This window comes from Chlamydotis macqueenii, chromosome 2 (assembly GCF_036417535.1).
Source record: "Chlamydotis macqueenii isolate bChlMac1 chromosome 2, bChlMac1.mat, whole genome shotgun sequence".
In the NCBI taxonomy this organism is placed as follows: Eukaryota; Metazoa; Chordata; class Aves; order Otidiformes; family Otididae; genus Chlamydotis; species Chlamydotis macqueenii.
In genome coordinates, this window is record NC_141557.1 from 66,808,435 (window position 1) to 66,930,330 (window position 121,896).

At 42.2% G+C, this 121,896-nt stretch overlaps 1 protein-coding gene across 3 annotated transcripts; it reads right to left on the bottom strand.

Moving 5' to 3' along the window:
* Window positions 1–28,940: 28,940 nt before the first annotated feature.
* RNF144B (ring finger protein 144B) lies at window positions 28,941–121,411 on the bottom strand. Of its 3 annotated transcripts, none has more exons than XM_086743168.1 (8): window positions 121,190–121,411; window positions 68,005–68,193; window positions 54,336–54,440; window positions 45,953–46,013; window positions 39,662–39,866; window positions 38,514–38,658; window positions 35,983–36,072; window positions 28,941–35,721 (listed from the first exon to the last, which is right to left on the bottom strand). In XM_086743168.1, the coding sequence occupies exons 2-8, from the start codon at window positions 68,167–68,169 to the stop codon at window positions 35,581–35,583; spliced, it is 912 nt and encodes a 303-aa protein (XP_086599294.1). In that variant the 5' UTR covers window positions 68,170–68,193; window positions 121,190–121,411; the 3' UTR covers window positions 28,941–35,580. The 3 variants fall into 3 exon arrangements, with proteins under 3 accessions (XP_086599294.1, XP_086599296.1, XP_086599295.1); XM_086743170.1 differs by lacking the exon at window positions 121,190–121,411 and adding an exon at window positions 87,263–87,283; XM_086743169.1 differs by lacking the exon at window positions 121,190–121,411 and adding an exon at window positions 84,725–84,959.
* Between the last annotated feature and the right edge of the window lie 485 nt (window positions 121,412–121,896).

A 121,896-nucleotide genomic window follows, 5' to 3' on the forward strand; every position in this document is an offset into this window, starting at 1 on the left:
GCAACGTGCTTGATCTTTTGAGACTATTCACTTTTATTTTACTTTAAAACCGTAATTTCCTTTGTTATCTTTAATGCTTTGTTTGCATATTCCATATTGTTTACAGAGCCAGCTCAAGAGGCCTTGGGAGAGAAGGCTAAATTTCACTTTTGTCTCCCTATAAATGTTATCTGTTATCCCTGGGGAAACCAAATTCAATTTTTTTAACAATAGCAGAGAGAACATAGGGGGAAGGAGTTTGGAGGAAGCTGGATGAGGTTTGGGGCTGCAGATAAGAAACAAGGGTTGTGTCTGTGGTGGGACATTCTCCTCCTTGGAAAAAAAAAAAAGGCAGGTGAAGCTCAAGGGGTACCTTTGAAGTACAGGAGATCAGCATTTGTACATCTCCTCGCTGCCAACCCCCTCGCACATGCCCACCTCCTCATGGCAGTGGCAAAGAGCTGGGCAAGCACGAGGTGTGAATAGGCTTCCCATTTGGCAGGGCAAGGCAGGTGTCACTGGAAAGCACTTGCTGCGGGTGGACCACAAAGACCGTGCACAGAGCCTCGGCGCTGCACCCGCAGTGGTGAAACCCCTGCCAAGCAAGGGAGGAAGGAGGGCAGGTACAGCTGGGCACGTAAGGACTGCCAGGGAGCGGCTGCACCTCAGTGATGCTGGATTCTGCTGTCTCTATTAATAGGGCAGCAGCTTCCTGCTCCTTCAAGAGTCAGAGAGGCTTTGAGGCAAAATTGGCTTTTCCAGAGGCCGATCAAAATAGAAATCCAAGCTGCCTAAATCTGCAATGGAAATTTCAATCAACAACAAGTTTTTAAATAAAATTTGGACTCTATTCTGGTTCAAAATGAATTTATTAAAGAAATCAGATACATAAATAAGTCTTTTGGTCAGCTTTTTCTCTACGCTAGCTCCAGTAAAACTTACTGTAAAACGAGCATTAACTCTCAAGCCCTCACTTCTGTCAAGTCACTGCCAAAATTGCCGGTAATCAGGGTAGTAAATAGCCCAGAGGAACTGAAGAATCACCAGAAAATTTGTACAGGTAGAGACGCCGTTCCTCAGCTCTGGCAGCTCCCGATCAGCAAAATTCAGGCTCCCAAAGAGTTAATGTTCAATGGGCCAATAAAGCGTGATTGATTCATCGATAGCCCGGCGCTGCCTTTGGGAGAGGGAAGAAGCCATCTCAAGAGACAAGCGAGGCAATTGTTTGCTTTCTCTGGTGTTCGCAGAGTGCCCTGCGGTAACCCTCGTGCTCTGAAACGCTCATATTGGTTATTTCGAAGTTGGGTGCAGAGCTGTGCTTTCCCATGGCTGCCACTAATGACTTGCAGCTGTTGCTAATCTGTGCCTCTGATTTCCTTTGATTACTATGTGTATTGATGCCTGTGGTAAATAGGCATCTGCCAGGTGCCAGCACAATCAGGGGGAAATATAAAAAGTTCCCTGTTTCAAATTCAATGTGACATTGTGCTTGTCGAGAGGCAGCAGTTTAACTATTTAAGGGGAATAGTTTCCTGGGCTCTTCACTGGCCTCCTTGCTATGGAGGAGATTCTTGTGCATTTTGGTGACAGCAATCCCCCCACGCTCCCAAACCCAGCTGTAGGAAATAGCCACAGGGAGAAGTTGGTGGCTACAGAGACATCCCAGCTGTATAACAGCCCACAGCATGTGAGTTTGGCTCTGCTTTCCCAGAAAGCAAGGGCTCTCTGACTCAATTCGTTGTCTCCCGCGGGTGCAGGACCCCAGAGCCACCTGAGCATCTCTGCTCCCACATGAGGACTGGGGCTGGCCGTGGCCCCTTTCTCCTCACCACGCTTCGGTCCTGCTTCATGCCACGCTGAAAGGCAGTGGAGCACCTCTGCTCGCGTTCCCAGGGTAAAGAGAGTGGAGCAGCAGCTTCCCACAGCCCATTAGAAAAATATCTATCTCACTGTCAGCCAAGCCTAATATTAGATTTTCCAGAAGGAAGCACGAGGGTCTCGCAATCAGAAACATCCCTGGAAGAGTTTCCTCAGCCGGCTGCTGTAGTATGACCTGTTACCAGCACTCACGTCTTGCCTCAGCCCCAGAGCCCCTCCAAGCAATTTCTCTGGGCATTTCTCATTCCCTCACTGTCACAGCAGCCAGCTGAAGATGCTACACAGCTGCTCCTCACTTCCATCCATCATCCTTCTGCCTGGTAGCAGGTAATTATTTCCAGCTGTTAATTATCCAAGACCATCACACCTGACCCATATTGTCTGCCTTTCATTTGCACCTCACGTGTAGAAAATAAAGAAATAAATGAAGCAAAGCCTCAGAGAGGTACTGGTTAGATGCTAGTGCTAAAGGAAGGCGCAACCTGCCTACTCAAAAGCTGCTTTTTGCAGTTTTTTTCTTCGGGGTGTGTGGGGGTCACTATTCGCTTACATGCCAGGCTACATTTAAGGGGCAGCAATAAGTTGAGGGCACAGGTCTCCTGCAGCATGCATAGGTGTCCACAGCAGCGGCTCGTTTTTTGTTTCCCTGGCTGCTCAGCTTGCTTCCCTGTGTGCTGTGGAGTACAACAAAAAAATGCAAGCTCCTTCCTTGCAACAGTGCTGGAGGAGAATCCCAGCTATCCAAATCTGCTGCAGGTAAAGTGTTTTGGTATAGGCTTGTTCTATTCCCTGTCAGAAAGAAGGGAGCACTCAGCTTAGGAGAGGCCAGTGATGTTGCATCAGAAAAGACAGAGGGTATGTAACCGCAAGAGTTAGTTCTCTGGAGCAGAGACGTAGCTGTACGCTGACATTTCTGACCTCCTTCTCACTAGGAAAAGAAGGCTGAAAATTTAAGTCATGTATCCAAATATGCATGCGCAATTTCTATAGCTAGAGCGGTTCACCTTAGCTACCAAGAAATTAAAAGTCGTGTGATACATATCATTATCATATCTGATATTATCATTTAAGTTTTGTGGAAAGTGATAGATCTAGCTCCTCCTTACAGATCATTGGAAGTGGAAAGGGAGTTGGAGACAAGCTGATCCAGGTGCAGAAGGAAAAAGGCCCTTTGTAGGTGTGCCACAGTACACAGCCCATGGGAGAAGCATGGAGCACACAGGCTTTGACCTAGGGAGACTGGGATTTTCAAAAAAGATATGGGCTCGTAATTGTTTGATTGCTACCAAGTTCAGGATAACAGAATGTTGTATACAGGAGGCACAACCTGATTTAACTTCTTCAGAAACAACTGAATGCTCTATCAGCCTTTCCTCCTAAGTGGAATAGCCTTAAAGACCTCAACTTTTGGCTTTGATCATTATGTCACTTTTAGCTGATGTATGAAAAGCAGACCGATTCTAGTAATTGTCACCAAGAAGAGAAGGCAAAATGTCCTGTAATGATTATGAGGCACATCCAAAGAGGTTTTTTTTTTTAGCTTAAAGACTGGGTGACTTTGTGCTTGGGGCAGGACCAGCCCTCTAGACTTCAGCCAAGGAAGACCTCGTGCTCATCCCTCTTTAATCAACACTGACACTCCAGCCTTCTTCTGGGCTGTAAAGCAAGTCCCTCCGCACTCCCAGCTTGGGGAGGAAAAAATGGACATTGGCAAAGTGCAGCAGAGTGCAGTCCACAGCACTTCCCCATTAGCCCATTTCAGCTCACTCCAGAAAGTCACATAACCTTGCTCAGATGTGGCTGGGGACTCAAGGGGGCAGGAAGGTGTTGTAGTTCAACCCTGATCAGGACCAGACTACGCAGTCTCTCTCTCACTCCCCCCACCCTCCGAGAGAACAGGGAGAGAAAATGTAAGAAAAACGGCTCGAGGTTTGAGATAAGGACAGGGAGAAATCCTTAAAGTTACCGTCACAGGCAAAACGGACTCGACTTGGGGAAAACTATTCATTTATTACTACAAACAGCAGGATAATGAGACAGAGAACAAGATAACCTCCATCCACCCCTTCCTCTTCCCAAGCTTAACATTATCTCTACTACCTTCTCCCCCAAGCGGCACAGAGGGGAAGAGGGAATGGGGGTTGCAGTCAGTTCATCATACGTTGTTTTATGCCACTGCTTCATGGTCGGGGGAAGAACTCCTCACATTCCTCCCCTGCTCCATCGTGGGGTCCCTCCCACGGGCCACAGTCCTTCGTGGAACTGTTCTGGCGTGGGTCATATCTTCCACAGGGTGCAGTCCCTCTAGAACAGCTGTCCCAGCAGGCCCTCCACAGGCCACAGCTGCCTTCAGGCATCCACCTCCCCCGGTACGGGGTCCTTCACGGGCTCCAAGTGGATCTCTGCTCCTCCGTGGACCTCCATGGGCTGCAGGGGGACAACCTGCTCCACCATGGTCATCACCACAGGCTGCAGGGGAATCTTGGCCAGGAGCCACATTACTCCTCCCCCTCCTTCTTCACTGACCTTGGCGTCTGCAGCCATTCCTCACAACAGGCTGGTAGATGTCTCTCAGGATCTTTTTTTACATCTTATTCACTTCTCATCTCCTTTCCACTTCTTGCAGCCGGGCTGGACCGAGTTGGGCCCAGTCAGCTGCCTGGCGAGAGGCCAGAGGGTGAGGCCTGCAAGGCCCATGAGGCCTGCACCTCCCACTCTGCGCCTCTGTCCCCACTCAGCTTCTTCACATCTTCTCTTCTCCCTTTTTTTTTTCCTGTTTTTTCCCTTCTTAAATACGTTATCGCAGAGGCGTTATCACGGGACATTCTGCTACCAATCGGCTCGGCCTTGGCCAGCAGCGGGTCTGCCCTACGCCCGGCCGAGTCTACTAAACAAAGAGGAGCAACTTCTAGCAGTTTCTTACAGAAGCTACCACCTTGGGCCCCCCCTCACTTACAAAACCATGACAGAAGGTTTTACATTTCACCACTTAGACTCCCAAAGGTTTTGCCAAGTACTTACTAAGTTATTTAGAAGGAAAACAAGAGCCTGGCTGGGCTTTGTTTCAGTCTTGCTCTGGGCTCAGGCACCTGAGCTGGCAGCTGCATCTCTCTCTAATGGCACAAGGGAGAAGGGACATCCACGCTGTTGTCCCTGCTGGCATATCCTGTTTCTGTAAGCATGGATCTTGTAACTAGCCTAAGCTAGCCAAGGAAAAGAAGAATGTCTGAACTTTGACATTAAAACCCCACTAGAAACCGGCCGTTCCCTAGAACGTAACAGAGCCCTTCAGCTCAGCTTTCATTACAGGGAGATTTCCCAGGAGAAAGTGCCCAGAGAACTGACAGCAAGGACTTTTCTTAGATTTTACAATCTGAGACATGGTTTCTGCAGCACTAACACACACACACACACACATCTCATTCGAAAGCTATTCACAGGCTGACACAACCTTTGCTGGGAGTACACTTCTGTTCCCAGCCTCCTCCCAAGCAGCAGGGTAGGGTAGCAGGGTGCCCGAGGACCAGCTGGACCCCAGTGGCAGGGAGCAGGCTCTCCCAGGCATCCCTTTCCATGGGGCAGCAGGGAGCACAGAGGATGGACGAGGCTCGGGCTCCAGCCCCAAGCGTGGTACCGATGCCAAGGAGAGGTACCCTGCACTAAGGAAGGCACATAGGGTGCCTTTGCTCCCCACAAGGGAAAAGTGGGGACCAGACCAAGAAACAAAGCCTGCTCCTGCTTTCCTAAATAGATTTGCACAGTTACACTCCATCCCCCAAGCACTGCTTTGTCCCCCAGGCACGCGGGGCAGCATCGAGTCCCAGTGACAGTAACGGCCCCTTTGATGGCTGCAGGCAACAACAGAGTAGGGCAAGTGCCTGGCAGTGGGCGGATGCGCTGCTTGCCTTGCCACTCTAATCTCTTCCCACCATACCTAGGAATGGTTATAAAGATAAAAGAGAGGCTAGAAACTGTTATTGTATCAAAGCAGATCTGTGTTATCCAGATTTTGTGCGGCTCTATTGTATTCTCCTGTGCTGGCTCGCTATTTTTAAAACCTAGGCTAGGAAAAATAAATTACTCCCGACCTGAGCGTGAAAAAGAGTTTTCTTTCATACTGGCATCTTAACTTTATCTGATAATGAGACCCAAGTAATTTCCTTGAGTTTCAGCTGCAGCAAGTAATGAAACAGTGAAATCTTTCTTCTCTGATTAACAGTATTAGGCTTCTAGGGAACATAGCTACAGCCACTGAACCAATTCTCCAGTCTCAGAGAACATTAGAAATTTGCAGGTAATCCTGACTTCATCTGTGCCTCTCTGCCCTCCCAGCTTCTGTCTCACTTAGTATGTTAGGCCAGCAGCACTGTAGCATAACATACCTTCACAAATCATTAAACTGATTTAAACTTCTTAGGGGGAAGAAAAAAAATGTTTATGGGATTTGTGTTCTTATTTTCTGGCATTTCAAATCCTTAAGGGACACAATTTCAAGATTTTCTTCACGACCAGGAGAGGAGGCCTACTTACTCTTCCTTGGTATTTCTAGCTGTGTCATCTCATCCAAAGTACATGGAAAGTCAACAAGAGGCTTTCTATTAATTTCAGTGGGCTCTTGAGCAGTAGGCTTCTTGTCAAATGCCTAACATTGGTTTCATCTATGCAAAAGCATATCTATAGCTATAGATATATGCGCTATATATATATGCTTTTGATCTAGATATATCAAAGCTATAGCTGCATTCAGGCTCTATTATGAATCCACATAATTTTAATTATATAAACTTCACATCTTCTCTTACAAATTTTCATACATCAGCACATACTCCAAGCCTCGACACTTGTGTTTCACAGTAAATATCCACCCACAGAAAGTGGCTCAGCTACTCTCCAGGTTTATTTTTGCAGCCAGGACGCCATAGACAGTCACAGGCAAAAGTGGCCACATTTTGAAAACAAGTAAGTGTTGTAACTGAGACCAATTATGACAATAATCCATAGCTGTGTTACAGAAAAAATGATCCAGAGTCTTTGTGGAGAAGCTTTTCGGAAAATAGCTCGTAATTTTGGTGCTCAATTGGATATAAGCATCTGGTTTCCAAAGGATGCTGAATATCTGCTCTCTGGCAAGAAAATACCTCTGCAAGTTTCAGAGGCAAGGCATTAAAAAAACCAAAATGGCACTCCAAATTTTACCAGCCACTTGGCTGTAGGCTGCCGTAAACGCTTTGTTTTTCAGTCTTGAGACAATTGTGTAAGATGATGAACCTACAGGCAAAAATTCCAGAAGGTTTTCTTTTATTTCCAAATGCTTGTGGACCTGCTGCTCATGGTGCCCACACAGCCTACGGTAACAGAGCATTAGGTTAACTCTCCAGTCTGTGGCAAACACATGCCTGCCTACAACTGAAGTCGGTTGCACACACTCATGCATAAGCCTACTATTTGGATATTAATTGAATAAGCTTTCCAAAATAGTTTAAGCAAATTAGTTCCTGACACATTGCACATCTTGAGCTTTCCATTTGTGGCCTTTCATTCATAAGCGATCATCCACAGAGTGAAAAGAAGCACACTTCACTCTAATTAGGGAGGAGCTAATTATCCTCCATCAATTAGATCCTACAACACTTATCTGTAAACAGTTGTTGGAAAGGTACATAACAGATTAGTGACTAAAGACCTAATTAATAAGGAATAATGAGCTCCTTCCCACATGAGATGGAGGAAATGTGCTCTCACTCCTTGAAAATGCCCAGTGATAAGAGCCATAAAGTTGACCACAAATGCAGCAGGAGTCACTTCATGTGTAGGAGTTTTCTAATGTTCACATCCAATGCGCAGCATCTGCTTTCCTGACTTTGTTGTGCAGCAATGCTAGTCACTCCGCGTGTCATTGATGTGGTTGTGCCTGCCTGGCAAATACACTCAGGGTTGCTTTATCATGAGCAGAGACCACAGAAATGCAGGGGCCATGGACTCTCTCATCTAGGTCTTCTCTGCCACTAGCGCAGCAGGTTTCTTCTTGCTCTGTCTCAGGGCACACAGACATCAACGGACCTCGTTGCATTTGTGAAACTTTTCATGCACACACAATCCATCAGTGCTGTGTTTCCTCATCTTCACTTCTCTGGACTGAAAGGACTTTCACCTCTTGGGCATTTTTTTCTGAGCCTTACCTTGCCTTCTGAGCCCCATTTTATTGGCATCTTTTGCCTCCATCTTTCTTAAAATGTGGTTTCCAGAATTGCACTCTCCTGCATCGAGGACTTAGCACTGCAGAGTTGAAAGCAATACTTCTCTCCCACATCCTACCAGAGTGAGAAGTGCCTTTTTTTTTTTTTTTTAACAACAGTAACCATGCTACCAACAGCCTGAGGCCAGAGCAGAGCACACTCCACGCTACATGAGGTCATATCATTATTTTTAGGCATACAATTTGTTCATACACTGGTGAATTATTGGCATAATTAGATATATGGATTGAGAAGAAACATCTGAAGAAGTCAGCTAAGACTCCAGTAGTGTGGCAGAGGTTACTCCCCTCTGATCAGAGATAGTTACAAACACAACAACTGGTCATTTCTTCTGTACCATTCTTTACTACCTGCCTAGAAGACAGTCCCCAGAGTCTTGCTCAAACCAAGATATGCCACATTCACTGCTTTCCCCTTACCTATCTGGATGACTGTCCCATCAGAGAAGGGAATTGGACTGGTTCAATGTAATTTGCTCATGACAAACCCATGTTGGTTGGGTTTTTAATAGCATTTTAAATCTTCTTGGTGCTTACAGAAATGAGCGTTAAAAAAATTTGTTCAGGTATCTTTCCAGACCTCAGCTTTAGGCAACCTGGTTAAACATTTTCAGACTCTCCTTTCCCCATCCTTTTAGAGACAGGAATCATCCTGGTTTATGTTTAGACCTCTGAGAACTCCAAAGTTAATTTCTTCTTCACCTTATTCTGCCGATCTGAATACGCTCAGCTTCTCTAAGTTTTAACTGATTTTGACCAGATATTTTCTTTACATAATTGAAGAAAACATTGAATTTTCCAGACCTTAAGCCTCATCTGCTATTTGTACCTCTTTTCATTAAAGATGTATATTTTCCTCTGTCTATTTATAGAAAGATGATATTTTAGATTTTTCCTAATTAGTTTTGCATGTGATTTTTTTTCTGACTGTACCCCAGCACGTTTATGCTGCTTTGTTGCAGTCACTGTCAATGATGAGTTCCTGTTTCTACCTGTCACATAAGTCCCTTTGATTTCTAAGTCTTGGCTCCTGGTGCAGTTGGATGCTGGTCTCCTGCTTGGTTTCCTCTTTCTTTCACATCAGGATAGCTTACCATTCTGCTTTTGTTAACAGCAGTTTAAGTAACTGGCAGTTCATTTATCTTCAGGATTATCTTCCCAGAGGACACACCGTTTACTTGTTTCCCAGGCTTGTTGACGTCTGGTTTTTGAAGTTTGTTACCCTTTTTCTGCTCCTTTCACTCCTTTTTTTTTCCTCAGAACAGCGATTCTGTTGTTTCATGGTTGCTTTTTCACTCAAATTGCCTTCTACCTCTAGTTTATCTCCATCCATTCCTCCCTTGCAGAATCAAATCTTAAAACAGGCACTGGTCTAAGATTTTCACTACTATAAACCCTGAGCTTGGATTAGCAGGGAAGATGAATAGATGTGCAGGGAAGGGATGCTCTGGTGTTTAGGCACCAAGGTGTCTCGCCAAGATATCTCTCTTACCCTCTATCCAATGGGAGAAACATATCAGGTTATAGTAAAAATCAAACCCTGTATTCCTTTAAAAATTCTTAACTCTATCAGTATATAGTTTAAAGTATCAGGAAATACATATTCTACAGATCAATAAATCATGTCAGTCAATCAAAAATCCTGTGTCTTACAAAATTTGTTCTAGCCCACATCAAACAGAAGTCTAACTTTGAAGCCTTTGCAAAGTTAGGAAAATATATTATTCCTGAGGAATCATTGGCTGAGGTTACGTAGAAGAAAAATACAACAACAACAAAAAAAAAAAAGGAGACAGCTCAGAAGAACCCAAAACCCCAGAAAATGCCCTGTTGGTAGCTGCCCTCTCCTGTTAGTTCAGGAATCTCCATGAATGATCACAACAGTACAGACAGAAAAATACTTTCTAAGAGGGACCTGGACTCAAGCTGCTTCAGGCTGTACATGGAGCAGATTTTGTATGGGATGAGGTACCAGAAAGCCACGGCACGATCTGGCTGAGGGGGGAAAATCTGTTTTTCATACTGAAGACAAGGAACAGATGTCCTGCAACACCATGATAGTGAAGAAAATCAGGTTAAACAACAGGAATGGGATTAGCCTGATTAAATACAGGTGTCTACACTGTAGGCATCTTCATCTGAAGAAGGTAGTGAAGGTTAGGGTGAGATTCATTTTGTCCTAAATAGATGACTACAGACAAATTCAGCTCCACTGAGCACAGAGACTACATGTCCATTGGCCATCACAGCAGCCAAGACCGCTAGGTCAGAAGAATGAGTGAGAAGTTGGCAGAGATGACTCCCAGCTTTCTAATGAGGGCAGCTAGCACAGGAGCAGACAGCCAAGGCAAAGTGGTGTGAGCTTCATCCCTTCTATGGGCACTTAGATAAACCCACATGAGTAAAGGATTCAGATAAGCCAGAGAGTGGGTGACCCTCTGAGGTCCTTTCCAGACCTCCTCTTCTATATTGCAACCAATATCCAGGGGCGGTTGCTTAAGGTGAAAGATCTGTATTCTCTCCCCAGTACAACACAGCTACACCGTTCCTTTGAAAAGTTGCTTGCGTTTATTTATTGTCAGTGCCCACTGCAGCAGAACTGCTATTCCACAGAGTTACAGACCCATGCAGAATATGGGTGGCTTTACCAAGGATAAAGTGACCTATATTTGTCACCATCAGTGTACCAAGCATCACCTAACACTGTTGCAAGCAAGCAGCAACTCGCTATGCCAGCAGCATACCATCCAGTTAAAATAAGCTTGTTGTGATAGGACAAGGGGTAGTGGTTTTAAAATAGAAGGAGGTAGATTCAGATTAGACAACAGGAAAAAAAGTTTTACTCTGGGGGTGGTGAAACACTGGAACAGGTTGCCCAGAGAGGTGGTAGATGCCCTATCCCTGGAAACATTCAAGGCCAGGCTGGATGGGGCTCTGAGCAACCTGATCTAGTTGGGGATGTCCCTGCTCCTTGCAGGGGGGTTGGACTAGATGACCTTTGAAGGTCCCTTCCAAACCTAACCATTCTATGAAACAGCCATGCGAGAGTCATGGCATTTGCTCACATCAGCCCTAGCACACACCAGAAAGTGCTGGTGGGAAAAGAGCAGGAGGGATGCCTAAAAGAGAGAACAAGGGAAGTCTGCTTTCACAAAGAAGGTTTCATTCCAGCCAGAGACCACATCACTGCAACGATGTCCAGTGCAACTGTTACAAAGCACCTGGGACCTCTTGGGATTGTGCAAAAATATAACAGGACTCAAAACACTTTTACACCAAAAATTTCCCACGTGTGTCAAGGTACAGCTGAAGGCAGCTTTTATCAAGTATCTTATTAATTAACTAATTAAAGTAAACTTAATTCACTATGAATGTTTATATTCTTAGTAAAAATGCATGCAATAGTTAGCTATAATAATAAGGAAAATAAGACTTCAATGAGAATATGTTTTAAAGGGCTGTTATTAACTCTGCAAAACAGGGAGCCTTGGAATGGAAATGTTTTCTACAGGTATTTTATCAACCAACCCTGAGCTGCCTGCCCAGGTAGATCCTGCAGGCATCAGATCAAACTTTGAGAAAACCATTCTGAGTAAGACCCATAAAGCCTCAGGGAAGAAGTCACAAAGCATTCGCAAAATACTACTGTCTGGATAGAAGCACTGATTTTTTAAAAATACCTGCAAGCAGAAGGATCCAGCCAAGAGGGGAAAGCCAGTCCCTTTGCCACCAAAGTCAAACAGAAAGAGGATCTGCGTGGAGGTGACTGCCGATGCCTTCGGCTGCTCTTCTCATCCCGGGAATGCTCCAGCAGGGAATAAATTGATAATCAAGTTAAAAAACAACATGATCACCGCTATTTTCTGCATGTATCCACCACTAGAGGTCATCGCCTATCTCCTCCTCCGGAGAACGTTGCCCTTAGTTAGACGCCGGTGGCTGAACACGACAGAAAATTACATGCTTTTAAATCAAACTCTCTGCTTGAGGAGTTCCAGCCCGAATGACTGATAAGAGACGACTGGCAGAAACTTTAAACTTGTGATTTTTCCTTTCTTAGCATCCATCATTCAGCCTGGGGGTTTTAGGTTTGATACACAAATATGCTTCCTTCAGCAATTTCACATAGTTTCTTGTCCAACTTATATCTTCTGGCATCCTTTCAAGAGAAAGCCAAGCTATTTTTTTTAATCCATCCATTTAATTCAAGTAATGTCAGAAGATTATGATTTACCCGTGTGCTTACATGTGTACACACAAACTCCAAACAACACACACACACTTCTCTGCCTGCCATGCAAGTAAAGCTAAGTATTTTTCTCAGATATTTTTTGTTAGTTTTACATGGAGGTTTGGAGCCCTGATTTTGGACCTAGCACAGCCGACTGAGGTTGAACTGAACATTTGCCATGTGTATGGTTCCTAGCATGAGGAAAGGCTGTGGATTCTCTTTTTTTCCTCTACCTCAAATGTCACTTCACTGGAATCAGCTTCTGATTTGGTTTTGGGAATCATTGAAGCCAGTTGGTCATTTTCACATCCTCAGACATGTCAGAGGGGCAGGAGGATAGAGGGCAAGCACTTGAGTATGAGCTCTGCTAGGGTCTGCTCCTTATTCTAGCAAAAGGTTAAAAGTAATACAGAACAGCTCTGGAAATGTAAAGCACCTGAATCCTTTGCTAGGTGCAGAGAAGGTATTGCAAACACTGGGGGTTGATATCACCAACATTTGGAGACTTGTGAACCATCACCTAATAAGATCGGGGTATGCACTACTGCTCTTACTATGCCCTAAGCCAAATTACTTACAGCTTTGTTACACCATGATTTTGGGAAAGACATTGCATCTTGATTTGGCATCTCCAAGTGATGGAGAATTCATCACATCACCCAGTCAAACTGTTCCAGGAGTCAAACACACTCCTTGTTGCTAATTGTATCTGGTTTCTAGTCTGGACACGCAGCATGGTGTGCAACAATGGTTTTTGGATAATGCTACACGAGATATAGTCTTCTCCACTCATACCTTGCTATTATTAAACCTGTTGAGTGATGTATGCCCAGGGTTTGGTATTTGTGGGCTAAATTTCTCCAGACTATATGCTGGGACAAGTCAAAGTAAAATCCTTCCTGCACAGTGAGTCTTGGTCTTCAAGTGTGACCAATGGCAGCTCTGTTGATGCAGAGGATGTGCTCATCTAGCTCACAGCACCCAAAATGGTACACTGCTCCAGAGTCAAAGCTCAGATGTGGGATGTGGTGTGCTCAGACATTTTGCAAAGCTGCACTCCTGATGGGAGCAGCAGAGGAGGAATGCACTGGACATCAGGATACGACCAGGTCTGGCAGCAGCTCTGCTGCTGCCATGCTGCATCCTCCACAGCCACCCCACATGCAGCCTCAGGCAAAAAAAAGCTTGCAAAAACGTCTCTTTGCTTCCTACTGGGAACAAATCAGGGTAAAGCAGGGGTTCACCAAGTCTGGATGAGTTTTATTTATATAGTGCTGTGGTATGTGCCCGGGAAAGTGTGCATGCATGCAGCATGGGTGGAAATAGCACCTGTCTCTCCATGCATCAAGGTGGGAAAACCATTCACCTTACGGAAGCACACTGCTCTTCAGAGAGAGCTCACCAACACTGACAGCTTCGCTTTTTGTGTGCCTTTCACCATCTGAGAGTTAACCATACACCTCCAGGGGCTTTTTGACTTTGTCTCTGCCCAATTTTGTACCTCCCCTGTTTTCAAAGAGCGCAGGAAACCTATCATGGCAAAGACAGGTTCACCTTTGGAGGAAGGAAGTGTTACACTGCCATCTTCTCATGCAGCTGTCTGACCCACCAGCAGCCCCAACTCACCGCTCCCATCCCCACTCAAGTGGGCTGCCAGCTCCCCTGGGTGACACATACATCACCTTCATGCATCCAAACAAACCTCCAGACTCCAATGAAGGTGATAGTCATCTCCAGTTCCCTGGTAATAGTCTTCAAAAACATTATAGACTGACAAACAGTCACCACCTTTTAAAGACCACTGCACATTTGTTCATTTTAACAAGAGATCATTAACCTTGTTTTAAAAATACACAGGTTGGAGGGCAGTAGTTTGAGCATTATGTTCCTGTTTGCCTACACGTGCTACCCTTGGTGCCAGCAGTTTACATCCTATCAAGGATTTAAGCTCTTCTGGGATTTTAGCAAGGTTTTCATGATGGCTGAAAGCAAGGGTCACTCCAAGTAATTACTGTGGCTGCCCCCAAGGACACCAGCAGCAGAAGTGATTTATCACCATTGGCACCACGGCTCCCTGAGGTGCCAGGGAACAAGAAAGACTGCAGCAATGGCAATGGGATGCCTGCGGTATTTCTAGACATCCTGCTCTCAGCAGCTAAAGCCCTGATACTAGGGCTCCCTGCAAAGCTTCAAGCCGGGAAGAAGGCACAGAGAAAGGAGTATAAGGAAAAGTCACTTTGTAATACTCTGCTTCCATCATTGCTCTTGCAAGCTGCTGTTTGGAGGTGGAGGGGAGAAGCCTGCTAGGCAGTAACAGGATGCAAAGGTGTTTGTTTTTGCAGAGGCTATTTAGAGACACAGGAGAAAGGCCTGCATACCTGTAACCTATTTGTACAGGGATGAACAGGCCACAGCAGCAGCACACAAAGAAACTCCAGTAAACTTTCCAAAAGTGTTTCCAAGGTAAATATATTCTCTTCATCATGTTTTTATTTCAGAAGTAGTAAACTGTCTCCAAGGTTTTAAGGTGAAACCTTGGCCTAATCAAGATCCATAGGAGCTTCTCCCTTTGGTTTCTCTAGAAAATCCTCATATTTTCACCTGGAAGCTTAAGAATAGTCCAGTTTTAAAAGTTAAGACAAACTGCAATCCTATTAATGTTCTAGAGCTGGGAGGGCCAAGAAATCTCTGATCCCAATAACCCATCTCAAACAATCAATCAATGCCCTATTTGTCTGCCTTGTTAGATCTCCCCTACACCTCTACATAAGAAAAATAGTCTTATAGGTCATGATCTGTTATTATTAAGTGAGTCTGAAGTGCTTTAAAGTTCTAAAAGAAAGTTTGGTTTTGTTTTCTTGTTTTGGTTTTTTTTTTGTTGGTTTTTTTTTTTTTTTTTTTACTTTTTAATGAGATCACTCCAGTTTACTCAAAGTTTTTACCAGAGGCTTTTCACCATTTCTGTATGGACTAGATGACCTTCAAAGGTCCTTTCCAACCTAAACTATTCTGTGATCACAAGGACACTGTTAAGAGGACCTGGAGCAGCAACGCTACAGAGGGAAAAAGGCAGCTCTAGTTTTGCCTCTACTTTAGGAATAACCTTATTCAACGACAGATATGCTTCATGACAAATTACCCAACCAAAATTCTGTCTTAGCGTGCTAGAGCTTTCCACGGTTGTTTTGCAGGAGATGCCGAAAACAAAGACCACGATATTCGGGGATGGTTTCCCCGCTGCTCAACTTTGCAAGTTTAGCGGCTTCGTTTGCAGCCTGACACTGCAACCAGGCTTTTTTTTTTTTTTTAAGTCCTTCTTTTTGAGGTGTTTGTTACCTCCCAGCAGTCACTAGATGGCAGCAAGAAGCTGCCCTTGGCAGCCCGAGCGCCCACCTCCCGCTCACTTCCCCGGCAGCGAGCGTGGGGCAGCCAGGCAGCAGGGAGGGATCTGCTGGAAGAACCTTGGGCTACCTGCATCTCCACCCCAACTCGGGACCTCCGGCGGGAAAGACCTCCTTCAGGGCACCTTTCGGCTGGCAGCTCCTGGTTTCTTTTGTAGCTTCTTTCTCAAGCTGCCTGTAGAAAAAGCAGGGGTCATTGGCTCTTGGTGTAAGACAGCAGAGTGCTCTGTGCTTGCTGCAAACCTTCCTCAGTTACCAGCTGTCTCTCCTTGGCATTGCCTCCCCAGCCCAGACCCTTCCCAAGCCCTTTCAGACTCCCCTCAGCCCCAGTCATCACCTACTTTCTCCACCTCTTCCCCTCTGACAGGGCCATTCTCCCAGTGATGGTTTTGGACAGCCTTTCAGGGGTGTTCCACCATGCATTCACTTCTCCTTCAGACTCTATTTCTTCCACTAGCCTCTCTTTTACCTTATTTTCTACTACAGCCACCTCCTTCCCTTTATAGGCCTGCACTGATTTGCATGACAGAATTGCCTTCTGCTCCACCAGCTCATCCCTCCATCCTGACATATCTACAGAGATGCCTTCCTCATCTGCCTGGTGGGGTAGAATGCCAGAAGAGAGAGCATAACTGGAATAACCTGTTGGTTTTGTTTCACACTATTTTCAGTATTCACTTACGGGCCACGGACACCTTTTGTCACCTGCTAGGCCATGCATTATGCAGCATTTCCCCACACGATATCCCATGACAGCTCTTCTGAAAGGGCAGGAGGGTCACTGCAGTGCAACACCACCTCCCCATACATCCCACTTTCAACAACGGGTTGGGCACCTTCTATCCAGGGGTGGAAACAGCAACAAGGAGTAGGTTGTTTAAAATTTGTGACAGTGGGCTCAAACTCTCCTGTGGCACAAGAACTAGGAGCAACAAGGCTGCTTACAGGTTTGCTTTCCCCAGTTTTATTTCCCACATCCAGGCACCCAGCTGTGCAGCCTCCTAAACTATAAGCCCTTCGCAAGCCTCTCGGAGTAGTGACAACCACTGGCTACCTTGAGACATTATTTTAAGGGCCTTCAAGTGCTGCCCAGGTGAAGCCAAGGAGGTTGTACTGGTGAAGAGCATCATTTGTCATGCTCCATTTTTAAGCTCATCCTTTAGGTAAAGATGAGGGGACAGGATTGAGGTGAATCCTTGGTCTACAGCAGCACAGTGCTTATGTTCATGCCATACAATACAAAACATGTACCCCTTGTATTCACTTCTGCAAGCTGCCTGCCTCCTCCTGAGGGGTCCTAAACATGCTAACACCAGCCTTGAATCCCCCCAGTCACAGAAAGTAAACAAACACACAGATGAGTTAACCTCCCAGCCTCATATCCATAATTCCCACCTTGCAAATACCTTACTGGCAGTAGGAGAGGTGATTAACATATCTTACCTGAGGTGGTATGAGATCTGATTGACAGCCAAAGCTCAAATTACAATTCCCTTTCGACATCAGATGTCTTTAGCAGCATGTGCACCTAATCCCCTTTTCTGTCTTCTCTCCCCAACATCCAACTCCAGACACTTACACCAGAGCAGCCCATGCCAGAGGGAACCCCACATCTCATCTCCACTCTGCAGCCTGCTCTGCCACCAGTGTCTGGTGCAGGAACCAGCACCTGCAGCCTTCTGCAGCCAGAACACACCTGGGCAGGACAGGGGTGTTTGTGGGGAGGTTCAGCAGCTCTGAACTATTTTCTAGCGTCCCAGTCCCATGGTGGGTGGCAAGTTTGTGAGAGCTGTCAGTGCTGCCAACAGGCTGAAATACTCAGATCATTTGGCCAAATCTGTACTTTGTACCTTAAAGTTGCACAGACTTGGCCAGCTAAACCAGCTCCACTCTCCCTTCCTTGCCCCATTTCCCTCAGGGGCTGCGATTTCACTCCTCTGACCGCTTCCTAGCATTTAATCCAGCCTGCTGCAGCACAACCCCACTGATATTTGCACTGAGTTTGCTGGCAGCACCCAAGCTGCTGCCACACCAAGCTTTTTCTGTCTGATGAGAGCGCAGTCCCAAGGAGCCCTCACAGGCTGCAGAAGGGGGTCACCGGCTTTTCCAAACCCTTTGGATCCCATGCCAAGAAGAAAACTAAGCTTTTAGCAGGAAAATGGTAACACCATTTTCTGGTGCCCACCTAGGGATAAACAGGTATTATTTTTCTAAAAGTCAAAGCACTGGCTGCCTTCATCAGCTCCGTTTACCAACTGCTGGGAAGGTCAGTCCCCAGCCCTCGCCATGGCAGCTGCTCCTCCAGTCACATAGCACACACGCAGGTTTGGCTCTAAAACAGTACTTGGCCAAAACGTCTGGGCCAGTTCTCTGCTCTGCCCTGCTGGGAAGGCAGCTGCCTGGCAAAGGAGTAAGATCATCAGCAATCCCCCTTAACCCTACTCCTTACCACTGTCTCAGGTCATGCCTGCAGAAAAAGGGAAAAGAGCAAAGAAAAATTCCCAGAGAGCCCCCAAGTACACAAGGGAAAGCTAGGTTATTTCCAAACTTGTAAAGGCTTTGTTCTTGCAAGTAATAGTGAAAGTTCCCATACAGAGAAACATCTGAAATATTTGAGAGACTTCCTCTAACTTCAGTGAAAAGGAATAAACTCTGCTTTGCTCCCTCAGAGCTCCCCACATCACAGATGAAGTGCACAGCAATCCGTGTTAAAACCCTCGTGATCTCAGTTAATGGAAGTTGCATCACCCCAGCTATTTAAACCATGTTTGGACACATCAGATGTTATGGCATTTGGAGAACATAACCTACTTCCACTGGCTGAATTTGCTTTTGTCTCTAGAGAATCGCCCACTGCAGCAGAGCCAGGGAGGGGAGTGGAGGTAGCACTCAGCCATGCTGCAACTCAGCGTTTAACCTTCCTGTCCCTGCAAAGGGGAAATTGCTGTGACTGAATCCATGTAGTGCCAATCCCTCACTGGTTTATCCCTTTTCTAATCCCACTCTTTCTTGCTAAAGGTTAGGTAACAGGGAGCTGAACACCATCCGGCAGCTCTCACAGCCCCATCTCCTCCTGCCCCTCTCTCCTCAGATGTAGGGAGCAGGGGCTTGGTAAGCCAGAGGCCACAGGGTGCCCCATTAGCCAAGCAGCAAGCCTATGCACAAGCGTGCTTCAAATCCCCCTGTGACCCATGTAAGACCCTCGGGTTCACTGGACAGCCTCCAGATGTGGCCCAGCTGTGCCCAAGTGCACAACTGTGGTGGGACTGCACCTCACAAAGTGTGTCCTACTTTCTGGAGCAGGGATGTGGCTCTGTCCAGTGTCTCAGCCTCACCCTTCCTTGAGGACACACATGAGAGTTTCTAGGGAAGCAAGGGAGGAGAACAGGGAGGAACAATGACATCAACACAGCTTCCCATGATCCTTCAAGGATTCACAACAAGGATGCTCAAGTCAGGTGCCTACAAGTTTTAGGTGGCAGAAGGTGTTCAGTGGCCAGGACTCATCTCCACAGGGTCAGCTCAAGGAAGCTGCACCCACTTGAAGCCTCAATACAGGCTCTAAGAATTCCCCTGAAGAGACTGGAGAAGGGGAAAGATTAGACACTGCTGTTCGAGATGTCAGCACAGGGCTTTGTCCCCCCCCTGTGCACAAGGCAAAAAGCGAAAGATCCACCCAGCATGACCTCTGGGGACAGCCTATGACAGAAGGGTCCCCATGTGCTGGGCATAGTTGTACCCTTCTTGTACTCAAAGGGGCCTGCACCAACACCCAGCTCTGCAACACATACAGTTCTCCACGGGGTAATACATGTTGAGGTGCCTATCATCCACCAGGCCCTGAGCTACCACTTTGAGAGACCCAACTCTCGGGCACTCAACACTCACCTCCAAAGTCCACCATTACCTCCAGGAGCACAGAAAGCTTGTCAGTGTGCTCATGCCAACTATTTCTCAGCAAAGACTGGGCAGCATTCAAGCGAAAAACAGCTAAATCACTTTGTGAAGTCAACTTGTCGTAATCCCGCATTGGTTTTTTTTTTCCCCTCATGTTAGAAAATTATTATAACCTGCTTTTTATTTCCTTGCCCTTATTTTGTCTGTCCACCTGTGTAATCTCTCCTTTACAAGTTGCTTTCATGCCATGATGTAGGCAGGACTGCCAGAGCAAGGAGCACAGCCAGCAATCAATACCTCTGACTCTGCAGCACTTCTGATGGCTCCATCGCTTCCCAGAAACAGAGATGACATAGCACAACCTGCAATAACACTGCAGTGGTGGGTATGATGGACTAGGAGATGCTTTAGAAGTACAAGACAAATCTCTTTGACACTCATCACTGTTTCCCCTCTTGCTCCTCTTCTCCCTTCCCACACTCACTTTCTCCTCTGCACAGAGTCACTGGTGAGCAGACACTGATGCTGCGTTGCCCCTCCTCTCACACATCATATGGCTCATACTCCTCAGGAATGCAAGCAGGGTGGTGGGTTGTCTTTCACTCCAGGGCTATCTGCATTTGACCCTCAAACTCTCAAAATTGCCAGCACAGAGGTGCACCAAACAGCACCCACAGATTTACTGTGGGTATTGCACCAGTAAATGGCAGAACCCTGCATCCAATGCAGTATTTGGTTTTTCTTTTTCCTCTCTTTCCCAGCTTGGATTCTTGTATCTTTCCCCCATTGTTTTCCTAAAGCACATGATGTAAGTGAAACAATAAGAATAAAGCATGAAACAGGGCAAAGGTTTTCTAATTACGCATTTAAAACTAAATGGTATCCTTCCTTTTAGTACATTAGCATCCATTTTTTAAAACAAGTCTTGGGGAGGAAGCTATAATATGGATCCTGCTTGATGCTGGCCACAGGATATAAAGGAGTTTCTCTTCCCTCTGCCTTGCCAGGCCATGGGAATGCAGCATCCCAGCAGCAGCTCCACCTTAGCGCTGGCTTTACAGGAACCTTCGGACGCACAAAAACCCAGTAACAAGAGGCAGAGGGCACAACTTCAGCCAAAACCATTCTGTCATTTCAAAGAATGAGGTGTGGCCAGAACAATGTGATTTGCAAGAAGCAAAGTGAATTCATCTTCCCCCAGCAGAACAATGTCCTTCACAGCCCCAATGCCTTATCAACCCTGGGCTCCAGGCCTTGGAGGGCTGCCATGTATTTTAGTCTCACAGACGCTGGAGCATTTCTGGGAAGAAACCGGTCACCTCAGGTGTTCCAAGATAATAAATACATAGCTAGATAATGACAGTTATACAAAATTATTCTCTGGATGATTGTATAATGATAACTTGTGAGTAATGGGGTTTATAACAACACCTCCATTGCTGAGGCCACAAGTAATCCTGGTCACCACCGATGCTAATCCTTCACACATGACCTCAGTTTAATGGCAGTTACTGACACAGTCTGACATGAAACCCTGGGTCCAAGAGGGACTTGCCTTCTCAGAGGAGTTGAAGGGGGATCACGGAATACTCTGCTGCTCCTGTACAAGTCAGTCTGAGGGGGAAGAGGCAAGCTGCGAACTTACCTCCCTACCAGGGTATGTATGACGGGTGCACACACTTCCCTGCAGAGTGTCATCACTGGAGAAGCCCCTCATGGATGCTTACTGCTGCACCCCACCAAAGCCCACACAGCCTCCAGAGTTTGCTGGAGATACTCAGGAGTGAAGGTGCTTATTGTTCACATAGCAAAGCCACCATTAGCCTTTCCTTTCTTTAACTGGAAGGCTGGGTCCGGCCATGCATCAGTAACATCCAAAACACATGGGCACAGAACCAGAAGCAGACACAAGGTGCTTGAGAAGGGAGGGGAGCACCACCCTTCACCCCCTTGGGCAGCATCAGCAACAGATGAGGCTGCTGGAGAGAAGTGGGCACACAGCCGCATCATTCTCCGTGCTCAGAGCCACACAGGGCTCTTCCCCTGCAGAGTTGCTGTCCCACAAAAGTTTACACAAAGGCACAAACTTGGCACAGACCAGACTGACTGCAAGACGGCACACAAACACGTAACACTAAGCACAACCATAGACACAGGCCTGAGGTCATCCAAACCCAAGCCGCAGCTGGAAAGAGTGACCAAAATGCTCAGAGAGGATTATGAGCCACCAGAAGCTTAGAATTAGGATTTTGCTTTCAATTAACTAAAGCACATGCTTGATTCTTGCTGAGTTACCCCCTGCTGCTTACATACATGCTCTCTGAATTATTTTTACTGATCCCATATGCTTCAGCTCTGGCAGCTGAACTGAGTCATCTTATCAAAATTAACACAAAAAATAATGTAGTCTTACACATTACTCCCAGGAACTTTTTTTTCCTTACACATGGCATTTATTCAGCTCCCCAGCTGCAGCCCAGGACACTGGGAAAAGCTGCTGTGACCATGCTTGAAACCCTTGCGTTCAAGCCTCTTCCCAAACACCTCCGCAGCCTCAGACCCTTCCCTCCCCCTCTGCCTTCAGCAGGGTCACCTCTCCCAGCCATCCCCAGCCCAACATGCCCAGGAGAACACAACATGGCCCAGGAGCAGCACGGGTAGCACCAACAACATCAAAGGAAGGCGAGTGCCCGCAGCAAGGAGCTGGCTGTCTCCAGTAGTGGCTCCTAGCCAATGCTGCAGCACCATGGAGGCTGGGCACAGCACCCTGCTAAATCATCCATGCAGGAGCATCAGCACATGCATCCAACATGGGTGTCAGGGGCTGGGTCACCTGCTAAGCCTGCACAGTTTCTCATTTTAAGCACACTGATAGCTTTACTGGCTCTTTGAGATGTGATTAGGTCTTTGCTGAAAGAAGCTCTCTTATGTGGAGGGGAAAAGTGAAAGGAGCCGTTTCATCACAAAGCTCTCCTTTCCTCTTGCTGTGGCAGGCCTCTGTCCAAGCAACGAGCAGGTCCCTGCTGAGCCCCTGCGCAGCAGGGCAGCTCTGTGAAGGAGACCCAGTCACCACTGCTTGCAGCGCTCAGGCAGAGCAGGGCCTCTGGAGCAGCTGTACCAGGTGCCACACTGAAATAATCCTGAAGTGCTGCAAACGCAAACCTCTCCCCCAGCCCCCATCCCAACCGAGCTCTGCACTCCCCTGCCCTTGACCAGCCTCCCCACCACGTCAGAGAACATGGCCACACACGCGCAGCTCAGGGACCGCCTGGGAGGCAAGCAGAAGGGCTCGCTGCTCTTTATCTCCACAGGATTAACATGCTGAACCATAACAAACTTTTTTTTTTTTGTGGCTGGCATAACTGCTCCTGATCTGCAAACTGAACAGGTTGTCCCTGGCTGGCACAAACAAGAGTGCATCAGCCATTCCTGCCAGGGGTGCACAACAGAGAACCTGCTCCTCAAAGCAGAGATTAGGTTTTAAAGCTGATGTGGAAGCACAGGGAAGGAAGGAAAGAAAGAAAAAAAAAAAAAAACAAAAACAAAAAAAAAAAACCAAAAAAAACCCCACACACCACACAACAAAATCCACACCACAGAAAAGTGAAACAGTTGAAAAAAAGCCTGGATGAAGGTTGTTGGGATCACCAGAGCCAGTTGGACACCCTGTGCTTAGAAGCATCTTAGGCTGGGGTGTCCAGCACCTCAGCTGTCCCCACCAGACCAGCTCAGCACTGCTGCTGCACGCCGGGGCCCAAACAGCCCAGCCACAGAACAGGCACTTCTTCCTACAGCAGTGTGAATGAACAGCCCTGCTGCTTATCTGGAGAGAACAAGCAGGAAGAAAACCTGCAAGTCTTGAAGTCTGTATGAGGGACCTGACATCACTGAAGTTACTGACCCACTTCAGTCCAAAAAAAGAAATAAGGTGTCATAGTTCAGCCCTGATCAGGACCAGACTACGCAGTCTCTCTCTCACTCCCCCCACCCTCCGAGAGAACAGGGAGAGAAAATATAAGGAAAAACAGCTCGAGGTTTGAGATAAGGACAGGGAGAAATCCTTAAAGTTACTGTCACGGGCAAAACAGACTCGACTTGGGGAAAACTATTCATTTATTACTACAAACAGCAGGATAATGAGACAGAGAACAAGATAACCTCCCTCCACCCCTCCCTCTTCCCAAGCTTAACATTGTCTCTACTACCTTCCCCCCCACCCCGAGCGGCACAGCGGGGGGAAGAGGGAATGGGGGTTGCAGTCAGTTCATCATACGTTGTTTTACGCCACTGCTTCATGGTCGGGGGAAGAACTCCTCACATTCCTCCCCTGCTCCATCGTGGGGTCCCACCCCTACGCCACAGTCCTTCGTGGAACTGCTCCGGCGTGGGTCATCTCTTCCACGGAGTACAGTCCCTCTAGAACAGCTGTCCCAGCGGGCCCTCCACAGGCCACAGCCTCCTTCAGGCATCCACCTCCCCCGGTACGGGGTCCTTCACGGGCTCCAAGTGGATCTCTGCTCCTCCGTGGACCTCCATGGGCTGCAGGGGGACAACCTGCTCCACCATGGTCATCACCACAGGCTGCAGGGGAATCTTGGCCAGGAGCCACATTACTCCTCCCCCTCCTTCTTCACTGACCTTGGCGTCTGCAGCCATTCCTCACAACAGGCTGGCAGATGTCTCTCAGGATCTTTTTTACATCTTATTCATATCTCATCTCCTCTCCACTTCTTGCAGCCGGGCTGGACTGAGTCGGGCCCAGTCGGCTGCCTGGCGAGAGGCCAGAGGGTGAGGCCTGCAAGGCCCATGAGGCCTGCGCCTCCCCCTCTGCGCCTCTGCCCCCGCTCAGCTTCTTCACATCATCTCTCTTTTTTTTTTCTGTTTTCCCCTTCTTAAATACGTTATCGTGGAACATTCTGCTACTAATCGGCTCGGCCTTGGCCAGCAGCAGGTCCGCCCTAGGCCTGGCCAAGTCCCCTGAACAAAGGGGAGCGAGTTCTAGCAGTTTCCTACAGAAGCTACCACCTTAGGCCCCCCCTCACTAAACAAAACCACGACATAAGGAAAATGATTATTTATGATATATCACTTATCTTCATAAATAGAATTAGTACAATAGCCATATTTACCAGATGAACTTTAATCAGAACACCTTTAGCTAACTAGTGAGTGTCTTTTCCTCCAAAAGCTACATGTGATACAGACTGAAGCCTCAGATTAGAGGCAACACACAGATTACACCAGGAAACATTATGGAGTTGCTAGAAGAGAGAAGGAGAAAGGTCTTCTCTCACATCACCAACCTCAAGCCTCCACTGTCCGTGCCAGGGTCCTCCTGCAGCTGAGCGCCCCAGACCACACAGCAGGGAGACATGAAGTGATGTGAACACAAGGCAGCTCAGAGGCAGAAGAGGGTGGTGTAAAACCCAGGCAACCCAACACTGCCAGAATCACTCTGCTGGTTTCCGGGCCACCACAGCTGTATCAGCTCCTGCTGCACTTCCTCACACAGCCCAGGGTCTGGCTGAGGCCCAGAGCATCCCTGTTATCACGTTTAACCCATTGCCCCTGAGGAGCCACAGACTGCTGCCTCCCTGGTTGTACCAAAACCTGTGGATGACACAGGCTGGAGGCCCCAGGACCTCTCACATTTTAGTTGTTCGTATTTGTAGCATCAAAAAAGCTAGATGTTTCCTTTCCACTCCAATTATGTTTTAAAAACAGCACTATCACAGTTCAGCACACTTGGGTAGCAGACACATTGCAAGGCTCCTCCAGCTGAAAGACCATCAGGAACAATATCCCTTCCAGGCAGCAGCTAAACATACTAGGTATTAGGTCAGCAAAACTGGACACAATATACCAGATAACAGATTAATTCTCCTGGCAGTGCTGAGAGCCAAGTGATTTTAGTCAAGCCTCAGGCCCCCGAGGAAGCTGATATCAACACAAGTCTTCCCTTGATTTTTTTCCCATTACAAGTCTCACTGTCCATTCTTCCTGGGGTCCCCCAGGGAGACCAGGAGAGAAAACCCTCCTAAAAGGAACAGATACGGTGAAAAAAAAATCCAAGTTTTCTCAAGAGACATTCAGCTGAGTTAGCCTCAAGGACCTGAGCTACCTCCTACCTAGCACCTTCACAGGACACTCCCCAGAATCCTCTCCCTAGGCCCTGACTTACAGACCCCCATCTCATACCAAACCAAGCAATGGGATACTCAGACACACTCACACAGGGAGATCCAACAGCTCCTAAGGCAGGTTCTTCACCAGCTGTGGTGTCCAGGACAAAGAGTAGCTGCTGGAGGTAGCAAAAGTCCCTGACAACAGCACAGAGTGTCACAAGCACATGCACTCACCTGGGCTTAAATTCAATTCATTAGCCAAGACCCAGGAAAACTCAATTACTCACTAATTGGCCAGTCCTCCAGCCTTTCTCAAAGTCTGACATTTTGACACTGGCATGGATCTCAAGAAGGCAAGACTGTGAAATTACCAACTGTGCCTGCTAATGGGTTATGCTAATGAGAGGTCAGGATCAGGAAGGATTTTTAATTTCTCCACTGCATGGTACTACTAGGGAAAGAGACCAGAGGGTCTCTTGCTCAGAGGCTTCACTCTAACCCTTCTGCGGAAACTTTCTGCAGCCTCAGCTTAAGGAGTCAGAGATCCTGCAATTTTTCCTTTTTTGAATAAAACATGGGTGCATCTTTGGGTGGGTGTGGATGCTGGGCTGTTGCTCATAAGCTCTGCCACTGAGCAGCTATTTCAGCATCCCTGCTGAACTCTAAAGTGCACTGCCTTCTAGCCCTGCTGAAGCTCAGATTAAGGAAGGAATGACAAGAAAGGATTTGGGTTTTTTTAATGCTAAACATCACAGTACAGATTTGCAGCCTTGAGTTTGCCTTCAGACACCTGTGAAGCTCAGCGTGGCAGTGGCTGGAGACATCACTCACTGCACAGGTGTTAACAAGCCAGGCTCTGGGCTGAGAAGCCCGAGAGGTTCCATGTGAGAAGTAACCCATAGTACCAAATGGAAAGGGTTTCCTCTGAAAACTATGATTTTGTGGATGGTTTTGGTTTTTTGTTTGTTTGTTTGTTTGTTTTTTTAATTCTGAGATATCCCTGGAAAGCTCTTTAGAAAGACAAGGCTCTTAAAAACAATTTTCAGCAATTTCTGTTTTCCAAAAGCTAAAAACTTTTCAGATTGGAAGAGTTGTAGAGCTTGAAAGAGAAAGGAGCTGCCATGCAGGCACCAGGCTCAGAGGCCATTGGAAAATGTAGCGGCAAGGGCAATCCTTCTCAGAGACCATTGACGCCTACAAAGGAAGAAACATCCCCAGGAGGATTCACGGGCCCCATGGCAAAGCGTGACAGAATGATGACAGGGTGGGCTCCGGGTCACCAGGAGCAAAAATGTCGACCCGCTTGCTGGGAGACCAGAGGAGGTGTTTTACAAGGGTGACGTGGGTGATGTTTGTCAAACTGGAGGGATGGATCAGACTGAGGGTAGTGTTTAAGGCAACACTTGCACCTGTGCGGAACGTGGTGTGGGTGGGCAGATGGCTGTTATACACACACAGATTAAGAAGGTAAATGACGTCTTTTATAATCTCAAAAAAAAATGAGTTTAACATCCAGGGATTTGGTTACAAATAACCCTGAAATAAAAGGTTGTTGAAGAAAACTAGTCTTCATGACAAGTACTAAAACTGGGGGAAAAAATGCATGTGGAAGCTGGGATCAAATAAAATTTGAAGCCAATGACCTTTTTTTTTTTTTCCTCGAAACTGTTTGGAAGATGTTTGGGTTGGCAGGAATAGTGGGAAGTGCCAGTTCTCCCCACACACGAAGACTGAACTGAATGTGGTAATTAGTTCCCGTTTCTGCTGAAGAACATGTCTGCCTGTGGAAGATGTGACCATACAGGAGTTGTGGGGCCTCTGGACTTTCCACTCTGCTAAAAATTACCCAGACTCGTCTGATCCGGAATTTTAAAAATTGGAGAAAAATCCAAAAATGTAACATTTTTCTTGGAAAAGATTTGTTGGGGGTTTTCTTCAAAGCTGCCAGGTGAGGAGCTGGCAGATCACTCGTCTACCAGGTGGGGAGCCAGGCAGTTTGCCCACCACTGGCAGCTGGTAGGCTGGCAGGGCACCAGGCATGTTGGCTGCCAGCAGCTGGTGTCCATCATGAGTCTGACAGAACTGACACGTTCCCACCTCAGTAATCAGCAGGTCCCCTGAAGGAAAAGTGTCGTGCTGGAAACCTTCAGTCTGCTGCAATACGTCACCTATGTACTGCGTTGCCACTGTTTTGTTGCACGTTTGCAGAACAAGACCAGAGCCTTGGCTGCCAAAAAAAGTAAATAAATAAAATGACTGTGTTCAAGTGGAATAACATCAGTGCTGAAATTACTCTGAGCAAACCGGTGGGGGAAAAAAAATGTACACACGACTGAAATTTTGAACTGGAGGTGACAATGGTGACATTCAACCTTCATCTTGAAAACATGTCCTCAGAGGCAAAACTCTCAAGACCTTTCAGATAATCTATTGAGGTGAAAAGCCACGCAGATGGCACACTGGGTGTTCAAGGATGTGTCACCTCCGTGGAAAATCCTACCTTCCGATGCTGAGTAATTGTAGCTAAGCTGGAAATATTTAATAGTAAACATCACCTTACTATGTAATGCTCAAAAACACAGCTCTGATTGTCTCTAGTAAGCACTGCAGGATGTGGGTGTGTGAGAAAAATAAGGAGCACATATATTTGAAATTACACAGCAAGGTGTAGTGTCGCATCATGTCCTTTGGAAATGGAGAGCAGGAGCCCTAATTCTGCTGCAAGGACAGGCAGGGTTGAGGGAGCAAGGGAAGAGAAAAGGGGCTCTGAAGCAGCAGAGTTTTCTTCGTGCAGCCTCCGATGCATCCCCCATCCACAGCCTGGGGTACCTCCAGCTCCTCTGGGTTGCTCCTGGCACAGCCCAGGTCGTGGTCTCCACCAGACTTTGTGAGGGTGCATATTTATGGTAACCCTGCACCCCACTGACAGAGAGTGAACACCACTGCTGTGGTGTCTGCATGCTGCTGTGGAGCGCTCTCTTTGAAAGGAATTTAATGATGTCATTTATTTTTCAGAAAGCAAGTAAGAGTCAAGCTTCTGATCCCACCTCTTCTATCCTCTTTTATCCTCAAAATTCCCATTAAACACCCCAGATGAGCTAAAATTCTTCCCATAAATTTTCTATGTTCATCTTTTTAAAGGCAGTTAAGAATTACAACAAAATGAGACAATGTCTTTACACTACTTTTTTAATGTTGCACGTAATGCATTTTATAACATTAGAAGAAAAAAAAACCCGAAGTAAACCTTAAAGACAGAAAATAAATAATTTTATGAATATATGCAGAGAGAGTGCAAACAATTGCATCTGTAAAACATTTAAATGCTGAATCATACAACAAAAGATATACAAAAGCACTTATTTCTTTGTACATGTCAGCTTTCTTCTTATAAACACAAAAATATTTTAACGAATCTTACAAAGATCAAACCCTTTTGCCCTTCACCAGGAGAAAAGTGGTGAAGAAAGTGTATTACCTGGAGGAAAAGAAAAAAACCCAGATAAACAAAATGTAAGCCTAAACAGGTACCAGGGAAACACCACCTAGACACTGAGGAGGAATTCATCCCTGTGTGCCACACCGCAGGAGACAAGCCCCCTGAAGAAGAAGGGCTGGCCCTTTGGAGAGGAGCGTGATTCCTCCTGCTCTTTGCTGTGCCATTTGCCCCGCACAGCCATAAAGTGACCTCTCTCCTGCTCCTCTCAAGTCAAGGCTTTATTTCAAACAAATGCATCCGCAAGCATGATTGGTCCAGCCGGGAAACCTTAAACTGGGAAGAGATGGGAGCACTGCAAATAACCTGGCTAAACCCAGTGCCTCCATCTGCAACGCACAGAGCTGAGCACCTGCCTCAGACCAGGCAGGCCAGGGGTCCACGACTGCTGCCAGTTCGCACCAGTGCTCAGAAACACACCCCTCTGTCAGACTCGGACACTTCGAACAACACTTGTATTTAAAACACACACTTTTTTTCAGAAATAAGCAATGCTGGGGCAGTTAAAGAGTTCTCACGAGGTGCCCCTTAGTGCCTGTGATGCTAACATCAGCGTAGTACCCAACAGTTCTACTTTTCTTCATTCACAAGACTTGCTCATTAGGCAAAGCGAATGCTTAGACCAGGTGAGCTCCAAATAACTCATCTGAACTGAGGTTTCTTTGCGACTGAAACAGGCCAGCAACAGAAATTGGGAAACAAATGGAGCAGAGATCTGCTGTGGAGTTTGGGGAGTTTTGGGGGTGAGTGGCTACCTATGGGAAGGGCCAGCTTGAGATAGGGCCCTTGATGAAACTTTGGGATACACTCGCGCACAGCGAGACGGCCCGGCATCACGGCTGTGGTGCAGCACCGGCCCAGCACTAACTGTGCCGTACAGCTGACAGCACTCATGAAGCTGCCTGGATGACTCCCTTGTGCCCCACATCCACTGCATGGGCTCCAGCAAGCCGTAAAGCTCAGGCACCTTCCTGAATTTTAAGAAACACTGCACATGTGCTGCAGCATCACACATTCAACCTGTCTGGGATCTCCTGGCACGTGTCCACCGGAAGCTGCTGCTTCTGTTTGGACATCCAGAAGGCACAAGCAAATGACTGAAGTCCTTAATTTTCAGCCACGAAAAGAGAGGGCCTCTTGGACTTGAAAGGGAAAGAATGAGATCGAGTTCTCTAAAAAGCTGGTAGACCTTGTCAACCAGTAACATCTTGTATAGCCCAAGCTGTGATGGTCAATTAGATTCAACACTAGGAAACTACCTTTCCTAACAATAGAAATTTGTTTGATTCAAAGAACTAACTTGAGGGATCACAACAAAACCCCTGATATAACTAAAAAATAGCAGTAAATATTTACTGTGGAATAGGAATTTACCTTGCCAGGAACACCATGACCTTCTCCACAGGAAGCAGAAGAGGAAAGGCTTCCAGTATCAATACAACTAAAATACATCTATCATATGATAAAAGGCAATGATACTTCAAAATTATTTATTATTTCTAATTATAAATTACGTATGTATGGTATAAATTATAATTATAAATTACAAAAACACATTGACTTGACTGTAGTGACACAAAACAGACCTTTCACTTCCGGTTAGGCAAAATCATTCGGCTCTCACTTCATTACTTGAGTAACTAGAGGACAAATAAAAATTAGACTGACATTTTCCAGAATCTTAGCAGTAAGCTCACATTCCAGGAGATCACAGAAGAATCAACTCTCATTATTCCAGGAGAGGTAAATTTTTACATCTTTACTGTCAGCCACATAAATTAGGGTCTGATCGTACACACTCATGTGTGAGAGAGGTCTTACAACTGTTTTATAACTAGCACACTCTGTTCAACTGGTTTAGTGTGTTTTTAAAATTATCTTACTCTGTAAGTATACCCTAGAAAGCCTCCAGGGGGCCTGAATCCCTAAAATATGAAGCCATCAAGAGAAGCTTTTTTATTTATATAATAAAAATATGTATATAGGATGTAGATTTTTTCCCCCAGCACGTTTCCAAAAAAGTCTGCTCAACAATAGAAGCGTATCTCCTGTGAAGCTCAAAAGCTGCAGAGCTCCTTTACCTTAACAAAGCAGTCCTTATTTAGGTCTTCCATAACAACTTCTTAAGTCTGAATGAGTTTTTCTAAACAAGCCAAGTCTGGAATTTCCATCTTTGGTCATTTATCTCAGCATCAAATTTCTTATTAAAACCTGGGAGAAAACTGTTGGAAGGTTTTGATCCTCATACAAAGAAATATACAAATTTCACTCTAAGAATCTTTGGCCTGAGATAGAGCATGAAAAATACCATCATAAAAGGAATTTGTTTGAGAAAGATGAGAGTGACTGGGAGAAGGAGATTACAGTGCAAAACAAATTTCAAATTTTTAAAGCAGCAGGCACTACAGCACAATCACCCGCTGTGGTACCAGAGAACAGAGCAGCCAAAAGTCAATTTCATTGTCCCATTGTGGAGATGTAGCTGATTTCTGTCCACTTGTATATCTTCAAGTTTCTCTTAGTGCATTCAAGTAAAAATTATGTATATTTTAAATTTATCTTTGGACTTCATGCTAGGTTGCTGGACAGAAAACAGTATGTAGCACTTAGCATCATTAAAGCACTGTAGAAACATTAATTACTGGTACCCCTCACGCCCTTCTTTGGGGTAAGTAACCCCATGCACCATTAATAAATCATCAATTACTGAACAGCAGCATTGACCATCTCCTGTAGTTCTAGAATAAATGCTAAAGAGAAGTACTTACGCTACAGCATGACAAATAATTTATTTTAATTAACAAGTGCTTTGGGGAGCAGGTATCACCATCCTCATTTTAACACAAGGACATGAGATGCTGAGTGGGATCCTCAGCTTTATTTGACAGAGCTCCAGTGACTGCCATGATATCACAATGAGATATGTGGCCATGGAGATGTGTGGCCAGTTGCAGTAAAAATCCAGATTTCTAGCACTGGCCTCTAATTTTAGGATCTAATATTTACATTGATTTAAGAGTCACAAGTAGTTGGAGTTCTGGTTTTGTTTCTTTCTCTCTAATTTCTGTTAGCATTCTTTGTCATGCTTGCAATAAATCTCTTATAAAGTGACTTTAATTTTTCTTATAAAGTTAAAAAAAAAAACCCCAACAAAATGAAAACCCAACACTGTAAAAAGGTTCTTGCTAAAATAGTTCTCTGGAAACTCTGTGAGCATGCCCAGTTGGTGAACAGTAGCTGCCCTCTGGAAAACAAGGCAACAGGGCCCCTACTCCTCCCAGCACTTCAGCACAGGTACAGCTCTACTCGGCAGAGTCAGCGCGCCCTCATGTGCTGGCCAGGTCAGGGTCTATTTAATATAGAAGGCTGTAGAAAATACTCTTTGTAAAACTTCTACTTTAAACTATAAAGTAATACTGGAGCTTCTTTCTTGGTCAATTTGTTGCATCTATACGGCCAAAAGAAGGTGTGCCGGTAGCTCGTGCTCTCCTTATCCAGCTTTTATGTAAAGATCTCCAGCTAAAGCCTGGGCCACTGCTACCAATCTGCATCCAAGCTCCTTAGATGCTTGGACTGGCATTCTGTTTGTCAGGTTGTGCTAACACCTGCATACTGAATTTCTACCACTTCCGGTACCCCCACCAGGCACCTAACTGGCACCCACAATAAAATGCACACATGGAAAAGGCACACCTTCCTTCTGTTCTGTAGGTATTAGCCCCTGAAACAAGTTAACCCTGCACTCAAAACTGAGGAGTTAAAAATAAACTTTTCCCAGACCTTACAGCTATGCACATATGTAATGCTTCTGTAAAATATCCTTCAAACCATTTAAACAAATTCCCACTCTACAGAGAGATCTGCAATAACTTTAGACAACACTTAAAGAACAAAAAAAGGTCAAATTTGTATTACAACACAAATTGTGACCTTGTGTCCATTTAGTGTATTCTGGGCAAGACATCTGCTTTCAGTAGCATCTCCCTAACAGAGGGAAGAATTTGGCAGTTTCATTAACAGAGGAGTATTAATGAAAAAAAACATGAGACACCTTCATTCCACTAGGCATTTTAGGAAAAACAGGCCAAGGAAAGAAACCAGACTAGCAGAGGGGTGCACTAGACATATGTAAGACCAAAAAACATGAAACACCCACAAATTTTAACATGCAAAGATACAAACATGTATCTTTTTCCTTGAGGCTCTGTTAAAGTAAGACTCTCAACTGCAAGTTCATAAATAAAATGGACATGACAGTAGTGCCATAAAAACCTAAGTAGAAAAATAGTGCAAAGCCAAGGGCTGGACACTTTAATCTGTCACAAGTACCCTCAAGCACTACCATTACTGCTCTTAAAGAAAACATATATAGAAAACATTCTCTATTATAAATGGCAGTCGCCTGCATTGCACTCTGTATTTAGAATGTACTGACTACCTTTCTGCTTCCCTTCGAAGCTGTGGATGGAGAATAAATATAGCCTTTCACACTGGCGAGCACTGCCTGTCCTTCCAGTCATGACTGGTAGCAAAGTCAGACAGCATTTATAAAATAAATCAATTAAAAAGTAAAACATACAACATCATTTAAGGCCTTTGTCCCTGCTAGTCTGCTCAACAGACTACACTTTCTTAAAATAATAACATCTAGCATTTCTGTTACAGTAACCAGAGAGCGAAGTTAAACAAAAAAGAAGGTCACATTTACGGCTGCCAAGAAGGCAAAGTTCCTGAGGCGTGGCCAAACGCAACAGCAAAGACACTCTTTGCACCACTCTTCGGGTGCCTCACACTGTGTGCATGGAGGAGGGCAGACCAGCGGAGGGTGAGCCCGACACGATGCTCAGGCTGAGCATCTCCTTTAAACCTTGCAGCCCTTATCAAAAAGGGTTTGGAATTACAATGGATTATATAGTGCACACTCGTATCAGTTCCCACAGATACAAAATGCACAGACGGGAGTCCAGAACAAAAGCCGCCACTGGCCAAGGTTGTGAGGAGCACCTGCCATTAAGGAAATAAACTCCAGGGAGCAGAGTCCGATCTGAGCTACTCCTGAGTGAGCCTGGAATAACTTCAGCTCTTCAGTGAGATTTCAGCAAATTCATACAGGTGCAATCGATACCAAAGTCTAAATCAGTTTGGTAGTGAGGCACCAAATTAAAATGAAGGGTTCATTAAATGACAGCCTTTCAGATTTAGCATAACTAAAAATTATCGGCAACAGATTTTGTTAACCTTGAGTGGGACAGAAGAAATACCCCCCAATGGACGGCGCTTCCATTTACACAGCATTTCTCAACTGTTCACTTCAGCAGGTCCATAAGGTTTAAAGGAGGGTCTGCCTTAGCCTGGTCAGAGTCAGTTTCTAACAGGATTCTTGCTGCCACCTCATGTAAACTGTTGAAAAAATATACTGACTGCCTAGAAAATAAACTGTGCATTATGTACTTCATATATCCATGCACATGCAGCCAGTACTGTGCACAAAATAGGAGCTGTATCATGGCCTTTCTTAAAATGTTAGCTTCATGGTGAGTTTACTACACCCATGTTACAGAACAAAAGGCATGCCCAATGGCACGGAAACACCCATACTCCTGATATTTCAAGGTACATACGTCATGTTTGATCTGAAAAAATAACAGCTTTCTCAAGGCAGCTGAGGCTCTCAAAAGAGAGCACTATCTTAGGTAGAAACAGTTTTGTTGTTTTTTACTTCTGTAATTGAGATCAATAGCATAAATCAAATTTATTTCCATGCTGAAATAAATGCCATAGCAGCCAGCTGACAAGAAACTGTCACATATATTTTCTTAACAGTTTGTTACCTTTCATGGGACACAAGCTAGCAGGCAGAACTTCATCAGGCTTTTCCCTCTCCCCCATTTACAAAATACCCTAAACTTTCTGAGAAATCTGAGTGTCCCCAAGAGCCAACAGAAAGCATGACAGTAATGACTCGGACTGCAAAGGCAGAGTAATACTGCAGAGGATCAAGTCATGTGCAGCTGATGGAAAATGGTAAAGATCTATCAGTCTCAAAAGGCGGCTCATATTTAAGGGTATGAACTCCTGAATGGTGTCCTGTTTTCCTTTTATAAAACAAAAGCTTATACCATATGTACTGCACAATTATGTAGACTTTTCCCACACTGGGGCTTGTTAGTGATAGAGTAGCCTGTAAAGAATAGGCACTTATCCCAGGAATTGGCAAAAAGGGAGTACTACTTGGTAGCTATGGCACCAAAATACAACTATTGTGCTTTCTCACATACATATGCTTTATAGATGGAGGCTCAAACACACACAAAGTTTTAGGTTGTTGGCAGACTGTGTTTTTTCTTTTTGCTTCGACAAGATTTGCAAACGCAGCAAATGATGCATGGAGATGCCACAAGTAGCAAGGGAGAGGTCACCAATGCTATGATACCAAGTCCAACGAGGATCCCCACAACCTGAAAGACAAGGTGGGGAAAAAAAATTATTTAGCTAATGTGGAAAATAAAATCATAGAATCATAGAATTTTGAAGGTTGGAAAAGACCTCCAAGATCATCAAGTCCAACCGTCATGCACATATGCATGCATAAGCACAGCACAGGCCACAAAAACACCAGAAGTAAACATGAGAACAATCATCTTGGTCCCTCACTGAAGCATGAAATCTCTTTGCTTCATGCATGTGTGAAAGCTCTGCTCAGCTGACTAGGAACACACCTGCGTTCTGTTCCACATCACGGAAGCCCGCGAGTGGCCCAGCTTGTTTCTGCAAGGGCCTCTGTCGTAATGTCTTAAGAAGATATCGTTCTGAAAAACAAAAGAAGAAGCTGTAAGAGCAGGCTACAGAACTGTGACGAGAGGTTCAGGACTGGACTGGAAACAAAATTTTCCTGACACTGCTTTAAAATTACCAGCTGCCAGCAGACTACTTCACCTATCTCCCAAATAATTACACAAGCATAGAATCACAGAAAAGTTAGGGTTAGGAAGGGACCTTCAAAGGTCACCTAGTTCAACCCCCCCTGCAAGAAGCAGGGACATCTTCAATTGGATCAGGTTGCTCAGAGCCTCATCCAACCTGGCCTTGAATGTTTCCAGGGACTGGGCATCCACCACCTCTCTGGGCAACTTGTTCCAGTGTTCCACCACCTTCACTGTAAAAAATTTATTCCTTACAGTTAATCTAAATCTACCCTATTTTAGCTTAATACCATTAACCACTGTCCTGTCACAACAGGCCCTGCTAAAAAGCCTGTCCCCATGTTTCTTATAAGCCCCCTTTAAATATTGAAAAGACACAATAAGGTCTCCCCAGAGCCTTCCCTTCTCCAGGCTGAACAGCCCCAACTCTCTCAGCCTGTCCTCATAGGAGAGGTGCTCCGGCACTCTGATCATCTTTGTGGCCCTCCCCTGGACCCTCTCCAACAGGTCCACGTCTTTCTTATGTTGGGGGCTCCAGAGTGGGGTCTAGTACTCCAGGTGGGTTCTCACCAGGGCAGAGTAGAGGGGCAGAATCACCTCCCTCGACCTGCTGACCACGCTTCTTTTGACGCAGCCCAGGATGCGGCTGGCTGTCTGAGCTGCAAGCGCACAGTGCTGGCTCATGTTGAGCTTCTCATCAATCAACACCCTCAAGTCTTTCTCCTCAGGGCTGCTCACAATCCATTCTCCGCCCACCCTGTATTTGTGCTCTAGAGAAACTTCTTGCAGTTTCAAGAAGTATGGTGTGTTTGGGACCTGAGCTATTGTATAGCGTCTTTCTACCTCACTTTTAAAAAAGCATAAGCATTGTGCCTATTGCACAAGCACCTAGTCTGGAATTTGGTGATGATAAAGGGGCCTGTAAACAACAGATACTTCCAAAAGCTAGTGATCTGAGGGATCATCTATCCTGAGGTACTTCTGTTCTCCTGCTATCTCTGCACTTCAGAGTACTTTCCTTCCTAGGCTTAACAGAAAAGTTTTAAAAGTAGGAAATCTGTTTCTTTTCTCTTTTCCCAGTAATACTTATTAAACTATCCATTTTATCTTCAGAAGGTGACTAATGCCCTGCATTACTCTCCCCCAGCCACCTGCACTTTCAGTAACCTCACATTGCTTCCTCCTTCACTTTTCAGTCTTACTCTTTGGCTCTGCAAGTGTTACCTTCATCTACACCTGGAGCTCCTGTAACCCTGCACATTTAGAAAAACTGCATTTGGATCACACATCTACAGTTTCTTTTTTCTTTCTCCTTTGAACTGACAAAAACTTGGTAAGGGCACCTCTGCAGACTCTGCAAGAATCTGAGAGTCTTCCAGTTCAGCACGGTGTTAAGCAATCATTGTGTACCATATGTACTCTGATGCAAGCCGTAAGACTCATGTTGATAGAGCACACTCACAAACACAGAAATGGGACACAGCGCTAAGCGAAACCTGTTTAGCATGCTGAGAAAATGAAGGATAAAGAATGAGGAAGTTTCATTGTTTGCTGGCTGTGGAGTACAAAAACAAAGAAAAGCAAAGCCATGCAACACCTAACATTTTATTTCGAGTGCTGGTGAAGTTCTTTTCACACTCCCACAGTGATGACTGTGCCAAAAAGGAAAGCTGTCATATACAAAAGCACACTACTTCCTTTATTCTTAATCCTGCCAGGAAACTTGAAGTCCGTACAAGTTGAGACTAGTTGGTATCACTTGAGAAATAACTTCATAATAACTTCATAATCCCTGTTCATAATCCAACACTTTCATCCTTAAGCCTACTAACCAATCACTCTCTTCAGCAGACACAGATGGACTAGTAAAGAAATCTAGTCCATATGAGCTCTTAACGCACCTGCCTGAGAAACAACCCCCTTCACCCAGTACCGCACCATTTTTTTGGAAAGGCTGTGACTCTTGTAGTTGGAGCAGGTGGAGGATACTTATTACCTGGCTCTCAACCAAACTGTTTTTAGCTACTGCACTGAAAGAGGGAATCAGAGAAAGGTAGTGCTGGAATGGACCTCAGAAAGCAACTGGTCCGTCCCATTTCCCTCAAAGAACTACCATGAGACATGGCTATAATCCTTTACGGAAAAAAGGATGTTGATATAAATAAAAGCACTGGACCAACAAGAAGAAAAAATATTAAGTTAGAAGCTGAATTGAGCCTACACATTCACTAGGATATCAATGAGTTGATGAAGCACTAGTACAGGACCTCAGACTAAGCCCAAGCCTGTTACCCTTTATCTAGGTGGTTTTTTTCTGCAGCACTTACATCCAAGTTCTGTAGACAGTACCAGCAAAACGTGTGCTTGCAGTTCTTGCACATCATCTGAGCACAGCCTTCGTTTCGCTCAATATAGATCCGACAAACTGGGCACTGCTTAATTGGTGCCTCTGTCTCCACTCCAATAAGTGATCTAGAAAAGTAAGAAAACATTAAAGTGAATTACTACTGATATTCAGCTTCACTGCCTAATGTGTACTGTGCTTATTTTCCAGAGCATCTAATGTTGTTGTCTTAATGCACTTAATGTGTGAAGCTTGTTATATTCAGTACAACACGCTGAAGTATACTCACTACTAGATGTAAGATTATTACTATAAAGTAAAAGTGAAACTTCATTCCCTTGGTCTTGTATGTACTTAAAACCAACACTCACTATACTCACAAATGTGTCACCTATAGCATTAAAAATTAGCACTTCGTAAGACAGCTTGCACCATTCATTTATCAGGACTAGATTATGCAACTCATAGCACTGTCCCTGCCTGAACAAAATAGCCTTAAACGCCACCAAAGCTAAAGATCAAACCTGAAGAAGAAAAATTATGGTGACAGCTCTTGGCAACTTTTATTCAACAGAGTCTTGAGTAAGCAGAATGCTTAGATTTTAAGTAAGTCTTTCATTTATTGCAAAAAAATGATAGAAAACTTTGAAATACATATGACTGAATGTAATCTGATTCTGAAAACAACAGTAGATGGCCACAAGCATTATATAATTTAAGCACAGAAGTGTTACATATCTTATGTAACCTTATCTGTAGGTTGTTTACACCTATGGAAAATCAGCATACACCAAATGGGATATCTTACACCCACTCTGAGGAAGAATTAAGATTCCTCTATGCAGAGATTCTATAAATATTAAGTAGGTGTGATTTCTTAATCACAGTACAAGCAAAGTTTGGATCCCGGAATATTAGTGTATCGGATTTTTTGTATGGGCACAAGTCACAATTCTAGCATGCGAACACAACCTTTAAGCAGATCCAAAGGGCTCCACCTTTCAGAAGTGTCAGTGGCATCCCAAGTTTGATAAGTACCCAAATAATATCAGTATTTGTGAGGCACAAAGAAAGCACTTCACGCCAAAAAGAACCAAAAGACTGTGCAGCCTCCACGTGTTCCCCTCTTACCCCTGCTCAGTTGGTATGGGAGTAGTTTGGTTTTCCTGGCATAGGCGCTGTGGGTGCCACGTGTCCTTACAAGAGGAGCAGAACTTCAGGTGGCAAGCTGGGCACTCCACCGGCACTGGTGCTCCTGACTCGCTTGGTGCAATACGACACACTGTTTGGCAGTCTGCTGCAGGGCACCATGTTCTTTGGGGGTCCAAGTGGACTTCTGAAACATAACAGAGAGAGAAAAATGAAACTGTTTATACAGTTCCCTTCTCATTCCAGCAACGTGTGTCTAGGTACGCAAGATCCAGTTCTGCGTGTGGGTGGGGAAGTTGAAGCCCTCTGTGCTCATGCCCACGGGCGTTTGAGCCTACTCCTCTTCTTCACGCAGGTCCACAATTGCGCTCTGCAAAGGCAGCTGCACTGGAAGGATCGCAAGAATGGCAATACACAACGTGGGACGTATACAGGGAGGGCTTTTATAGGGAGGTACAAAAGACAAGCACAACTGCTGCTTGCTGAGAAGCACGTCTTGTGACATTATGCCATACTGTCTTTCGTGTGTGCAACCATCTTCCAGGTAAACAGCAGAGGAATTGTCACTAAATGACTGGCAAGTCATTTTCCACACCTTGTTTCCTCCCCTCTATCTACATACTCAAATTAATATTCACTTTATTATATTATCATTGTCAGGTATCAATTTACAAAAATAGTCAAGGCAAGATTGAGGGTGGAGATGCTGAGTTACAGACATCACTGCATGGCAGTGAATGATAAATATTGATTCTTCCTCTCACTCCCCAACCTTTATTCAAGGAACTTGGGCTTGCAACAGAAACCCACCTAAAACATGTTCACTGTTAGAGGTGTCCATTGTGTGTGCTCTTTATACTGCCTCAAGTCCATGAGGTGCAGCCAAACAATCCCACCCTGCAGAGCCTCCCTAGAAAAGGGCTGTCATGCCTAGAGCAGCTACCTACATCTCCTCCTTCCCTCTGAACTCTCTGGTACCACCACTGAAAATAAACAGATGGAGGGGATGTCTCAGGAACAGGTGGAAATCCCTGACTGTGAGATGTCAAAAGCCAATACAATGTTCTTCTGTACCTCCAGCAGATAAAATAGTGTCCCACTTGAAAGAGAAGGCTGCACATGGGCCCCTGACATATGTTCTCCGGCAAATTTTGCTGGAACAGTTGAAGGCACTTCCTCCTATGCACACCCCACTGAGTGAACTGCTCCTCCGCAGGAGGTTGCTGGTAGCCCACAGTGAAGGGGGCGGGTGGATGGATATCTAGCAGATGCTCCAGTCAGCATGAAAAACAGTTATATCAGTTCAGTGTCCAGATACCCAGAAACTAGAAACTATACAACTAGAAATGTGTTCAAAGAAGTAAAACTTTTCCCCAGCTCTCAAGCATTTAGATACACACACATGAACAGCTGGGGAGAAGGACACCCCACAAAGTTCATAACCTAACATGCACTACAAACTCAGTTCTTTTCCAGTACACCAAACCTCTCTATTCACCTTGAAAACTTCCAGTTTCTTTAATGCCATCCCTCCCTCCCATTTGTCCAGGACACTTACAGTGAGGAACTGTGTAAGGATGATCATCCTCTCTGCTGGCTGCAGGACACAGGTACACAATGCTCTGACTACAGGTAATTTTAAAGTCTGTGTTAGAGTGCTCTGACAGATGTGGAGAATTTCTGCATTTATAGCAAAGGCTGTCATCTATAACTCAGGCAGTGCCAGCAAAACAACTGTACCACCTACCTCCAGCCACTTCATGAGTCTTGTTGCCTTCTTTCCTCTTATTCTCTTACACATGCTTCCTCTGCCCCCCAAAACAAACAAACATTTTGCTTTCTACTGAATAAAAGCCAGAACGAAATAGTTTGCAGCTTCATTTGTGGGGAGAAGAGACAGACATGGATGGGCAGTACAAGCTATATTACATTTTTGTATATTTAAAAAAACTAGTGTCCTGACTAAGAAATCATTATTTCTGTAGCTTCCTTTGGTGTCTCTTAAATGAAACTCTGAACTGGTTAAGACCATGGCCTAATACTGGCTATTGCATTCAAGTCTTCACACAGTAGGTTCTGTATGCTTTCTGTTGATAAACAGCAATTAAAGTGAGCTCAAGTGCAGATCCTGCAGATAGCTGCTTAACATGCTCAGCTTTGGAAACCTAAATTCTCCTATCCTGTTTTTGGATGAAAGACAGGATGTCTGGTTTTGACATCACTGGGAAGAGGGGAGTTGGGTTGTAAATCTTATTGATTTTTACAAATTTGTTGCAGCATGAGATGAGATTCCCTCCTCTCCCACTTCCTCCACTTGACAAAGAACCTACAGATGGTGTTTTGCAATCCACGCTGTCTCATACTGTTTGCTTTACCATGGAGTAGAAGTGAAACCAGAAAAAAATTAAGAGGAACAGCCTAAAAAAGGAAAGAGGCTATCATATTGCTCTGTCAAACTGCTCTATCTTTTGGTTAGGGCCATTTCTCTCCCAAGGCTTTCCCCTGCTTCCCTACAGCCAGTTCAGCCACAATCGCTCCACTGTCAGGAGGAAAGCCTTCCCACAGCGCCAGTAACAGGCCAGTACTCACAAAATGCCTGAACAAGCAGGTGAGATGTGGGAGACAGATAGGGGAAATGTAGCATCCCTGAAGAAAGAAGAATTTCTGGTTCAGGAGAGGTACTCACTGAAAGGATGAGCCTGCGCCTTTTGCAGAATATTAGGAACATTTCCTGCTAAAATGGACTACTTTTTGGTTAGGCATAAAATAGAGGTTCTTATAATCTACCACTCGACCTACTGGGCAATTGTCACAGAAATAGAAATGTAACACATATGTCCTAGCCACATCCTATTCCTCTATTTCATTACTTCTCATGACCACATCAACTCCATCCTAAACAGACACAGAGCAATTCCTGTTTCTTCTATTAATATATGCTGCATGAAAGCTCTGTGGCTAGGTCCTGACTGGATGCAGAGAAGTTACAGATACGTAAGAAAGCTTGATTTTAACTCTGAAAACATTTGCATTCTAAGAACACAAAAAACACAAGAGGATATTTTCAGTATATTTTCAGTACATTCCTTATTAAACTAAGGAAGTATGTACAGATATACAACTGTATGCTAACTACTTCTCACTACTTTTTCACCCAATATTATTTATCCTTTTTTCTTTAGAACAAAGAAATGGAGAGGAAACCTATTTTATTAAAATAGCAAGCACAGATAGGAGATAGGGAAAATAGCTTTTGGATGTGTAAATCCTTCTTCAGGTCTTCAAAATTTTCCTCAAAATTCATCTCACAATGGAAAATGTCTGGAAGGGTGAGAAGCATTGGCTTTACCAATCACTTGAAGACTGGTAAGCAAACACTACAGAGCAAAAGCAAGTCTTTTCACTTACCCAAGAAGATGCTTATTTATTTCTAGCATTTATAGTACAGCAAAGCAGGTGCTGAAGCAAAGAGCCCATATCTCAGCAGAATAAAACTGTGAGAAGAAGGGTCTTACAACAGAAAGCCAGAGGGTTTGACTAAAGGGCTCTGTTGATCACAGCAAAAGTCATGAAAGACACTTTAGTACCTGCCTTTTTTAAGAATCAGAATTTTGGCTATTGCATTTGCAAGCACGGAAAAGAAGATGGTACAGCAAGGTCTGGAAAACTCATTGCTCTCTATTTAATCCCCTTACCACACTGACTCCTTCTCTTCAGCAACAAAAAACCCTAGCAAGCCCAAGTTAGCTCTTCCCCAGCACCTTGTCTGAAGAAAAAAATCTGAAAACTAAGAAAAAAAGGGAGCTCAAAATATTTCACATATAAAACTTTTCTTCATTTTTAAATGAACACTGAAAGGCTGACAAGAGTGATGCTACTATTATGCTGCATTTTAGCTCTTCAAAATGCTCTCTGTCATTAAGTAAATCAAATAAATTCATGGCCCTCGGGAGGTGTACTCGGCTCAGCTTCTGGCTGATATCAGCCCAGCCCATCTGGCTGCATCCTGATTGGAGTTCACATGATTTTAGGGAAAGGCCCACGGTTCAACACAAAGATCTATGAACTGCTTTTGCTGCTAGGTCAAGGAGCCACGGTTGAGTTTGGCTTAGGGCTGGTGCGAGAACGGATCGTGAGGCACACCGTTTTTGTAGTTGGTGAGAGCCCATGGGAGAAGGCAGAGTTAGACAGTAGTGGCCTGTGCTTTGCCTAGCACGAAGTTTGAAAAGGACTAGGTTGCACTATGGCTGACACAGACATACGGCACACATTGGATCTCAGCTGCCAGGATACCCTGGGTAGATTCCGGGTCAGAAGTCGTTCCCACCAGGTGCCCTCAGGCAGCTTTATCACTACTTTCAGAAAAAGAGCGTCAGGCCAGCATTGGTCTTGACTGGGGCAGGCAGGCATTGCCAGGCCAGGGTCAGGTCTCAGAACAGAGCTTCAGGCCAGCAGAAACTAATAAGCCAAGTCCAGCTGATGAGGTCTAAAAAGGTCAGCCTTGGCGGCAGTCCTAAACCCAGGACAGGCAAAAGGTCTTGTCCAGGGCTGTGATTACTGCTAGTGTCCAGGTCAGAGCTTGAGTTAGCAGGAAGCATTGCTTCCAGGCATCAGTAAGCTGGATCTATTGCTGGAGCCAACAGGCAAGGCAAAAAGGCTCGGGTTTAAGCCTGCCACTTGGATGCTAGTTTTAGTCATCATAAAGGAGAAAGGACAGATCTTAGAAAGATCTTGAAGAGAGGTAGTGGAGGTGGAGGAGGATTTGTCAGACTTAGGCAAGAAAGAAAATGGAAGGAGGATTTAAAAAATAGACAAGTTTCAGGCTTCTGTGCGTGGGAGGCAGTAAAAAAAAAAAAAAAAAAAAAAAAAAAAAAGATGTAACAGGGAGTGGGACAAAAGATCATGAGTTCAGCTTTGGCTAGTTATAGAGGAGATACCAGGAAATCATTAGTTTCACAGTCTTCAGTTTAAAAAAAAAAGGTTTTATATAAAACAGATTAATGTATTGCAAGAATGCCTCTCTTTCTTAACCCTTTAAATATGGTGATTTTACAAGCTCTGATTTCCACTGTCCAGGGCTGTTGACAAGCCACTGCTTGGTTTATGAACTGCAAAGACTTCCTGAGGAATTAAGGGTAAACGGGAAGAAGGTAAAATAGGAGAGAGAAATAAAAAATGAAAGCAGGGTTCGAGATTTCTTTCCTTTTTTGGCCTGAGTGCCTGCAAATCATAGCTACAATCTGCATCTGCCCATGAACTCTGGGGCATGCTTGGGTATACTCACTTTGCAGTTTTTGTACTTTGTGGTCATTCACGTGACTCATGTCAGATAAGATTCTGTAAAAAGCCATATATTCCTTTATCTGACCACCTTTTCAAGTGCATTACTGCGCTTAACTTTTATAAACCTCTGCATTTTCACACACATTCCCAATCCATCTGCATCTAAGTATGCATGCAAAGCAAGAACACAAATACACTCTTTACAGGAAAGTTTGAAAACAGGCAGAGTCAGGGCAGATCAGCCAGATACACTACTCTGCAAGCTACCACGGAGTGAGTCCTTTGAAAAACGCTGCAACTTCCAGCTGAGACTTTCAAGTTGATGTTAGCGTTTAAAAACAGTGTGGGACCTCATCTTTCCGACTAGCAAGTTTCTTCTTCAGCCTTAGCAAGGAACCTCTGGCCTAGAAAAGCTTGGCCCCAGTAAGACCTTCAGTTTCAAACTTCTTTACTAACAGGCCTTACTCAGTAATGAGGGGTTCAATTATCCCTCAGGAAAAAAAATAAGGCTTCAACATAAGAAAAGCTCTTTTGCAGGGATGTTTGCAAAAATACCCATCAGACTGCAGGGTCTTTCTCTCTCAGTTTTGAAGATAGCTGTGGATGTATCAAAGCATCATGTGCACCCTGCGCCACCCTTGTCTCATTCCACCAGTACAACCACCACCTCAAGGACCCAGGATGAGCACGCTGCGTGAAGGACAATGGAGCCTCAGGCACACAATTTGAGCGTGTTGCCCACAAGCTTGAGAAAGAGCATGGTATTTCAGTAAGATGCCATTCTGTTGATCCTGCTCCACTGAAAGGATTTCAAATTTGTCTATGGAGCATAGTCAGACCTAGTGATTGCTCTTCAATTGTTTCAGAACAAAGACATCTTCTCCATCTCCTCCTTAACTCACCCAACAGACTTTGTCTTTGGATTATGTAATACTGCTGCCTCCACTGACACTTTAAAAATGAAGGTAATAGAAACCAAAAGGTTCGCACCTCGTTCAAACTTCAGCCTCTTGTATAACTGAAACTGGTCAACAGGCACCAAACAGGCAATCTGAAATGAGAAACAAACACACAGAAAAAAGCATTAGAAACACAGAGACTTGAAAAAAAGTAATGAACACACTCTTCTACACGCCTGATCTCCTGCGCTGGCTCTCAAATCCACCTTCTTTTCATGCTTGCTTTCCATCACCACATTCCTCCGTACCTTGACTTTCTTCTCCAAAATGTGAAGTAGTTCTTAACCTCTTCTATTTCAGCCACACAGCCCAGTAGTTAGCCCACATCTACTGTACCATGCATAGGAAAACTGTGGATTCTCTATTTACTTCAGGCTTCTCAGTTTTATTTCATGTTGTTTTAACGGAATGACGGGTGACAGCTTGCCAACCTTGGGAGGCTGCAGCATGTTGTTCATGCACAAGACCACAGCCTAAATGAACGGTTCCTCATTCATATCTCCTAATCTTAATGGCAGGGGTCAGCTAGCTCTCAGGAACTTGAAAGCTAGTCTGGTTTCCATTTTTTATTCACTTCATGGGTTCTGGGCTAAGACAGTTAATGCCACTGCTGTTGGAATTTACCTCAGACACACACCAACCCACTGGGAACTGAAGTTAACAAATTTAGTTGGCGTAGATAAACAGGCTTTGCTGATACATTTTAGATATTACCATAATTAAATTAGCAGCCTGAAAGGTTAAATGCTGTAATCTCCAATTATCAGTCTACGTAAGAAAAGCAAGTAGCCCATTTAAAACTAATAAGTAAACCTGCATATAGGGCAAGGAGAGGTTCAAAAGAAACTTCACTGACATTTCAGAAGCCATGCATTTATTGGACTCAAAATCTGAGATAATTCTCTTTATTTGATCCATTTGTAATACTGTACCAGCACTGAAGATGTCTTTCTCTTCTACTGAAAATAAACCTAGACTAATACTAATGCAAGGCTTGAACATTTGAAGCACTGTCAGACAGTGCAGAACTGACAGCTTCAAAGAAAGGCTCTCAACCCTCGCATCCAGTATACCACCACAGTCCTTCAGATTACTGTAAAAGGCAAAGCTTTGCTCTCAGTGAAGTGGACGCTGGCCCTTACTATCCTTCTTGGCTGTGTGACACAGCACTCATGAGAAGAAACAAAGACAAAAAAATTCAATATATATTCAAAATCATGCTATGAATACATTTGCTTTCACAAATGGAAAAAATAAAAGAATATATCCATTTGTATACTATAAAATATGAAATTGCTTTATTAAGATCTCAAATAAATTTGAATTAAAATTGCATTTTGAAGCAGATGTTTGGAACATTTATTTGACCTAAACCTATGTCATACAAAATATAATCCAACTGATGTCAAGATTTAAGTGTTCAAAGATGCATAAAAGACTTACAGATGAAGAAATCAAAGGATTTAATATCAAAATGGGAAATACCAACAAACTTGTACAGAACATATTCTTAGTCTAGTAAGTCAGTCCTGGGGTCAAAGTACTGTCCTCATTCAGTTTCTGAATTCAGGGTGTAAACTAATTTTAATATGAAAGTATTGGAAGTATGAAGCTAAACAATATTATGTTAATATGACTGTAAGACACGGAGAGCTTCCTGGGAAACTCTTCCCCTGCTTATCAGAAGTCAGCTGAAACACTCTTGGAAAACAGATAATAACTTAGTCAAACAAGGAAAAAAGAGTGAAGTTCAGCAGCTCCAGCAAAGAATGAAGCCAACCAGCAAAGTTATGTAAAACTTACAAGATGCATCATTTCAGTATTGCCCAGTCCTCCCTAGGGCAGCTTTGAATCCAAATAGAATTTGGAAAACAAACAGAGTCATCTGCTTTTCTCCAGCTGGGTGAGCATTGGCAACTACTTTAAATTTTCCTTCATTACAACTAAATTAAAACAGCGAGTCTCAATGCTGTAAGAGCCACCTGAGTGAATTGCTTGTCTGGGGTCTTTTTGTGCTTTTTGTGCATTTAACAAACGGTTTTCAAGAGCAGTTCTACTGAGCCTAGAGTTTTCCATGTATTAAAAACTGGCCTTTTTGATTACAATGGGAGCAGAGTTAGGAGTTGCAGATTTCAGTAGGAAGCAGAGTCAGTGCTGAAAGCCTCCCCTTTTCCTATGGAAAACTTGATTTTACCATGTCAGCAGCCTTCCCCACCGGTTTCACTCAGCCCCAACTCTTCTTCCTACACAACCTCTTCGCAGCTCAGCTCTCCGCTCCCCACACGCAGCTCTGGGCACTGACACATGCAGTCCATCACCTCTGCCACTGCCTCCCCCAGGCTTTGGAAGATGAGCTCCCAAGAGCACCCATGTGGAGGGTGACCTGTGAGGGGCTGACCTGAAGCCCCTCCCAGATGCAGTATCTTTAGGCATGAGGAAAGGAACACACAGTCTGCAGCTGCCTTAGTTCAGTGCCACATCAAAGCTGTACATGTAAACTCAGCTGGAAAAAAATGAAACATCAGTACCAAGTCCCTCCAAAAAAAACCAGCAATCCTTTCCTCAGTGAACTTTTAATCTCATTTACACTTAATCGAGAAGGAAGCCATAAGCATGGGAAGGAGATTAGGAGTTTATCTCCTCCTACTTGGCATCAGAATCTAAATGTTTTTTCATACAATTTCTCCAGCCCCACCCAGGAGTCCATCCCAAACACCTCCTCTCCTACACAACCACACATGCCCCAGGGCTGGAAAGAGGATGAAGAGCTGGGGAGGAAGCAAACCAGCAACACAGCAGGTGGCAAAGGGCCAAAAGAGAAAGACCATGAGCACATCAGAAAGCAAATGCTTCTTATTCTAGGCTATGAAATCATTCAATGCAGCAAGAAATGCTGCATGACAAGTTTTGGGGCTTTTTTTTTTTAATATTGGGTTAAGTTACAATAAAAACCTATTAAGAAAATGAGAGGGAAGGACTCTCCTCTCCTGAATGAAAAGATGTTGACTTGAGACTTATCAGACTGTCGGGAGTTGAAATAAGTTTTCTGGTTTTCTATATGATGTAAGCAACGCCTGCAGTTAAAGTACTCTTGTCACAGAGCACAGGAACACATAAGAGCTCTCACTAAGAACAGAAGCTTTCGCTTGAAGTAAAAATATCCATGGAACAAAGCAAAATTTTGAAGGCTCACTACCACAAAAGGCTCCAACTGGACCCTTGCCAAGAGTCCAAAAAGACTGCCCAACGTGGTACAATAACCAGGGGCACTATTACTATGTGAAACAGAAGAGCAAAGGAAAGAAAATGAAACGGTATGAAATAAATGGCTCCAGTTTACACAGGGGCAGACTTCCCTGTAACCTGGGCAGTGCAGTAACCAGGAGCCAAGGAAGAACAACTCCCCTGTTTTTAAACACTGGCTACCACAGTGGAAAGTGAAAATCACTACTCCACCTATTCTCAGGCTTTCAAGGGAGATGCAAGGAGGCAATCAAGAAAACTGAATAGATTTTACTTCCTTTCACACCCATATGAATCAAACTTTGATAATGCCGAGGAAGGAAAGTTCACCAGGACAAGTGCTTCTCCCTTTCTCGCTTTACCAGATAGGCAGCAAGGACAGACCCTGCACTGCCAGCAGCAACGGCCACTTGCAAAGGGTTGCGTTGCCCCCTTTGCAGAAGTCCCACTCGCAGAGGCACTATCTAGTTCTGCAAAGAGTGCAGAATAGTTTTAACTTGGGCTGTGGTTTGCTTTTGAAAGGGGTATGGGAGTTTGATCTCTTTATTGTTAGAAAGTATGCCCACTCCTTTATTCATCAGCTACCATGCTCACTAGTGTCACCATGAAACTTTAATTTATTCATTTTCTCCATTAAGGAGCTCTTCTCTTATTTAGTGACAAATAAAAACAAAAGTAAGACTCTCTCATTTGTTCCCCTTGGATTTATTTAAAAATTAGTCAATAAGAAGAACAAAAAAAATTAATTTTGACCCTGAAAGACAGGTTGGCCTGCATCCATCTTCCTCCTCATTTTACCATTTCAATTGCCCCTAGCAAAATGTAAACCAATTTTCAAATTAAAACTGGTATTTTAAACTGACTCCCAATGGGATTTTTGCTCAGCTATGTATGGAATATAACACAATTAAGACCTAGGTCACTGTCCCATTTCAGCATCGCTTTACAAAGCGCCGACAACCCTCTGTCAGGTGTGCACCGGTGTAGATCATGGATTTACACAGAGGGAGGGGCAATAAGCGGAATCTGCACTGCATGCAAAGGGGTAATTCTCCTTGTCGAACTTAAGAGGCAAAAGGAGAGCCCAAATCAGTGTCTCCTCTACTACCTGCTGCACGGTTTTAATCCAAATCAGACTATGTATACATGGATGACTGGCATCAATGCTACAAGCTTCAAAACAACACAAGAATCAGAAAGAGCAAAGCACAATGCCCTAGACGTTATCTGAGTGAGTACTGCATTAGAAATCCCTGTACACAGTTGAGACCCTGATTCATAGCTTACACTGGTGACTGGATTTGTAACCAGTAAAACCATTTCAGGCCATGATAAATTACCCCTTATTTAGATTAGGAATATTAACTGGTCCAATTAAATCAATGGAGCAAATTCCCAAGAAAGACTGGAATTTTCTAGACAGAAGTCTACATAGTTGAAGAGAACTGTATTAACATAAAAACTTCCTTCTACCTTCTGCTTCCAGGAAGGAATCCAAATCATCTTTGTTTATTGTACTATTAGAGCTTGAAAGGACAAACATCTTGTTTAACGAGATTGTTTCTAAACTCTCCCTTTTTTTGTGAGTGTAACCAGCTATTTGAAACAGAATCTGCAGCCAAAACCATTGCCTTCCCACCACAAATACCCATTTATTTCTACTTAAAACCAGACATACTACAAGCAGCTGCTATCTTGATGTAACAGGTCAAGATACGAACTACGATTGCACTTGATTTCAAGCACTTCAGTGGAACAATTCCTTCTGTTTGAAAGCACTACTTGTTCTAAAAAAAAAAAAAAACAAAAAAAACTAATGGGGAACATACCAGTTTCAATTAGATTTAGTTAAAGTAAAAACAAAAAACAACCAAAACCAGAGGTTTTGGAAAACATACTTTCAAAGTACCGAGAAGTACAATTTTCTTTGTTCAAATTACTTTTCATTTTAAGTTTTTTAAACCTGGAACATTTTCTTCTGAGGTCCAGTGAGACACAATGTTCTAGCTCACCAGAAGTAAAGTCTTATCTCCCAGCATCTCCTATACTCTACGAATAAGCAGTTTACTCCCCAAACACTGATAAAATATTCAACTGTTTTAGAGACACATTCCTACTACTCACATTTGCTCATTTCTTCATGAGACATACAAGAAATTCTGTTCCCTGTTTAAAAGGTTAACCAGGATTTTTGTCCCCCTCCACCCCCAAAAAGCAACACAAGAAGCACATGTCTCAGAATCAGGGCAAAAGCTGTGAAAAGGCTCTCATAATTTAGTGTCAAACAAGATAAACTCCAAAGAATTTTACCAACAAGATAAAACAGACTTAATTCACAATGAAGACAAATAGGTCATTGAAAAGCACTGAAGAAATGTTACACACCTTGAATAAAGGACCTTGAGAGAGGGAAGCAGAGGAACTTTCATAGCTATAACGTGTTACAAATTGCTTATAAGCTTTGTTATTAAGTGTTCAGTTTCCTTACTGAAGAGAGCTCAACGCAAAATGCACTGAAGTCAATGGAAAGGCTTTCCTTTACTTCAAATTATGCCTAAGTTCACCTTATCTCCCTTGTGCACGCCAGGACAAAAGGCATTTAAAAAGCAAACAAAACCACTGTGTTAGCTAATATAATTAGACACAATTTAGCCCAAAGTACAGGAACCAACTGAACACCATGTCCATGACAAAGACAGCTTGAACTGCTATTTTTTTCTCCAAACCTTAATGGTACTTGGTAAATGTCAGCCACAGCAGAGCCTGAAATGGACATGACATGAAAAATACATTTTTAAAACCCTGATGCTAACACAGGGGAGAAAAAAAGACCAGTTTGTCTCTTCCCCCAGTACAGGCAACATGTCATTCCTCATGGCACTGTCCTGGTGAGGAACCTTTTCTTGCCAGAAGCCAGAGACCAAACATCCAGACCCTCTAGAGGTGAGAAGGCTCATACTTTTACACCAGGAGTTTCAGAGTGTGTCATGAACAAACTGTAATTCTAAGTAGCACTTCCATGCCAAACAAGAGCCATATTTAAGCACATTCTCTACCATCTGAATAAAGTTCTTGTTTTTAAATAACAGTTTTTAAAGGCCACACTTTCACAGGGAACAGCCTTTATAGAGAAGAAAAATTACTACAGAGTGCTCATACATATTCCATAGCTTACATACTAATCTTTCAGATTATTAACAGAGACAATATATTCTTTCTATTGTTCCTGGGTTTTTGAAGGGTTTTCTTCCTTAAAGAAATAGGTATTTGGCAAAATACATAAGCAGTTCATTTTAACCAGGTTGAGGGTCTGTTTGCTTCTCAAGTGGAAGGAAGGTCTAAGTCTCAAGCACATTGCCAAAAGGGAGCATCAGAACATTTATTCATCTGTGGGACAGTAATGCACATTTGGGCTCAAAAGCACCCAAGGATTAAGCTAATGGTCCATTAATACATGCCCTGGAGCGTCTTCCTGCTTTACTAGGTGGAAATGTATCTCTATTAATTCCTATGGCATCATAACCTTAGCTGAACAGAGCAGAATTCTTCCTACCATTTGTTAATTTTCTTTAAAAAACCTATTTTCAATAAAAGCTAGTTGCCTCCAATCTGGTGCGATGGGTGGGAGGGACATTGCTCTCTGTACCTCTGCAAAAGAAAGGAGGAAAGGAAACAGCTGGCTACTTTCCACAATAGCTGGATTCAGCCAAAGAAAAGATCCACCACATGCTTGCACACCCTAAGAAACATAGCTGCGACTCCCAGGCCTTGATTCAGCTAAGCACGGCATTTCAAATGCATGCTGGAGAGGAGATCCTGAATTTTTCTGGAGAAAGAGGCATCTTTGGCATTGGGAACAGCACTGCTACTGAATGTATTTGAATAGGATTATATACTACCACAGTGATGTCATCTGTATACACAGGGCTCAAGGGAACCCAGAAGGTAATAAGCTGCCTTTCTTCAGCTCAGGGATGGAGGTCTGCTTCCCTTTGATTTTGTCACTGCAAACAATGCAGAGAGAATGCACAAAACCAGCCAAAAGTCCTTAACTACCTTATTTTCCTGGCTTGTTTCTTTCCCTGCTTGTGTTCCCAGAGCCAGCAGGGGCCTACCTGGCTCACAAAGCAAGCAAGCACAAACAGCCGCAGGGCAACATCAGATTTGCCTGCAGTTTTCCATGGCCTTCTAGACGCACAGAACAGCTGGCACATATGAATGACTGTTCCAGCCACGCTGCCAACAGCTCCGCCCCATGTCATGGGTTCAGCACTAAGCCCAATTCAGAAACTTTACACCAGCCCTAAGTCAGGCTGGAGGCTACTTGAGCATTGCTGGGAGGCCGTCAGGCAGCTTGGTAGGGACCATCTACAGCCTCCTGAACCCCATTGTCCCAAGGGGCACAAGAAGGTCTGAGGAGCACATTTTCCTCCAGTTTCTCCACCTCCAACTTTCAAACTGACCCTTCCAGTTACTCTGGGAGATTGTGCACATGCCAGACGTGCAGGCAGCTCTGCCTAAACCTCATTTAGCTTCTGTGCTCTCAACCTCTCCCAGCTCTGCCTTGGAAATGAAGATACTTCTCATATCTACTAAGACCTACTTCCACCAGGGCTGGAAGTAGGAGTACCTTTCTGGAAGCTGGAGTACCTTTCTCTCCTTATAACTATACAGAGTCTTGCCTGTTTCTATTAGGCTGCACATTGGTTCTTGCAGCCCAATATAAACATGCACAAAGAAATTCTGGCCTTGCATTCCATCAGTTTGAGTTCTTGCTCTTGAGTCAAGAGAGGAGTAAGAATTTCAGTGTTTGCACTCAAATCAAATCTGATTTAACTGACAGTACCAATAGAGGCTCAACAATTCTGGGATGCAGGGTATTCTGGTTAAGTCACCTGCATGGGTAATTGAGAGGTTGTCTGGATGCCAAGTAAGCCTTTCCTCAAGGCACAGAGGGAGGGAAAAAGGAGCAAAACTCTTGAAAAACATCTGTTCCCTTCTAGTTCCTCTTGTCAGTCAGGCTTCTTGCCAAAAGCTCATTAAAGGTAATCAAAGGGAGGGAAAAGTGTATGATCATACTTATTATGTAGACAAAGAAGTTGGAGGGGGGGGGGGGGGGTATGTTAAAAAAAAAAAAAAAAAAAAAAAGAGAAAGAAAAAAGTGTTGATACCTCTTCTTCTTGTAGGGTCCCATGGTTCAAGCATACCATGTCTGGACATGTGATAGGAGAACCACAACCTTCTTGAATTGCCAGCTGCATGTACTGTTTTAGGCACTAGAAACAAGTAAGAAAAGAAAAAAAAGTTATAGCTCATATGTTGGTAACACACAGATGCTAGAGATGCTGCACAGCTACCACTTCCACTTCCTTAATTGTCTGTGCTGAAGCTCCTGCACACAGAAAACATCAATTATTATAAGCACGAATGCTACAAGTCATTACATTGGAAAGAATGCAACAAAGAACAATTAATTATGCATTACTTCATCTGCTGAGCATTGCGTTTACCCAAGTCAGCAAGCCAGACCTTTCAGTGCTAACAACCCCTATGCTCTGCTAAACTGGGATAGAAGAATTCGAGGGGGGACACACACGACTATATTTCATCCTAATTGAACAGGCTTCGCTCTTTTGTCTTTCTGCCTGTGTTCTTAATTCAGACTCTCAGCCAGCAGTCTCCATTGTAGACGACCTCATTTGTAAGAGACTACTGTGCCCAGCTGCATAAAAAGGCAGGGGGTGTATAACCTGGTTAGGAGATTATAACCTGTCCTAGAAGATGTGCAGCTGTCAGTTCTTTCCCTCCTCCCCAACCTCCTCCACAGAGATCAGGTAATTTCCATGGTTTACTGTGATTTATCATCAGCCTCTAGTCTATTGAGCAGGACTGCAAAGTCAGTTTCCAGTATGGAGTCCTTCTTATTAATATTTCCAAATTGTTTCATTACACAAAAATGGCAGGCCTTCCTCCTCCAACAAAAGAAAAAGCCCTCTGTTCTCCCCACATCTTTGGCATGCCAGTTTCAAATATATTCAGCTTGTCTTTCTAACACATATTATACAGTCTTTAATAAAATCATGGCATAAAACTAGTGCAATGGGTGCTCAAATTGTATCTCCAAACTGCACAGGTAAGTTAAGTGAGCTAATTTCTAAATCAAACAAAACAACAAAGTCTCCTCAAAATAATGATAAAGCAGATAGTAAATGGCAAATCACTGTTAGCAGAATAACAAAATATGGATTTCTGGCAGATTTTGGTATCAGCTTACATAGTTTATTGTAAATGAAAATCAACATATTTTACAAGCAGCAGGACTAATGCAGCTTTGTTTCCTACAGATTCGTATTTTATGCCCGTATGATAAACCTCTCTTCCTCCTCAGTACTACTGACTTCTTCCCTTACTGCTCCATTAGTTTTCAAGAAATACATCAAAGCATAAGGTCTGCCTCTCTGCCAACTTTCACAGCAGGCACTGAATTCAAAAGCTACTTAGGTGGGTTATGAGGAAATCACAGCCTTTCAGAGCATCAGTCCAGTAAAGCCCTGAGACTCCTCACAAACCGTTTTTATAGATATTTAACATTCAAGTCTGTGTGAGTGTGGAGTGTTCTGAGAAGGCCTTGCATATTGTGCTCTGATTAAAGAAATTTCCTCATTTGTATTTTTATTGGAAAGCTGGTACCCTCTTAAATGTCAGGATAATTAGGACTTTTACAAATGGAAATGAGGTTTCTTTATTATTCTGTCTGTCTCTCTACTGAATCACCCACATCCACACGTAGTGGTTAATTCTGATGAACTATACGGAGATATTAGTTCAAGCAAGTAGAATCAGCTTAACTTAGTGGCATTTTAAATGAGCTTACTTTTGATTTGCAAATATTTTAAGTATATTCATTTAGAGGAACGTAGGGGTATAACCTAAATGGTAAGCCTTAAATATCCAGCTCATTAAGCACTAATTAATTCAGATACAGCATACACTCCTATAAGAAAGCAGCAGAGCAGGCTGTAAGGAATTGCTGGTGCAAGCAGTGTGTGAGAAGTGAGGGAGATACTCACAGGTGAAGAGCAAAAAAGAAATCATGTCAGTAACTAAAGGCAGTATTAGCTCCCTAAGGAATATCAGCCAAGGTTTAACCAGGAGCTATTCTTTTACTATTCAAGCAGTTGCAGGGCCCTGTCCCACCTCCTTGCCTACCTCTTCCAAAGGCATCTAGGCACAGTGCTTCTAAAATGTCAGTTCAACCACCAGATCATATCACCCCACCAGGACACACAGCTCCTCCGCAGAGCAGTAAGCAGAAGCAGGTACATAACCACGGTGGTGCCCGGGAGCAGGTACCCCAGAGACACCAGAGCAGCTGGGGCCCTGCCCACATCTGCAGCCACCACAGTCTGGGCAGTGGCAGTGGGTGACATAGGGAAAGCCAAAAAAGTGTCCCCAGCGCCCAAGATGGCTCCCAGTGCCATTGTGGATGCAGATGGAGACTGTGGGTGACCTGCTCCTGCAGCCCCACATTCATTAAGTACCTTGCATTGCCCACATGCTTCAGATCATATCACAGGAGAAACAGGGTATTAAGTGCTCACTCCCTGCACAAATATCCTCCCTGGCTTCTGCCTGCACCTAGCCTCCACCACGAACAATGCAAACAGAAAATTCTACCCTCTGTGAGTCCCTTCCCCAAAGCCAGCACATGCTGCAGTGTCTTGGGTGCGCTTCTTAGACATGTGGGTGATGCTCCAGCAGAGCCTCCTTACATCTCACTCCCTCTCCTCATGGCAGACTGATTACTTTCTGGATCAAGTCTCAGGGCAGCATTTGGGGAAGGGGGAATGTTTCCTTCCCACCAAAGCATTTAGTTTGCCTTAATTCCTCAGCAAGCATGGGAGAGCAACCTTTTAGTTTCGCTAAGATCCTGGCTTCTATCTCTTCTGTCGTGCTGCCTGGTATTTAGTAATTTGTTTTGACAGCATGGTACAGTGGATTTGTATTCTGGGGGCAGCTCAGGTCAGCCAGTTACAGAGGGAGGACAAAGCCTGAGAAGTCACTGCAGGCCTAGCAGCAGCCCAGAGGCTTGTTCTTAATTTAGACTTCCCAGACACAAGCTCAGAGCACCGACAATCATCCTTCCATGCAAGGACGGGCATGAAGCTCTTAAGGAGCTTCGAGTCACAGTACGGATTTTGTGATCAGTTTCAACATGCAGTATCTAAATCGTTAGGGGTACCAAGCCAGGAGAACAGAGGTTTCTGAGGATTGCTAATACATCTGGATTCTCCTTCTCTTCTAGCTTACTTCTTGGTTGTAGGTGAGGACAGGTAAGCAACAGGAGCCTTCTGCAATACTTTTAGAGGGTGCTGTTCTTTCAGAGGGTGACTTAGAGAGAATTTATCATAGGTCTGTGCAGTGCCATGGATCTTCAAATGTTTCACAGAAAAGCTCCCTGTTAAACAGATTTTACAGGTATTTAATCTTTTGCCTTGATTTTCTGTGCTTGGAGAAGGTGCTGTGGGTGCAATTCAAGAAGCTGATGGACAGACTTAAAGGTGCTGGGAAACTCAAAGGAAGCATTTGACATTTACCACTGATGGATTAAGTTTTTTACCTAAGTCTGTACATGAATGAAGATTTAAACTTCTTGTTCACTCTTTCACAAGCTAGCAGCAAAGAAGAGACAGTGGAAGATCACTAAAATTTTTAAATATGCCTTCACTTTTACAGTAAGACTGTTTTTAGAGAGGTTTTACTATTATTTACAGCTCAGCTACTAATTTAGCTACTTACTTGAAAAGTGGCAAATTAAAAGTCTCTGAAAAGATGTACAGGCTGCAAATGTGATTAAAAGAAGATTCAATGTCTATGTAAGGAATCATGACTGACCTTCTCAGCAGTAAGTCCTCCCACACTACGGAGAATACATTATAGAGACATAAAACAGTAAGACTTTTCATGCATTTTGTCTACAAAAATCAGCAGTATCTCAGTTAGGAAAACTGCATACACTACATATGCTACTTAATTGTTCTACAGAGTGAGGTAGGATCAAGATACTCAGTCTTCTTTGGTATTAGAGTTCCCTGAAAGGCTCTTCATCTTGACATGCAAATCAACAGGTCATGCAAATCACCTTTGGGCTACACTCTCCCGCCAATTTCCTGCAGTGTGGTGACTTACAAGCACAAAGATCAGTCGGTGGCTGGAGAGGCCACACCACGGGACCTGTGGCTCACAATGACTGTCATACCATCATCTTACTCTCCACGGCCAGAGCAAATCATCACCAGTGACTTTCCTACCAGCACAGCAAGGCTTCCACGAATGCGTCACATAATCAAAGCAGAATGGTTGAGGCAACAGACTAAAAATCTCCTGAGGTCTTGCTGAACAGGTTTGAATCCTGCTGACTACGGATGAAATTGAAAGTTTGGCTCCATTACATTCATTCCTCAAATAAACAGCAGACACCAACACAAGGAATTTCAACTTACATATCCGAAAGTGTACCCTAACCAGTTACATTCACTTTACTCTGATTTTCCCCACTGAGCAACTATACCACATACATATCTGTGTTCTGGGATACGTAACAAAATCCTGATGCAATCAGCAAGAGGATCAATTCAAATGTGATAATGTAATTCCACCACTAAAACTCAGTACACCTAACAGAAGGTTTTGGTGCTGATCTACCTTTGCCAAGCATGTTTTGCTCCTGCTGGACTACTGTCAACCTCAGTGGAAAGAGTACAACAAGTAATTTTTTTCTCTGCTTGAGGTTCATAATGCATAATTACACTTTTTCCAAACAAATTGCTGTCTAAGCATTTGGGGGCAAGAATTTTTTTTTCCTCTTATGCTGTTTTTGTCTTTCAGGACATCACCTTCCTCTGTTCGATAAAATAAGGTCAATATTAATTTACCTAGTTCACAAAATGCTACTCAGTTAAGGCCTGTAAAGTACCTGGATCAAATTATCATGCGACATATATGCATCTCTTTTTTTATCTTGCAGGACATGTAAGAAAGATTACAATTTAGGTAAATATTTACATATGCTCCAAGCACACGTTCCTCTCCTGGAGCTAAGGTTTTGTTGAAAGTGTATGTCGCAACACAAGGGAAGAATCTTTTAAAAAGCACCGAAAAGCCCATTCCAGGAATGCAGGAACTAATAACATAAAAAAGTCCTTCTTCAGTAATAACCACTTCCCCTAATCGTTGAAAGTGTTTTCTACGGTCAGCTGTGAGCCCCAGGAATAGAAAATTCTGTTCAGGCTATTCATGGATTCTTCATTTCAACACTTCTCCTACATGTTGCTCTAACTTCAACTTTTTTTTTTCCCTAAAGTACATTGTATGGAGGGGATTTTTAATGTACTGGCCAAAAAAAAAAAAGTCTGGCAATGTATTTAATCTGCAGAGAAACCATAATAATTCTGCATTTTAACATAAAAATTAGTTCAAAGAACAATTTCAGTATTATGTCACTAGGTAATTATGTGACAAAGGTACTATTATCCCTCTTACTATGAAATCTTATGTTTCTATTCAAAGCCATTTTCAGATAATCTCTGTACCAGAGACAAAAGATGGATCTCAATTGTTCCTACATATTGCTGCTTCAAGCATCTTGACATGTTCCATTACCTTGCTTGTCTCCCATCTGCACGCAGCTCTTCAGCTCCCTAAATGCAGCCTCATTGGTTTGGATGCAAAAGGATAAAAGGAAACCATGTATGTGACGTGACAAAATTGAACAGGTAGTTTTATTAAGAAACATGGAGGTACGGCTAGGAATAAGAAAGAAATTAAAAGCGCTGGCTTGTTTTCCTGTCAAATGCTACAGATACTGCTGCTAGCCACTGTGCAGCAGTTGGTATGGGGCATGTAAGAGAATTTGTATTTAATTAAATTGTGGAAAGGGGAAAAAAGGATCTACTTCTTAACCAGTACTAGGGCATGATCTACATTAAATATAAAAATGCAAGAAATGATTGAAGGCATCTTGCCAAAACAAGAAGGTCTTTCCTACTAACATAAAGAATCATAGAATGGTTAGGGTTGGAAGGGACCTTCAAGGTCATCTAGTCCAACCCCCCTGCAAGGAGCAGGGACATCCCCAACTGGATCAGGTTGCTCAGAGCCTCATCCAACCTGGCCTTGAACGTTTCCAGGGACGGGGCATCCACCACCTCTCTGGGCAACCTGTTCCAGTGTTCTACAACCCTCATTGTAAAAAATTTTTTCCTAATATCCAATCTAAATCTACCCCCCTCTATTTTAAAACCATTACCTCACATCCTATCACAACAGGCCCTACTGAACAGCCTCTCCCCATCTTTCCTGTAGGCCCCCTTGAGGTACTGGAAGACTGCTATAAGGTCTCCCTGGAGCCTCCTCTTCTCCAGGCTGAACAGCTCCAACTCTCTCAGCATGTCCTCATAGGAAAGGTGCTCCAGCCTTCTGATCATCTTTGTGGCCCTCCTTTGGACCCTCTCCAACAGGTCCATGTCCTTTTTATGTTGGGGGGTCCAGAACTGGACGCAGTACTCCAGGTGGGGTCTCACCAGGGCAGAGTAGAGGGGGAGAATCACCTCCCTCGACCTGCTGGCCACGCTCCTCTTGATGCAGCCCAGGATGCAATATAACTTGAAGACAATTTTGATTTCAGAAAAATTAAGAAAACCTGAGGTTTCCATCTTAAAATCCACAAGCTGATTTAAACATTAAATCTCTCTTCCAGATTTGTCATCAATACTGTATTGGTTTCGGGTTTTTTTTAGCTTAGCCTTTTTACGAACTCAAAATTTGGGAGGGTGAAAAAAAATGACTGTATATGGAGAGAAAACAAAAGTTTTCAGTTGGCATTCCAAAGTGTCTTATGCTTCAGAACAGATCAACAGATAGGCATTTAGTTTTTGTTTCAGTTCTGGGCAGTGTTTGTTCAATAAGACATAGCTTTCGTTTCTTTCTCATCATTTACAAATGTTACCTGTTCTACAGTGCATACACACAACAAGGGAATAGTCTTGTAGTTTTAAACGGGATATGTAGTATTACTGACTTCAGTGAGACAGTTCCTGTCAGAACTCTAAATTTAACCACTTGATCCACTCAGCATTTAATCATGTACTCAAATAAATATGCAGTCCTCCCCAAAACAGTACCCATACTCTTTATGACAGATCTACATAACATTAGTAATACGTTCATCATTGTCATAACATCTGCACTTCTGCACATTCAATCTCTAAAACAGGCTAGTAGCTTTTAACGTGTGCTAATCAAACTCCTGGAATCTCTCAGTATTTCTCAACATGTCTTAAAACTAGATGAATCAAGTCTATCGGCATTTAGCTCGGAGGCATCTGCACTCCGCTTGGAAAAAAATGTGAGGCTTTTCCAATTAAAGGAAGTTTTTAAAAGTACACCACAGAAAGAGATATTTATTAATATGTTAGAGATAAATTTATTATAGGCATGGTTTAAAGTGAAAAACAGAAGTCCAATGAAATATGCATTTGTATCACCCAGTCTATATTTTAACTGCTAAGGACCACATGCAGTGGTAAATAAAGTTGCTTTCAAATGGACAGAAGATCAGGCCACATAAGGCTTTACTGAGAAAGGTGCTTGAAAGAAAGTTAAAAAAAATGACCCTTTAGCCTCAAATGACATATGGTTATCTCATGGCTCAGCAGAAGAGGAGGAATAACATCACTGACAAGCATTTTGTCATGACCAAGTGAAAACATCAAGAAAACATGAAAATAGACTAGAATATAATGGCCTCCCACTGCTCCACAAGCCTATTTTTCAGAGTATCTTTCAAGTATATCTGAGAAATATATTGTCATCAGGTTTCTCTTAAAAGATCTGCCACCAACGGTGCTCGATTCGGCTCAGATACGCAGTGTAAAACCAATTTACATATGGCCTGCCACATCCTGGCAGCCTTTCACAAAAGTCAGGATAGGTTCCTCGTAACTGTTGCTATGAAGTGGTACCACCAAACAGAAAAGGGCTGCAGAACAGCACCAGAGAAACTCAGCCTTCTCAAAACCGAACCAGCTGTGAACACCATTTCTCTTGCAAACAAATCTGCATCAGACTAAGCCTGGCCTTACCAACAGCTACAGAACAGACATGACCACGAGGCTTATGTCCAGGTTGGCTCAGTTACTGTGGCACTCTGAGGCACTGACAACTAACTTCACATCTGGTTCTTCATTTGTTAAATGGAGATAACACCAACTTCACCAATGTGGTGCTGTCATTAAACATGTTAGTTCCCTCTTCCTCACCTGTCTTCTTTTGGCCACCACCTAGACGCTGCCACCTTTGTTGACTTCAGAAATATGTATTCTTCCTGAATAGTACAATCCATCAATGGGTACATTTGTGCCCTTTTGGCACCTCTGCTAGCTCTGCCTTTGGTGTAACTCTGCCCAGAAATGCATGCAAGAAGTTCTTAAACCATCTAAATTACTGTAAAAGTGCTATGTGTTCAGTGCCAATATTAGCCAGTGTGGAAATTTTCTTTTTTTATAGCTTTAAAACAAAGCTATTCAGAAACATTTCAAATGTCAAGCTGGGAAAAAATCCAAAATGTCAAAACTTGACAGCTTGCTACCTGTGGGTGGAAGCAGAAAACAATCTGAGGTGAACTTTATATAAAGTAAGTAGGGCATTGCAGCACAAGGTCTACTTAGGAAGAGGAGAAGGTAGTGTTCTAGTGCAGCCGTGAACACATGCAGGTGTCTTCTAGGATAGGGGAAGGAGGAGGAAGAAGAGGGGACCAAAGCCCTTCTTGAAAATTAGCACAAAGAAACAGAAGAGATAGTAAAACCCAGTGCTGGCTAGATGAAGGTAAATCTAAATTTTCCCCTTGCTCGTAAGTTTTACTAAGTAGTCTTTCACTAGAGTATTCATGTACATTTGCTCCATTTAGCAGGCATCCCACACCCTTTGTCATCTGCCTTCTCCTTGTCTTTGATCTACTCAGTCTCCTCTGCTCTCAGGCTTTTCTCCTGATGCTTTTTACTAATTATGCTGATCCTTCATACCAGTTTGTCATCAATATTTAGCCACCTGAAGGAGGCAGGGCAATGCACAACTGCTCTTAAAAAGATTAAGGAAAACAGAGGAGCCTTTAAGCGTCCTGCTGGTGAAGTGCAACAGAAAAACTCCTGTTTCTGGAAGGGTTTCCCCATCTCCTCTAACAACAGTAGCTGGCAGCAGCATGCAAGCCCCTCTCTCAGAGGCTGCAGCCTCTCAAGGCCCTGACTCGCCAGGCAGGCAGCTGCCCAGGGCGCCAGGCTGTCAACATTAGCAGAAGAGCCTTTTTTGCCAATGTTTAGCCCCGGCCTTGTGGTCACACACAGCTACAGCAGAAAATCTTGTCCTCCCAAATGCCTTCAGATCACCTTCTACTTGCAGAATAGCCAAGACAGCACAGAAGCTACCTGTGCTTCTGTTCAACGTTGCACACTGATCTCTCCTTTCAAGGTTGTATGAAGTTTAATCTTATTTAGACCACACTGTATGCACCAAAATAATAAGCAGGTGGATCATCATGATATTTCTTTTGCGTGTTTTGTAACTCAATTACCTCACACACTTCTCAGAAGTACAAGACCCAACAAAGAATTGGCTTGGAAAAAAAGAAGGGTGAATCACACTAGTTCTGCATAAACATGTGCTCGCAACACAGAAGCAAACACATGAAAGTATCTTCTGTCTTCTGAGTTTGTTGACTTAGGCATCTCAAACCCTGTTCCAGTAAATAACACACAAGACACATATCAAGCTCTGCTTGATGTAAATAGCAGCAATGCCATTTTTTGCTACCTGGCTCTCGTCAGGACTCTGAAATGCTTAGCAGGAGGGGGAAAAAGAGGAAAGACAAAACCAAACAGAATTGGCGTGCAGGGAAGAAGCTGACAATGGCTTTTTACTGACCTCCAAACCCATGTTTTCCATAACAGCACTGCACTTGTTCCCTTCTGTCATTACTGTCACCAGGGCAATCTTACCACAACTGGTAAAACCTCACCTCCATGACTGCTTACAGGCTACAGACTCACACAGAGTCTTCCATAGGGCTCCTAGAATTTACAATATTAGTGCTAGTCCTGCACTCCTCACTACTGCTTCCAAAGTGTAATGTATGCTCTGCCAGCTACTAAGGCATTTATTTCTAGCAAGAATAAGCCAGTTGCATGTGATCACACCACTCATCGTCTCTCCCAGCTGTTTTCCCAGTTTCAGACAGGTTTTGAAAAGGCTGAGTCTCCAAGATGTATATATAGGCAAAGCAGGGAGGTTGGCCCTTCCATTTCTGGCACTACCCCAGCTGAGCACTGAGTCTTGCCTGAGTGCGGCACTGCTGGAGCTATCGGGGGGAGGAAGAAGAAGAGCAAAGGATACAAGCATATAGAAAAACTGACTAGAAATAAGTGTAATATTCAAAATATCATTTTGTCAGGGTGTAATTGGACCCAGATATAAGTGCACTAAAATACTGAACTTTGTAACACTGTGATGGTGTAGCCAGACACAGTGTATAATTATTCTGCGTACATATGTGAGTGATGTGACCACGACAGGAACAAAAACCTGTATAGATGCACGTGGTAGCATCCAAGGAAGAAAAAGTTGCAAGACAAGGTAAACACAAGAGACTGCAGATAAAAAGGACATCCCACCAAATATACAAGAAGAATGACTGGCAAGACAAAAAACAAGATAAGCAGTATCAGGAACAGATGAGACCCCCTCCCTTTTCAGGAATGGGGCAAGTAGCATAAAAACATGCAGCTTAAGCAATACATATATTGCTGAATATATGTATTTAAGAGCGTGCACCACAGCATGGCACTCTGCAAAGGTTTTATAGTTTGTCCTGGTTTAGGAAATGCCCTGAATAACATGAAGTGCAGACCTCTAAAACTTTTTCAGACAAAATATACTTTACATCCCTGCCCAATCCTCTTCAGAGTCTTTCATTCAAAACTAATATAGTTCAAACACAATGAAACCAAGCCATCAGGTACACTATAGTCGTTCCCAAATTCTTGGGACATGTAAATGTGTGCTCTATCTCACGTTTCAGTGGAGTCTTTCACCAAGTGCAATAAATGTTGAGAAATACAAGGCCTGAAGCCTCTTCAGACCTGACTGGGCTACCAAGTAAGACAGCGTGTTCCACAAACCATCTGCTTTGTCTTCTCTGAACAGAGAGAGAAAAAACGTCTATGGCTATTTGAAAAACTCCTGTCTTACTAGCAATGTTCCACCAAAATGCAAACATACACCTTCTTAAAAACAGTTTACTTACTTTCGCTAGACAGATTTTACGAGGTATAATATTTATTACAAGAGTTTCTCAGCTGAAAAAAATAGCTGTACACAATTAATTTAAATTCCTTAGTTTTACAGCCTACAAGTGAAAAGGAGATATAAGCTTGCCCCTATAGATGCCTAAATAGTAACAATTTCCAGTTATTTCCACAGCCAAAAATGCTGTAGTGAAAAACAATCATAGATGCAGAATCATCATTACAGTTAGCAAAGAAAAAAAAGATCTCATATATGTAATAGAACAAAAAATTAACAACTCTAACGATGTCACCTTAGTAGAGCAGAACCTATTACGTCCATGTCAAGCCCTTTTCTATTTCAAATTTAATACTGCTCTTGGATCTATATAATTAACCTCAGTGATAGAAAATAAGAATAAGCTAGCCAAGCCGAAAGCATTGCTAGCTGAAAAACTGGTATGGGTTCCACCCGACAGCTCTCAGTTGACATTCTTACTCCAAAATCTGTCTTAACGGCAGTGTGAAGGCATCTAGAAGCCCTAGCATGGGTGGGAGGAAATTTAGGACATTGCACACCAGTGTAGTTACTGCAGTTATTGCTCTGAGCAATCCCCCAAGCAAGCCCTGGCACGAAGGCACTCCGTGGCAAGGTGCTTCTGACATTGCTCTTTGGAGACTGTCCAAAGGTGCAACTCATACGGCCTCCCAGAAACTGCTCTGGATTCAAGACAGAAAGCCAAATAGACAGGTTAAAAGTTTCCAGAGCCCTCTTTGTTATAGGATGCAATATCTACGTGTGTCTGTTGCATCGGCCCAGACATGTCCATGGGGAGAATGTTCAGACACAAGTAACAAGAGCCAGACAAAGGGTAGACATGGAGCATAAGCACAATTGACATGTATTATGCTCACTGAAATAAACAGAGCATGTCTAAAGGCTTCTCCCAGCTGCATTCAGCACTCCCTCATGGCTGGTTCTTGGTTTAGACAAAGTCAGCGAAGTTTGCACGGGTGCCAACCAACTGTGATGGTACTTTCACTTCGTTGTCGTGGCACTGGAGAGCCAAGCTCAGAGCGAATGGTCTTCCCGCTACCTGCCAGGTTGTATGGGGTGGCAGCTGAGGCACCATCAGGGGACAGCTGGGGACAGCAACATCTCCAGCCATCACTGACCTGTCCCTTTAATCAGTGCCCTGGAGGAGTGGAGAGCCCATCTCCGCCTGGCACATTCCTCAGCGTCCTCCCTTCCCCATGGGCAAAAGGGTTACTCTGCCCAGCTAACACTGAGGTTAGTATGCCTTAATGATACTAAATGAGAGCCACTGAATTCTTGGAGAAGAGTGGGACCACTGTAAAGGTAACTTCTCAACTTTTTTTTAAATTTAAAGCAATATCTTCATACCTCCCTGTTAAGTATGTTCTCTTAAAACTTTTGTTACAAACTAAATATGGAAATGTTTTGTGGAAGTGGGTATGGAGAACAAACTTCATGAAGTTCAGGCTGTAAGTGCATATTAATGAATCTTACCCTACTTTCTTAAAAGACGCACCTAGATTCTTATCCCATTTAAGCTATCCTGAATTGAGAGTTAAGTGAAGATACTCTCACTCAAGCTGGCTTCACAAACACCAGATTTCTTCCATGAGTTTGAACAGTCAAAGGCAAAACTTAAATGTACTTGCTTGATGCTTATCCGCAAGTTGTTGTTAAAAAATAAAACCAAGTACATTTATTCTGGAGTTAAAAAAAACCAACATCCCTCCAGTGGCTTCTGACCCGTTTACAAAATCCATTAGTCAGGTACATCAAAGTCACTATCACCAGAGAAACTGGGTCCATTTTCCCACGCTCACAGAGAGACCAGAAGAGTACTAATATCTGCAGGGCTTTTATCAGCTCACTCAACCTCTGCCTTTATCATTTCCACCAGCTTTATTTGATCTGAATTTGCAGGACAGAAAGTCCTCAATAACAACTATAGGCAATGCATGACCTGGGCAACATCTCTGCAGCACAGACTGCAGATGCAAAGGTTCAATAGGCCAAGGTTCATTTTTGTTTAGGTTTTCGGATTGCCGTTAAAAATTACATACAAAAAAAAGTCTCTGAGTACTCAGAAAATTATAACAGGGACACAAAACCTCACGGTTATCTTATGATGTTTCAAGATTTTGCTTCAGAAAAAAATAAATACTGAGATTGCATATAGACTGTTTATGTTCTCTGACAGTCTTAAAATGCATCTTTTTTTCCCCAATTACTACTGGGATTTATTATTATTTGCTATGGGAACATCTGTTAGAGTTATGAATTATCAAAAGCAGAATGACAGAGAAGTTTTTTAAATAGGGCCAAGACAGACTAACACCAAATGTTCTTTAGGAAAGCATCCTCTATCAGCATGGATAACACACACTCCTTGTACGGGACAAGCAATCCCATCTTGCAGTTCTATCTCCCTTTACCCCGCTCCTGTAACATAAAGGCACTACCAGATCTTACCGATGTACAAAAAATGCAGTTGCATTCCTGAAGAGTGGTCATCTTATCCAGGGAATATTCACAGAGACACAGCTTGCAAGTGAGCAGGGGCTCCATAGCTAACTCTCCAGCTTCTGACTCGTCAGCTGTCATGGCGTGAGGACAAGCCTTCCCAGCAGAGCCCATTCACTCATTAACAGTCCACTCAGCCTGAAAAGAGAAATCAACAGCTGAAACATTCCACAAGCCACGCAGTCACTTCTCATTGACCTGAGAATTTACATCTCAGCTCCATAAAAGCACCTGCACACAGATGTACTACTCTGGCATCTTGACGACAGTCTCACACTTCAAGCCATTCAAAATTTACAAAGAAGGTGCCTGAGAACGCACCTCACCACAAGGCCTGAACTGGGTTGGGTTCTTAAAGAACATCCACTGTGCTGGCACCAAGCAAGTCAGGCCACTTGTCATATTAAAAAAAACCACCAAACCAAAACTCAGACAGATGAGACATTACCTATGTCACATGCAACAGTATAGTGGTCAGACCCCTCACCAAGTCCTAGGAGCAGGGATCTGACTTGGGACAATGAATTCTTAATTTAAAAAGTAAACTGTGTTCATATGTACATATACATCACTGTGCCCTCTCAAATGAATTTCAGAGTTATATCCCTCCCATCCCTATGAATCCTTTGGTCTTCATTTCACCCACACCATTTCCTGCCTGGTGGTGAGGGAGCTCTCCTGGGCAGTGCAAGGCAAGAGCAAGCCCAGATTCCCACTTCCTAGGCAAGCACTTCAAATGTTTGGCCAGTAACGTAAGTGGTGGGTACCATGAACTCCACCTTCTTCGTGAGCTGTCACTGAGATAGCCGAACATCGCAACCCAGGGAAGAGTTTCAGATTGCACGTCCTACTTCACATGGGGCTGGAACTTAAATCCAAGCAAATAAGAGTCCATTTGCAGTCCTCTATTTTGCATTCTGTTGACTATGCCGGAAAGCTGCCTGCTCAGGTTTGTAGCTTTTGTCCATCCCGCTCACTGGCATCCCACTTTTCTACCTATTTCATAGGGCTCTTAGGCATCTAACTGAGGTTTGTGAACCATGAACTAAGTGCACTAGGACTTTGACAGGGAGATGCGCAGAATAACTGTTTCCACCACATATTATATGACAGCAATGCTTGGGGAAGAAATTTCTATCCTTTGAGAAGGAACAAAATGGAAATATCATGCTCACAGGTAATGTTTTCTGGCCTATGCATTTGAAAAAAATGCAGCATAACCATAAAAAATTTCAAGACCCTCATTCTTACACAGTAACACTGAAAGAGAAATTAAAGATAATATCCTCATGCTTAAGCTAAAACAATGCTGCATGAACATGAAAACAACAGATGATCAAGACCTGTTCATGTGCCTGTCAGATCTGACATCTCACGAGGCAAGCAGGAGACTCGAGACCTTCGGTCCACTTCTGCTTGCCTCCCCCACAGTCCTAACCATTCTTGTGGCAGGGCTGTCAGCTCACATTTGGCAGTGCATCACTGCTGTCGTTCTGCGGCTCCCTGAATGACCAGGCCAGCTGTAGCCATTCAGTGCACATGCAATATGCCCCTGAGGAGGAAATGATGGTGCTCATGAAGCTTGAGGGATCAGTGCATGTGAAACTTCGCCCCACAGCTGCCGCCCCACAATCTGATGCACAGACAAGCCCCATGCCCAGCCCTACCCCATGTTCCCACAGGTCTGCAGGAAGACCCTTTCTCTTCAAAAGCCATGAAACCACAACAAATTTGGGTGGGAGCATATCTACCCCTTTAGTTTTTACACTTTGCAGGTTCCCAGCCTAGCCTGACAAAGAAAATGTGTCCCTTGGGATGTCCTTCCTATAAGCACCCAGCTTTAGAGACATAAGAGTCATAGCCAAGATTCTGGCAAACAAATTCCTGGCCATGAGTCCAAAGCAAACTCTGTCTTTAATGGTTTGCTATCACTAGCTCAAAACATATGCCGTGCCCACATTATTCTTGGTGCAGTCCTCGCCTGCTACTATGATGCCCCTGACAATTTGCTCCATGTAGTTGCAGAGCCGGAGCTCCAGCATGGCCAGAAGCCTTGGATGGAAGCCTCCCTCTGAGTCAGGGATTGCAATACTCTTCTGTAATTACTGCAACGTGGGCAGGGGAGGGGGGAACAGTGAGTCACTGGAAATGCTATAGCAGATCAAGAACTACCTGCTATTTAAAACTACATGCTAGACATTATCTCAGTATTTAGGAGAACTGTAACACATCTACTCAGGTATGTTACTCAGGTATGCTTTTCAACAGCAGCTGCATCTGTACAGGTAAGCTACTCACCCCCACGCTGCACAGATCTGATATTTCTTCATTTACACAATGAAAGGTAGCAATGTTAAGAGAAGGGATGTACAAAAGAACAGGTAGGAATACTTCAGCATGTGGGAATGGATGTAGAATGGATACAGCTGTTTCCAAAGTCAGTTTTCTCTTTATAACCAAAAGGGTTATGACCCTGCATGCTTTTACTAAGGCAGCAATATAAAGATTCAGGTGTATGACAGGTTTAGGGGTAGGGGCTAATTTTAGATGGCCTACATCTGGCACTCAGTGTGATAGCAAGAGAGTTTGCCACAGTGAAGAGTGGGCTCTTGATACACTGCTCTGCCCTAGTAGCGATGAGATGCCCCAGTGTGATGGCTGTGGGGACTCATTATGATATCCCAGGCACCCCTGTCCCTGTTTGTAGGTTAAATTCAGTTTTGCACCTTGTCCCCTCTGCACTCCTCCTTCTCTCGTAGCAGGATGCCAGAGTGTGGCTGAGGTTCACCCTAAAACAAGCACAGCACCCTGCGGAAATCTCCAGTACACAAGACCAAGCAAACGTGGCAGACCAGAGGATCCAGGCCCCACACAGCCCAGACTGGTTCACCTCACTGCAGCCTCATTAACCCCAGCAGGGTTTGGCAAATAAAGCAAACAGGATGGGAGCCACCGAGACAGCTGTGCAGCCTGCCTGCACAGCCCTTGGAGAAGGCATCGCGGCTACCCGCAGCAGCACTCCCTCCCTTAGGAGCCAGCCTGTCCATAAGCGGTCCTCCAGGTCAACCTGGCACAGGTAAAGCCATCCTATTAGTACCTGAAAACCTGCTCATCAAAGACAGTGTGAATGCATGGCCTACGTGGCCTGCTCATTTTCCCGGAGCAACCCAACCAGCCAGTCTCTGGTTCTGCTCACCAGAATTGTTGACTTCTACTACTGCTGCCAAGGGAAGCAGGGGGAAGAGTTAATGGTTACAGAAAAGGGTGGCAACTGGGCTCTGAAGAGAAATCAGGCTTGTGGAGGAGGTTCATTCCCATGATCACATCAGGTTGTGGAAATGATGGGGAGAGAAAGAGATATGTCTTCCTCCTGCTGTCACCCTCTACTCCTTCTCCTATTCTTTCATAACATTTCAAGATGCATTGTCTTCTCTCAAACTGCGTCTTCAACTTTACTACTCTGGCAAAACTGACTCTTCCATACACTGCAGAGAAGCCATGAAGTTCCACCTCAGTTGCTTTGAATTTTTATGGCTTTCACTTTGCTAGGCTTAGTCCCACAGACTGTCATTAGTTAATTATACATCCATTAGATCTCTTTACAGTGGCTTAAAATTCCTACCATAATTACAAGTGAGTTGCCAACAGTTTAGATTGAAACCAAAACAACTAGGATGTATCTGTCATGCAGGGGAAAAGGGAGTCACTGAAGAATGTGTTAGGGACAAAGAGGAAAAGACCTTTCCATATTTGGTTATAAAATAAAATAAAACTGACCTGAAATAAAAGTAAATGGAAAGTCCCTGGGAAAAAAAAAATGGACACTCATATAAATGAAATACATTTCTAAGCACTAAGATATTCCTTTTCATGCTCACAAACACAAATTACCCATTTAGGATAGAATCCCAAATAAAGCAAGAAACGTATCACTGAAACTAGAATACAGCACATAACTCCTCAAAAAATCTCCACTGAACAGCAACAAAGGCTCCATGAGATGTGATGGAATAAGGATAAACACATCTCAGGGACAGTCTAACCCAGAGGAACATACTAAACTAAATCCCGCATCAGTGTAAATTGGTAGCAAGGAAGGGTCAAATTGGCCCCAGCGCACACAAACACTCATGAACTGTAACAACCCAAGTGTTTTTACATACTTTTATCAGCCACGTACATGCACACACACAGAGATCACACTCCTTTTACATTGCACAGAATTTCCAGGAAATGGGACGTATTTCCTCAGATTGTATGCTGCCCTTCCCTGGCTCTGACACTAACAGTGTTGATGCCATAGGATAAGTCATGACCAGAACGCCTGAATGAATGTGAGCGAGCTATATGGGGTCAGTGCTAGGAAAGCATAAACTGCACAGTCACCAGGACTACCGTTTGCTGAGCACTCAGACCTGTCAAGGTTTCCATTTCGTTCACCTGCCTGTGAACAATTTTGCTTTGTCTCTGGGAGGTGACAAAGCTTTTTCCTTTCAGGTAGCACTGAAACGTCTCAACACTATCCATAAACAAGAAAACATCAGAGCATGCTCAAAGCAGAAGGATAAAGGGCTCAGGGAGGTGGGAAGGACAAAGTACAAGCAGATGCCCTAACACAAAAGCAGGGAGATTTTGAGTGAAATATGAAAAACACAATAAAAGCACTGGAGAAAGGAGTACAGAACTTGCTTGCCTTTAGGGCCTCCTGACACCACAGTGTCTGGTGTGTGGCTTTGAAAACGACTGCCTAACAGCAAGTATCTGCTGTGCCTGCTTCTACACAGGTATTTGTTGCAAACCTTGATACTTGTGTCCTGAAGTGGAAAACATTCACTCTCCAAAGTGGGAGTGAGAGAGCAGACAGGTGGGTGTCAGGTGGCCAGCCAAGGTCAAGCCAACACAGCTCCATAAAGGTGTTAAAAATGGATGCCACCTAGGGCTGAAACTTTCCCTCTGAGCACGCACTGTAAGGTAACATCCTTGTTACAGTCACACAAAGGCTCACTTGAGTCTGCCCAGCTGCCTCAAACCAAGATTACCAGGCTCAAAGAACAAAAGTTACTCTGTGCGTGTGACAGAGCAAACAAGCCAGGCAGCCTCCTGAGCTGCAACATCAGAAGGACATTGTCTGTGTGCCTGCAATCAAGTCACTGTACTTAGCTAAAAAAAAAAGTGTCTGAATGTGACTTTGACCACTTAGAAACATCACATAAAACCATGAAAGCCTTCTGCACTGAAGCTGGAGGAGAATGAATGGATTATATTCAGAACCATAAGTCATCCTTTCATTTTTCACATGCTGCATCCAATAGCAACAACGGAGTTCTTGGAGAAGCTACTTCAAGCCTTGCGTTTACAAACAATTCTGCTGACGTTAGCAGAGCTGTATGCTTTTAACTGAATTCAGAGTTTAAAAGAAGTCAAGAAATGTACAAGCACGAGAAAAATTGCTGCAGGAAACATTAATGGAATAAAAAGAGTCCTTTATGTGTTTTTTTCCTGCAGGCTGGCGGGTGCCTGAGCCCATCCTGTGGGGCAGGGTGAGCCCTGAAGTCCCCTCTACCCCAGCACGCCCCAGGCTTGCCATAAACCAGCACCCAGGCACGGACATGCATACACATGGTGGGAACAGAAAGAGTTTGAGGTTAGGTTTAAGGTCACGTGTGGGTCTAACACATAACATAGCAGTTCCCCATTTTACAAAAAAAGAACATTTTAGTATCAAAACGCAAGTACTCACAGCATCTGTGCTAAGCTCCTACTTAGTGTAGCAGGTATTCTTGAAGAAACTGCTTGCAGCAGTGTAATCGTTTCGCATGCCCTAGAGATTTTCTAAGTACTCCACCCATCATGAAATTACTTCAATGCCATATAAAAACCTGTTTTGACATCGTTCAGCTCAGGATTCCGTTGTTTCCTGTAACTAAGGTTCCCCCCTTAAAAAAATAAAATAGAAAGAGAAAACTACCTGAAAAAGGTAAGTGTTCAAAACCAATGCTAAAAATCAGGCCCTTGGAGAAAAAGAGTAATTATGGAAAGATTTTAAAAATACTACAGAGTGGTATTAAGATAACGGGGTCAGATCATATAAGATAAAATGAGCTATGAAATTAGGACTTGTAAAGACAACTGTCAAAAATCCACACGTCTATCAACTTCAGCAAAACCCCATCATTACCAGTTTTAGTTACCAGTCCTTAGCTATCCCAACTCTCTCAAGACAATGTTATTCAAAATTCCCTTCTAAGGCAGCCTTTTAAAACTCAACAGCTTTGTACAAAGAATTAGTTTGAATCAAGTGCGTTAGTACTTCTGTGGTTGAACAGACTGACCACTAAACCACAATGCATTAATTTCTCCTTTTGATACGCACTGCCTACACAGAGCGACCTATCTAGTCCATGCAGTATTACTTATCAAGCAGTGATTTAGTAACGCTGTGAAACATATGATTAAAGCTCCAATTCAGGAAAACCTTCACCTTCAAAAAGGACATTTAATCATATGTTTAAGTGCTCCTGTGTATCAAAGCCTGAATATTTTGCTTTATTACCATGGGATTATGAGCAACTTAAACAAGTACTTAGATTTTCTGAAATTGCGGTGTCAAAAAAAAAGCAACCAGATCCGTAAATAGAAGGTCTAATTTTAAATATATTTTTAATATATTCAGAATTACTGTATTACACCTGTGCCTTAACACAGCAAGCACTTCATTACATGCATGTACAAGGAAAACCCATTTCTGGATTACAATAATGTTACCAAGACAAAGTATTAGAGAGAATAAAAGTATTTCAATATCTGTTCTCTTCAAGCAGGGCTTAAGTCAGATGTATAATATTTCATGACAGCTTTCTGCACTGTAAAATTTTTATTTTAAGAAAACTTGTTTAAAGAACAAGCAGCCTAAGTAAACGCACTGTCTGGTACATGAGAAAACACCGAAGGCATTTTCTCTCACTTGTTTTCATTGGAATGCCTGGAAAAAAAAAAAAAAAAAAAAGAGCCCTTAAGCTGCTGTTCAAGAAGCACTGGCTGTGTGGAATATTTTCATATCATGCTAGCAACCAAAAAATAAATACATCAAATACTTTGAAAGGAATGTAGTGAGTGGGAAGCCTCTTGCACAAAAAAAAAAAAAAAAAAAAAAAAAAGGTAAGGGACAGACTGCACTAAGAATGTCACTCAGCCTCCTGACAGACATTTTTATACCAGCACTTCAGGATGCCTAAAGCACACATTGAACAGGTTCCCAACCCTCACATGCACCCAATAATTTCAAATCATTCTAATAAATAAAAACATCATTAGGGTACAAGTAAATCAGTCTCCACAAGTCTTTGAGAGTACACTTGTCAGGTAACATCTCTACTGTACTCCAATACTGCAAAGTATGAATAACTTTGAGATTTTAGAACACCAGTTCTTCATAGCAACCTTACATCAATATGTCCTCAGGGAGATTTTGGCAAGAAGACCATGGATATAACAAAGCACTTTTTTTTCCCCCCAAAACCAGATAATGAATCTTTGCAATTGTCGGAATCCTTTCTGTTTCCTTGCAATACTGCTTTTGGATCAGTGAGGGGAATTTCCCCCCCTTCCATTCCTAAAAAGCTCAGGAGTCCAAGAAAGGGAATCTAGTAGCTAATGGTGAAATAAATGCTGCTACTCCCAGCTGACAGGCAGCTAGGAAAAGCACTTTCTGATCACTAAAATGTAAAAACATAAAAGACTGAAAAAGAAATGCAGCCTGTTACTAAACTGAAATGCATAACCAGAACATGGCCTTTGTCTCTTTCCAATACTGACAGGAGCCACACAATGGTAACATTCATTAAATCCAGGAGGACAGGAGTAAGCCCTTCTCTGCGGAATGAGATCAGATTGTTGTATCGCAGAAGCCACCACCTTCACCTAGTTTTGCTGGAACTGTGCTTGAACTAGGACATATCAAAGTTCAGGATACAGCTCTGTCAACACTGGCAGGCTGGAAAGCCATAGTACCTGCACCAGACCTACTGGACCTGAGTCCTGGGCAGGCCTGTGGGCATCAAGTTTAGGATGACCCAAATGTATCAAACTGACTATGCCTAAGCAGCGTGATGGTGCTGGCCACAGGCAGTACGCTATGGTGACACGTCTGGTCCTGTAGGCAGTCAGTAGCAGCATTCCCCTAAAGTTTCATCTTGATTCTGGCGGTCACAGAGCTAAAGCAAGCTGATCAGCACAAAATGCAGTGAAACAGGCAAACTGCAGCCAGACAACAGAACTCACATATTTTGGCATCAACCATTTCCTAATAATTCCAAAAGACATGGAAACAACAAAATTATACCAAGTGGAATTCCAAGTGTTGGTTACGAGGTCTAAGATTAGACTCTAAAACTTATGTAAATAACACCCTCTATTCTTAATGACACTACGCAATATCTGCTAAAGCTAAGCTACAAGGAATTTCCACCCAAACTGGTTGGGTGCACTTTACTTTTAACTTCCTGTTTACAAGAGGTAATATATCACTATTCAATAAAAACACACTCTTCATTACATTAACGACAAAAGCAAGTGATGGGTCTTCCTTTCCAACCACATGAAGGCTTTTGGTAACTGTAGTATTTACTAAGTAGAAAGAAATTGAGGTTTTGGGAGGTCAAATACTTGATAACTTGGCTAGCTGCCTCAGCTGAAACAGGAATAGGAAGTCAGATGCAACAATTTGCCTTTGACACAGAGAAAAATGTTTGTTTTTGTTAATCGGGTAACAAAACCTTGGGATGTGTTAACTCCTTGAGCTGGAATGTTTACAGTTTAGATAGAGCATTTTCAGAAGATATTTGTGACATTGGCCTGTTCTAACATCAAGGATTTTTGGAACATATTTGTAAACACACATTGTTAAAGTGAAAGCAATGGAACTTTATGTGACAGAGGGACCAACTTTATGTGTTTGTTCATAGTATGTACTCTTCTAAGAAGAAACTAACTGGGCTGTCAGGCTTCTCTGGCTGAAGATGGCTCCTTTCTCAGAGCAGCCGAAGCTGTGTCTGGAGCAAGCAGCATCCTGACTGCAAGCCAAGCAGGCCAAGGCAAGTGGAGACACGACCCAAAGCCAGGCCTTGAAAGTGACAGTGAGAAGCTTCTTAGGGCCAAGGGAAGTGTGCAGCATTTGCCAAAAGCCAAACAATAACTCAGCTGACCGAAACAACAGATTGATCCCTCACTCAATTCTGAAAAAATACCATATAATAAAAAAAAAAATTACTAAACACCATATATTGAAAAAAAAAAAACTCACATATTTATGTATTTATTTTTAGAAGGAATGATCTGAGGAACATTTTTTCAACGCTTGCAGTAAGATGGTACCTTTAACATCTCTGTCATTTCATTCTGTCAGTCCAAGAAAACTGCCAGATTGCAAGATTATGGTCCTACAGTCTTGTTTACTACAAACATCAAAAAAGCACTTTCACACAATTTTAGACTTACGTCAACAAGAATCAAAGAATAAGTTAATTTTTCTTTTGTAAAAATTTTTGTGTGACTGCTCAGTGAATAAAACTAACAAGCAAAATGTTTTGATTTGCCCCTATCTAATCTTACAGTCAAACATGCTGCTCATTATTATAGAAGAAACATGCTGTTCAAGGTAACCAAGATAAAACAGGTAAAACATTGAAAACTGCCCTTGATCCAAATACATCTCAATGACTTTAGAAAGCTGGGAACACACACTGCCCAGTGGTAACTTTCAAGTCGTAGCTACAATGACATTCAGTGAATCAAAGACTGGGAGTCAAATCTGAAGATTAGACCTTGGGGGAGTCACTATCGGTAATATAAGCATTTTCCATGAAGAAAACAACATGAATAGCTACTGACTATACTGGAGTTTGACAAGAAACAATGCAGTCAACAAGAAGTAATAGCAGATGTTTGGAGCTGGACATGGGCAGGTTGTTTTGAAACTGAACACATGCATTTACTGAAGTAACTACTACTGCTTCTGATGAGTGGTTATTAAACTAATCGGAATGTATCCCTAAATCATTCCTCTGCCAGTTCCTCAACGAGCCCTACCAAACTCAGCTCCAACCAGCGATGAGGAAAGGACAGAGCACTGAACAAGTCCCAGCTCTGGTCAGATCTGCAGAGGCGAAAAAGAGAAGTGAACTCCAGTAGCAATCCTCTCTCTGAGCTCCTGACTGAGCTCCTCTCTGCTAATCCTCTCAATAACCACGTTCACTCTCCCTCTTTTCCAGACCACGTATGGGAAGAGCAATGAGCCCAGCACGCTGGGAGATAGGTCCAGGGAGGGGGTCTGCTGCAGGTGATTCCTTCCACATTGCCCGCTGCCCCTGCACACAGGAGCCCCACCGTGCTCGCTTCATCAATCGTGATGTGAATATGGGGCATCTGTAACCCTGATAGGCTTCATGTACATGCTTCTGAACAGAAGTTGCAAACTATGCTAGAATAACAATAATAGCTTCAACTACAATTAGTCTTGGTGCTTGACTAACTCTAACAGCCATGTATTTTTAAATCACCTATAGATTCCCACTTCAATAAACATTTTTAACAGAGCATTACCTACTTTGCTGTGCATCTTACTAACTATATAAGACAAATACAACATTTTCTTAAACTTGAGTCAAAAAGCTTTGCAGAAGCTCAGCTGAAGACACTGTCTATCACACAATGCAATATTGTCTCATTGCTGCCCTGCTCTCTCTCACCTGACTTTCTGCATCCAGCTTCTGTCTCTGCATTTCAGGCTCTAAGCACTCAAGAAGGTTTCTGCCTGTACAGTGTCAAGCACAGGGAACATAGTTAGTTTCTCAGAGGCTCTATGCAACTATTTAGAAATCCAGATGGCACTACAAGACATATAATAAAGCAGAAGTGTACATCAAATGCAGTTAGAGGCTTGCATTCTTCATTCCCTCGCTCCAATTCCAAATTTCAACCTTCATTACAGAAATAATTTCAAAGGAGAACAGCAACCTGTAAACATACAAGATTTCAGCCTCAAGAGCTGTTAACAACCGGCTAGTCTCTACATGATCACAGCCATGAAGCCAAAGCCCTGCCAATGGGAGTGCTTCCAATGGCTCCAATGGACCTGCTTATGTGTACAAAGATAAGCAATTAGGAGAAGTTGAAAGAAGCTGCCCCACTTCCCAAACACTCAGAAAAACTAATATCTAGAACACAGCACTGAAGGAACTCACAGACTTACTATACCACAGAGTAGTATAGTAAGTAACCTTCCTAAAGATATCATTTCTGCTAGCTGGTCTTTTAATTATGACCATGACAACTAATGCCCCTCAAAGAGGCACTCTGCCCTCATTGTTAAGCAATTAGGAAAAGAAGCTATGGCAAGAATTCTCAACTCTTTCTCTACTCCTGTCCCCACAACTGCATGTTTCCTTCATTTGTTGGCCCATCCTCCCAAAATGCGGGAAGCTAAGTCAACATGGGGGTTGAAACTGGTCAAACCATGTGCACTGCTTGGGTTTTTGCAATAAAAACATTCACCAGTCCAAAAAACACATGTCCTTAAAGTAGTATCGGCTAAATTATATGTATATATGTGGCTTTTAATCCATTCCTGGCAAAGGGCATGATTGCCTTTCCCACAAATCCTCCCCAGAGACTGCGATGGATTCTCCACCACTGAACCCATCAGTGCAACTTTGAAGAGGTCAGGACAGTGCAAAATTGCATTCACTCCATTGCACAAAACTTCAGGAAGCAAGTAGATATTATTTTAGCCCTATAAAGGGGAAAGCCCATTGGGAAGGGTTCCGCTGAGGGTCCGCTGTTAGGAAAAAGCCCCAAGTGAGTTAATGGCAAATAGCCCACAGGATCAGCTAGTTTCCCCATTGACTACATCGTTGTAACATTATTTTTTTGGAGGGAGGAAGACCAGCTTGTTTTTCTTCATCATCTCCACACCTCCACCTACCAGAATGCTTCCAAAATTAAGCACAAGCAGAACACATGAACTTTCCCATCTACTGCTCAGATACAACCAGCATCAGCCTGCACATCACAGCTTCTACTTAATCCTGGAATTGTCTTTGCATGCAAATAATTAGCCTACATACTAGATGTCATGAAATGTGTCTAGAGCATGCAATTTTGAATTATTTGCAGCTACATATACTTAAGTAAGGAATTCACCCCTAAGACACAGCAACATATAGTACATAAAAGCGTAAGTAGAGGTAGTCTTGACGGATCTGCTTCAGTTCCTGAACACAGAGATGCAGCTCTTCTGTTGCAATGGTTTTTACTTTTTGCAAACATACAGAGCACATAAATGTTTTCAGATCTGCACATTTACTCGCTGGCAGTCGGAAAATACAACAGTTTGTATAACCAAACATGAATATCAAAGCTTCTGTCAGACTCTCAGATGGCGTCCACTCTTTGAGTAATGACTCACATCTTATACTTTCCCTCCTCTCCTCATTATTACAACAAAGTGAAAGGCAGAAAAGCTCACAACAGATACAAATACTGACATTGTCAACTAAAGGGGAGAAATATGAGCATAGCAGTAAAACAGTATTTTTTGCTTCTAGTGAAAAGTAATTATATACTCTGTTTGTCCCCTAATCAGCATCTCTCATCTCTCGTTCAGACAAAAAGCACGTAGAACAACTCCCCATGACAGCCGAGCCTACAACAAGTTCTAGTGCACAGGAAGGAGTTCTATGCAGGGGACGCGTTCTAGTGTGCATGAACTCATACTCACAAGCTGGACTTTTCCACAGTAACATGCTGGCTATATTTTTCATGAACAGCACATCTTGACTTCACCATCTTCACTGGTAACAGTTCCAGATCAACACCAAAAAATATACCTTATCAAGTCCCAATTCTGGTAGTCCCACTCTGACTCACCCAATTGCCCTTATTTATGGTCTTTGAAGTCTGTCAGACAGGCACAGAATTTCTCATTAGGTTTTATATAAACATAATTTAAACAAATAGTCCCTTGACTACAGCATGTCTAAGACTACCTTACATCAGATAAGTTAACCATTCTGTAGCAGGAGCCAGAATCACAGGTCTCAAATCACTGTGCCTGTTCTGGCTGGCTGTGGGACTCCACAGATACTGACTCACTCAGCAACATGCAGCACAAGGATGCTCATAGGTCCCGTAGTCAAGTAGACTAAACTCCACCAAGGTCAAAACTGTACTTGCAGGCACCAAGGACATTCAAAGAATCAGGTAAACTGATGGCATTTCTAATTACAGATTATGGAATTTCCCTTGGAGGCTGGGCAGATTCCCCTAGAGCTACAGTAAAAAACCATCCAGGTCTTGGGCAACCCACAACAATTTTTTTCTTTATTATAATAGAATAAGAGGAACCAGAATTGGGGAACACTTAGGTCATTGTGCACAAGCATCAACCCATACAAAGAGATCTAGGAAACTGCATCAACAAAATGCTTTTTTATATAGCTACATTTTTTTAATTTGAAAGTGTGTTTGCAATGCAGTCAACCTAGCCATGCTCTCAAGCCTAGAAATTTCTACTCAGTACCTCTGCTCCTCCCTGGAAGACTAGGAGTTGGAAAAGTCCCACTTCAGCAGTAACTGAAGAATGAGGTCCTCTGTAATTGGAGATACTATCATTTTTTTTTTTTTGTGAGTGTTTTAGTGTCTGCTAGCAATGACATACTTTATGAATGTAATGCCCACTCAGTTTCCACTAAGCCGAAACTATTTACAAGCAACACAGAGAAAAGATTACTGAACGCTATTTTCTTACTGATCAGCACAAAGTTATTTGGTACAAGCATCTCCGTAAATATTTGTCCAGGACTGGGTAAATTTGCAGTGTGCGATGACCCTCAGACCTGTACCTCTCTCTATCAAGTGAGAAGGCTCATAGTCTAGCACTGGAGCTCAGCTGTGCTTCAGCAGAAATACAAAATGCTAGAGGCTGAGCTTAGTATCATTGCTGTCTTTCTCTTTGGATCTGTTCTTTTTTGTTTTGTTCAGTGTTCCCCTTCACAAACAAAAAGGAGATTAATTCTAAGATGGAATGAATGTAAGGTTATTCCTGGCTGTCACGTAACAAAGAGCATGTGTGAAGTGCATTACACAGGGCCGGGCTTTGGCACGGGGAAGCCGGAGGGAGAGGAGGGAACTGTACCCACCTCCTGGCAAATACATAAAGGAAGAGGACAGATTCAGAACCATTTTCAGCCTCATGAAGCTGAGGGCAATGTCTGCTTTGGTATGTGCGAGGAGGTCCGATGGACTCAGTTCACAGAGACGCTGGCAGCCTGCCACAGTATTTTGTTCATGTGTGCTTGTGACATCCAGGGGCCCAGAGCTGTAATTATGGTCTCAGATGTCACAGTACTATTAGCCCAGGAGATATTTACAGATCTGATACATACACTCTATAGGCATTGTGTAGCTTCAGACACATTCAAGAAAACTCCCCACTCAAGAAGAAGGATAGCCAGTCTATCGCAGTTTTTTGAGCTACACATGAAAGCAATACACTCCACTGGCTCTCACTGCTAAAAGTCACGGAAAGCTCTGGACAGGGTGGATCGCAGGCACAGGGCTCAGAGTCATACCATAGATCATTATCAGAGGCATACTAATGGACTGGGAACAAAGTTATCTGCGCTGCTTGCTTTCCTGTAAAATGACTTGCTGCTTTTCACAGTTGCATTTTAAACTTAGGATGACAATAAGGACAAGTACATGCTTTCCTCCTCCCAATAGAAGGGAAAGGCCAGATAACCACTTCCACACCATTTATTTCTACAAAGCTTATTAAGCATTTAGAGAATATAGTGTAACCCATCAACCTAGCTAGAGAAACAACTCCATATTGTTTGCTATTTATTTTATTAACTTTTGCTCCAAAGTATACCACCACACGAACAAAATCACCAAAATGTCACCATCTGTGGGAAAGAAGACTGTGACTACCAGCAGGGAGCATGCAGGATATAGTTCAGCATGGGGAACAGAAACTATACCAGGTTGCCAAATGCTATTCCTATGTGAAGTGTCAGGAGGTTTCTGTGCCCTTGTATGAGAAGACAGCACTTTTTGTTAAATACCTCCGATGGACAGCAAGACACATAGGAGAAAAGGAGTCTGATTCCAGTCGTACTGGCTTGGCTCCGGAATAGCTCCAGTTTATTGTTATTTTGAAGGAATACCTCCCACTTTACAACAGCTTTCAACACTCTGAAAACACACTCCTCTCATTCCATAACCTAAAGCACTACTTTTGGGAGTATAACTGCAGTCATTCCCATATCAATGTGCTGTATTTTTTCCAACTTAGCTTATGTTCACTGAGGGAAGGGTTTCAGTCACTTTCATGCTATGACAACAAACCATACATCCACTTACATTCAGGCATACACAAGTCCTAAACAGGACAAGAATCAGGTCAATATACTTGTTCTGGAAAATATTTAAGGGCAGGATTTTGAAACTTTTGTTTCCAGAAATGCTGGCACCCCAAAACCAGTGCTTGTCCTTAACTGAGATCACTTGCCCTTCAGGGTGAGTCTAGCCCAGCATATCACGTTGCTGTGCCTGCTCACAGTCAGTTGTAAAACTCTACAGGGGTATTTCAGTCACAGCCTCTATCTCTGCTAAAATTTACTTCTTAAAAGCATTCAGTGCCTATTTACCAAGAGGATAGGAAGTCACTCTGCAATGCTTCTTTAACTATAGTCATCCTAAATATTTTACTACTTACAGTGCTCTCTGAAAGAGCATATTTGCTATTGCTGTATACAGTAAGGGAGCAGAGTGCCTTTGTATTACAGAAAAAAACCAGAGCTTTATAATAAGCCAGACTGAAATACTTACTGAAGCAGCTTTGTGCTGAGAAAGCTTTAAGCTGAGAAAGGGAAAGCAGTGCAAACATATCAGTAAATGCAATTTTCTGTTCCTAGTGTAAAAATATGGCTGATGCAAACTAGAAAACAAATTTACTGTATATTTAGTATGTGCTTATGTAAACCATATAAATCTAAACCCTGCACATTTTAGAAGTGTATATTAACACTTGCAGTACAGATCAGCATATTCTTCCTTCACGGTACCAGCTGTACGAGACTGTGGCAGAAGAAATGCCTTTAAACCAGGAGGAAATCTCCGCATTTTAAACTCAGGCTCCCTCCAGCTTAATCAGATGTGTTTTCAGTATGAAGGGAGTTCTTATATTTAAACTAAAACAGATATGTGACTGACAGTATGCCATCTTAGCAACTACTTTCTACACAGGTATGTCCCAATACTGCAGCACTTTCAAATACTTCACACAGGTATTTCTTCAAACGTTACACTGACAAAAGTAATTTCACCCTTTTGGCAAGTACTTGATGTCTATTTAATTTTCTGTGCCTTTAATAGTCGGGACTCTAAGATTTCCTTTTTGCCTCAGCTCTAAGCACCACACAGTTTGATTTCAGCCAAACCACAAATAACATTTATTTTAGCCCTTTAATCATTCTAGTTCCTACCTTTTTCTCAACGGAGCCTTTTCTACTTTTTTTTCCATTAGAAGTAAATGCTGTCTTTCAGTTGTTTTCAGGGTATCCTTTGCTTTTAAGGAATAAAATAGACAGAAAGCTGTATTCCAACGTACCTTGAAAGAAGAGTAGCATTCACTGCCAGCTGTGTGAGTTTTCAGTAGCTGCACTCAGATTCCAGCGTTCTCAAGAACCATGATGTCACAAACCCCTGAAGCTTGCAACCAGGAGCGAAGAGAGATTGCTCTCACACACCCTTCCTCTTCTCCGGGTATCTGACAGCTGTATACTTTTCAGGACTGCAGCAGGACTTGTCTCTCAGCCCCTTTGCCACTCTGATAAATCATCCCCTCCCTGCTATTAAGGGCATGCTGCCGATATATCTTAAAAGCACGTCACAGCTTGTATGCAGTAGCTGTGGGAAAGCTGCATTTATTTATACAGGAAGCTTGAGTACAGCACTTCCTACTTCCCATCTGAGTCTCAATTCAACTGCAGGTGATTACTTAAACCTTGTCAGCTTCCAGCCAATGCATACCCTATGTTCTTATTTGGGTATCTGTGCTGCTTTTAATCATAACTACCATCTGAGCCCTGACAAGACAGAACTGAAAGAAGCAAGGCATTAGGTACGACATTCATAAAAACCCTCCCAGTTGCCATATAATCTGTTTCAGGATAGCACTTTGTGTAGCAGCTGCCGTACCAGCAGATGATGTCGGAAACATTGCTGGCTTCTGCTTACCTCCACATGTGAAAAATGCCATCTAAAAGGAAAGTGATTTCTTCACATTGGAGGGGAAGGGAGAAAAAAAATCTAAATTCACAAGTAAAGTATCAGTGTAATTTCAAATCTGAGTGCTTAATGATGATGGTGCTCAGCTTATTCTACCAATACTAAATTCCAGCTCTTTAAGCTGGGCTTGTATGCAGGCGGGCCTGGAAATTCTGCAGTTCTGTGCTCCAAACCTCTGGGTGTGATTCACATCAGCCAAGCAGCAGGAGAAGGTATTATTGTACTGCATGACACCAAACCCTCAAGAACTTTTCCTGCTGTAGGAAATGTACCGCACCCACAGATAAGAAGGGCAGATATGCTGGAGTGCAAGGAGTGCTGAAAAACAGAGGGAGAAACAAGTATAGATGCTAATCTATAATTTTCTCTTTATAGTGAAATAAGTTTACTTTGTACTTCATGCAATTATCGCTGGCATTTTGCCTTCAATACTTTTCTGTGAAGACTGATGTATAGGCATTTCTTCTGGGGTGTACAGAAGCTCTTATTTTCAGACAATTATACCGCATCAGATTAATTTAAGGAAAAGGTAGAAAGCTTGTGCAACTTTAATTCAGCCTCCTTGCACCTATGCATTACAGATTTGCCTGAATTATCATCACATACTCTTTTCCCCTCGGAGTAAGTATAAACTTACAATCAATCTATTGACACCGGGTGTTATATATATATTTTATATCTGGGGAGTGCGGGAATAATCACCAGGAAAAAACCCAGCTGTTCCAACATGTGGAATCATGTTGACCCCTACAGTATTCAGCAATAGGATTAAAAAAGGATTAGGCAATGTCACAGATACTGCCATTTGGGCTAGCAGAGCATTTCCCAGCAGTAGTAGACTTTTATGCTCACCAGTGACCAATCCTAAACAGCAGTCAAGAAACACCTGTGGCTCAGAGCTATTTTTTAGGCTGCAGAGCAGTACTGAAAATGTGGAATTATGTGTCAAACTTCATTATTAGGAAAGGAGTCTCCTTCAGTGGTCAGATTCTTATCCTCTGTCTTCTATTCCAGTATGAAATAGCTTAAGCCTCTATCACTGTCTTTTCACTGCCTCCTGCCTCTTCTCCTTCCCTCTGTTCCAGTTCCTGTATTTTCTTCCTGCAGCTGTTATCTCTGCTACTCTGCCTCCATCACACAGGTACTTGTTAGGCCAAGGATGAAGCACAGCAAGAAAAATCTTCCTGCTCTCGGCTCCTGTGCTCAGCACCATAGTACTTGAACAGCAAAAGGACAATTATCTCAAGGGGGACAGTGGTGAAAAAGGGAGGATGAAGGAAATCAAGTAATTCACGCAGGTGTAGGGAAAATTACAAAATATACAAGAAGTAGAACAGGGCAGCTGCCAGTAGCAAAGTAGCAAAAGTAGCATCTGGTTTAGTACTTACTCCTTGCTGGCACAGTAAAACAAAAACAAGCTTCACTGCAGTAGCCCCAACCAGTCAAGAGAAAAAACTGCAAATAAAGGCTCATCATCTTTCCTTCAGATAAATGATGAGGCCAGCTTGTATCTAGGGGGGGATGTTCTTTTGAATTAAGAAAACTAGATTAGTCCATTAAAATGCAGATAAATTCTGGAAACTTCAGCTGCAAATATCACATGGTATTTTTATCCGGTTTCTGCCTATGTATCTCTATGCATGAAAGTTATAATGTGACTGCACAAACGTGCAGAACTGCTTACAGCAAAATTAATTTCCCTTAAACATCACAAAATTGGTGAGAAACATCATGAATGTTTCTCAAGACATTTAATTTTCTGGAAAATGTTAAGATGGGCTTGTTCCAAGCACTCCACTTCTAGAATATCAAATTCTAAACTGTGGTCCCTGGATTTACATGCAAGACAATTACTTACTGATGCTCTGTGGACAGCTGGCTATTCCCCTGCTTCCGTCTTCAGTTCTGTATTTGCCCCTGTTTGCTGATCCAGGATCTCCACAGCGAAGAGGAGCTGAAGGTGACGCAGCACTGTGCAAGAGCTCAGGCTACAAGGACCTGAGATGATCAATACTGATGATTCTTTCCATTGTCATCACCAAAAGGCGTGAGCTGGACTGTTAATGTGGTCTTCTGTCAAAATTATTTCTCTTCCTGCTATACCTTGAGCCCAGGTACTTCATAGTTTCACAGAAGCACATCTTCTTGGCAAGCTAATTTGTGAAGTGTTATGAGTCATGCTAAAATTGCTGCCCAGCTCAAATCCCTGAACCTCTTAACCCAGATTGATTGATTTCCTTTTTGAGCCAACAAATAAATAAAAACCACAAGTTCAGAATGTCACGTAATGCCAGTCAAGGCACAAGCTAAGCCCTCCCCATTTGCTTTCTTCTTCGGTAACAGTGATCTAGATCTAAAGCACAAAACTGAGAGGGTCCAAGTAATTTTTTGGACACTCTTAACTGATGCTTTTATAACTCCAGGGCTCGGGGAACAGCTGAGCCTCTGACATAATACATGCCAAAACGCAACATCACCGTGAATTTTTAGTTGAGTTACTAGCCAGAATAAGACTGGCATAGTTAATTACTAACATTGCTGTGTCATCCTTGCAGCTACTTGAAATATCTACAAAATGACTAAGCCATTCTGGCATTAACTAAAATTACTAATTAATTAATTTATGACGTACATCGGTAAAAAAGTAATAGCATGACCACTGAAAAGATCTCTCACATCCACAAACCAAACACCATTAGCAGCAAGTGAAAACACTGAGTTGTCGTATAACTAACAAACAGTTTCATTATAATTCTACATAAAGAACTAGGATTAACTTGTGAGGAAAAAAAAAAAGACATTTTCACTTCCCTGATTCACAGTTTTGAACTAATAAAAAAACAAATATCCTGAAAAATAATTGTTATCTATAGGTGTAAAATAAAAACAAGTTTTGTAACAAGCTTTCTAAAACTAGAGCCTAACTAAGGAAAATGTGTCTTTATCCACTTTACTTACTGAACATGCAAATTATCCATTTTCCTATGCAAAAAAAAAAAAAAGTATTTGTATATGCAAGAGTTTCACAAGAAAAACAGATACTAATGTGTAACATAACCAATGCTGAAAACAAAACAGAAAGAAGTTTTGCACAGTGAGTATACATACATCATCTGAAGTTGGAAGTATGACACCCCTGATGTCATGGGCTAAGAATAGTGTTTTTCAAAGGGAAGTATTTTAAAGGGGGATTACACTATCAAAAGTAATTTGCGGTACCTTCAGAAACCAAATGTTTTAGAATGTTTTAAAAATGTTCAATATACGTATTTATATAATCACACAACACTAGAATTTAAATGCCAGTTCAAAAAACACAGAGCTATGTAGTATTTTGCATGCAGTCAAGCTTTACTCAAAATAGCTACAAGAAAATCAAGATTACATATTTTCCTGTTTAAATAACTCTATTGTTCTACAATTCTGACTTGGTATGCAAGTCACTCGCTGACAAACCAAGCTTGAAATCTTCATTATTCCCTTTAGCTAAAACATAGTAAAACTTTATTATAAGGTGTTTTGTATTGGAGTGAAATAAATCAAGTTAAATTATTTTGAAAGAATAGCAGGTACAAATCTGAAGAGCTTTTTATTTTACAATTAAAAAGTTAGTGGGATGGCGCACTCTCTGTTGAACATTTATCATCATTATGATCTCAAAGCATGTGGATTTGGCTGAGACACAAAGAAAAGTGGTAGGTGGCTTACACTCATCCTGCTCTAAGAACAAGGCAAAATGCAATATTGATTAAAATTTCATCTCCAAACAAAACAAGATCATATGGCTTCCATAAAGCTCTGTATTTCTTCTCTATAGGTATTTTTTCCTGTGTTTATACTTTGAAGTACTTCCTGACATACTGGAAACTAGCTGTCGGCATTTGATCCATACAGAACAGTGCTAGAGGAAAAAAACCCATACAACCTCACTAGAAAACAGCCAGAAGACAGCCCGCTACCCCAGTGCGGTAACTGGATTTGGGATGCTTAGAAATCTCAGCTTAAAGATCAAGGCCAACGCCTTTGACAGTATGTAACTCAAGTTCCAGTGCAACTTTCTTCCTGGGACCTGGAGGCACTAAGAGAAAGTGTATTTTCCCCCACAGGAAACCCTGCTGGTGACAGGGCTCTACTGGCAATGCCACCAGGAGCGGGCATTTTACCACCCGCAACTGAACAGCTCTCCAACAGCTCTCCAAAAATTTTTCACTTCTGCTAACTCCTGCCTGTTCAGTAAGTGTGTGAAGAACCAGTCTGCAAAAAGAAAACAAGCTGAGTTGATATGAGTCTGCCATAAATAAAATGCTGATGAACTGCCACTGAACAGCAGACATGCAGCCCAGGGGCAGCCAGCGCAACGCTCTCAGCTTAGGGCCCAGCTTCAGCCACCTCTTTGCACTCAGATGCAGGGAAGAGGGGAGTTACTGTCACTCTCCCCCTTGACCTTCTCCTGTGACATGAGACACGCCAGTCATCGGTCTGCAAAGCAGTTGCATCCCTCCTCACATGCACAGTGAGTGGACACAAACTCTCCGGATGGCAAGAATAGCTGGCACCTCAACGACGTGATGGCACTACTGCTAGTGACATGGCAGCAGAGGACGTAGGACATCTCTCGGGCTCAGAGGCCACCCTGTGCAAGTGGGTCCAGTTCCTCAGCTGGACAGCACACGTAGCTTTTCCCCAAACAACAAAAAAATATATATATAATAAAAAATATAATAAAAACAAACAGCTTGCCTTGCTCTCACATTCACGTGTTACACATACAGATGTGGAGCTGCTCAGTTCTTCTGAGGATCAAGTAACAGGTGAGAATTTCTAGCTGCAAAAAGTTATTTCTAAAGTAGCACTGAGGGGGCCATATTACATACATACAAAAGAGGAAACACTGAAGTTGTCTTCTCCTGACCTCTCTTGAAGTAAGCAGACATTTTAACACGAGTTTATCAAGACTGCGTAGGAAAAACTTAAGGCTTGGTTAAATTATTTTATTTTCTATGCTTACAACTAGGTTCAGACCATGGCACAGACTTTCAATTATGCACAGGGTTTTTTTTTTTCCTTTTGACTGTGTGCCCAAAGTGACACAATCCGTTGACTTTTAACCAAGTGTTTTGGTAATGTACCTAGAATTGCAGTGATTCCAGACATCGGAATCACCATCAGTTTAAAAAACAAGAGGGCAAAACCATCCTGGCAGCCAACACAGGAAGCTTCCTCTGTAACAGAGGAGGTCACCAACCTGTCCTTGTCATGAGAAAAAAATGTGCATGCTGTTTTTACTTCTCCATTTCTACTGTTTCTTCTGTCCTGCCTCAAGCTCTTAACTGCCATTTTTTGGAAATATTCAGAGACAGCTTTATTCCTTCCAACACAGGCCAGTGTCCTAAGTGATGGCTTTGCTGGTGAGGCTCTATCTACAGGCTTAAAAGATGGCTAGAATGGGGGGAACGGGGGCTTAATAATATATTTCAGCCCAAACCTTGTTGTTTTAACTACACTTTCCAGAGTCAGGGACGGGCAGGTCAGAGATGAGATAGAGCTGAGGCACCTGCTTCTGTGGCTATTAAAGCCAATGACAGGGCTCCCACAGACACCCAACAGGCAGGACCAAGGTGTGGAGCTAAAGCATACTTTTGATTCATACCTTTTCTCTGGTATTTAGGTATGACAGAGACTTACCTGTTGATAATTAGGGTGATAAATGGTTTGCAAGTCGAGAGGGGTTACTCCAGTGGCCTGGTTATGCAGGGAAATGCTGGAACTGAAACACACCCATACAGGAAAACCAAGAACTTCTCTCTCTCCTAGCATCCCTCCCCTCACTCAACTTCTAGGGAGGATCTCCCATGCAGTTCCCTCATCTTTATAGTCTACTTTCTCTACCCTAGTTTACTTCTCACCCACTTATGGTGAGCTCAGATGTAAAAAGCTTTGCCCAGATCCACTTTTCTCCCCATGGAATTTAATCATGTGGTTAGATAATCTCAACTAACAGAGTTTTTAAGGATTTCAGCCTCTCAGCGCATCACAGTGGGGCTCTTGAAGTGAGCCTATCTTCTCACTGCTGTTTTGGTCTGACCACCTTTGCAATGGCAGAATCCAAAATGGACACAGTATCACTTCCCAGATGAGAAGCAGCAACTTCTTAAAACACACACAATTGTTTGCTGGCAGTCATGTTATCATATCACAGCTGCAGTAACAAAATCCAGGATTGCTCCACATTAGGGTCCCTTGTTAGGATAGGGATAAAGCTTTTTTCCCCTCTTCTGCTGAAAACAGAAGACAACAATATAATAATCTCCTTGAAAGGACATCTTTAACACGCACCATCTAGCAAGTGGTTGTTAAATTCAACAATCCCAAAATTAGCATAGTGGGAACTCAAAACCAAGCAGATTGCCTGCTTACTGCATGTGACGTAAGGATTTATTCAGTTGCACTGAAATAATCTGGGGGTTCTTAAGTTCATGCTGTCTGTTTTTGTGTCTGTTACATTCAAGTGCCAGGTAAGTTTATTAAAAATATGTGCTTTTTACCTAGTAATTTTTTAAAGTCTCTTATAAAACAATGTATATCAATTTGGGCAGAGAAAATCTCTAGGAAAAGAAACATGAGTTTTACAAGATTGAGCAGGGGCAGAAGGGCAAGAAGCATACCAAAACCTTTGCTTTTCCAAACACTGCTAAAATCCAAGTAGATAGTGTTTTCTGCTTCACTACTATCTGCGGTCATTGAAGAAATGACAAGTGAAGTCATCTTTTTCTTAAGCATGACTTCATCTGTGAAAATCCACTGGCTCTGCTTAACTCCCCTATACTTCTCAGGAATAAATTTAAATAGATTTAGGTATATCCTCCAACTTTTTACTTTATCCATACTTATGTATTTCCTGGGATATGAAAACCAAACTAGTCAGGGGCAAAATTTATCAATAAATTTGTTCCCAGAGAGAATCACTTTGCATTGTATGATATAAACAAAGCTTGGAAGTGTGAACTCTGAATCTGTATAGATTCTATGAGTTCTGTATTTCTGTGATCACGGTATATGAACTCAAGGTAAAGAAAACATGCTCAGTGAACTCTGCTTGGTAGTAAATAACTACATTTCTCCTTACGTTATCCTTAGGATAACCGTCTGCATGATTGCAATTTGCAAATCTGGGGAAAAGGCAATTTCCCAAGTCACAGGGAATGGAGATGCTGCATTGTGGAAGAAGAAAAAGAGGCTTTAGACAAGAGTAGAAACAACTGGCCTACTTACATGGGAAAAGTCCTGACACCTCTCTCACTTCCCATATGATGAAGTCAGTTAAGTTAGCTCCCATCTGCGGGACACAGACAGTAAGAAGCTTCCAGGATCTTAAAGTCTGACAAGGAGGTATGAAAGAACATGAAGTTAAAAGAGAAACAGAGGCCAAAGACAGGGAAATAGCTTGACTCTCTGGAATATTAAACGAATCACATGAAGAGACCAGGTATAACACTCTCCTGTCTCTCTCCATGCTTTTGGTTCATGCATAGAGTACATTTGCTATACTGAAAAAAAAAAGCAAGTGAAAGGAAGGAAAAATCATACACACAGAATATTTCTAACATTGCATTAAAAACACACAAAAGAAAAGAAAAGCTATTTCAATTTAACATATTTTGCTAATTGGTTTTCCCCCTTTCTAAGACTAGCTCTTAAAATAACCTTTTAGCCTTCTATAACCTTGTGGCTTTTTGAGCAACATAACCGAAAAGCTGACGAACATCATTTCCCAGTAAGCTCACAGAGAGCAAACTCAGCGGCAGACTCCAGACATGTAGCATCTCCAGCATCGCTGCTGGTGACGACAAACGGCTCACCAGCCTCTGGGTGTCCGAGGGACCAAGTTGCCACAGGCTTCAGCTACGAATGTGGCAGGAAGCACCTCTCTGGGCTGACTGAACTATAACAAATATGCTGCTTCCTACTGAGCAAACCTACGAGAAATTACCCAGCACAATTTAGTGAGAATCAGGAAGTTCCACCTTTTGAAATACAGTGATCATTAGAACATGCCAGAGAAACAGGGTTTACAATAATGGCTTCTTGTCTTTGGGTTAAAAAAGGTGTCAGATCATGTTGTGATATGTAGCACCCAAACTTTGTACATGAAAACAGAATCTGGACATCAGGAGAAAATAACTTATTTCCACTATGGTTTTATTCCTGATCATACTGGTTTAAGGATCTGAAGAGTTTCTGGAAGTTCTGTTTAACTGCTTTTCTAGGAATAGTAATTTCTCTCCCCTCAGGCAAAATGACAGGAAGCATGAATCAAGACTGTTTAAAAACTAAAATAACAACTTCCTTTGTCCTTATTGATAACATTTTTGGGTTTGTGACCTGAGTGGCTATTTGTGTGTGTGTTGACTGTGGAAAATATTTTTCCAATGACTCACTATTTTGATGCAACATTTTACATAAAGCAAATAGTTGATCTTTTCTGTCATTCCTTCTGTTGTTAATGGGATTAGGAGGAAGACGAGAGAACTGAAAAACATGTAAGAAGAATAAATAAAATTAATGTTTTACAGGAAATCAGATGGATGTTCTGCTGCAGTTAAACACAGCAGAATATGGCATGAATGGAGATAGTGATGGTGAAGGAAAAATTCCAAGAATCAGCTTTAGCTCCTTGATTATCTGTCCAGGAAATACAGAAGTTACTTTAGCTTCCTTCAACTGGCAACAAGTGCACAATAAATCTTTTGTCATTTAGTGATAACTCAAATGTGCAACACTCCACGTACTGTCACATTTTGAATGTGGATACTACCTGGGCCAAGAGGCCATCCACCACTCTGTCCAGACCACCCAAAGTGTGTTACTGGCATTGTATCGAGGTTTAACATTCCCTCACATTAGAGTGTTCCCAAACTGATGGCCAAGATCTCAGATATCTCTGTACTTTCAACTGAAAGTTCTATGGGAAGATTACAAAACGTTGATGAATTTAAAATAATGAGAGGTTTGATAGTTGTACAAGAGTTTCCAGGAGTGTTGCTGGAAAAAAAAAAAAAAAGTAAAGGAGAAAACTACTTTCCTCATTCAAAAAGTATTGTAAACTATGGTTTTCCTGGGGAGTGAAGATTTATTATTTAGGTATATTTTATGCTCCAAACTTGCATGTGAAGAAATGGGTGAGCAGCAAAGCTAACGAAGACTGGTTTCTGAGCATTTGTGTGCCTTAACACTACTAAAACTATAACCCCCAGCTCCCTGATATCACTTCAAATATGCCCTTGGACAAGGAAAAATGCAAGTTTTGACTTGCACTGACCCACGTGTATGCTCATTAGTAAGCCTCATACACGATGCTGGTTTCTGACTGGATACCACCAGAAAACATACAACAGCAGGGCACTGCCTGTTTTTTCACACCAGTGACTCAAAAAGTTGTCAAGTGTACCAGCAGACAAATAGTGTCATCCACCTAAGCTCCACTGCCCTAAGAAACGAGGTTAAGCAGAAGACTTAATTCAGCTCAAACCTTTAAGGATTAGACTGATGATCTCACAAAAAAGTAGCAAAAGTCAGTGCACTGTACCAGGTACTCTTCAGACTTATGACTGCGTACAACGCTTATTTTCTGTGGTTACTTTTCTGTTTCATTATACACAGTAAAAAGCAAAGAGGAAAAGCTGTCATTTGATGATCTGGTTTTGACCAAGGGTAGCCAATTTCAGGACTTCTGCAATAGGCTTTCTATCTCCTTAACAAAAAATATCTGCAGCACAGATACAAGATTTAGACTTTTATTCTAGGCTTTACCACAAACATCCTCTGTCCTTGGGAAAAGTCACCTAATCTCAGCATGCTTTAATTTTATCATCCGTAACACCACAAAAAAAATCCTTACTTACTTGTGCCCTAGGTGTCTCGTACACTTTGTTACAGACTGTAGAGTGCCTTGCATTTCCAGGCTAGATGGATTCAAGAGCAAAGCAGAGAAATACAAAAGTTCACCAGGGAAATCTGAAGTGAATTAATAGAATGAAAAGTCAGTCATGACGAAAAAGTTTTTTTTAGTGAACGTCAGTGATTTGATGAACTGGATTATATTTGTTTGGAAGGTAGTATAAATGATCATTCAAACAACACAATGTCTCTACATGTGGTAATTTCAATCAATCTTGCCTTAGCTAAGGTAGAATAGATAAATGCCATGCACACTCTAACTGTCTGAATATCAGATGTTAATACAAAACAAATACTAAATGCCTGCAGAGGAGCTATGGCATCATAAGGGGCCACTGATAGCTCTCATTTCTGAATCTCTCCCTGAGTGCTTCCTTCCAACTTCCCACCATCTTCCCTTTGACTCTTCAATGTGTATGCTTGTGATCTCAGTCAGACAAAGACTTTGGCAGGCAGTTCCTAAAACCTCCTGACCACTCACCCCTGTGCTACCTGTCTGAAACCTGTCTAAACCTACTGTAAAAGTCTTTTCACCTTTTCTTCAGAATAGTTATTTCACTCAGTCAGCAAAAGTCCAAATATCCCACTGTGAATATGGCAGTAGTTTATGATTCTTTTGTATCTACAGAAATATATAACATGCTCCAGTGTGTTTAATCTTGGTTTTGTGTTAAAGGCTTTCTTTGTGGAATGTGTTGAACCAATAGTTTTTCTGCCAGTATATACATCTGAGCTACTGTTTTACTGGAAATGTAATATGCATGACCATCACATTTTTATGTTTGTCATTAATGTGTGCATAGAATCATGAGAAGGTGACTCCCTTAGGTAACACCTATTTGACAATTTCTAAGTGCTAACATTTCCACTATTAAAATGCAAGTAATAACAGGCTGTACTTTGTGAGATTATGAGCTAAATTAATTAAGTAGCCCGGTATCATTATATTTTATCTTATGGATTTTCTGTACCTTACTCCAAACTGTGAATCCTCTGCAAGGCACCAGCCAAACAGGCAAGAAGCAGTGCTGTCTGAAAGAGTTCATACCCTGAGTTGCAATCAGAGGCAACAAGGAAGAGTTGTGAAACAGTAAGACAAGAAAAATGAAGCAGGAAAAGTGTGACTGGAAGACGATACAAGCTACCTTTGTACACAATTACATCATTCAGAACATTTGATATTTCTTCTTCAGCCTCCTTTCCTACTCATAAAAAAAAAAAATAACTGCAATTCTTGACCAATATTAACTAGTCATCACTGTTGGCTAGCCATAGGTAGAATTCATAGAGGAAGTGAAGAAGCTGAAGGAAGAGAAGATGTTTTCCTTATGAATAATCAAGGCAAGGTGTTTTTTTTTAATACAAGGGGGCCACATAAAAGATCATAACATAAGCAAGGCTGACAGCATTGGCAGAAGACAAGGGAGCAGCAATGCATTGCGGAGGACCTGAAAAGAAGAGAGGAGAAGCAGCAATCCTCCCCGTTGGAGGACTACGGGAGAGAGAGCACTCGGCATGGAGCCACAGCTGAACAGCCACAGCCACCACCACAGGATGGTTAATGGTAACACCTAATGCCTGAGAAACACTGACAACCAAAACCACACATTTCCTTTCACTGTTTCCAGAATTGCTCATTTTGTCACTAAAAAAAAAAAAAAAAAAAAAAAAAGGCTTTTCAAGCATATTTTATGAATAGGGCAGAATGCTTTTCCAGGCCTGAGAGCCACATACAACTTCAGCACCAGTTGATCTCAAACATTTTTCAGTCACCCAACTTCATCACACAGCTGATGGCTCCTGCATGGCATTAACTGAAATGTAATTACTGGGAGGTTTGGTTTTCCCCCTTGTCACCTTTTCTCAGTTCAGCCACCAACCCCTTCCCCACTTGCCCTCTCTCCTCAGAAATCCTCACTGTTTCAGACAGGCCTGTGAAGAATTTGTTTTAGTAATCAGCAGGGTGCTCCGATTCCTTAATCAGGACACAGATATTGCCAACATCTCACTGCGGAGGTGTTTCTGGCGGGGTTTGTATTTTGCTGTGTAGCCTTTGTCCATACTGTGAGCCACCTTAATAAAAGAAGCCATTTTTACCTACACTTAAAACTGAGGAACTTTCCCTGGCACCTGTTATTAGAGCTTCAGTAATGATTGTCCTGACAAATGATACGAAGAAACTAATCCAGGAGGGATTAGCTCTTGGTTAGGCACTAGAAAGAAAGCAGTGTTTAAATGCCATGTAATGAAGCAGTGCTCCACAGAACATTCTGGAACAACAGCTCTAAATGGATCAGCTTCCTGAAACACAGACACAAAAGGACGCGGAGACCTGGCTCTAGAAAGCTTCTGTCTGTATGTTGTCGGGGTTGGCAGCGGCCAGGCAGACAGGTTAACGATTCCCTGACTTAGCCCCCTTGCAAAGTCACACAAAGTGTGACACAAAGTCACACATTTCCTCAGATACAAAATCCAAACCCCCGCTAACACAATCAGCAAGGGATTAACTACCCCAGTCTTTGGCTAGACACATTTCTCCTTTTTGAAATCCATTTGAGCCTTTTAATCACCATGAGCACTGCCTTTATCAAGCCTGCCTTCAGTCAAGTGGCAGATTCTCAATACTACCTGGCAGAGGAACTGGAACCTAACGTGCACAGAAGGGTACTCTGCTCCCTACAAGCTCAGATCTCCTCTTGAGCATTGCCTTGCCATGTTTTCAGACTCAGGGAAAGCTTTTTGCCTTCAAGAAGTATCACAGGCTCCAGTGCTCCTTCTCCATTTCCACCTTCTGTACCCAAATGAGAGCAATTTATCTTTTTCCCAGCCAACTCCGACTGTACAAACTCTTCTTTTTTCTTTTTTTTTTTCCCCCAATCCCTTCCCATCATACTGACAGCCACTACGAGAACACTGGATCAGTCCATTTGTGCTCCCTGCAGCTCGTTAGTCTTTTCTGAGCTGTACTACATTTGTGGACTTCCTCACAGGAAAATTGCCCCACGTTGAATAAAACTACAGTAAAACTAGCAACAGCAGAAAGCAGGGTGTAGCCTGAAAGTCAAAAGGCTCACACAGCACGTTATCAGCATTTGGAGCACTAGGCAACCTTCAGCCAAGTACATATGCTATGTGCTGTGATCATACAATTGCATTATTTGTCTTGTGCAAAACAAACCTGACTGTTGCTAATAAGCTTTTCAACTTCTGTAAAGACAAAATCACTAGCACTGCATGGGAATTTCCAATAGGCTTTCCAAGGCGGGGGGGAGCGGGGGGAAGTGATGAAGAAGTGTTCCCATATCCTTCAAAAAGCTGCTGAGCAAAACACTAAATGAACATGCTAAGGTCACCTGAAAACCACTCTGACCAGTTATTCAGTGGCTCTTCAAGAACAAAATAAATATTTAATACTTTAGAACACTGTTCATATTTAATATTTACCCTAACATAAAAACGGGAACAGTCAATAAAACAGGAGACCATCTAGTCAAACCTACCACAGTAAAGAACAAGACAGTAAAGAGAGAGAGCAAATTAAGAGCTGTTGTGGTAACTGGACAGCGTGTCCGGCATCACGAGACTGAAGAAATACACATTGCTGCGTAAAAGGGGTATAATGTCTGAAAAGATGTGCAATGAGCAGCAGCTATCACAGGAATTAACACACTGCCTCTTCAGACTCCACCAAATAGGTTCACAAGGACCTTTGCTAACTGAAATCAGATTCAGTTGAAGATCCTTGCTGGAGGAGGAAGTTATTGGTGTTCCCAGCTGCTCACCTGTGGGACAAATGCCTTTGAGACCCAGAGCACCAAACAGTGCACCAAACTACAGTTTACCTTTTTTTTTGGAAGATTTACCGTAGCTTGCTCACTAAGCCTCATTCACCCCTCCTCCTGCTCTATTTTGCTTCCTCTCTTCCCCTGTATTACAATGTGCAATGTATAATATTATAATGCTGTTAGACAACTGCACTTGAGAATGTTAGAGAAAAGTATCCTTTAGAATTCATTCAGTGGGAACCAGCAGAGGAGTTGCATACAAGGACCAAAGATGATTCTCTCCATCCCCTCTGAAACTGTGGCTCTTCACAGATGCATACCAGGCTTGATTTTGAAATTCCCTTGTCATGCAACTACATATCAGTCTTGATTACTCTTGATTTTAAAGCTCCCTTTCAGTAAAACTACTGCCTGTGTTTTCTTTTAAACTATTGTGAAGAAATACGAACACAGAAAGCTATATTTTTATACCAATATTCTAGAGGCACATAAAAGGGAATCTAGCTTTGCCTTCATGATTTATACTGACAATAGAAAGCTTTACTAAGTTACAGTAATGTCATTCGGTTGAATTTAGTTTGTTGTATAGCAAACGTATGTGAGCTATAAATCTCAAGAAACAAACAAACAAACAAAAATCTATTTAACTGTAGGCGCTTTTACATCACCAGTGGGCTTAGGTACGCTTTCAACACTTTGTCTATTCAATGCCAATGCTAGTGGATTAGGCAGATTAGATATGCCTACCAGTGCAGTTCCCCGATAAATTACAGGCCTTCTATCCACAGCAGGCCCTCAATAATTCTGTTTTCTGTAGAAGTGAAAATGTATCTTTGGAACAAAAGAAATCAATCAGTCATCGAGCCATTCACTGGAAGTTTTGTTAGTATCTTAAAAACACAACCACATGTCAAAGCATGGCTACCATTCTGTAAGTCACTCTAGGAGCAGCAGAACCAATGAAGCCTGGTTTCCTATGGAATTATGTCCTACACTCAGCACCCACAGTGTAACACAGTCCTCCAGTGCAACAGAGCTGATTCCCTAAGCTCCCTCACAGCAGTCGTTACTCACACAATACCTAAACTTCTCCATTACACACAGAGCTCTCTCCAAGTGTCTTCTCACAGCATTCCTCCACCACCTCCTCCCCACATCTTCTCCCTTCCTAGAGTAACCACCACACTCACCTTCACTCTTCCACCCAGCTCCTGCCAGCCTAGTGCTACATCTGCACTGATGGGCGACCAGTGGCAGCTGAACAGAATTAATTAGACCTGAGCTCTGCCTCCTCCAGTCTGGCAGAAACCACTCTAAGTTGGGCAGTGAGACCCAACCTCAATTAGAGGGAAGATGGATGGAGAAAGGAATAGATAGGGTGACTGCACACACAGTGTTTTCTTCAGAAGCTAAACATCTAGTCTCTTCCAAAGGCTATTGGGGTGCTCCTTGGCATTCCTTTTCAGGAAACTCATCAGCATGACAGAGTTATCAGAAAATTCATCTTGCAAAAATGTCCTGGTATAATTATTTTTCATTACACAACTTCTGCTTTTGGAAGTTTATTTACACAGTTAACTCAAACCAGAGAAAACAGCCAGTAAGTGTGTTGCTGAGTTTTATGCACTTCATTGAAGCATTTAAGAAGCCATCTAAAAATATTAGCGCTGCTGCCTCAGACTGAGCTCCTCAGCCTTATTCCCCACCTACAGAAGGCCTCAGCATGACAGAACAGGATGCAGTATGCAATTCCTCAAAAAGAGGGGTTGTGGCAAGTTTTTCAGTTTCCTATAGCTGTGAGAGATCAGGATGATATCAGCCAGAGATTTAACATGGTTTTGGCTGTTGTGTTATGAGACAGATCTCAATAGCAGTCAATTACTTTTGGAACTTGTATTTTTAAACTGTGTCACAGCGAGTAAAGCAAAATTTGCTCTGTGGAGGAAACACACAATCCAAAAAGGTATGGACTCTCAGCAAAGCCAACATGGATAGCTGGGGGAAAGTCTACAGGATCCAGCGTATCTTTGGGAATCTTTGGAAAGGTTGTCCTTTGAAAATTAAATAAAAGGCAGAAGTGGAAAAATGGAGACACAGTTGTGGATATACTGGGTTTAGAGAGCATGCTTGTATGCTTCGCATTGGACTAAAGGTTATTTTTTACCACCAGCCACATAAAATTTCCCACTTCTAGCTGAACTACTCAGCTGAAAACTGGGAGCCACCAACTTTAGATAATGGATAGAGAGAAACATATCTAAATATCTACCATAGAAAAGTATTTAGCTGTATAGCGGCCAACACCCACTTTCTCAGATTATCAGTGTGGTCATTTAGCACTTGTATGGTCAGCTAAAGGACAGGCAGCCACTCTCTCACCAAATTCCACCCCCACACCTAGAAAGGGGAATTGGGAAAGGAAAGGAAAACTCGTGGGTTGAGATGAAAAATAGGTTTAATAAAACAATAAAAACTAAAACTCATTTCAACAATAATAATAGTGAAATATACATAATTATACTTAGCCCGTATAGTGGTCACGGGATGCACGCTCCCAGCAGTTGATGTCAGATGACAGCCACTGCAAGCACACCAATTCCCAAAGACATGATCATCACCACAAACGCTGAGAATCACCAGGTGCATGGGAAATCGGGCAGCAGGAAGGAGCACTAAGGGCAAGCAGGACCCTTGGGGACAGCGGACACTGGGAAGAAGGGCAGAAAATAGAGCACTCATCCCCAGCAAACTTCTTGCTTACATATGGAGCACGATGTTCATGGTATGGAATAATTCTGTTGGACAATTTGGGTCAGCTGTCTCTGCTCCTCCCAACCTAAATACATCTGCTTACTTATGAAGCATGGGAAACTGAGGAAGTCCTTGGTTCCCTTAACAAGAATCCAAAACGTGAGTTTTTTCTCTCATGCCAATAGCTGCTGCTGACATAGGAAATTAAGTCTATTCCAGCCAAATATAAACGTTATCTAGTGCTAGTTGTAAACATTAGGTGTTATCAAAACTAAAAATTACTTAAATGACTTAAAATGCTGCAGCTACTTATTAGAAAATTGATTGTCCCCCAGCTGAAACCAGTAAGTCAATAAGCTGCATTTCTATGAAAAGGGATTAGCACTAATTACTGCTGTTTATACGGCTTAGTAGATATTTGTGGATTTCATAAACTTAACCAAAACCACAGAACCACAGACCTCTTCAACATTTCCATCCCTATTGGTATACAAAGTAAAGGGAATTGGTTTTGGATGGTTACCATCAGTTCCTACTGGCAGAAGTCAGGGCCTAACATGAACACGTTGCCTACACAGAACTTTCTTCCCTTCCTTTTCTTTCATCCCCTCTCTACAATCCAGGAAGACATCCCCTTTTCCTCTATAAAAAACCCATGCCTTTGAAGGACGATATTAATATGATTTGTTTTAAATGAAAAGAGGCATTAAGACGAATGATACTATACATGAAAGAGGATTCCTCACATTTGTTAAGATCCCCAATTGAATTTATTTCATCAGAAAGACAGAGCTCTAAACGTGCTTTTAATTTTTGGTTTGTTGTTGTTGATTAAGCAATGTCAAAATGACATATTTAATTATTTTTTTAAAATGTTTTTAACAAAAATGTTGTCAAATGTTCCTTGTCTATATCCAGGTTTTGTTTCAGAATTTATGTAATGCAGAACAAAAATACTCTCCTTCACAGAGCCCTGTATCAATCTTAATGATAACTAATGGTTGTAGTTTATAATTTATCTTCAGACAAGCTGGCATTTTAGAATTACTTGAGTCTTCTAAACATAAGCCTTTATCTTCTAATAATGTGAAATACATTAATCTTTCCTGACTTTATTTGGTACAATTTAGCTTCCTCCCAAAATGTTGCAATTCTGGGCAATTATTTGAATCTTGCTCTGAGATCTAGAATTGGAAAAGCTAAAAATATTAAAATAAGCTATTTCAAGTAGGAAGTATATATATTAACTCACACTAGCAAGAACTGAGTTAACAAATAAGCTCAAGCTGTCCAAAATCACAATATTTTGTATTCTATTTTGTAGTCAAAGTCTAGTCAAATAGAACTAATCATGACACAGAAGACTGAAAGGATTTGCAAATATATTATGTTCTTTTCACTAAGTATTCAGTCTAGCTTGATGTCAACACAGGCTTTCTTTAAATCCCAGACTGCCTTCATGGGATAAACTGCCAAATATATTGAAGGAACTTTCTCTTTGCCACAGTATTTGATACCTGGCTGGCGTTTTCACTAGCCAAGTGTGTTTTGGAAGCTTCATAAACTGTGCTGCAACCTATGCTATTTTGGTTCTATGATAGCTAAAAGCAGCAGCTGAGAGAGATCCAAGCCTGTCATTTTCTAATCTAAGTCCTCACATGCATCATGCTTCACCAGTGATGAAAAGTAGAAATATAGCAGCCGGACATGTCTTAGGCTGAATAGTGTCTTTGGTCATATAGTGTCCAGAAGATAACTGTAATGAAGTCTAAGGTCCAGAGCTCTAATTCGTTTTGTGTGCAGCAAACTGAACTATGCATACACACTCAATGCAGACCATGCATTTATCCTCAAACAAAACTGAAATTACTTGGATTCCGGTAATTGTCAGTTATAACATGAGCAGTGTATAAGGAAAGAGAGTCCTCCATGGAATCACTTCAAGGCTGCACAGCAGAACAGGCAAACCGAAATATTACTCCCCTGAGGATGACAAGAAATGAAGTAATTTTGTCCTCATCCCTGGGCCAGAATATGCAATTTGGGAACAGTAGCAGAGCAGGGGTATAGGTAGGGTGGAGGTGCTGGGAGGGGGGTTATAGTAGATGGTGAAGTTACTGGACTGCAGGGTAGTAAGTGTGAGGACCTGAAAGAGGTCTGGAGGGATTCCCAAGTATCTCTAGGGAGTGGGTACCAGCTAGGAGTTAGAAGGTTCTGAGCAAGGGAGAAGGTTAGGAGCCATGAGGGACAATTTGGGCCCATAGCAGGTTTTATTCCCCTCCTTCACACCCTAACCTCCCACTCTCCTCCTCCCAGTCTGCCCCCAATACAGCAAACCCCTCTACCTATTGCTTTTCAACACTGTATCCTCTTTCCCCATCTCTCTCCCTAGCAGGCAAAGAACCCTAATTCCCCTCCCATCACCCTGGGAAGAACCCTCTTCCCTCAGGAGCTTCTGGCATGTAAGGACAATAATATGAGTTTGACTTGGAGGAGAGAGAATTACAAAATGGACCAACAATGTTAATTCCCTGCTCTCTTTGTAGGCTGTTCTGGTCAGTTAACACTTCACTCAACATCAGCCAGAATTTTCCCTGACTGGTTTAATTGTTCCTCGTAAATTCATAGCCTTCTTTTGGATAACGGATATTTTGAGTCACCAAGTCTCAGGAATCTGAAAGAAAACCCAAAGGGAAATATCTCTCTCTGATCTTGAAAAGGTTCAAACACATCTCCTGCTCTTGTGCCTGCTACACCAATACACTTCTTTACTTCCAAAAATTCCACCCGGAGGCTGAATGTTTTGTAACAACCAACCACATCAAGGGCTAAAAATAAGTTGCATATACCTGTGACTGGAAACAGTACAGCAGGGCCAGGAAAATCCAAGAAAACGGGGAGTGTTTGACAGATAGTGAAACTATCTGCTGCTGCCAGTTATTATTTAACACAGAAAAATCTCCACTGTTTTCTAGGACATTGGTCCCACAAATCAACTATCTCTCAACCTATCTTTCAATTCTCATTTGCTTTTTGATGATTGACTTGCCATAGGGAAAAAAATGCCCTTCATTTTTCTAAACAAGCAACTATGCATTGTTCTCCACAAACTCTTACTGAAAAGAATGTGAACATTTGTGTGTATGTAAAAGCTTCACATTTCAAAGCACAGTTGTATTACTTTTGGTGCATAATTTTAAGCTTCTTTCTGACAATATAAAATTATGCTGCCTAGAGTGATTATGTAATTTGGGTACCATAATAACTAATTCACTTTGCAATGTCTCTCCCTTTCTGTAATATCAATTATCTTCTACACCACCACAGCGTCACTGAAAAACACTAGAACAAATTATGCACAAGAACAACCTTACAAGGAAAAATCAAGAGGACTTATGAAAAAAAAGTATCTGATTACAAAGACTTTGTAAACTGAGACAATGAGATAATTGTTCCCCTACAGCTTACAGAGTGGTCCTATTTTACAGTTTTTCCCATCGACACAGAGAAGGTTGTGCAGCTTCCTCCCCCCAAATGGAATAAACACACTGAGTCTGCATTTCAGTCACTGCAAGATGACAAAGCCTTTCAAGGCTGCACTAGAAATTCGTACCAGCTAAGAATCATTCTTGGCATCCACAAAATGTACAATGTTTGGCCCTTTACTGAAAAGCAAGTATAAAGCAATTGAAAAACACTTGTACACAAGCATAGCTACATTTTACATTGACTTCTGCATACATTGATCATGTACAGTAAAATGCAATGCAGATCTGGACTTCATAATACAAGGGCTACTGTAACTGTTACTGTTATAACTTACTTCCATGTAAGGGAACAAATTTAAAAGTGGACAGACAAGCAAAAAGAAATATAAACCATGTAGTTTTCTTAACATACACCACTTGGAACATGAAAAACAACCTTGACTGCTAATCAGAAAAATGTATAAAAATCTATTAAAAATGTATATAAAAATGTATAAAAATTTAAACCAGTTAGATGACTACATATAAAGGCCTCACTTCTCAAAAACTCAAATACTTGCTACATAACAACAGGTTATACTTCTCTTCTTTCAAAAACATTTTTTTTTCTTTTCTTGAAAAAGAAAGCCTTACACTATCCTAATGAAAACAGTGGTTTTGATTATTTAATTCAAGGTAACAAGATGCCTCAGACTCATCCTCAATTATAAGCATGACATTGTATTATTTTGCATTAGTCTAAAGAGCCCTCTAGTGTTCACCTACCACAGGCATCAAATTATTTCAAGTGACTAAGAAACTGCCTTGCAAATCTCAACCTATTAGCTCTACTAAATACCTCCAACTAGCAGAAAGAAAGCAAATTTTAGGCATGGAGTGATACATCTGCATTAAGAAAATAATTTAAATTCCATAGTTAAAACTGTTTATCAGGATAATATTCCTGTACTACTTTCTGTATAATTTTAAAGGACTTATGGGTTTAAACAACATTTCAGCCAACTATTAATAATATTAATTGATATATATTTATTTTTATATACAAAGAGCCTTCAGTCTTCAAAATTAACGAGCTCTCTTATTGAGTCACCTTTATCGAAATAACATCGCCACTACTGGAGACATTAAACTTTCTCAGGAGATCATGAGCTTACTTCAGCTCTTGTAACTCTCCTAGACCTCACTTACGCATTCAAAATTGTCCAGGACACGGTACCTCTAACACCTATGCCAGGAAGATAGGACGTATGTGCCCAGAGGATAATGCAACAGCAAAGACAAAACTATGTTCTTTAAGCTATAAAAGCATAACTTGTATGGACTGAGTGGTTATACTGGTACTTCCACATCAGTTTAATCAGCTTTGATGCAGCTCTTTAAGGTGAATTTAACCAAGATTCTCAACCGTTTTTTCCTGTAGGATACTTGTTCTCCCCAACAGAGGCAATTCTTCATCTACAACAAAGCTTTTTCTTTAGGGCAATAATGCAATAAATACCAAAGTATTTTGAGATTTTAGTCCTGCTTCTTTCAAAATTCATAGCAGCTTTTTATATCCACTACATGGTTGCAACCGAAAAAAAACAAGAAATGTAACCCTGCAGTGAAATAAAAGCAAATATATTAAATACTTGTATAAATAATATTAGATTTCTGTAACTTCTTGATTTTTAGGAAATGTGTGCAAAAGTCTTGAGAATAAAGTTTCATGTCAAAGAACCCCTCTGACAAGACTGATATTCATCCTCAAGATGTGCAAGACTGTCATTGCAGAGTTGCTTTAGATTTGCTGCAGTCCAATGATATGTTACGTACAATCAGAAACTGCTGAAATAATGGGATTAGGAAGCATAACATCAGCCTTTGTTTGAGCTCTATTAAGCAGGTTATACATATGAAAAGCCATTTAGTAACTACTTGCTCACTCTTCCACTAGGAAGAATATAGAATATGTGACAGTCTTAACTCCCACATGTTTATTTACAGGATTCTTACTCCAGGGATTTGAAAGAACATTTTTGTGTTGCAGTTACTGTAAGAAGAAAAAGCATGAATGATCTTAAATATGGAATTAAAATGTCAATTCACTGACCTCAGTTATAGAGCATTTCTACAACAGCTTTAGAACCGTTTATAAATTCCGAGCATTAGCACAAGTTGGTTATCTAAATGTAAATGAAAATTATGTTTCCCATTAGTATCAATAAAAATACCACGGAATAATAAGCAAAAGGAAAATAACATAAAATCCTGTAGTGATTTTAAGTCTACAAAATTACTCTATTGAGGTCATTAACCACAAGGTCAAAGCACATACAATTTTATGAAGAACAGTACCAAGGAAAAAAACCTTGTTTCCCCAAAGGAAATTCAGTGCTACTTCATTATTATTCTATTTTTCCATGTAAATTAGAGTTACATTCTCAGTGTGTCCTGTTATTATTTCCCTCCTCCTGTAACCTCTATTAGAGAATTAAAAAGCAGCACGAAAGAAAGCAGACTGACACTAGAACAAATTAGTTATGATGCTCTGACACAGGAGATTGGATTATTTCATCATATTAATGATAATATAGATTACATTTTAAAGAACACTACTGGTCCTACTTCACAAAGACTGTAGATGCCAGAAGAATACCTGTTAAAACAAGAGATAATTTCCAAGGTTAAGAATGAGCTGAGCATGCCATTATTTGACAGGAACATTTTCAAATACTTCCCATGACTCAAAATCATGTTTGACAGCTGCTATCAAGTCAATCGTCACAAACACAAGGTTTCATTTTCACCCTGACATAGCCCAAAACTATCAACTAGTCTATCCCCTGAGAAAGATACAATATTATATGCCCAATTTATTAAATGTCTTTCCTCTCCACCTTAAAACAAAGGTCAAGGTAAGGAAAAATACATACACTACAGATCTCTGTTGAGAGGTGATTCTGCAGAGGGCAACTCAAGTAAGCAAGCATATTTTCTTCATCTGAAAACTGTAACATGAATATGCATCTTCTGTAAATGCTTTAAAGAAAACTGTAATTCTGTACTTACAAAGGTTACAAGTACTTCTGCATTTATCTTTTAAAAGTACATTGAACACTTGCAAGATGTAACTTCATACTTTCTATTTCATACATCAATCTTTGATTAATAACCTATTTTTCTTTTCCACTTCTAAAGAGAGATTCCAGAAAGCAACACATTTTCCTTCAGCAACTGGAAAGGTTTATGGATCTCCTAAGATTTTACACTGATCTCTTCAAATGTCCCTAAACCTTACATGCCAAAACAGGAGGAGAGTTAAATACCTGTCCAAGATTCTTTCAACCCATTTCAGTGAAACAGAAGTCAGACATTAAAAATTTTATGACTGTTTCACGTAAAGTCAAGTGTTTTGAGAGAAGGTGTGAACTGAACTCCCAGTTGGAACGGAAGCTACTTCAAATTCTATGCAACCCAGAGCAAAGCAGGGAGCTGCTGCACAATGGCAGTATATGCTGCTGCCATCATCCTGCCTGGCAAAAACAGTTTGTAGCCCTGTACACAATGTTCACTTCTGGTTGTGGAGGCTTCAAAGACAGCAGGCACTAGTCCTTCATGACCTCACACAGGAAACTGGCGGGATGATATGGAATTAGAGTGGTATAAGTGACATTAAAATTCAGCACTTTAGAGCAGATAATAGTTAAACATGAGAAAACCAGTAGCCAGAATCTTGGACCTCCAAGAGGCAGGTGGGGTGCCCACCTCCAAGCAGTGGCTGCTCTCCTGGTCCAGCAGTGCTGTTCTGAGGACACATCCAGAGGTTGCCTGCAGTTGTTCACAGACTTCAGACAAGTGCAGTTTTAATTCCTTGCATTTAGAGCGTTGTCCTTCATGGCAATATATGACATAATAAGCAATACTTGGCACAGAAATCTCTAATCTTTAAATAACATGAAGCCTGGGACTGCCTCGACCCAGGTGCAGGACCTTGCACTTGGCCTTCTTGAACTTCATGAGGTTTGCATGGGCCCACCTCTCCAGTCTGTCAAAGTCCCTCTGGATAGCATCCCTTCCCTCCATGTCAGCTGCACCACATGGCTTGGTGTTGTTGGCAAACTTGCTGAGGGTTCACTGAAGTATAAGTAATAGTCTTAAACTCAAAATAACAATAGCGAACAAACAATTCACTGTTTTCTCGGAACACTTTCCCCTTTCCGTAGTTGTTAATGTTGTCTGAATTGAGCTTGAACTAACAGCTCCATATCCCAAACTCTTCTGTTCACCAGCCAAGGGGAGAGAATGGATAATGAATTGGCAAACCAGAGATCACTCTCAGTGGCATTCACCCAGGAGATGGAAACAGAGATGCAAGAGCTCAGTAAATCCACAGACACCAATATTCTGAAGGGGGGGAGGGGGCTTAGGAGCCATAAATTCCCTCCTGCCATCCCATGGGTATCACTACATGCATGCTTTCAGTCATTCTATACATTTTACCAGCCCAGCTTCTCCCTGCAACCTGCACTTTAATTCATTCCTGTGCACCCTCATGCACTAGTGGGATCTCCCAAGCTGACAGAAGAGGAGAGGACCATCAGAGCTCCCTTAATTCCCAGGCAATAACTCAGGATAAAGTAGCACATGCGTGTGTCTTCTGAGGACAAGGAACCAAGATACAAACCAAACGAGGGGACTAAGAGATAATGAGCATGTAATTAGGGCTGAAGGGCACACTGCATAGCCTATGACTTTTTTTTAATGCCTGCCTTTTACAGCATTTGCAAATTAACATGCTCAGCAGGCTGGTGGGAATCTGAGTCATCTATGATATAAAATAAATGTATTCAAATGTCAAAACAACTAAGTATGAGTTCCAATTTTCAGGAGACATTTTTAATAGCAAAATAAAATAAATTACAATTCTAATACATCTACTTTTACTATGTCAAAATCCAATGTTTTATTCAATAAGCAAAATGTAGAACTATTATTCATACTACTTTACATTTGGTTTTAAGCCCAGAAAGTCAGCTAATCTCTGTGGATACTGCAAAATCCTATGATTAAGGTTGACTTTACAGACATACAAAAAAAAAGAGAAACATTTCATAACAGAGCTAGAAAACCAGTATTCAAAAGACTTAAAAGATTCATTTTGTTAATGGCAAAGTATTTCTGATTCTTATTACATTTCCCCTTCATGTCAAAGAAAACTTGTTGATTCAAAAATTAGAACTGTGAGGAAAGAAAAAAAAAAGCATCACCAAACGGAAACTTTATTGATAACTGTCATTTATTATTTTAAATATTTAGATGTGATGTAATATAATGTCTCCAGCATCCTCCAATCTGGTGCAACTGCGGACTTCCCCTGAAAGAAGAGCTCCTGTTTGCCTTCTTCCCCTCATCCCTCCCTTCCTTAGCTTCCTCTCCACCACATCTAGTAACTGTGCAGCCACAAAGTAAGGCAGTCCAGCAAGCTCATCTGACAGACAACTTAGCCAGTCTTCTGCCAGTCTCCAAAAAAAGAAAGAACTGTTTTCCATCAGACCAGTTTACTGGAATCCTCTTGCCCCTGGAATAGAGGAGTGTATGAATAGGTACAGAAATGCAACAGAAATCCACTTCTTTCTGCAGGAGCTGCAGTTGTACCAGACAGCACCATGTCCAGCCATATGCTCTGGGCATAGTTCTAAGCCAAAACTGACCTAATTTTACGTTGACTCCCTAAAAGGATGGTCCTGACTTCTTACTTGTGCCAGAATAGCACTGGCATAGGCAGACAACCTGCAAGGTCTGGGAGCTGATCAGAGCTTTAATCCTACAATGACAAAAAACCCAATCCCTTTCCAACTGGACCACGTCTGTATCCAGCTCATCCCATTAATGAATGCTAGCAGAAGCATAAAAGAGGGCGATGACATGTGGTGGGTGGACGGGGGAAGGACAGGGAGATTCGCTCCAGCAGAAGCACAGACTTACAGACTTTAATACAAAAATCAAGGATGAGCGGGATTCCTTCAAGGGCCTTGCGCGGAGGTAAGGAAGGAGAGGTGCTCCATCTCGCGAGCCCAACAGGCACAGACCGGCACTTTCGCTCTCTGTAGACCTTAACCAGTGCCCCACTGCCATGGATGAACACCCAAGCAGATTTGAAACTGTCTTGTGTTTTAGTGGGGTTTATGGTTTCCACATCCTTCCACTCTGTGGTATTATTCTTTTTTCTAATGACAGTTTAATGAATGATACCCAATGAAGCAGCACCACTTCTGCAGTAAAGAAATAGGAGTTCTCTTCCTAGTCCATTACTATTTACTAAATAAAACCAAACATTTTATTTCTCTGTATCTGTTTTTTCCTAGTCCATTAGTATTTACCAAACAAAACAAATCATTTTACTTTATCTGTTTTTTTTTTCTTCCCATTCTCACCTTATTGTGCACTGGAAACATTTGGAAAACTATTGCCATATGAATGTATAGTAACTGTACAAGCAACATTTGTGCCTTCACCCCTCTCCTCATCAGCTATAAACATACATCAGTTAATTGATTTTTAAAATAGCCTGTATGATTGCATTTTAAAATATCCTGAAACACTGGACTTTTACAAATGTATGTGAAAATGCCAGTTGGCATAAACAAATACATAGGAGCTCACATATTATACAATATTTGCTAGAATAAAATGCAACACAGAAAGGCAAAATGAGACAGTTCTCAGGACTGCAAAGGCAGAGACAGAATGCAAGGAGGGAAACAAACTGCATGTAAAAAAAAAAAGTTTTAGAAGTCCTACTATACTGTAAGGATGAAACATTTCATTTACATGAGCAAAAGAGACTACAAATGATTACAAGTCTGTGAACAATACTTATACTAGCCTTGACAGAAGAACCCCAGGCACAAAACCAGGTATCCTCAGAAGAAAGTAGATACCAACACCCAGTAGCACTTCCAAAAAAAAAAAAAAAAAAAAAAAAAAAGCTGCTTCCAACTGCTCTGAACTTTTTGAATTAATCTTCAAGACTGTTTTTCTGAGGTCAGGAGCAGAGCCCATGCCAAAGAATGTGGTCTCTTTCGTTAGTCAAAAGGGAGTATTTAGTTTGGGAAGCATCAGGAATGTTTAAGGGGGCATAGTTTTGGGCTTTCTGCAGGTTCCTACCAGGAAAATTCCAGATTATTTGGAACAAATTACAAAAGAAGAAAGTGACATGTAACTACTTAAAGGTTATAAATTAGTTTAATATGCATTACTACACACTATGTTTGAAAAGTAGTCAGTGTTCCTAGCCAGAACCACATACATGGGAAAGATTCCATATGTTCATCCAAATAAATCTGTACAGAATTTAATCGTAATTCCAGAGAAGGAAGAGCACCTTATCCCACCATTAACTGCATTCAAAATTCCTTTTGCACACAGTTGCTGCAGGATGGCCTCACTGGATGAGTATCTTTAGCATTGGGGATGTCCACAACATGAGCAGCACACTTCTGTACTGCTGGAAGGGCATGGAAAGATATTCAACATACATGTCCTTGCATGAATGAAAAAGGACTCTTACAGCTTAACTACACAAAAAAAAAGCTACTCTGTATTAATTGAGGATATGAATTTACAGCAGAAATTCATATGCTCAATAATTCTTTCCATGTACAATGAGTTGAACGCTCCAGGATACTACACATTCAACAAGAACATCCAATAATACCCAAAACAGGAGCCAGTGTGGAGCAAAGGATGTTGTGTATATCCTCCCTTATTCCACTGCAACTTTTCTTGGAAGACACACCTTCAGTGTCAGGAAAATAGAAATTTAAGGAAAAAAAAAAAATCTAAACAGTTTCACTTAAGGCCTTCACTTTTTGCAGATTTCCAGGAGAGAGCACACTCCCACTTCACAGTTTGTAGACAGAAAGCTCATTTACACAGAGACGCTCATACTACTGACACAAATCCTGCAACTGAAGATGTTAGGGAACACTGAAGATGTTACCCCTTTTTGCTGCCTGCCTCACCGTCTGCCAAAGATGGCCATTGCTGCAGCACAGTAAACAATCTGTCCAGGCCTCATGACTCCCCAGCTCACAGTCCACTGTACTTGCTTTCTCTGAACACAAGTTTGCACTACATACCATCTGTGAAGTACCCCGGCTGTACAGCAAGCACACATGTTGTTCTGCCACTCTGTCCAGCAGCCTAAGGAGAGGAGCAGAACAGAGAACTAGACATCATAACCTCATAAATCACTCTACCAAAACTTAGCAGGGCTTATTAGCCAGAACCTTCAGGAAGATTAATTTGAATAAGCTTTTAAAATGTATTAGTTGAACCATACATAGAGTTTAAAAATGACTGTAAAATGCTTTTGTTTAATTTACTTTAGAAGTTATCTAAACAAACAGAAGTCGCTTCCAAATAAAAGTATTCATAACAGATTTGAATGTGATTTAATTAATACACTTTTGAAGCCAGCTCAAATTAATATTCCAGAATGTCCAAGCAGTTAATTTGGAATGTTTTTTTTTTCTAAATGTTCCTATGTATGCAAGCCCAGAGACCGCTATTCGTTTCTTCTGAGGCACAAAATGCAGTGAAGACAGAGGGCTGTGTTTAGGACTGGGGAGGAAGGTAGCTGTGAAGAAGAGTGAAGTGAAAGCATTTCAAGCAAGTATTTTTGTAAGGCACTCACAAAAATGGCTCTGTTGCTTAGCTCATTTTTCAACTGAATTACTTAACCAGATGGAAAACCAAGATATGTGACCTTCTGTGCCAAGTAAGGTCACGTATCTTTTTTTTTTTAATAGAGTTTAAAAGTAGAAACTACTCTGAAAAGACAAGCAAAACTTTTGGTTAAAACTCAAGGTGAAGACATTTTCTAAAGAATAATTGCATAGACAATTAGAGACACAAAACAGATTTAATCTAACAGCACACAGTTTTCTGAGAAAAAACATATATTATACCACGTCTGTATTATTGATCATTCTGCTGCATACTGCTGGCCAAATTCTTTCCTGGTAAGTCACCTCTTAAGCACACCAGAAAAAAAAGAAAATTACATACCTACACGTTTTAAAGGAGAAAATAGCCAAGACTCAATTCCTCCTCTGATGAGAACCACAGCGTTTGTTTTTAGTAAGTCTTAACTTCTATAGTTAATGCTGAATCCTACTTTGCTTTTCAGTATCTGTATTCCCTCCCAGCAAAGCTTGAAGCGGATTAGACAGAGGCTTAAACTTACAAACTGAACTGACATTTACATGTCAGAAGTGACATACAGAAACTCCCTTCAATTGAATCGCTCAACCTGCATACACTCCCCCCAGCTGGCTTCAATAGTGGGATACATCAGGTCACAATTTACTGTGAGCTAAAGGGCTTTTCTCAGTCGCTTCATTCAGGGCTCCTTCAAAATAGTGGAAGAACTTCAGCAGGCTTTAGGATATGACAGATCTTAATTTTAATCAAAATTAAGCAAACTTTTAATGTTTAGTACATTTACTTTTCAAGAACAAACCAGAAGTTTCCTAGAACAAGCAGATCTAGTAATATTACATATTACATTTTTCTATAAAGTTTTAAAACCTCTATGTTACATTATCAAAGTCTACAACCCTGCACACAACTGAAGAAACATTTAGGTTTGTGAATATTCCACCTTTATTTGGGTAGGCAAATCAGGTAACCACTCTCATGGGTATTTATAGCATTGGGATTTCAGGACCTATTTCTGAGAGGTGAGAGGCAACTACTTCTTCCAACTTACCAGAGTGTTCAGGTTACAGAGCTCATGTGTGATCAAGGATCTTGTAATCAATGCTGCAATCCACCACCAAAAAGTCTAATCGTCATCAATAATAAAAGCTGCTTTACATAGTGGGTATAACCATTTCCCTTAAGGCGTAACTAGGCATCCAAAGAAGCCTTATCCCACCAAAGGCATCAGCAAGTGCAGTATGTGTTAATTCGTGCTAATTTACAACACTTCAAAAGCACAGCAGTACAAAGCCTCACCCCATGGTAGCAAACAGGGTACAAGTATTTCAAAAAAACAAACAGTATAAAGCAACTAAGAATAAACTAGAAACAGACAGCAGATTTTTAAAGTATTTGTTCAACAATTAAACAGTCAGTCAGAAATGGCCAAGCTAAAACTGTCAAATTATATAGTTGTGCTTATATAACAGCAGCCTCTTTCCCCAGCTACATTTCAAACGGGAAAAGTGTGTGTGTATAATGTTTATTTATATTTTAATCAAAACCAGGCAAAGGATTTTGCCATAAGCTTTCCAGGAAAGTCAACCTCTGGACTAAAACCAAACAGAAAAAATTTGTCAGGAAAGCAGAATATTTCACTAAGTTACAAGTATGCAAATACAACATTCAGATACAAGACAACGGTGAAAATTCTTACGTAACTTTCAATTTAGCAGGCTGCTACAGATTACCACCTACTATTACAAGAACATAACAATTTCCAAAAAACTGAATTCAAGGCACAGGTATTAAGACTCTCTACTTCTGTCTGATTTTCACTATCAGCAACAACTGCTTTAAAAGCACGAGAATGTGTTCTATTCCACAAAGATGCTTCCGTCCACACACCTATGCATGTTTTGTTCCAAAAAGCAGTAGATAATTTCATAGAATCACAGGATTTTTGCCAAGTTTGACAGTTAACATTTTTGCCAAAATTAAAGTTTCAGTTTATTTATAAAAGAATTACTTGGAGAAGCTAGGATACTTATTTTGAAAATTCACATGCTTGCCTCACCTTCTTGTAAACTGAAGAAGTACAACGAATACTTGCAACAACAAAGGTTCTGTAACCAGAAAGAGAGTTTGAAAGTGTCTTGTGAAATTATTTTTATAAAAGCTAGAAAGAGCTGAAAATACTCCATATTTTTTGTAGAATATGAACAAAACCAAGATCTAGTTTACCAATTCTTAAACCCTTTAAAAATTATTGCGAGTAATACACCTCTCTGTGTATACCAGATCATTTGTAAGATTTAAGTGAGACAGTTGTTCAACACAGGCCTAAAAAAAAGCATCATCTTTACCAACACATTGAAAAAATACCAGTTTTGAAGTTAATTTTGCATTTCAAGGTCTTCCTTAAAATCTGCCTACAAGGTACCTAAACGTATGGAATGAGGATACAGGAGACATCAGACCTCTGGATACTTTGCTCTCACTAACACCTCTTTGGCCTGACAACAGGACATCAACGGTAACAGTTATTTGGTTGTTTTTTTGCCAAAATCCTGAAAAGCACAAAGAGTTTAAGTTCTAAAGTCACTCTCAGAAACTGAAGCAATTAATTTTGTCACATTTTTCATGCCAATGCTTGCAAACACAGAGTATTTGGAAGTGAAAAGTCATCAGTGAGATAGCTTATGCTGGATACATGTTTATATGACGTATGTTTGGTTTTCTGTTCTACAGCCGTCTGCCACAGATCACAACCTGGGGTTTCACCTTAACAGGTCCAGCTGTCAAGCACAGCAAGGCTGGCGCTCCATAGACAGCAACACCATAGAAGGAGATAGAATGGGTATCATAACCTGTTAGCAATGAAAGGTCCTGTGACACTATATAGCTTGAACTGTTTACTTTGCTCTTTTCTACTGACTTTTAGGAAAGATGTTGTAAATTTCCATTTCTTTTTCCACTATCCAGGCAGTATGGATGGGAATCAGCAGACTTGTAGCCTATTTCCAGTTCTGCCATCAAATGATATTCAAACTATGTTATTCTTCATTTTACTAAGTCATAAAATGGAAGAGAGAAAAAAAAAAAAATCCAACAACTGACTTTACTTGAGCAGCTAGCCCAAATTTAGCATCTTGGAGGTTGTTTCACTTAGAGAGGCTAATTGGTAAAGTCCAGTATTCCACTAATATACATTTATTTATTTATAACACATGTATATGGGACAGAAGGATGGGACAGAAGAAAAGGTGAGACAAAGGAAAAAAAAGGTTTCCGACTAGTTTATGAGCTCTTCTGTCACTAAGTATTTACACTGTTATATATGTAATTGAGGGATGAATATTAACTAGCTTGCCTGTATATTTTCCAAAAAAAGCTCAACCAGCTACACATAGATGCATCTGGGTAGTGATGTGATGTTATTTCTGGAAACACTACCTGCAATGGCCACATTTCAGAGGTGGCCAGTATCGCACATCCTCAGGCAACTGAGTACTCAAATTCTGTTTTCTGTTACATCCTTGCAAGAATTTTTACTTGTTCTGGGATGACTGTAATCAAAGTATTTCACAGAGCAATCTAATTTTTAGAATTACATCAAGTAAAATAGTGACTTGATACTGTCTGCAAAATAAATAGGATAACTAAAGTACTGATTTCCATCTAAGTAAGTGGATATTCTTGTGTTTGGGTATTTTGACCAGGAAGGCTTAGCCCAACTTTACAGGAATTACTTTAAAAACCATATACAATTCCAGTAAACATTTTAAGAACTTACAGAGATTCCATTCACAAGGCATCACAGTGTTTCATTTTTCTGAGCAAGCACGAAGCTTTTTTTTTCCATATTATACCTACAAAACCCAGGTAGAGAAGCATTCACTAAATTTGTCTTTGATGATACAGTAGGTGACTATTAGATGCATACAGACAGGACAGGAAATGTGTCTTCTAGTTTCATACTCAAAAAGTCTTTCCACTTTTTCAAAGGTGAACATTTAAGCAATAAACAATGAACTGGTAAAACACACTTAAATCTCAAGCAAGTGTTTTCTAAAATCCATCAACACATGTAAAAACACTTTGTACTAGGAAGATTTCAGAATCTATTTCTGTTATGGTCATGAGAAAGACTGAAATATGAAAAAACCTCTCTGTTTAAAGGAGCAATAAAATTAACAACTACAAGCTTCTATTCTCTACAGAAAACTAAAAAAGGTGGAGCAGCTGCTCAAGATAAATGAGTTTCAATCAGTGTCTTCCTCCATAAAGAACGGCTAAAGTCCTAGGAGTAAAATTAGGGAGAACTCGAATTCGGCAGAGCTGACTGCAGCCCTCCTAGTAAATATCCAGCCACCTCTCCTTTTGCATGCCACCATCTTTGTTCCTTTATACCATGTACTGAATGCCCTTGAATTTCACTCCTGCTTCTTGTGAGTGCAATCTTCCTCATGTTAAAACATCAGGTGGACTTTTATCTATTATAACTCTTGCAAGCCAGATTGCTTTATCTGGTAATTACCAAGGTGCAGTCTTTATTTTAACCTCTTGTAAGGAAGACATTTTTATCACCATGTCCACAACTGCTAGTCAGGAATGATTAGTTTCACAGCTTTCAAACTTTTCCACATCTCTTGAATGCACTATACAATGGCACATTTCGAAATGATGGCCTTCTTCAGCCAGCTACATTCACTGGAAGAAGTGGCAAGTGATTCAGTCCTCTCAGCCTAAATGTACTCTCCCTTTTAGTCTTTTTCTTAATTGTTGTTGCATACGGATGCCTCTTGGAATTATGCAATGCATGCATGTCAGTGTAAATCTATCATGCTCCAAACTTAAAATGAGAGGAATCAATTTAAATTTACTTAGAAAAATGATACATGAAAAAGAAACATGGTGAAGAAATGCAGTGACAGAATTCATTATTACAGACTTTTTACCTTTGTATAACATTTAGATTAGGCTGCAGCTCAGCAGAGACTTCAGAATATTTGCCTTAACTTTCCCCTTCATATGACAGTTCTGCGAGTCTTGCATTCAAAATCAGGCCTTAAACCATATGTTTTCTCCAAAACAAGGATACTGCTATCAAAAGTGGTACTTCAAATAAGCATTATCAAATTTGTTTCTACTTAAAAGTAGCATGACAATATTTAACTAAGTTTTTGCCAATGCATTTCTAATCACTCACAGATATCAAGTTTCTGTATAATAAAAAAGATGGGGCATTTTCCCTTTACAGACATGAATAATTTAAAATATGTCTTTCTAGGTTCTTACACTGCAAACAAACTTCACCTAAATGCCTCCTAAAGATGCATTAAGGCAGGATATGATCAAACCAAGAACCTGACTTACAAAACAGTATATCTCCTGTCCTGTGCCAAACCGCTGCAGCTCTCTACAGGCCTCCTGTAACTTTCCTTGGAGCCCTAGACCATGGTGGAGCCCACCTCACACTAAGGGGAAGCCAGATGCAGAAATCTGTGAAGCCTCTGAGGTCCAGCCACTAGAGAGGAAAATCTGAGCTTCCTATATTTAAGTTGACTCTATTTCAGAATGTCATTACTGGAATTCTTTAAGACTTTTTTTTTTTAACTTTAGAAGTCCTTCTCATCTTGACTTTGTAAGTCTATTTATGCGTGTACACATAAAATAGCTTCCCTAAAGCTTTTAGTTATGTCACACCAGAGTTTCCACTAAAAAGGTCATCAAAACTGAATGCTTATAGCTTTTAGCCACACAAAATAGCATTGTGGTTTCTTGCCTCTACTAAAAACATGTGTTATATCTATATTTCCAATTCTGCAAGTCCTATTAAAGAGAATCAGTTAAATCGTGCGTTATCCAATTTACATACAAATTGTGTATTAAAAGGCTGGCTTGAGCTAACAAAAGTCACAAAATATGACAGAAGCTATTGAACGAGTTCAGTATCCGGTTACAGTCAGGTAAATCTAGAATAACAGCTCTGAAACAAATAGAGTTACCATGGTGTAAAGTCTGAAGTAATTGGGAGCAGAACTTGGCCACCTGCCATTTACTCCCTTCACTAAACCTAAAGCCCTGGAAGGGTCAAACAATGAATAACTACATAATTTGTGAGAAGAAATGTCTAGAAATCAGGCTACAAGAGGTGAAATGAGGATAAATGCTTTGTTTCCATGCTGAACTTTCTGGACTTCGTTAGTCTAAGCCAGACCATGGATATTGCTTTAATATGCCATGAATATTTTCAGTGTGAAATTCCACTCATTTAAAAATAAGACATGATTCATACAGAATTCACATGGCAGGCCTTGGAATTTTAAAGTAGTTTGAATATAACATGCAGATGTATAAACCTTTAAGCAACTTTAGCTGGGATTTCTTTTTCTATATAATAAATGTAATTGTTCCAAATATGGACTGTGAATACTTGGAAGCTTTAGTATTTGTTTCTATATCTACTGTATGTATTTCAGAATAAATATTAAGTGCTCAAATCTGAAAAGTCTCTCTTTTGAGAGAGACTCTCTCTCTTTGAGACTTAGAAGCTTTTGTAGGGTTGCACTTGCACCTTGCATGTGGCAAAGCACACCTAGAGAAAAGGTATGTGGAAAATACCTTAAAACGACTATAAAAGTTACAGGGAGTACATGCTTAAATGAATGTTAACTTTAAGAAAATTAAAACCTTAATTAGGCTTCATACTCGTAAGTATGTAAAATGAAACCCCCACTGAATTAACATCACCACACTACATCAAGCCCTGGAGCAAACCTGCACTCGCAGGCTCCCAGAGTCGAGAGGAATGGCAGGAAAATCCCAAAGCTGAGCGAAGTTCACCTCTTTCGCGGCAGATAACGCAATTAACGCACGTGCCCCCAGACAGCAATTAGCGCCCGTTCACCCGGTGAGGCGGGGGTGGAGAAGCCCGTCTGCCCGCGGGCAGGGAGGGAAGCTGCCCAGGAACAACTCTGGGCCGCCCGGGGAGCGACAGGGAGTGCGGCACCTCCCGCTGCCGGGGGCCGCCCGGGCGCGGCGCGGGGGAGGCAGCCCGCGCAGCCCCTGCCGCCGCACCCCGAGTTTCGGCGCCCGCACGCCGTTCCCTACCTTCGCCGGTGGCGGCGGGTGAAGGCTGGCGGCGGTTTTCCCCGGGACGCGGCGCCGGCGGGACAGCAGGGTCGGTAAACGCGCCGGAGGAGCTGCCGTGAAGCCGCCGTCCTTCCCTCGCTGCTCTTTCTCTCCCCCGCTCCCGGCCGAGGAGGCCGCCGGCGAGCGGGGCGCTGGGGCCGGTGCCCCCTGCACGCCCGCCCGCCCCGCCGCGGCGGGCGGAGAGCGGCTGAACCGCTGGCCCCGGCCGTCCGTCTGCAGGCGGCGCTGCCCCCGCCGCTGACAAAGGGCAAATTCAGTTGGCGTTTCCCTAGCGCGGCGGTGGAAGGGCTCGGTGGACGGTTAAGGGGGAGAAATCGCACTCTGAAAATAAAAGCCTCTTGTCTTCTGGAAAACGCCAAATTATATCATGTCATGTCGACAAATTAGTACCAAGATCACCTTAAATTGTTAGAAAGCTACAAAGTTTTCATTTTTCTCCTTTTTGGTGGCTTAGTACTTTTTTTTTTTTTTTTTTTTTTTTTTTTTAAACACAGGTTGCCACCACCTACACACAACGCACCTGGGAAACGACCAGTTTCACTTTGGAGTCCAACTTGATGACGAGCGAAGTGCAAACTTGTCCTGCTGCAAAGCAGTGAATACCGCCGGAAATGTTTTCTGTTTACGATGACTTTTAAAATGTATAACTGTAAATTACTAACTGT

Coding starts and splice junctions, on each gene's coding strand:
- RNF144B (XM_086743168.1), bottom strand. CDS start 68,169: ATGGGCTCTGCTGGGAAGGCTTGTCCTCACGCCATGACAGCTGACGAG. Junction 36,073..38,513: donor ACTGTCTACAGAACTTGGAT/GTAAGTGCTGCA, acceptor TTTGTTTTTCAG/AACGATATCTTCTTAAGACA. Junction 35,722..35,982: donor TGATGTGGAACAGAACGCAG/GTGTGTTCCTAG, acceptor CTTGTCTTTCAG/GTTGTGGGGATCCTCGTTGG.